Raw genomic sequence first — 121,896 nt, forward strand, 5'->3', positions numbered from 1 at the left:
TATAAATGCTCTGCTGATAGCTTAGGCCTGTTACTAACTATCTTATACAACTTGACCCTTTTTTATCAATCTACATGTTGACATATGACTCATGGCATTTACCTATCCTCTTGCATGTCTTGCTCCCTTTCTGTCTGGCTGGTGACTCCACCTTTCTTCTTCCCAGCATTTTTTTAGTCTGGCTCTCCCGCCTAGCTATTGGTCAGTTGGCTCTTTATTAAACCAATGAGAGCAACACATCTTCACAGTGTACAAAAAGATTTTTCTACAGCAGAGAGAGGACTGGGATGAAGCAGTGAGAGTGGTGATGGTGTACGATCCAGAATGGCTTAGGAAGGTGTCTCTGACAAAGGGTCTTTTGAACAGCAACCTGAAGAAAGTTGGTCTGCAGGTCTCTTAGTTAGGTTTCTCACTGTTGTGAAAAAAATACTTGACCAAAGCCGTGTAAGAGAGGGAGGGCTTACATTGGTTCATAGTTTGAGACTATAGTCTACCATTACAGCATGAAGGGGAGAGAAAGAGTGAGAAGTGCTTTTCATTTCTTCAGCTCTGAACCCTAGAGTATGGGACAGAGCCACCCATATTTAGGATAGATCTTCCTTCCTTAGAAACAGCGTCATGAGAGTCTAAATTCTGTCATGCTGACAATGAAGATTATCCATCACAGGGGGAGGATCTAGTGTCAATGCTCAGGACACAGATGAAAGAACTAAGGCTAGAGCATGGTGGTCTAGTTGAGGAGGAACAAGAAGCTGATTAAGGTATGGGCAATGATTAAGGAAGAGTGGGAAAAATGTGCACCATGCAAAAGGCCAGAAGAAGACTTTGGATCATACCCTGGGACACAGGAAGCCTTTGACCACTGGTATCCTTTCCTACTTCCCATTCCACCATGACTTAACAACATAGTAGCAAGGGGTCCTTTCTTTGTGGCCCTCTGAGACTCCATTCCCTAATACATATTTTAAGTTGCCAACATAATTAGTTTTCTTAAACCCAGACTGGATCATGATTCTCTGGTTAAAAGCACCCCACAACAAATGAATTTCCAAGTCAAAGTCAAATCACTTCAAGGGTAATCAAAGCTACATAGTCAGAATCTCTGGAGAATACAGATGATCTAAACAATGCGTTTCAGAGAACTTATTAATGGCATCAGTTACAAAGACTGGACAGAGGTAGGTCTTGAGCAAGAGATAATTTAGTACTGTGGGTTTGGAAAAGGTGGGGAGTAGTTTTCTCTTGATGAAAATTAAACTACATTACTCCAGAAGATCTATAAAGCTCAGATCCCAAACATTTCAGAATGTTTTTCTTACTTGAAGTAGAATGGATGTCCATGGAATTAATTCAGATAAAGCCATACTGCAGTAAGGTGGGATTTTAATCCAAATTGCCTAGAGTCTTTATGAGAAGAGAAAAAGAGACACTGACAGACAGATGGCCATATGTTGGCAAGACAGAGATAGGAGTGAAACCTCAGCAAGGCAAGTGCTTAGTCAGTGTTCTGTTGCTGTGAAGAGACACCATGACCATCCAAATTCTTATAAAGCAAAGAATTTAGTTGGGGCTTGCTTACAGTTTCAGAGGTTTAGTCCATTATCATGATGGTTCTGGAGAAGTAGCCTGGAGGTCTACATTGGGATTTGCAAGCAGCAGGAAGAAGATACTGAGCTTGGTGTAGGCTCTTGAAACCTCAAAGCCTGACCCCAATGACAAACTTCCTCCAACAAGGCTACACCTCCTAATTCCTCTCAAGCAATGTCTCTCCCTGATGACCAAGCATTCAAATATATGAGCCTATGGGGGCCATTCTTATTCAAACTACCACAGCAAAGAATGTCAAGGATCATTAGCATCACCAAAGGTGAGAAGAGGGAAGGAAATATGAACACCCATACTTGGGTTTCAACCAACATCAATGAGTCTAGACTTGTAATCTCAGAACCACAAAACAACAGATTTCTAGAACTTTGAGGCATTCCATTTACTGCAACACTGAATGTTTGTTACCTCTATGAGAGCCCCAGGAAGGTATCTTAGACACAGAAGCAATAACTTGGCCTTTGTCAGAAGACACAGATAGCATACAGGGTCTTGTCAGGTTAGGAACTGGACAAGTAAACACCACCATCCCCCAGCCCTTTCATCACCTGTCAGTCAGTTCCCTTCGATGAATTGAAAGGAAGAAGGCAAGGGAAGTTTCTGGCCTGTGATGCTCTGGGCCAATATCCAGAAAAACAAAGAGTAGACAAGAGAAGAAACAGGACCGAGAACAGCCAATGCAACTATCCTGCCCAAAGTCCCCAGATACCTTTGTGTCGTCTGTGTGCTCTGCAAAACACATGATCAGTCATCCCTAGAGCTGCTGCTAGCTGCCATTTAAGTCGTCCTATTTGCTGTCACTGTGGGCTCACTCCTGTAGCCTCATTTTTCAAGCATTTGCTGCCTTTTCCACCTTCTCCAACTCCATAAAATTTGCCATGACAGAAGTCGCCACAAACTGAGGTTTCCACAGGACTGAGTGTGGGAAAGTCAATTCAATATTCACACCCACAACATCTGTCTGATGTCTTCATTGTCTATGTATCTTACTCCTGAAGAATCATATTCGTCAGGGGTCTGATTGAGTTATAGCCACCAAGTATAAGCCCTGTCTAGGTATATTAGGATGTTATGCTCAAAAGTCATATGGGCAAGTTGATTGAATAGGAAATTATAATTCCAGTAATGAAATGAACTCTAGAATAATTCAGTTAGATCTGCCCATATTGCAGAAATGAAAACTGAGGTCTACAGAGTGAGGGCAAATGGAAAACTAATAGAAAACAGGACTGGGTTACAGATAAACCTACTTACCTTGGTACTTATCCCACAAGATTATGGAACAGAAGTGATTCCCCTAAAGTTCACTGGAGCTACATCAGAGTCATATAAATACCAGAAAATGTAAATGAGTCATGAATGTGTGAATAAAAAGCTGTTTTTGATACTTGCACATTGAGAAATTTAAATAAAAGTATTTGAGAAAATATTTTGAGCTATATTGATGCCACAGTATTTGAGAAACAGCTTGTGGCATTTAACATCCCCCAAAGGCAGCTGGGTTTTTCCCATTCCAACTTGGTAGCAGTGTGTTAAGAGATAAATAGATAAAAATTATTTGGCATAATTTTAAAATAAATTTAGCTGGATGGCTTCAACTGTTGGCTTAAAAACTTTCAGAACCATTTCATTCTCTTGATAGATTTTTGTCAAGCAAAGGATAACAAACTTCAAGTAGCCATTACATCAGAAATGAAGGAGTTTTCTTTTCTAGACCTTCTAAGAAAATGAACTTTCCCTTGTGACAAGAACCAAGTAATTCATTTTCCTCTCATATTTTCCTGTCTTTATCTTGAATTGGCAGGTGCCATATCTTCCCAGTGACACCTCCCTGCTTGGGACAAAAGAGCAAATGAGAACTTACAAGGGCCAATGAACTTCTGCTTTTCAAAGTACTGTCATTCAGGAGGTTCTGAAGAGAATCCTTGAGATAATTCTCTGGATGGACACAGAACTTGGCAAAGCAGCCTGCTGCCAGTTATGACTAATCACAATGAAGAGCTAAATGCAGATAAAACCATCAGAAGGAAAGACAAATAGAGCCAACGGGCCCAGGCACAGTCACCTATTATCTTCTGCCCATGGGACTGGCAGAGACAGTGCTCCTGTCTCTCAGAAATGATATCTGACAACATGGATGGAATATGGGGAACCAGATGGCCAACAGAGCAGCTCACCCAAGCCTCCATGTTCAGTTTTTACTTGAGGTCAATAATGTAGACATAGTTGATCACCCATGTAGTTGACCTCAGTTTCTAACTTGTCACTGCTCAAGCTGGCACCACATGAGTCAAAGCCCTTACCGTAAATCATATTGTTAGCATATACTGTGTTGCAGGGACTAAGGATTCCCCCAAACCCTCTAGTGACTAAAGATAGGTCTAGTGGACCAGTTCCGAGGCTGAGAGACTACTTCTCAGGAGGCTGTGAGTAAAGGCAAAATTACTCTTCAGATAAAGTTAGTGCTTTACAAGTCTATCTTACAAATCTAAATGTTAAGTTTTAACAGACTGTATGCTTGCTCTCTGTCTATCTCTCCTCTGCTTCTCCCCCTCCTGCCCCCCAATTCTTCCTTATCCCCACTACCCCCTCAAGACTTACTGGGATTGGTTAGAATTGATCAGATTCTTGCGCCTAGGTTATTTCCCATGGTATTCTTTAAGACACAGACATTTCTAGTAATAATCAGGAGCAAACAACCATAGTAGCTTGTTTGGTGCCCAATAGATAATACAGTAATTTCTTCAAAAAATTTCAACACTACATCATGCTCCTGCAAATTTGTTACAGCTTTTCAGGATCTCTTGTTATACAGTTTGGAGACTGCAATTCTGCATGATGCTTAAGTCACTATAGAATAACATTCTGCCATTGCTTCTTTCTAAATACATGCAGAAGGTTAGGTCCCAGGCTTCCATATTTAGGTAAAACCTACTTGGGACAGTTTGGTATATTTCATACATGGAACAAAGTCAATAATTAAACAAAAGCTGGGAAGAGGATTATTTTCTCCACTGAACAAATTTGTAAACTTAGTTTTCCACATGATTGAACAGACATATCTGCTGAGTCAAACAACTATCTTTAATATCTAACCCATTTTTTTTTTTTTTTTGTTCTTAGGGATAAAACTATTTCACTCTTATTTAAAAAATGTTTTCCCATTGCATGCATTATAAATGCAGAAACAGAGAACTGTCAGCATGAACTGAAAAATATTAACTATGACTGATCATAGTTTAGCTGATCAGAATACTACTATGAATAGGTAGTTAAAGACACTACTCAGGAAAGATGAGGAAGTGATGGTGCCTGTGATGGTTTTAATAGGAGTGGCTCCCAAAGGGCTGGAGAGATGGCTCAGAGGTTAAGAGCACTGGCTGTTCTTCCAGAGGTCCTGAGTTCAATTCCCAGCACCCACATGGTGGCTCACAACCACCTGTAATGGGATCTGATTCCCTCTTCTGGCAGTTGTACATGCAGACAGCACTCATATACATAATAAATAAACCTTTTTTTTTTTAAAGGGTCCCCATAGCCTCTTATATTTGAATGCTTAGGCATCAGGGAGTGGCACTAATTGAGAAGGATTAGAAAGATCAGGAACTGTGGCCTCGTTAGAGGGAGTTTGTCTCTCACCATGGGTAGGGGTAGAGGTTGGGGTGGACTTTGAGGTTTCAAAAGCCCACACCAGGCCCAGTCTCCACTCCCGCCACCCCCATCCCAGGCCTGTGGATCAGGATGTAGCTCTCAGATAATAATTCTCCAGCCCCATACCTGTCTGCCCTGCCACTATGTTCTCTGACACGATAATGGACTAACCCTCCGAAATTGTAAGCGAGCCCCCAAATAAATGTTTTCTTTTACAAGAGTTGCCGTGGTCATGGTGTCTCTTCACAGCAATAGAACGCTGGCTGTCCTGGAGCTCTCTTTGGAGACCAGGTTGGCCTTGAACTCGCACAGATCAATCTGCCTCGGCCTCCTGAGTGCCAGGATTAAAGGTGGGCACCAACACTGCCCGGCTGGATTTTTCTTCAGGGCTTTAGGTGGGAAAAGGAGACAAAGCCGTTTGTTTTTCTCTTAAGCACTCACTGCCCTTTTCTTCATGATTCCAAGATCTCTTCCTGCACAGAGGAAGAGGAGATAATAGGAGAGGAGGCCCTATCGTCCATTGTATGGACTACAAATACATTCCACTCCTTCAACCGCTTCAGGAAACAAAGTTCAGTTAAATAATTGGTTTCTTTGTGCCTCTTTCAATAGTTAAGGGACTGTTCTGTAGACAGACAAATCCACTATTTTACATATAATTGTTTTCCAATATTCCTCCACAAGAGTTCAGAAGAATTTCATTTTTGCTGTCACATGCACAACTAAAGTGATTTAGTTTCTAAGTTACCACACCAATTTTTTTCTAATTAGCTAATTTTAGATTTTTAAATAATCTAATATCTGGCTAACATTTTTAAAGGGGGTTCCAAAAAAAAGTCGTATTTAAAGGAAAATGTGTGGAAATGATGAAAAGCCATTGATAGTGGTTCTGGATCATAGGTTCTGGATCAGACATGAATTCTAAATTTGAGTTCAGATATTAAATGCAGAGGTTTATGGGAGCTGTTTAGTTCAGGTTAGGACATGCTGAGAGTTGAAAGTGGTACTCCATATAGAGGTACTTTGGTACCCATCATCCTTTTTTGAAATAAAATTGGTGCTACTAGGAGCAGATGTGTTTCACTGTCAAGAAAAGCCTTATGTTATTAATTAAAACATCTTAAATGCTACATTCTGTAGGTCTCTGAAGTGTTTGAAGACCCTCTATCTCTAAAATATATCTGTTTGACCTTGAAGACATATCTAACATGGTCACAAATATGATTGCTAGATGACTAACTACTGACCTGTGTTTCTTAATTAGCCTATGCAGTTTGTAATAATAACTTTCAAGGACTAGAAAGTTTACATTACATTGTTAAATGAGCTGCATAAGTACTATACCTTAAACAAGAGCAGAACATATATACCATATAACAAAAATAACCTTAAATTATATCAATATAGAAAAATCGATACCAATGTTAAATATTTGAAATTAATAGTTGCTTTTTAGTTAATGTAGATTCAATAATCTACCTTTTATCCTACCGATTCTATATCTTCCCTTTTCTTTTCAGAAAGAGATCTTTGAATCTAATCTCCTTCACTCAGCTTTCTCTCTGAACATGACCAATAATTTGTAGCCACCCCCCTAAAATGATGATAAACATCCATAATCCATTGAACAACCCAAAACCGTCTATTCCAACTCTTGAGAATGTGGTCATCATGTTCTGTAGACTGCTTCCTGCTATCTGAGAAAATTGTGATAATGGTCCAGTCCTGGGAGAGCCAGCTCTACCATTTGTGGTCGAGTCTCTGCGTGATGGGAAAGCGCAGGGCTTATCTGAAGTCCTGGCTGGAGCAGTGAGGCTGGACCATCTCAGCTAGTAGCTTTTAAGTTATTCTGAATGCAGAATTTTGAAAAAAAACGGCTGGATTACTTGGGCTACTTTGTCTTCATTAGTGTCTAGTCCTTTTTTTTTTTTTTTCCCTGAAAACTCACAAACTCTTAAAGGTAACATATATGCCTATATTAACACAAGTATGGAATGTGCGATATGCACAAGTCAGCTAAAGATGATTTTTTTGTTTGTTTTACGTTTGAGCGGGTAAAAGGCATCTGTTAACTTTACAAGTCTGTTTGAACTGTATAACCAAACCTCTACCCATGCCATATGAAAAGATGGCACGTAATAATAAGTCATGAGGACTCTGTAGCCAACACGATTTATCATGTCTCATCCAGTCTCAGAGCTGTTCCCAAGTGAAAGGATCAGCATATACATCATCTGTCCTGTAGTTCCTTGGTTGTTGTTGTTGTTTTTTTTTTTTTTCTTTTTTTTTTTCTTCATGTCTGTAGCCAAGACTTTCAGGAGGTCTCCCTGGATCAAATCTGATCTCCATTAATTTTGAAGAGATCCACAGCTTTTTGTTTCCTATGTAAACAAAGTCATAACCTCTACCCCCAATGCAGTATGTTTTCAGACTTCCATCCTGAAGTTAAGACATTTTAAAAATATATAGTTTGGCTTAATTTAGTAGTTTCCATAATCCAGTGTCTCTCAGCAGCTATTGTTTTTGTACTTTAGCATTTAAAAAATTCAAAAGTCAGCAAAGCCATAAATTCAAAGTCAAAAAACCAAACAGGATCCAGACATCCTGTGTATTTTCCATTGTTACATGGCTTTTTCCTTTTATATTACTTTACTCTCTCTTTAGAGACTTTATTATTTTAAGTTATTTATTTATTTTGTAACTGTCTTCTTTCTTCAGCATCTAGGAACATTTTTAAGCATACTACGTCTGTTCAGAGGTTTTCTCAGTCTGGATCTGACTTTCTGCATATCTTCAGTGACTTTCTGACCAGGAAAGCTGAACTTTCCCCCACTGTCCTAACTGCCTGCTCCCAAATAATGGACAGCTCCTTCCCAAATAACTGTCTTGGAGACTTAATATAAATTATAAATGCTTGGCCAATAGCTCAGGCTTGTTACTAACTAGCCTTTACGACTTAACCCATTTCTATTAATCTATGTGCTGCTCTGAAGCTCGTGGCTTTTACCTTTATCCCATTTTGTGTGTCCAACTCATTTTGGTGACTCTCTGACCCCACCCTTCCTCATCCCCTCATTCTCAGTTTGGCTTTCTCGCCTAACTTTATCCTGTTCAACTATTGGCCAGTCAGTCTGTTTATTAAACCAATCATAGTGACATATATTTACACAGTGTACAGAAGGATTATTCCACAGCATGCTATATCTGTTCAGAGTTTTCCTCAGTCTGGACCTGACTTTCTATGCATCTTAAGTGTTTTTCTGATCCCATGAGCCAAACCTTAAATGGCCATGCTAGCCTCAGTGCAGCTCTGCTTATGTCACGGGTGGGTCGGTGAGAGTTGAGCCTCATGCCTGTGGGTCCTAGCCCATCTGCCCCAGCTCTGGGAAGTTTTCGGGTGCACACTACAGCAGCCATTTCTACCTAGTCTCCCACCACAGAGCAGTGCTGGATGCTCATAGCAGGGGCTCTTAAAGGAGTTGTGTCTCTGTATGCTGCCACAAGCACCCAAGACCGGGGTCGCTAGGAAGCCACCGTCTCGTCTGAGTTTGAAACTTTTTGTTCAGGTCCTATGGGCATTGGGCACCAAATGTAGCAAGCTTTCTTGTTGGACTATCTTTGAATACCCAGCCCTCAAATAATGACATGGAGACTTGTTATTAATTATAAATCCTCAGCCATTAGCTTAGGCTTTTTCCCAACTGGCTCTTATAACTTTTTTTTCTTTCTTTCTTTCTTTTTTTTTTCCAGATCTGAGGACCGAACCCAGGGCCTTCCGCTTGCTAGGCAAGTGCTCTACCACTGAGCTAAATCCCCAACCCCTGGCTCTTATAACTTAAATTAACCCATTTATATTAACCTACATTCTGCCATGTAGCTTTACCTCATCTCTGCACTGCCCTTCCTGCTTCCTCTGAGTCTGGCTGGTGATTCTGCCTTTCTTCCCAGAGTTCTCTCTGTCCCTAGAAATCCCGCCCAACCTCTTCCTGCCTAGCTATTGGCCACTCAGCTCTGTGGCCAATCACAGCAACACATCTTCACACAGTGCACAAATATCCCACAACATTGCATTGTGACTTATTTTATACTGTTGGGGCCTGTGGGTCTCAGAACCAATTTTATGGGTGCCAGGCCCAGGATTCAGGCAAGTGTGGATTTACCTGGAGGAAGGAGATGGGATAACATGCTTCTATGATCAGAAATGGCCGAAACATGCAGCAGGAAGAAGCCATGGTAAAGAAAGGGCAATGAGAACAGGCAGTCTTCAAGAGTCCCAGTAGTCATTTATTCACCTGCCTGGGCTTTACCCCTGGCCTTTTTACTTTTGAGGTGGGTACTGAGATTTGATGTTAGGTCTCCATTAGGTCTCCATGCTTCAACTGACTGAGCTATCTCTCCAGGCCACTTGAGTACCACGTAATCTTCAAAATAAGAATTCTTCAGCCTGGCGGCAGTGGTGGCACATGCCTTTAATCCCAGCACTCCAGAGACAGAGGCAGGTGGATCTCTGAGTTCACCCAACTTGGTGTACAGAGCAAGTTCCAGGACAGCCAGGGCTACACAGAGAAACCCTCGAAAAAGAAAACCAAACCAAAACAAAGAATTCTTCATTCTTGGGTCAGACTAATGAGTGCTAGGGCATTTGTAGTGATGCAACTCAAGCTGCCCAGGTGTACCTGAGTTGCAGCTGCATCTGATAGAAATGCATGGCCTTGGGTTCCACTGCTTGGCCAATACTGAATGCTTAGTCACTTTGTAGCATTTGCATCTGCCTTGGAAAAATACTTTAGAACAACTCAATAACAACTTCAAGATTAAAAAAAAAATCTACACACTTCACAGTTTCTTCCTTTGACTTGAATGTGTAAATTGAATTCCCTCCTAAGTTTAAATAAAAAAAGGGTTGGTTTCCCAAAAATGTTTTCATTGGCTTTAGAAAATTAAAATACACCAGTGTTTGGGTGACTAATACTTCCTGTAAAATAAAGATAGAGCAACACATAATTAAGTTCTGGCTCAAATATAATTGTTGTCTTGGAAACAGTTTTGGGTATGAATATGGTTATGTTAATCTCCCTGATTCCTAACAAAGATCCAGTTGATTAATTAGGCCAGGCTACCCACTTAAAAGGGTTAAGAAACAAACAAACAAAAACAAAACCCACAAAGACAATTTCCCAAGAGAACACAGACAGGCGCAAAAGGGATAAATCTCGGATTCGTTATTTGTTAGTGCTTCTAAGTATTCTAGTTGGAGGAGGAGGCGACAAGTGCTTTTTGGATTATTTGTGGTTTTCAAAGATCCTAGACAGAGAACAGGGAACTAGGCAGAATAACACAGCAGTGGGAAGAATCCCTGCTGAAGCTTCTTGGGTGCAACGTTCCAGTGTTTTCTCGGTGCAGAGCCCAGTTTCCAGCAGTTTGGAAGGAAGTTCCACTTAAAGCACAGCCCTAAGGGGCCCCGGCCGCGCGCTTACGGGTTTGGCTGGGGCCAAGTGTGAACTCTGAAGGCGTGAGAGCGCATCTCAGCTTAGCTCACACTCACTCGGCTGTGCGTGCGAGTGTGTGCGCGGGTGCCCGCGCGCGTGTGTGTACGTGTGGGGAGGTGTGCGCTCAAGGGGTGGGGTGAGGGGGAGGGAGCAGGGCCCTAGGTGAAGCACGAGGGGGAGGGAGGGAGGTCGCCCGCTCCCGCCTCTCCCCCCGGGGGCACCAGGCGCCGTGTGCGGCTCGGCCACCTCTCGGTGACGCCACAGGCCCCGCGACCCTCGGATCGCCGGCCGCGCGCCCCGCTGCGGGGACAGGGATGGCGCGGGACTGACGGTCGCCTTTCCCTCCCACCCCCGGGACTTCTCCGCCCCGCCCGGGGCTCGCGGGATCGCGGCACCGCCCCGACCTGCATGCGGACCGGGCACCCGCAGCCTGAGGCCCTCGGCGTCCCCGAGGCGGTGCCCTGCCGCGCCAGAGGACGACGGCGACTAGGCGGCGGAGCAGGAGGAGGAGCCGGCTGGCCGCGCGCTGCGGCCCGGGAGCACGGGCTCCCCGGAGGGAGCTTGGGGCGTCCCGGCCCCGGAGGAGGGACCCGGAAGCAGAAGCGCAGCCGCGAGTGGAGCCGAGCCGCTGCCCGCGCTGCCCGGCGCCGGCTGGGGGTCCCGGCGGCTGGATGGGCGGCGGCGGCGCGGGCCGCGGGCGGCAATGGGCGAGGAGCAGAGCACGGTGAGCGGCGGCGGCGGGCCCTGGGAGGCGCGGGCCCCTGGCGGGGGCTCAGCGGGCCAGCCCGAGTCCCCCAGGCCGCGAGGGGACCGCGCCGGGGCTCCCGGGCCGCGCGCCACCGCCGCCGTCGCCTCCTCCTCCTCCCCGGTGCCGAGCAGCGGCGGCGGCTGCGGAAAAGACTCGGACTGCGTGGACGCGAGCACCCAGGAGCTTGCGAGCCATCGGGCCCCGGCGGGGCAGCCCAAGGGACTGCCACTCACCGGGCCCCTAGACCCCCAGAGTTTGGAACTGCAGCTGGAGCGCGAGGCGGAGGGAGCAGGGCCACGGGAGGCGACCCCCGGTCGGCCGCCCCCCGACGGGCTGCTCCTGGACGTGCTGGCCCAGCGACACCCGCCCCCCGCCAAGCCGCAAGTCTTCTGCTCCGTGTACTGCGTGGAGAGCGACCTGCCCGAGGCCCCCACCGCCGAGTCATTGTCGCCGCCAGAGTCCCCACCTCGAGCACCACCGCCGGGGCCGATTCCCGCCAGCCCGCCGCCCTCCTTCCCCAGCTCTCCGTTGTCGCTCCCGGCTGACCCCCTCTCCCCCGACGGCGGCAGCATCGAGCTGGAGTTCTACCTGGCTCCGGAGCCCTTCTCCGTGCCTGGCCTATTAGGAGCTCCACCCTACTCTGGCCTGGGCGGGGTAGGGGACCCCTACGCGCCCCTCATGGTGCTGATGTGCCGGGTGTGCCTGGAAGACAAGCCCATCCAGCCCCTGCCCTGCTGCAAGAAGGCGGTGTGCGAGGAGTGTCTCAAGATCTACCTGAGCTCCCAGGTAACTTCCGCGGCTCCCTCTGCCCACTTTCAGCCCATTCACCATGCCAAAGTACTGGTGGGGAGGTTCTCACCTAAGCTTCCTAGCCAGGGAAGAGGTGACAGGGCCCGCTTACCCAGGGCCTCTAGCAATTGCTACAGCCTTCCTTGTTATTAAGTGTGTTTTTACCCACACTGGTTTATTGGCTGGTTAACTCTGCCCTGAGCTTCAGGTTTTGGTTGGCAGCTGCTGGAGGAATGAGGTGGATGGCCCTCTGATTATTTCTTCTGTAGATTGCATGCAAGAGCTAGCTTGCTCCGGGGAGAGCAAGAAAGGCTGCCTCACTGGCCTGGCATCCCAGAAACGAACAGACAGTGAGCATAAAATAAATATTTGTGGAGCTGGGATTCGTGTGTCAGGGCTGTAATATCTGCATTTTAACCGTGTTCCCTTTGCATATCGAAAGGCATGTAAATTAAAAAAATAATAATAACTCTTGCCTGCTTCTCAGTTTTCCACACTAAGGTTAAACTACTTTTCTCTACTGAAATTTTAAGCCTGCACCGTACTTTTATTTCCTCAAGAGAGAAACAAAAGAGAAGGAGCCAAACAAAGCAGAGAAAGAGAGAGCAAGAAGAGGTTTTTAACCCAACAGGCGGCGGAGGAACTTTCCTCTCCACCCTCCTTCGGAGAGCTTGTTGGTTTTTTTTCTTGGAAAGCTTGAGAAACATAGCAGCCCTCCTTCATGGTTTTCAGTCTGCGGTGTTTCTGCCAGTGTCTTTGCACAATCCTTAATGCCCTTTGATCCCGTGTCTGATTGTCCCAGGCCTATTCATCTTTCAAAACCATGTCTGTTCAGGTGCCAACTCTGCTGCGACGCTTTACCTCATCCTCCAGGCCCCCGCCTGATCAGATATTTTTAAAAATTTGTCTTCCAACCTTTCCTGCCCTGAAATTGTTCTCTTCCTGCCTGCTTGTCTGGCTAGACTGTCTGGATGTCGATTTATAGTCTGAGTTGGGTTGTTTCAGATGATAGTGTTTTACGGATTGGCTGAATTCAGTGAACCGACCGGGTTCTAAACAGTGTGGTTCCTGTGTAGTTTCTGGTCACTCCATTGCTGGGGTCTGGTCTGAAAGTGTGTACTGTGCCCCACGGCAAATGGCAAGAAAGACTTAATACAGATTGGAATGTTACACAAACAGGAGCTTGGCCCCAATGGCTGAGATTATCCAAACGCCCGGGAGGGAGACACGGTGGTGTCTGTTTTTAGGATTTATCAGCCAACGGAGACTTAAAGCTGGGGGAAGGTTGCCTGCTTGTTTGTGGTCGTTTCTATGACATCACCCTGCCTTTCCTGTGCAGTGTCTTGTGGAGGGACTCCGACATTTCCAAAATATGGGCCTTGCTCCAGAGAAGTCACAGAGAGAGCAGATGTGTTCAAAACATAGTACACAGTAGCATCCAGTGAGCTGTAAACACGAATACCAAGCAGCACCTTAATTTACTTATGTGTTTGCTTGTTTATGCATAAGCAGGATCTTGCTGTGTAGCTCAGTCTTGCCTTAAACTGGCGAAATACACCAAGTTGGCCTTGAATATTTTTAAGCCTATGGCCTCCACTGCCTTATTTCCCCAGCTCTGGACCTTACCTACTACCTGGCAGATAGAACCAGCAGCTGGTTTTGAAGGTCAAGGTTGGTACTCCTGGTGGGTTATGCTGCCTAACTGTTTGATTTCCTTACTGGGGGGCCCTTTTGGGCCAAAGCAGCTTTCTTTCCTTTCCGTCAGCAAAAGTTAGTTTTAGGAAGTTGGTGTTTGCAGTTGTGATGAGAAGAGGGAGCTGGGTGAGTCGTCCTCTTAGCACATACCCACAAAACTCCTTTGAAGTGACCGCAGTGTCTGGTCTGCAGTCTTAGCGCCCCTGGCCCCCCAAAGCAACTGGCAGGCCTTTCTCCAGCAAGAGGTAGGCATTATTTCAAATAATCACAGCACAAGCGAAAGTCCAGAAAGCCAGGCATGCTGCCACCTCAGGGCTGTGTACTTGTTCCCCGGGTCTAGCGGACTCCCGCTCCCTGTTCCTTTACTTGCTCCATCTACCACCCCCACCTTTGGATCTGTATTCACATACTGTCCTTTGTGGTCTTCACTGAGTGTCTTTGTATGTGTGCGCGCGCACATGTATGTGCATGGGTTTGCAGGTCTGTGCACTGGCACAGAGGCCAGAGGAGGATGTTGGATGCCCTGTTCTATTGCTGTCCTCTTTAATCCTTGGAGGCAGAGTCTCTTACTGAAGCTGAACCTTGCTGTTTCACGTAGGCTGTCTGGCTGAGTTCCTGGAGCCCACCTGTCTCTACTCCCCAATGTTGGGGTTATAGGCGTGCACATCCATGCCTCCCTTGTTTATGTGGATGCCGGCCAGTGAGGCATTTGAACTCAGGTCTTCAGACTTGTGTGGCAAGTTCTTACCAACTGAGCCATCAACCCAGTCTCTGCGACCGACTGCCTTTTAAAAGTTGAGCCTTATCCCACACTCCCTGTGTCTCTTCAGGGGTTTTAGCTTTTCTACATAGCACTAATACACTCTCTTGTTCCTCAGTAATTAACTTCTGTGAAGACAGAGTTTCCATATGATTTTGTTAATCCTTGCCTGTTTAGCATATAGCAGATATTTGCTCAATAGTTATTGGATTTGTAAAGAACCTGAGGTCACCCTAGAAAGCTTGGATGCCAAATTTTGCTCAGAACATTGGTGGTTTTTTTTGTTTTGTTTTGTTTTTGGTGTGTGTGGGAGGTTTCAGGATAGCATTTCTCTGTGTAACAGCTCTGGCTGTCCTGGAACTAGCTTTGTAGACCAGGCTGACCTTGAACTCAGAGATCCACCTGCCTCTGCCTCTGGAGTGCTGGTACTAAAGGTGTGCACCACCACGGCTGGGCTTGCTCTGAGCATTTTTACATTTAAGTTGAAAGACACAGACTTAAAGTAGATCAATGAAATAGGCTACATTTGTTATTATATCTAGAAGAGTCTAAGGAAACTTTTAGTTTATGAAAACCTAAGTCCTTTTCCACTGGGTGATATACAGGATTGTGGTTGTAATATTTCTGATAGGATCCTGAATTTTAAGATCTGGCCATCTTCATGTTCAGAACTCTCCGTTTCACGGTCATCTGTGCATGGGTGGATCTTCTCATTAGTGAAATTTAACTGTAGATGGTGATCTGTGGTGAACCCACCAGTGCCTGAGTGAAATCAGGTCTAATTGTGTGGTTCCTGCCTTACTGAACCAGGGCAAAAGGGCACTGCAGCCAGGCCTGGTGGTACAGATCTATAATCCCAGTTGCTTGGGAGATTGAGGCAGACAGAGCACAAGTTCAAGGCTTGCTGGGATAACTTTGTGAGTTCAAAGCTGGCCTGGGCAACTTAGTGAGATCCTGTCTCCAGATTTTAAAAAAGGTGTGTATGTGTGGGTGTGGGTGGGTGTTTTACTAGAATTATAACTCAGTGGTGGAGTGCTTACTTCTGTGTGGCTTTAGGTTTGATCCACAATACCAAAAACAAAACAGCAACAACAAGAAAAATAGGCAGGGGAGATGTTGTATGCTTTCTCTTTTGCATCTGATAAGATTTTTAAATTTAATTTAGTTTTTTGAGACAGGGTGGTTTTGTGTGTGTGTGTGTGTGTGTGTGTGTGTGTGTGTGTGTGTGTGTGTAGCCTTGGCTGGACTCACAGAGATCCACCTGCCTCTACTTCCGGAGCGCTGGGATTAAAGGTGTGTGCCACCACTGCCTGGCCTGATGAGATTTTTGACCTAAGCAAACCTGGCAAATCTGGACTTCCAGGCTGCTGAAAACCTTTGGGTGGGGGGAAAGAATGCATTTAAAGACCTATTAGTGACGTTTTCACGTTTGAGTTTCTGCCATCTGCTTGGTGCATTATTTAATATCATTTAAGATTGTAAAGCAAATGAGTATTAAACATTTTATACAAACATTAAAAATGCATATTAATTGTGAGTTGGAATCATGCCTGGTTGAGTGAACTCTTCTGACTGACGGAAGACAGAAATTTGGGAGGTTGAAATGCTTTCAGACTTGGAGCAGCAAAGAGTCTTTCAGGGACTGCAGATGTGGCCAAGGGTGATGACTAGGTATCAGCAGTATTTCGGTATAGCCCTCAGCAATTAGACAGGGACAGTATCTCAGTGTTGTGATTGGCTAGGAGAATCCTTGGTGGGATGACTTTGTAGTGTTGTAGCTACCATGCACTTTCTGAATACCGTGATGAGGAGTTGAACTGTGGATGAGAACGTCAGTCACTGCGCTTGGCACTCACTGAGAGGTTATGGTACACCAAGACACAGAGAGTGGAAGTTACCTGGCTTATAGTGCTTAGGTATATGCATGTTTTGTACATCTGTTTTTAGAAGTGCATTTTCCAATGACATACATGGCTAGCACCTAGTCCCCAGGACGCCTGCAATGTCTCCCAGATTCCCAGGGTCTCCGAAGTGGCTTCTCAGCACCTTGGCCTTTGCCGCATTCTTCTAAGAAGAAAGATAGATGAGTGGTTGCCATCTTTGCTTTCCAGAAACCATCCACAAATATCTTTCCTTCATGACTTTGATTTAGATAGAAAAATGGGTTGTAAATATGAAATATAACATTTAGTGCTTTGGATAACACAAAGGAAGAATTGAGCCTACCACCGGACACGCTAAAGGCCGCAGCTGTTGCGGCTTTTAGCACACTGCTTAAAGTGCAGGAGATTGGCAGATGCAAATGACTTGGAATGTATACACCTGTCTGATGGCTATTAATAGCAGCAAGCAACACACTTCTTCTACACATTGTGAGGAGAACAGCTGCTACATGGTAATGCCCTAAACTGACTGCTACTGTAGTCACCCCAGAACCGGTGACCTAGCGGCCAGAAGGAAAATATTCCTTTAGTAAATCTCAGTCACCCAGTCTCTTCGTGGGTAAAGAAGTCTAACTTCAATTCTTCTCTTTTAAGTCTTAAAGCAGATGGATATATATATCATTGAACGTGGAGTTTGATATCTTTGTCTTCACATGGATAGATTTACAGCTCCCACCAGGCCAAATATGTTTTGGTAATCCTGAAAGTGAAGAATCACGTGAGCATGCGCTCTATTTCAGAGTCGTTTTACAAATTTCAAAAGCGAGAATTGAAGACTCTGTATGCGTGTGTGTGTGCAGTGTGCGTGTGCTGTCAGTGTGTATTTAGGGGATGTGGTAACCTTTGTTTGCACACCTTCCTGACTTGTGCTCCTAATTTTCCTCTTCTCTCTCTGCACAGTTCTCTTTAGCAATTGCTTCTGTTTCTCTTTTACGTTTTTTTTTTTTTTTTTTTTTTTTTTTTTTGAGACAGGGTTTCTCTGTGTAGCTTTGGAGCCTGTCCTGGAACTCACTCTGTAGCCCATGTTGGCCTCGAACTCTCAGAGAACTGCATGCCTCTGCCTCCAGAGTGCTGGGCTTAAAGGCGTGTGCCACCACCGCCTGGCTTCTTTTACTTTTTCTAGTCTGATTCTAACTGGCGCTTAATTTCTGCAGGACAGTCTCCCACCGAGCACTGAGGTCCAGGGCCAGCAGAGCCTGGTCCTTCTGTGGTGTGGCTTTCCCGCTGGCTGGAAGTGAGGCTCAGTAGAGCAGTCCTACACTGAGCTCTACTGTTAAAAGATTTCAAGTAACACTGCAGGTATTACTGACTCTCTGTATCAACAGACACCTTTAGATGTGATTTTTATTCCCCTAAAGTGGATGGAGCTCAGGTGGTTAGACCTGAACACTCCTTAGTCCAGAGGTGAGAGACCAAAAGGTAAAGCTTGGGTTTTTAGCATTTTATTAAGAGTTTGCGATGGGCAATGGAGACAGGCAGCTGGCAGTGGGTTCTTATAATCACCCTATTTGCTAACTAGTGTTCAATTTTTGCATTAGCCCTATACCAGGAGATACTCTATATAAACATATTAAGTGCTCTCAAGAAACCATTTAACAGCCTTGCTGGAAGTATTTTTTTTGTTTCCAGTTTTATTAGTAAAAGCTCTTTTTAAAGCAGTTAGATACTTTCCTTTTTCCTTTTTCTTAGTCTCTGGGAGCTTCTTTTAAAACCATTCCAGGAACCAACTAACCTTTTATTAAATGTTTTTTTCTCTTACTATTTAATCAAAAATAATAAATCTGTGTATACTTGTTAATGTGTATATGCATATTTTTATATGTACACACACACACACCACACACACACCACACACACACCACACACACACACGCGTGCACAAACATGTATGTTTCAGAATACATTGCAGTTGTTGGAAATAGAATATCTGTGAGCACCCTCCTCTTTAAAATATTCACTATGCTAACTTAAGGGAAAACATTGTTTTTGCTAATTTTGTTTTGGTCTGTTAATGACAGTTTGGCTGATGTTTAAAGAAAGAACCCAGCACTTGGGAGGCAAAGGCAGGAGGATCTCTGTGAGTTTGAGGCCAGCCTGGGCTACCAAGTGAGTTCCAGGAAAGCTACACAGAGAAACCCTGTCTCGAAAAACAAAAAAAAAAAAAAAAAAAGAAAAGAAAAGAAGAAAGAAAGAAAGAAAGAAAGAAAGAAAACGTTTTTCCTCTCTGTGCTGCTGGCGGAATGCAGGGTTGGAATATGCTCATCACATGGTCGAGCTTCACTAGCAAACCCTACAGCTGAAAAAACGTGTTTGTTTTGTTCACATTCATTTTGTTACAAGTATTTTACATACTAAACTAAGATGAAACTTCTCACATGAGGTTCTTTCATAAAATGATAATTTAGTGTCTATAGGAATACAGTATCCACTATTTACCATTCTCCGTAGCTTCCAACATCCCGTTCACACCATCCCTTTGGGATGATCGCGCCTGAACTATGTGCGTACTCACAAATAGTGAGAACAACCATTGGCTCAAGGTCTTCATTCTCATCCCTAGTTTACCATTTCTTGTTAGTTGGCTTGTGTGTCCGCAGCACCCTCAGTGTTATAGATACTGTTGTCTGTGCTCAAAGAGGAAAGAAGACCACAAAATCCCTGACTTCGTGGAGTTGGTATGCTAGGCTATGAAGAAGATAAAGGTAAATTATTTAATATATTAGAGGCAGTGAGGGCCATGGGAAAAAAGAAACAAAGGAAAGTTGGTAAATACCCAAGAGGGGATTGCTACTAAGCTCATCTTTTGAGGGGTTTTGTTAGAAACAGTCTCTTTTACAAAGTCCCTTCCCAGTTAAGACCTTCATAAGCCAGCAATGGAACAGACCATATACACATCTGAAAAAAATGGCAATAGACTTCCAGAGGTAGAGACTGCCTGGGCTGTGCCAGGGATGGCCAGGAGACCCATGTGGTTGGTACATGCAGGTACAAATGGGTGCAGTAAGCAGACCCAAGACAGGGGTTTAAGGTCATAGAGAATTTACTTTGCATCTGAGTAGGATGGGAAACTACAAGGAAATACTGAACAGAGAGTAGCCAGTCACGACTGTCCTCTTGAAGGACGGTCTCTGTGCAGAATATGTTGTAAAGATCAAGGAGAAAAAGACCAGGTTGAAGACAGCGACATTATTCCAAGCAGGAGAGGTACAGCCAGACGATGGTTGAAACTGACCATCACCTTTCCCAACAGGGCGGTGGTTGCTAAGTGTGAAGTGGATCTGTTTCCATTGCCAGTTGTGCAGTTGGCCTTCAGATGACAGCCATTCCAAGTGAACAGGAACAGCTCATTTCGAGCTGTAGGTAGTAGAGCAGCAGTTCCCAACCTGCCTGATGCTGCCAGCCTTTCATACAGTTCCTCAGGGTGTGGTGACCCCCAATCATAACATGGTTTTTGGCTGGGGATTTAGCTCAGTGGTAGAGTGCTTGCCTAGCCAAGCACAAGGTCCTGGGTTAGATCCTTAGCTCAAAAAAAAAAACAAAAACAAAACAAAAAAACAAACCAAAAAAAGATTTTCATGGCTACCTCATAACTATGCTTTTGCTACTGTTATGAATTGTAATGTAAATATTTGATATGCAGGATATCTGATGCAACCCCCGTGAAAGGGTCCTTTGACCCTCCCCCCCCCAGGGGTCACGACCCACAGGTTGAGAACTGTTGTAGTAGACCATTCTATGAGAACACCGAAGGTTAGAGAGATTCAATAATCTCCTCAAAGTCACTGAGCTATGAAATGTTGGACATGGGATTTAAATTTCGATCGGTTTGGCTCTCGAGCCTGCAGCCCTTTTATAGTCTTTACGTTTGTTACCTTATCAAAAAGACAGAAGGCCTGGGCAAAGCTGGTGGATGGGGGCCTAATACTAGAACTAATTTGCATTTCCTCCCAGCGCGGGATAAGGAGTGAGGAGTTGTGAGGTATGACCATCCTTTAGAAGAAGTTAATGTCTGCGTGGAGACCACATCGAGGGAGCTGGGTGGAAGTCAAAAGCCGCTCAGATGAGGAAGGCAGTCTTCCAGAGGGGAAATGTTTCTATCACACAGAACCGAATTCTCCCGGTTGAGGAAAGAAAAGAAACATAGTTACACAATTTAAGAGAGTGGGAGCTTCTTATGGGATGTAGTAGGGAAAGGCTCCCACTCACTCTAAGGAGTACTGGGGAAACTCTCGAGAAGCGGTGATTTGGTTGCTGCTCAGTTTTAGTGGCACATGCTCCTGTTTTCTTCTTGACTTTGAGTCAGTCATTACTCTCTTTGAATCCCTCCCCACCCCAACTCTCTAGTGTTTGATAGCATTTACTTCTGGGGTTCCGGAGGCCTCTGTATGTTTTTGTCTCAGAATACTCAGAATCGGAACCCATTGCTCTTCCTAGGTTTTATCTCTAAAGCTATCTCTCTTGGCCAGTTTTAGCAGGACGTCCTACCCATACCTACCGGTACACAATTCATTTTAAATCTTCAAAGTGGATTCCTGCTTCTGTTCTCTTCTTTCTCAGAGCTGATTTTCTGCTTTCGGAGTCCCTGCTTCCATCAATCATACCCAGTTCAGAAACTCAGGCTATGCCTGCTTTCCTTCTGTTCCCTCATGCGGTTCTTTCTGTCCCGCATCCTGAGGTATTTTGCATTCTGCTATACTGTTCATTTCTTCTGTCATTTCCTGTGCTTCCCACTCTACCTTTTCCTTCCTGGATCTGAACATTTTATCTGTGTGTGTGTGTGTGTGTGTGTGTGTTTATGTTAAATATCTGCAGGTGCCTGTGGGGGCCAGCAAAGGACACTGGATCCCCTGGAACTGGAGTTACAGGTTGTTGTGAGCCCTGGTCCTGGAAACCTGTCTTGTGTCCACTGGAAGAACAGGAAAACGTCTTAACTGTGGAGCCATCTCTCCAGTGCCTCCCTCCTGGACTCTGGTGACTTGATTCTTGTCCTCCAATCTCGTCTCCAATCTCTTTCCCAACACTGAGGCTGGAGGGTTCTTTAAAATGCATGACCATTTCTGGCTTTCTCCCTTTTATGTGTTTAGTGGTGGCCTCTTGCTTGTAGAGTAGAATGTGAAGTTGGTGTGTACATGTCCCTGAGTGATCTGACTCTTGTGTTTTCCAAGCTTTGTCTTCAAGTAGCCCCAACTTTGTTTGTTTTCGAGACAGGGTTTCTCTGTGTAGTTTTGGTGCCTTTCCTGGAACTCTGTAGACCCAGGCTGGCCTCGAACTCATCGAGATCCACTTGGCTCTGCCTCCCAAGTGCTGGGATTAAAGGCGTGTGCCAACAGCCACCCAGCAGCTCCAATTTTTTGATCTTTGAAGACTCATGACACGCCTGAGTCTTTGCTTTTGGTAGCATGAACTTCTGTCTGAGGAGAGCCCTTGTTCTGCCCTTGCGGGTCCACATCTCTGCTTCTTTCAATCCTGATCATTCTTCTAGTCTCAGGTTAGGTATTATTCTATGAGGATTGTTCTTGACCCCCTACATGTGGATCAAACATTCTTCCTATAGTCTACCTTTTTTATTTGAGGCTATAAAACAATGTAAGAATCCTTCTGTAGGATTCTCCTTACTGCATTGTATCTAAATTGCCTCTTTCCTGCTCTGTGATCCTTTAAACTATGAAACAGTATGTATGCAGCTAAAGAACTTAGTACTATTGTGTTTAGGGACTTCTGGGGGATCTGTAAAGTGCTTGCTGCACAAGCCTGAGGGCCTGAGTTAGGATTCCCAGTAGCCAGGTGGAAAGCCAGGTGTGACAATAATGAACTTTGGTTAGGGGGAGCTAGGGACCCCCCCACCCCCACGCATGCTCGTGCGTGCAAGCACACACACACACACACACACACACACACACAAATGTGTACACACATGATACACACACAAACAGTATACTTAAATATACACAGTAATTTTCTTTTGTGTTATAGGCATGGGAATGGTGCCTATAAAGTGGACTTGTTTTTTCTATTCTAGTTAGTACATTTAGGACGGTGTCGTCAATGTAGGAAACACTGTACTAGATAATAGTTTGAATGTTGAATGACCTCCCAAGGGTTGCTCCCAGACGTTGGGACCTTGCTCTTCTGCTTGTGACACTGTTCTGAAGTGGTAAAATTCTTAGGTGATAGGAGCTAGTATAAGGAATTCAGGACATTATGGACATGATTTGGAGGAGATGTTGGGACTCTGGCCCTCTCTCTTCTACTTCTGGAGCCATGAGCTTGGCAGCCTTCACAGTTATGCCCTCCTACCAAGTGGTACTATGCTGCTGCAGGCCCAATGTAACAGTGCCAGGTCGCCTTTGAAAATGAGCCGAAGTCTCTTCTCTCCTTTCCCCTCCCCTCCCCTCCCCTCCCCTCCCCTCCCCTCCCCTTCTTTCCTTTTTCTTTCTATTTGTTTTTATGACACAGGGTTTCTCTGTGTAGCCCTGGCTGTCCTGGAATTCTCTCTGTAGCCCAGGCTGGCCTTGAACAGAGATCCACCCGCCTCTGCCTCCCGAGTGCTGGAATTACAGGCGCGTGCCACCACTGTTCAGCTTGTGTTTTATTTCTTATAAATTGATAATCTCAGGTATTTTGTCACAATGGTGCAAAGCTAAGAGCCAAATTAATTATTTGAAATGACAATTTCAGTATTTCATTACCTTGTTTGGAAACCTGCAGAACTTTGCTTCCCCTCACCCCACATAAAGACCCTCGTTGCGAACACTTGCCAGTAGGATTTGTCCTGTGTTTTCCAGTCCTTTCTGTCATCCGGCTGTCTTTCCTCAAGGCATAACGTCCTTTCTGTGGTCAAGTCCCCTCAGCCTTCAGAGCTCTGCCAAGTCTCCGAGTGACTCTTCCTTGCTTTCAGAGTCCCTTTTACCCTGTCAGCATGCACTTGAACCTTTTGTGTTTACACGCTTGTAGGTGATTGGGGATTGATTATGTGATTTTGTGATACTGTCCACAGTGTCTTAGTTTTTTTCATAACTGGCACCTTTGATTGGCACCCAGGATAGGAGTCAGTGCTCAGTTAATATTTAATACAACCGAAGGGAAGGATAGAAAAAATGAGGCCTGTTTAGATTGGTCAAAAAAGCAAATGATATGAATCTGAACTTTTGACATACAGTCCTGTGATCTATTTCAATTTTGAATGTGAGTAAATGGGATGGCTAGAGTCTGTCTTATAGCACCCCACTAATACTCAAGGGTTTCTTCTTCAGTTACAGCCCTTGCTCTGGTTATGCCTGCTGCAGAACAAATGCTTCCAGAACCCAGGGGCTGAAGATGACCGTTTTATTTTGACCATGACACTGTGGGTCAGGAATTTGGGAACTGCTCAGATGGCCAGTTCACCCTCGGAGTTTCTCATGTGCTTGTTGTCAGATGCCATCCTCACTCAGCTCGCAGCTGTTGCCAGGGAGCTCAGCTGTGGCTGTCTACCAAAGTGCCTGCATGTCCCTGGGTTCTGCTTTGGAGGTGGCTTTCCCCAGAGCCAGCCAGGTGAAGTTACCTAATTTTTTCCGCCTTCATTTGCAAGTCTCTTAGCAGCAGCATCTGGGCAAAGCAAACGTAAACACCACTCAAGGGGAAGGGCTGTTCACCCCTATTCTTTTTGTTGTTGTTGTTGTTGTTGTTGTTTTGTTTGTTTTTGAGACAGGATTTCTCTGTAGCCCTGGTTGCCTCTTGGAACTCACTCTATAGAGCAGGCTGTTCTCGATCTCACCTGCCTCTGCCTCCCCAGTGCTGGGATTAAAGGCATGTGCCACCACCACCCCGGCCACCCCTACTCTCCAAACTCTATGTCAAAGGACTTTAGAGACATATTTTAATAACCACTATACAATTTCAGGTAAAATGTAGGAACATTGCTAATTTGGGTAGTAAAACTTTTTTAGAGTGTATATTTTACTTTGGTTTTTGTTTGTTTGTTTGTTTGTTTGTTTTTGTTTTGTTTGTTTGTTTGTTTTTTTGAGACAGGGTTTCTTTGTGTAGCTTTGTACCTTTCCTGGAACTCACTCTGTAGACCAGGCTGGACTTAAACTCACAGAGCTCCACTTGCCTCTGCCTCCTGAGTGCTGGGATTAAAGGCCTGCACCACCACTGCCCGGCTTTATTTTGTTTTTTTAATGTTTATGTTTTACTAACCATTCACATATTTCCAATATATCATTCTGTTGGTTAATACAATTTAATGTTGTATTCTTGTGCATTGTGTTTGAATAATTTTATGAGGGCTCATGTGAAAGCTATTCCTTCTCAGAATTTATTTTAGTATTATTGTAACTGAAATACTTTGGGGTCAAGGTCAACTTTTAATTATTCTGACTAGTGTTACTTAAAAGCATTCTAGATCAGCTTCCTTCCCATTATATCAGAATTTTTGTCACAGTGGTAATTCAAAGTCTCCCTTGAAAAATTTAAGCTTTCTGATATAATGGATTTGTTTACCATGTAGGCATATTCTATATGGAGATGGTATTGTATTTAAGGATACTTTAGAATTAACCCTCCTAGTTAATCCTCATTGCCTGCTGTTGGGGTTTTGTGGTTTATGGTAGTCTAGTTTCAATGGTTTTATTGTCTGCTTCATGTCTTCTTGAACAGGTAACTTGACATTTTCAGGAGCAAGTCTGTTGTCCTCAGAAGCTGCTTCTCAGTGCAAAAGAGGGGATCTATCTATAATAGAGGGGCGTTGTAATGGAGGGGGATCTATAATAGAGGAGCGCTGTAATGCAGGGGGATCTCTGATAGAGGGTTGCTGTAATGGAGGGGGATCTGTGATAGAGGGGCGCTGTAATGCAGGGGGATCTATAATAGATCAAAAATAGAGGGACCTGCAATGGAGAGGAATCTATAATAGAGGGGATATTTGCTTGTGTGATGTGGCCTACCCCCCTGGCTCAGGTAACTTAATTCAGGGATTAGTCATTCACGGGAATGACTAATCCCCTTTTAAAGTCCTCCTAATCTATTCGCCTCAATCTATTCTCTACTGTAAAACTTGGAAGCTAATTATAGGCTACCTGGCAAATCACTTCCCTTTGTGGTGTTCACCCTTGCCGAGTTTCCTCACGTGATCATTGGCCATTCTTAGCAGTCTCGGTGAGGCTGATTAGCTCTGGGTGGTGTGTGGCAAGTAAGGTCTCCACGGCCTTTTCTCCCAGTTGCTGAACAATGGCAAGGGCAGGGAAACCAGACAGTTGATTGTAAGCTGTTTGTCCTAATGCTTGGAATTTAATTAGTTCATATCTATCTAAGGACAGCTGTCTGGAAAATTTAGCAGTGACTTTGATATAGCTATATTGTCCTACACTTTCTGCTTGAATATGTGACCTTGGGAGGAAAGGCCAGGTTCACTGCTCTGCCAAAGACGCCCTGGATGGGAAAGGATAGGTACAGACGCAGGTACCCTCATTTAGTCCCACTTAATACCCATGTATTTAGGTGGTCTTCTCTGCCCTAGAACCAGCGTCCAACCAGGTGAACGTGTGTGTGTGTGTGTGTCTGTGTGTGTGTGTGTGTGTGTGTGTGTACACTATGAGTGTCTGTCTGCCTGTCTACTTTCAAAGTTACTTATTTGTGTCATAGGAAGAATAGTTACTAATTTTGGGAAATGCAAGTGTGCTCTTTCTCTAGCTAAGTTTCTGTTTCAAGTGTAGTTTGGATGAACCAAAATAGAGAATTCTATTTGTGTTGTCCTGAGTTCTGGTAAGAAGTGGGAAGAACTTAGAGGGAATGCTTAGGAGGAAATTGCTGAAAAGAGAGTCATGTTGTTTCCTAATACTTTGCTTGTAGCTGAGTATTTGTCTAAATGACGATTTTCAGAGAGATTTTGATCCACTTGTTTAAAGATTTGCAAGGTTAGTGCTATGTGTTTAGTTACAAGAATGGTGGACTGTCGTCAGGGAAGGCGTGCCTTTAATACCAGCCACTTTCGCAAAAGCTATGAATGAGAGGTGAAAGTGAGTGAGACGATGTAGCAAACATAGGCCACAGTGCAGTGTTTTTCATCTGTCCTCAGTTTTGGATGCTTTCTCAGATAGTTGTTGTCAAAATGTCAAGATGAACAGAAAGCAGGCTTTGGTGGAAGCCCAGCATCACCAACAGCTGCCCCGATTTTCAAAACTAATGAAGGCAGTTCTCCGGCATTGCTTTTGTGTGGTTAATTAATTCATTAAACTTAAGATGTAAAAAACAAACAGATAGATCACTGGAACTGGTGGATTGTTCCATTTCAGTATCCTCTTGGTTCGTTACAATCTAGACGGACTGGCAAAGCCCTGTTGGTTTGCTCAGAGCACCAGCTCAGGAGGCCAAGGTCAAGTGGGCAGTCTTCTCCCAGGCTGGTTAGTAACTTGTTGATCTGTGGCCACATCCTTAACCCTGCACAGTCATGGAAGGGCCGGCCTGCTGCTGATCATGAGACCAGAGCTCTGGCAAGGTGGGGGAATAATTAATCTTGTCACCTTTTCTGGACAAACAAAATCGCGGTTGAACAGGCAGCCAAGAGTTCCAGAGCTTTCTACAGAGAGGAATCTCACTGTCCAAAGCTTTCTTTGCCTCGACCAGAGCCAAGTGTTTAGAGACCATCCCCCAGTACAGAGTGGACATAGGAGAAGCGAGGAAGGAGGGACTCAAGTGATCTTATCCCATTCAGACAGTTTCAGAGCACAGAGTGTTTGGGAGAGAGCACATACTCATCTTTTTGAGACACATGGCTCTTTACACAGAAGTCCATGTTCAGTCTTCTCAGAAAACTTAGAAAGTCAGCCGGTGAGAAATAAGCAAAGATTAGAGTGTAACGTCTGAGACTAAATTGCATGGTACTGGTTGTTGAAGACAGCTATTCTAGAGAGAGAAAGAGCTGGAACTTGGCTGGCATCTGAAAAGTGGCTGTTACCGTAGGAGGTGGTAGGACGCGGTGAAGGGTTGGACAGTTGTGAGTTAGAGTGAGCACACACACACATAATCAAAGCACAACTGTGCAAATAGAGAGGATGTGCCAGTGACCATGGTGGGAGAGGGGACTCCATCGGTCCATATCGGTCCATGTCCGTCCATGTGGTCCATGTGGCAGCTACAGAGGAGAAGCTGAGCGCTGACTTGATGAGAGGCCCTGAGCAGAACAAAGACCTCCCGCAGAGTGGAGCCTAGGCTGGTCTCCAAGGGCTGGAATAGGCCCAGACCTGGCCTTCTTCAGGAACAGAAGGAGGCAGCATGGCCCCAGCAGCTCAGGCAGTGGGAAGCTGTGGAGGGTGCACAGAGGCCTCTGTGGGTCCCATTCTAGAGCTCCTCTGTGGAATCAATACTTTATTCCAAGTGTGATGAAAACTCACTGGAACGTTGGGTGCAGCTGTAAAGGGGTCATTAATGTTTTAAAGAGATCCTCCCCTTTGTGTGGAGAGTAAGTAACCTGTGTTTAGAGGGAAGCACAGCAGCAAGGAGGTGACTAGGAGACAGTGGCTGTGACTAGGGCAGAGGGGAGAGTGGCTTTGGGCTATCAGTGCAGGTGGTGCAGATGGCCTGTCGCTGCCTTATCTCCTCCTTGCCTGCAGTCTTCCGCAGGTGTTGGGGGTGGGTGCACCGCTGCAGTAGCCCACGGCCAGTGCCCGCAGCCACTCTGTTGAAAGGCCTGGAGGTTTCGTAACCCTGTCCACCAGCTGTGGCTGTAGCTCCCGGGCAGCACAGCAGATGTCTCCTTAGCTTGATTCTCTGTCCAGATTTCACCTGTCTAGGATGGCTTTCTGTGTGTGTGCTTGGTTTTGTGTGGTTTGGAGACACAGTGTAAAAAGTCACCGCCCTAAAATAGAGAGACCCATGACCATTTCACCGATGGTCAAAACCGGTTCTGTTTTAGAAAAGAAGTTAACTGTTTGGTTTCCATTTAAAAAATTTCCTTTTTCTTTTCTTTCTTTGTTCCTTTTCTAATTTATTATTATTATTGTTGTTGTTGGAGTTATTATTATTATTATTATTATTATTATTATTATTATTATTAGATGCCCAGCAGTTAGCCTTCATCATCATGTGAGACCCACCAGAGCTCGTTCTCCCCGCACGTGGACCACAGAGGTGCTGTAGCAGGAGGATAGTATTAAAGGATTCTGGGAACTCTGTTCAGCGCATGCCCTGACTGTTGAGCTGGGTCGGAAGCACCCTTCGCTTCTCTAGTTCATCGTGCTTAATCACCGGTGTTCTTCCTTCTAACTCTTGGTGTTGTATCCGGGTTCTTTTCTGCTCGCCACGCCACTTCCTCTGCCTTCAGTGGCACAGGCTCTGGGGTCAGCGGCTCCACCAGACACAGTCTGTGCTGTTTTGATGTGGCTGTCCTGGTCTTTGTTTTCAGTAAGCATATGGTGATAAAGTGGCTGCTTAAACAAAGGCTTGCTCTGTTGGGTGGATGCTGGGTAACTGAGTTGCCTCTCCCTCCCATAGATTGATTTATTCACTCAGTGCTTGGGGATTTCCTCTGATAACATTCTGTGTTGATTGTAAAACCAGTAACATCGCAATTGAGGTTAACGCCGCCGTGCGACGACGTTCTTCAGTGTGTGATAAAAACCTCGAGTATTTCACCTTTCACCTAGATCTGGGCTCTAGTATGTTTTGCAGGTATTTAGAAGAACATAAACATGCACATATGTTTCTCCATTAGTTACTTAGTTTACTCTGTATGACTTAACTAGGAAAAAGCAATTTAATGAGTAGTGTTTGCTAAATGTAGAATATTTTCAAAGTAGCTAGCATGATCAGTGGAAGGTACTGGGTAGTGTCCAGCAGTACTTCCATATTTAAGTGTTTATAAAATAATTCTGGAAACATTAATAAATAGTTTCACTGTATTTATGTTAACAGAACATTTCAACTCTTTACAGGAACTTGGACTGTTTTGGCTTTTTTTTTCTTTTTTGGTTTTTCGAGACAGGGTTTCTCTGTGTAGCTTTGCGCCTTTCCTGGAACTCACTTGGTAGCCCAGGCTGGCCTTGAACTCACAGAGATCCACCTGGCTCTGCCTCCCGAGTGCTGGGATTAAAGGTGTGCGCCACCACTGCCTGGCATGTTTTTGTCGTATTTTATCCTACTTTGTGTTCCCAAATGGTACCCTTTCATAAAGACACAAGGAAGCCATGCCACGTACTGCACACATTGTACACGAGCAATGAGTAACATCAGCTTATTTTTAAAAATTATAAGATTTCTTTGTATTTGTGTGTGTGTGTGTGTGTGTGTGTGTGTGTGTGTGTGTGTGTGTGTGTATTGTATGTATGGGTGCTCACAGAGGCTAGAAGAGGGTGTCAGATCCCCTGGAGCTGGAGCAGGAGTTATGGGCAGGTGTGAGACACTCCACTCTGCTGCTTGGAACTCAACTTGAGTCATAAGGTGAACTCTGAAAATTTCTTTCTAGATTTATTATTTTATGTGTATGAGTGTTTTGCCTGCATTTATGTATGTGCACCACGTGTGTGCTCAGTGCCCACAGAGACCAGAAGAGAGTGTAAGATCCCCTGGAACTAGAGTTACAAATGATTGGGAGCCGCCATGTGGCTGCTGAGAATCGAACCTAGGTCCTCTGTAAGAGTAACAGGCCCCCTTCACTACTGAGCCATCTTTCTAGCTCTTAGCATGCAGTTTTAACAACTGAGCCATATCTCCAGCCTTTTTACCCTTTTGGGGGCATATTTTGGCATGTACACAATGATGGATTTCATAAATATTTTATTCAACTATTATGTTCTTTGACTATATTTGTCTCCTTGTGGCTTCCTTCAAGTGTGCTCACTTACACTTTGATGTCATATATGTGAAGGAATGTATATGTCTATACAAACACAGTTTCTTTGTCAGTTCATCTGTCGGCTCCATAATTTGGACTGCTTCTATAATTTAGCTGTGTAATCGTGCTATAGTAAACAGATATGCAAGTACGTCTGGGTATGCTGCCTTTAAGCCTGGGGATCTATTTCCAGGAGAGGTGTACCTGAATCACACGATAGTTCTGTTTCTAGTATTTTGGGAACTTTCCTACTGATGACTGTAGTGGCTGAGTTATCTATATGCTCTTCCTAGCAGCATCCAGAGTTTCTTCTTCACACACATTTGTATGCTCATTTTCACTCCTGTTTTGTTACCTTGCTTACACACTTCATAATTCCACACAGCGCCTTTTGTCGATTCTAGCTGTTGTTTCCTCGGATGTTGGAACCCTTTTGATAAAGTCCTTGCTGGTGCGCTGTATTAGTTACTCGTTCTGTCGATGTGACAAAATACCCTGACAGAGGCAACCTAAGGGTGGAAGGGTTTATTTTGGTCATCAGTTGCCAGGGAACCAATGGCAGCCAGAGCTTAAGGCAACTAACTGGTTACATTGCATCCATGGTCAGGAAGCAAGGGAGATGAATGTTAGCATTCAGCTGTTTGTCCTTTCTGCAGTCCAGAACTCCACCCTATGGAATAATGCCACACTTGTAGTTAAGGTGACTTTCCCATGTCAGTTACTATAATCTATGTAATCCTAATAGGCACGCCCAGAAGCTTCTTACTGTGTGACTCTAGACCCTTTCAAGTTAAAGGTTTAAACCATCCTATGCCTGTCCTTAAAATGTCTCCCTACACTTCCCTCTTAGGGCTTTAGGGTTCCAGGTCTTAGTCAAGCTTCTTGATCGATTTTGAGTTGATTTCGTACAGGTGAGAGACAAGGATTTAGTTTATTCTGCTACATGTGGAGAGCCGGTTTTCCCCAGCACCATTTGTTGAAGAGCGCCCCCCCCCCCCCCACGAATGTGTTTGGACCTTTGTGGAAACCTCAGTGGTTATTGTGCACATTCGCTTCTGAGTTTTCTATTCTGTTCCAATGTTTTGATAATCTATGATTTCTTTGTTTGCTTTTTTTTTTTCTGCAATCGCTGTTTTTTAGTAAATTTGAAATTAGGTCTTGTGGGGTTGGGGATTTAGCTCAGTGGTAGAGTGCTTGCCTAGCAAGCGCAAGGCCCTGGGTTCGATCCTCAGCTCAAAAAAAAGAAATTAGGTCTTGTGATACCCCCAGTATTGTTCTTTGTGCCTTGGGTTGTTTTGGCCATTGATTTAAGACCTTTTTGTTTTCTATTTTTGTGAAGAATATCATTAGAATTTTGATGGGAATTGTATGGAATCAGTAGATTCCTTTTGGTAATATAGCTATTTTCACAAATTTAGTTTGGAACAGCTTTTTATATCTGTATAATATGTAAACACTTAGATGTGAAAAAGTCAAATGTTGATGATTTCATGGCATATGAAAGCAATTTATTAAGTTCCTCAGAAGGGGACATGAATTTGTGTCACATGCTACCTTTGATCAGGTTGAAGGGTTATGAAGAGGAGTCAGTCAACTTTCTTGAGTTAGCAATTTTGGGAAGTCAAAGAAAACAGAAATGACTGTCATTGTAAGATGACTTGTATAGACTATCTTGTTCTCAGTGAGAAGAAAAGTGTTTCTTAGATAGTAGTCCCTCCTTCTCTGTGGGAGATACATTCTAAACACCCCAGTCAGGGCCCGCACTGAGGATGGTGCTGAACTCCCCATGCACCATGCTTAGTGTTCTCTGTGTACACATTCGTGCATATAATAGTTTCATAAATTAGGTACACTAAGATTAGCAATAATAAGATTGGTGGCTTTGTCAATAATTAGAACAAATAAAGATAATGGCATACTGTAATAAGAGTACAGTTTCTCAGCATACCTTACTGTTTGTTGTACCATGCTTACCCATTTTATGATGGTGATGTGAGGTGATAACATAGAGCCTATATGATGAGATGAAGGGAGATGAGTGTCCTACATTTAGTTCTGTTGTTGTGATAAAAACACACCAACAGAAAACCAACTTGGGTTATTTTAGGTCAGGTTACAGTCCATTTTTGTGGAGAAGTCAGGGAGGAACTTGAAACAGCTGGTCCCATCCATAGTCTGGAGCAGTAAGAAAATGAATGAATACACACATACTGTTCAGCTCCCTTTCTCTTCCCTTATGCAGTTCAGGACCCAGACCCAGGCTGAGTCTTCCCACATCCATTAATATATTCAAGACAATCCCCTCACACATGCCCACAGGCCAATTTGATCTTGACAGTCCCTTATTGGTACTCCTAGGTTATTCTAGAAAGTGTCGTGTTGGCAGACAGAGCTAACCATCACAGTGAGTGACATCAGATTTGTAATAGTAGTAGACTAGTACTTGGAGGCCATCTGAACACAAGCACTAGTTGTACCAACAATTAATCTCCTAACCAAGGGCATATCGAGTGACTATCAAAGTAGGAAGCATGTGCAAGGAGGTAACATGATACAGAAATGCTGGTCAAAGTGATGATTCATGTGCCACCAGGACCCACTGGGGTAGGGCAAGACCCCATCATACTATACAGCTTAAAACACGAATCATGTATTTCTATTTTCATTTAATTTTTCAGTCTACAGTGGCTACTGGGTACCCAAGCATGGAGAGTGAAAGCATAGATAAGGGCAACTGTTAAATTTCCTATTGAGCACACCTCCCCAAACACTCCAGAGTCGAATAGTTCATAGACTGGCGTCAAAAATGTTATAAAACACCTGGAAATCTTACCCCAAATTCTTTCCCCTTGTGATTGGCTCAATAATATTTATTACATTTTTGGACCACTACCCCAAAAATGAGTCACCAAATTTAAAGTTGTATGTAGAGACATGCAAATTCCAGTGATTATTTGATTTTCATGGTAAATGAGGTATGGACTAGTACTCAAAATATTTAACCAATTTAGGGCACAGGAGAGGATGCAAAAATAAGATTAAAGAAGTGGGGAAAATATGACCCAGGCCTATGTAGCTTTAGAGCCTGGCTGGTAGGTTACTGAAAAGGACGTTAGAGACTAATCTGACCAAAGATGGGTTCTGTGTATCAGACCTCCCAGGGTCAGCTGTATACTTACATGAATGGAGATCAGCAAGAGACACTAAAACTTAGGTTATACATTCTGTTATGTCTTCCATAGTGGCAAATGGAGGAAGATACATAATGAACCTTTACCCTCAGTGAAATCACTTAATTTCCTGTAGTGCTTTCTGGACCTATTCGAACTGAAGAGCTTATATAAAGTTAGAAGATTTGGGTTTGAGTCTTTGCCACATAACAATTCTTTAAAAAAGTATAAAATGAGTCAGTGCCTTAGTCTATATTTGCTGTTATGACCAAATACTTTAAATTGAGTAATTTACAAGCATATCCCCCCACTGGCCCTGCCTCCTGGGTTGTGGAGGTTTGACAGTCTACCAGAATGCAATGTCAGGCTCAGTGTCTCAGGCGGTCTTACACGTTGTGCCAAGATGGTGCCTTACACATCGTGGCTTCTGGAGAGGATGAATGCTGTGTCTTCAGAGGGTGACAGAAAAGCAAGGGGGCACTTCTTTCAGCTGTTTCATAAGGTTCCTAATTCTGTACATGAGTGCTGTGTCTTATGACGTCAGTGCCTTCCAAAGACCCTCATCTCTTCACACTATCACACGGTAATTACATTTCAACATATGAGACTTGGAAACATTCAGAACATGGCTATTGATGTATTTGAAACGTCTATACATTGTAGAGTTTGTATTATCCATTCAATAGAAATGTGACAAAGGCAGACACAAAGAACACACGAACTTTAATGAAAAGGTATCATGGGAACTGAAGAGATAGCTTAGTGGTTAGCACCACTTGCTGTTCTTAGAGAGGACCGGGTTCCATTCTCAGCACCCATGTTGGGTGACTTACAGCTATCTGTAACTTCAACTCCAGGGGATCTGAAGTACCCTTTAGGCATGTACACATACACACATACAAAAGAATGCGTAAATAAAAAATCATTTTAAAAATGAGAATATGATAGTCCCATTTCCCTTCTTAATTTTAAAATCCTAAATAAAACACTAGAAAATAAAATTGAGCATATATATGTATATTTGGTTTTTCAAGACAGGGCTTCGCTGTTCCTTGTTGTCCTGGAACTCACTTTGTAGACTAGGCTGGCCTCAAACTCAGAGATACGTCTGTCTCTGCCTCCCAAGTGCTGGGATTAGAGGCGTGTGCTGCCACTGCCGGGCCAGAGCAAATGTATTAAAAAGAAAAAAAAAAACTATTTCATCAGAGGTGCAGAAGTGTTATTGTATTATTTACCACTAGAATTGATTAGAAAGAGAATTTGTTCAAACATATTTCTAGAATTCAATCTGAAAATGTGCAAGACCTTTCCAGAAAAAAAAAATATTAATAAAGTAGGGAAATAAAGGAAGATTCAAAGTCATAGAGTGAATTGTCCCATTAACAGAATGATGCAGTGTTATGAACACATTTATTCATGATTAATTCATAACTCACTTACTTTGTATATATTGATGGACAAAGAGCCAACACTCACAAAGTTTGAGTTAAGCTAATAGAGAAATTTTTTCTAATCAGTATCAAGATAGGTTTTCAAGATAATTCTTAGTCCACTTAGATTGCTCTAAGAAGAACTTGACTGACTGACAGAAATGACCAAAGTTCATTTTTCACAGTTCTTGAGATTGAAACATCCAAAACCAAGAGGCCATTCTTCATGGACTATACCATTCTTAGAGGTCAGAAGGGGCAAATGGCTCCCTCAAGCTTCTTTTATGTGTGCTATAAGGCCACTGATGCCATTCCTGAGGACTATGTCAAGGTTACTTCCCAAAGGTCCCACCCCGCAATGCTGTTGTCCCTGGAAATTAGGTTTCAACTTTACTTTTAGGGGAAGACAAACATTCAGACCACCACAATCATGGTAATTAAAATAACATAATATTTTTACAAGTAGAGGTTCATCTGAAGTGCTTGAAGCCAGAAGTGTGCAAGATTTCAGTTTTCAACCAGTAAGGGTTTTAGGAGATGATATGGTCATGAGGGCTCAGACCTCATGGATGAAACTTGTGCCTCCTGTTGAGACCATGGAGAAGATGCATGTGTCTGTGAAGGACAGGACCTTGCTGGATACAATCTCCTGGCACCTTGAGATGTGCCCATTGTTTATAAATTAATGACTGTAGGGTATTTTGTTATAGCAGCTGAAGCAGACTTAGACCATTCTTCGGTATTTTCTAAGTTAACTGTAAAGAATCAGGCATCCTTGTAAGCACCAATGCGTGAGCACTGCAATCTTTGAGGTTTGTTCTAGTCCTAGCTAATATCTGTGGTCAGCACCTTTATGATGCATGACAAGTATATAACAACAGCATGTCACAGCAGAGGTGGTTGGATTTAAACTCCCCTTCTCAGGCTGGCCGAACTTCTCGAACCACTGGAACCCTCTGATGGAGTATAATAACATTTCGTAATTATTCACCATGCTTTTAGTTTTTTAAGTTAGCATGCAAAGCAATGGGTTTTGTTATGGCCGTTTCATGATTGGTCCTGTTTTTCACTGTTGTCTTCTGCCTTCATGTTCCCTGCACTTTAAAGTAAATGCTGGGTCAGCCACAAAAAGCGGAAATTATCACCTCACAGGAGTACAATTCACGTCTCACCCCTGTTACTCTCCCTTTTCTTCTGGACTGACAGGGTTCTCGAACTTACAGCTGTTTTGATGTGCAAAGTCAAAGATCACTGTTCCTGCCAATGCTCTCTTGTTTTAGTTGGTGCCACGCTGACTGTTTTCTCTGTGTTGGGAAAGTTGTAGTTTCATAATGGAGAGAGGACAAGACCTGCCAGACAACAGACCCCCTCTTGCGATAGTGTCATGTGCTGCTGTGAAATGTGCACTCCTACTGTTGAGATTCCCTCTCTGGCTGTCGGTCTTTGCCCCCTTACCCCTCCATGCTAATGCATTTTGATTATTATGTAACCTAACTCCATGCTAATAATTGTGCTGATTATTGTAAAGTAGACTCTTAAAATTGTTTTAAGAAAGTATTTTATGTGTATGAATGTTACCCTGTGTGCAGTGTACCACACGTGGGTCCGGTGCTTACAGATGTCACAATAGGGCTTTGGATCCTCTGGAGCTATAGTTACAGGTGTTCGGGAGCTGCCAAGTGGATGCTGGGCACTGAACCCTGTTTCTGCTGCAAGAATAGCAAGTACTCTGAAGCCATCTCTCCAAAACCTCCAAGTAGATTTTAAAAATAATTTAAAAAGTTAAGACAAATATGTCCATAATAGTTTACCTATTCAAAGCAATTCTCTAACATTTATCTATTCTTCAGCATATAACAGAGTAGGTTAACGCTTTCTATGAAGGGCAAGATTGGAAATATTTTAGGTTTTCCAGTTCAAGAGATAAAAATCTCCAATTTTATGCAGGTACTTTAAGTACTAGAGAAAAAAAATTAATCAATTTGTTCCCGTTTTAGATGACAAGTTCAAAACAATGGTAGTTGTGATACTATCAAGATATTTAAAATTTGTGATGCTTTCCTACAAATAAAAAATTTGTTCAGACAACAGTTTGCTTGATTAGAGTCCAAAGTTATCAATGCTGATTTTGTCAATATTGTCATGTTGTTCTGTCTTGAGACTTTATACGTTTCACTGTTGAACATCTTTTGACACAGATAGGGCCCAATACTGTGTCAGGCCATTGGCTTGTGTGGGTAGTCATAATTCAGAAGCCCTTCCCAAGATTCTCTTCCTTGTCACGTCACTGCCAAATCAGCAGTGTTTTGCTGTCTTATCTATTTTTCACTGTGCCAGCCTTCATGCATGGGGCTTAAAGTCTATATTCTTTCTTCTTTGATACATAGAACAAATAATAATCACAATAAAGTGTTACAGTGGGGGCTGGAGGTAAGAACACTTCCTGAGCCTGGTGGACACCTTTAATCCCATCATTCAGGAGACAGAGGCGGGTGAATCTGTTAGTTCGAGACCAGCCTGGTCTACAGAGTGAGTTCCAAGACAGCCAGGGCTACACAGAAAAACTCTTCTCTCAAAAAACAACAACAACAAAAACCCAGAACAACAAACCAACAGAAACTATTTGCTTCTCTTCTAGAAGACCCGAGTTGGGTTCCAATCACCCAAGTCTGGTGACACTTCAGGGAATCCAGCATCCTCTCTTCTGGGCACCTTCACGCATATGGCATGTACACACACACACACACACACACACACACACACACACACATCTTTTAAAAGTCATTGAAAAAAGTTGCAGGAAGATGATGCAAGTCTCTCAAAATACTGTCAAGTTATAGGGGTGTCTCTGGTGCATAGTGGTCTGAATGGTAGTTAGAGTGTTCTGTGTTATCTCGTTCACACCGGAGCTCTGCTCTTGTACAGAAGCAGCCGCCACGGACAGTGATGGATATGGAGCATAACCATTGTTCCCAGCCAAGCTTTATTTGTGAACATGGAGATACGAATATTATATGATTTTCATATGTCATGGAATAGTCTTGATTTTCCAACCGCTTGAAAAGGTAGAAACCATTCTTGGTTTATGCTCTGTACCAATCATTCGGCACTCTGGATTTGATTCATTGACCAGTAATGGTTACTGAACTTTGTCCTGTGTCACTTTCCCCTCATAGTGGATCTTTCCCATCTGCATACAAACCAGTTGTTACTGCTATTTTAAGGAACAGGGCACGGGGTGTGGTGGGACCGCTGGCTTTTTTCCCTTTATCACAGCTATCCACTTCTTTCTAAAATTGGCTAGCCCCTCTCTCCTCCTACCATGTCATCTGATCCTATGTCATCCAAGCCTCATCTCCGCCTTCCACTGTGACTGTTTGTGAGGCTCACTGTGGACTTTCCTTTGACTTAATCTAATGCACCATTTTGTTGTTGTTGTTCTTACATTATTTGATTTCTCAACAGTATTTGAAACAATTGATCCCTTACTCCACTTTGAAATACTTCCTTTGCACAGTCTCAAGGACATTATAGTCTATTGATTGTCTTCCTTCCACACTAGGTAATTGTGATTCCTAGTGAATTCATTCTCCGAGGCACTTCTTAACTTACCTTCGAAATCTTTAAACAGACCTTCTTCTATTCATGCTCACAGCTCCAGGTATGGCTGGGTCACTGATATTCTAACTGACGTCTGCGAATTGTTTACCTATCTGTAAAATGTACACGACTCCTGGATATCTTATAGATACACTGTACAAGTCAAAGACCCAACTTCATATTTCTTTCTAAACCTGCTGGCTAGAATGCAGGCAAGGTGCTTGGATCAGAAGCTCAGAGCTGACTGACTTTTCTCTGTCTTATAACACTCATATGTTTCATTTCCTAGTGTTTATCCCATCTTTAACATATAAACAGAATAAAGCCACTTCTCATTATTCCGACTCCTGGCACCGTGCCCCAAGCCGTCATCATAGCTCACCAGGCACTAGCCATAAAATCCACGTTCTTCTCCCTGGTTCCGCCTGAGTGCCTTTGTAGCGTGACCTTAAGAGTTAAAGCCAGAGGACTGGCTCCAAAGCCTGTGTTGGATCATGCTCCTCTTCTATACTGGCTGATCAGAGTAAAAGCCACGGGTTCCTAGGAGTCATAATTTCTGTGCTGCACATCGCTTCTCTGACATTGTTCGTCAGGACCAGCTTCCTTGGACTCTTTGCTCCTACAGCGTTCTTCACTTCTGCTCACACGAAGACTGTTTCAGTCACTGCCTGCCCTCCTGATGCGTCCTGGCTCCTGTCTGCCCCTAGCTTTTGCTTAGACACCATCTTCTCCTGGGAAATCCCATCTTAGCATGTACGTAGGAGGGCCGCCAGTCCTCACCTCCAGGCTAGCATTCTTAAATTGTTGTATTTTCCTATAGCATCATTCTCTTCAAGCAGTGCACAGTTTCATTTTTGTTGTCTTTCTTTCATCGTAAGACCGTAAGCTGTAAGGACACGTTGGTCTCATTCCTTCTTTGGTGAAGTCGGAATGAAGGCCACAGTAGTAGTTACTCCAAAGAGCACTCAGCTTCAATCACCATCATCACTGTCAGAATTATTATTATTATTACTGTTACTACTACTTATTTGGACAGCTGTTTTGCCTGCATAGATGGCTGTATGCCACATTCATGCCTGGTGTCTGTAGAAGCAAGAAAGGAGAGTCGGAGCCCCAGGAGCCACCATGTGCATGATGGGAATTGAACCTGGGTCCTCTGTAAGAGCAGCCAGTCTTCTGACTCACCTCTCTAGTGCTGAGAATTAGTTTTAAACATTTTGTGAATACTGTTTTATAAGGTAGTTTTATTTCTTTTATTATTTTGATTTTTGGGTTTGGTTTTGAGATAGGCTTTCTGAAGCTTGGGCTGGCCTTGAGCTCTATGTGTGCCAGGTAGAGAGAGGGGTGTGTATGTCTTTGTGTGGGCATGTGTATGCATGTGTGTGTGTGTGTGTGTGTGTGTGTATGTGTGTGTGTGATTTGTTTGTTTTTGAGAGACAGCTTTTCTCTGTGTACCTGTTCTTGGCTGTCCTAGAACTCGATCTGTAGACCAGGCTGGCCTCAAACTCAGAGATCTACCTGCCTCTGCCTCCTGAGTGCTGGGATTAAAGGCATTTGTTGCCAACACCTCCTGGGGGAGGGGGGGAGGGAGGAAGGGAGGGAGGGAGGGAGGGAGAGAGAGAGAGAGAGAGAGAGAGAGAGAGAGAGAGAGAGAGAGAGAGAGAGATTGATTTTCAGGTTGGTTAGCATTTTATTTAACTTTGGGGATTGAATCCAGGGCCTCGAAAATGCTAGGCAAACACTGCATCCTGAATTCCTCCCTTTTTGAGACAGAGTTTTGGTTCTGGCCTAGACAAGTTTCCAAGGCCTGGGCTCAGTTGATTCTCCCACCTCAGCTTCTAGGGTAGCTGGGACTCCAGGCCTGCAGCGCCAGGCCCAGCTGGGAATCTTTAGATTATAATCCCTGTATCTGTATGAATAGACACTTGGCGCTCTATATTTATAAATTAAAATTAATGATTATTAAATACACGAAGGGTGTGACTCTTCATTCTCGATGCACAGATTAAGTGCTCTTGTGAGCAGTGACAACAGTCTTCGGCGGCACAGGCACAGAGCTTTTTCATCATCAGAGACAGTGATATTGGACATTCCTGTCTTGGGCCCTTGGATTCCTCAACGCCATGCAGATGATGGTCTAAAACCCCGAGGACCCAACGTGGTTGATGCAAACTGCAAAGGAGTGTTTCTCAGATGAGTGCTCTGGAACTCTTCTCCTCCACATTGTTAACACAGCGATTGTATAGGAGGGGGCTCAGTAAAGACAGGCGGACAGGAGCATTTCCTGGTATGGTTCAGGTTCTTCTTGTAAGTCAAAGAGAGAAAATATCCAGAGTAGAGAGAAAAGAACTGGACCGGACATGGCCAGCAGACTGGACATCGCCAGGGCTCTGTCTGCGAGAGAAGGGAGGCTAGCAGGGAGGCAGGCGGCGAGATAGTGAGAGATCGTGGGAGAGCAAGGGGTTATGGATACCAAGAGAGGGGATAGTGAGAACTGTGGGGGTGGGGGCGGGGGCGGGGGCGGCGGCGGGGGCTCCACCTTGCAGTTATATAAAGAGAACAAATAGATATCTGGAAGGAGGGAAGCCCGGGGAGGTTCAGACTGCCATGTGACGGTGGAACTTGTCCGGATCTAAATCCAAGCGTTCTGTGCTAGGCAGCCGGAAACCTCACAGAGCACATGTCTCAGACGCAGCAGGTGCTGTGTTCGGATTGGGCAGGGCTGCTGGGGTAGGATAGGACAGGACAGGACAGGAAGGCTGTTAGGAGGATGTTGTGACCTCAAGGCCTCCTCAGGTAACTTCCCTCTGAGGGCAGTTTAGGAGGGAGCCGGAAAAAGAAAGTGAGGAGAAAAGAGCTGACCCAGCGTGCAAGAGTGAGAGGACTTCCCCTCCAGGGCTTCCGATTGGCCCACCAGAAGCAAGGGTTCTTGGGCAAAGCGACCTTGAGGCAGAGCTTTTGTTCCATGGCAAGGGGTTTGTATCTTTATCCTGCAGCTAGCGGGGAGTCATTTAGATAAGTAATATTGTACATTTTAGAAAATAAATCATCCGGGCAGAGTGCAAGGGAAGGATTTTTAACGAGGGAAAGAGCACAGTGTGCTTTATTCTGTGAATCTAACAATGTTTAAAAATGGCTAGAATGGTACAGCCCTCACATGCCCACCGCACCAAACTGGGAAAAAACGAAAACTTACTGGTAGTTCTCTAGGTGGCCACGTAGTTTCAGAACTTGTTTTTACACCCTTAATATACCAAATGCTGACCAGCCCAGCGTTTTCTAATGCCTAACAAGGCTGCTAATGCTGTATGTGGCATTGCATTCCCAATTATGCTTTCATCTTACTGCACACCTGCTGTTTGACATGGACTTTCTTAGCTCTATGGCTGGTCCTGGCAGCCTCAGGAATCTGGATCTCACTGTCTGAAAGAGATACCTCTGAGATAGTGAAGGATATATTAGAATCTTTGATGACCTGGCCACTTACGGCTTCATTTATAAAGCCAGGCTCGTACAACTGCACACAAGTGGGATGCAGAGTCTTCAGATTTCCCCAAGCATGACTTACAGCTCTATGGTTAAAGAACCTCAAGCAAGATTAGTAGTAGTTCTGGACCGTGCCTGTCCCTTTGAATGCGGAGGGAGGTACCTGCATCACTTTCTAGATTCAACATAACAAAGTATTAGTATGCTTTGATTGCTTTTCTCTAATCCTGTTAACGGTTTTGTTTTGTGATATAGTATACCTGCAAAAGAATATATAAAACATACCATCAAAACTTTTAAAAACAAGAATAGAACAAGTGTTTGCATATCCAGTCTGCGTAGAAGCAGAGCAATAACAGAGCCTCTGAAAGTTATGATGGTGCACACCCCAAACATAGCCCATGTTCCAGTTTCAGAGTTAAGCAGCCTCATAGATTTCATGAGGTCACATATTAGTAGTTTCTCTACAAATGTGTGCGTTTAAACATTGTTGCTTAGGTGAACCCGGTCTCACCTTAATTTGAATAAAGACATACTTGCTATGCTCTCTTTGTAGGAGCATTTCTTTTATTCAAAGTTAAATTTCAGAGGCTGGGGAAATGGCTTAGTTAGTGAAGTGCTTAATGCACAAATGGGAGGACCTGCGTTGGATCTCCCGGAGGCCAAGGAAGTGGCTGAGTTCTACGGTGCCTGTGTAGCACCAGGGCAAGAGGGGCAGAGACAGGAGGATCGTTGGGACTTGGCTCACTGACAAGCCGAGCTAGCCAAAAGGGCGAGTTCCAGACAGGGCAAGACCCTGTCTTAAAAAGTACGTTGGAGCCGGGTGGTGGTGGTGCACTCGCCTTTAATCCCAGCACGTGGGGGGCAGAGCCAGGCAGATCTTTGTGAGTTCAAGGTCAGCTTGGTCTACAGAGCGAGATCCAGGAGAGGCACCAAAACAACACAGAGAAACCCTGTCTCGAGAAGACAACAACAAAAAGTAAGGTGGATGTTTGAGGGAGACCCTTGCTAGCAACCACTGAACTCTGTATGACTGTACACACACATGCATGCACATGTGCACATGCACACACCTACACACATGTACTGCCATGTCAAACACTTGGGCCATTTTTCATGTTTGGTGTTGCTTTTACAGACAGCACACAGGGAATTTTACCTAGGCAAGGTATAGCTACTGCTTTACAAACCTGCGCACCGTTAGTTTGACTGTAATTACCATAGTGTTTCCAGAGTGACTGTGTCAACTGCTATCTGCTCACATAGCCGGCGAAGGTTCCAGCTTTTTCATTACCTCTGTAGTAATCTGCATATCGTATTTGGTTTGGCCAATAGGCTGGATATGAGAAAGAGCCGTGGTTCATAGACGTATTTCCCTCGTTTACCATGAGGTTGAACTTGCCCTTTGGTTTTGCAGGTTACAAGTTATTTATGTTTTCTTTGTCTCTTCACTCAAGAGTTTAGTTGCATCTAAAATACTAATCCTCTGTTAATTCAAAGGGCTCCCAGTCTGTGGTTTTCTATTTCTAGTTGAGCGTGTGATGTTCTCTTGTTTGTTTGTTTCTGTGTTTGGTTTTGTGGTGCTAGACTTCCCTGCACCCAGGACTTCTGGAGGGCTAAGCGTACACTGCATCCCAGAGCAAAGTCTAAGCTGTTCGCGAACGGCGGACTCTGAAGAGCCACACTTTCTTCACATTATTGTAATGCGGCTCTAGTATCAACAGTCGAGATTTGTAAGACCTACACAGTCTCATGAGGACTTGTTTGTAGTATTTGTACGGGTTTCTGTTTCACAGTTGGGAATAGCTGTAGATTTCTGGTTTGGTTTGTTTTTTCAATCATTGCTAACAGAAAAGGTTTTCTTTTTCTTTCTTTGGTGTGATTTTTTTTCCCCCAACTGTTAAACTGAGAAGAAAACTTTGGTTCTGACCAAACACAGGGGGCAAGTCTACTGTTAATTGTTTTGAGCTTGGTGATAGGGGAAAGGTTTTCTGCATACGAGTCTATGGCTCTATGGTTCACACCTTGTTTATCTCTCTGTGTCTGTGTACTTTCAACAAACACAGCCAAGTCAGTGCTGTCCCAGAAAGAGATCCCTGGGAGTTATTCTCACACCAGTGTTCAACCAGGTCTTTAACCCGAGGTGACTAGACGCCATACAGAATCATCCTCCATAGTCAAAGTTAATATAGCCTCCACTTGGAGTCTCCTTAGGGAAACCTGGACAGAGGCCGCCTCCTACCTGCTGTCATGACTGCGGATGCAGGGATGAGCAGAGTGGAAAGAGCCAGGGTCCTGACTGAGTCCAGCTAAAACATTTCTGTAACAACACCAGCATAAATGAGCCCGTTCCTGGGACCTGGGTAGAAGTCTGTGTGGGTGAGAGCCACTGGCCCCAGTCCCTGGGTCAGCCTGCTGAGCCTGCCGACTCTGGCCCTCCTCCATACGGCTGTCCTCCTCTTCCTCTGCGTTCTCTTCATTTTTCTCAGTCTCATTGACATCATCGGCATTTCCCTGTCTTCTCTTCTCAGTTAATTTAATAAATATTTAATTAATTAATAACATACTCAATCACTATTATCTTTTTACTTTCTCTTTCTTCCCTGGCAGAATCCTCCTGACTTCATTGCTTCCGTTATTTCAGCTGCTCCTCCGTGGCTTCCGTACCTGACTTCTGCTGTTTAAGCCCAGATCCTTTCCCCAGGCATCGGCATGCCTTTCTAGAACGAAAGTTTAGGAAAACATTTCCTCTAGACTGTTCGTCACGGCGTCCTCAGAGGCGCGGTCCGAGTCCTCGCCATTTCTGTTCTCTACATGCCTTCGTTCCTCTGCACAGCCTCAGGCTCCCCCTGTGCTTCCCGACTCCCGCCCTCTGCTCTCCCTTTCCACGGGTTCCGTCTTCTCCCCGGTTCATGTGTGCCGTCTCCCTCAGCTCTGTCTTCCATGTCACAGTCTTGGAAGTACAAACTGCTAGGAGTTAGGAGGAGACCAAGCCAACTGTTTCTCTTTTTCAAATGCGCTGGAGACACACAAGTTTTCCTAGGCCTTCCCTCTGCTAACTGCCTGCAACTTCAGGACTCTGACATTTTCCATGCACACTGATTTTACCTTCCTCGTGACCTTAGGAGAATTTGAAGTGATCATTTGGCAACAGATTTTAAAAAGACTATAAAATTAGGAACTTGTAATGGGCAAGTAATCTCTGTTCTCGTTTTGGTCAGAAGCATTCATTACCTGATGTGTAAACTGGATAAGGTCCTTTTTGAATAGACTCCTTCAGGACCACTTTGCTGCTACATCCCCCCCCCCAGCACCCCAATCTGAAAACATCATACTGAAAATGCCCCAAAATTAAAATCATTTGAGTGCTGACATATGATGCTCAAAAGATTTTTTGAGAGCGGGGTGGTGGTGGTGGTGGTGGCGGCGGCGGCAGCGGCCAGCACGCAGGAGGCAGAGCTAGGTGGATCTCTGTGAGTTCGAGGCCAGCCTGGGCTACCAAGTGAGTTCCAGGAAAAGGCGCAAAGCTACACAGAGAACCCCCCTCAAAAAAAAAAAAAAAGATTTTTTGAGCATTTCAGATTTTTAGATTAGGTGCTCAGTCTTTAAAGTCTATGCAAATATTCTAACACTTGGAAAACTCTTAAAATCAGATGCTCTTCTTACTTGAGCATTTCAGGAAAGGGATATAAGCCAGGACAGATCTGTCTTCACATATAGCCTAGAACCTGTCCTTGACTAACGGCAGTATTTGACATCAAGCAAAGGTTCATCCCTCGAGGTGACCTTGATCGTCTAAGAAATGCGTACAGAAAAACATAGCTATTATGAAGAGACCGGGCCAAGCCTCCCCGCTCTTGTCTGCTCTGGTTCTAAGTCTCTCAGTCAGGTTCTGAGAGGAGTTGTTGTTGGGATATTTTATTTTAAATTTCCTCCCGTGGGAGCATCATTCCACTTTTAGCCTGCTTGTGACACCAGCGGCTAACCGCAGGTGGCCAAGGAACTTGGCACTTGCAGCTGGCAGGCATTCATTTCTTTCTCAGCTGACGGGCAGCAGGCATCCTCTCCAGTTTCTCTGGACACCTACTGTTGTGTGAACATCTTTAAGTGTATCTCTTCCCCTTTCTCTCCCACTTCTTATCATTTTTTTTTTTTTGAGATTATAGTAGAGTTACATCGCTTCCCCCTTCTCTCTTCCAAACCCTATGTACCCCCACCCCACCTTGCTCTCTTTTTGAATTCATGGACTCCATTTACAGTAATTGTGAATGTGTGCGTGAGTGTGTATGCATGCGTGCGTGTTTGTGTTCCTAAATACATAAATATAACTCATTCAGTCTGCGTAATGTTTCTTGTATATGTTTCCCTGGCTGACCATTTGGTATTGGATAACCAGTGGGTGTGCTCTTCCTCAGGGAAGACCGCTTCTCCTTAGACTCACCACTCCTTAGCTGCCTGTAGTTTTGTCTAGCGTCGCAGCCTCATGAGCTCTCCCTGTCCATATTAGCATATATATGGGTGCCGTCCTTGTTCAGCTCATGTTTAGGCATCCACGTTGGTGAGACTTTATGAGTGTAGCTTTTTGACATTCCTGGGAGACACTGTCTCACAGCAAACTTGCTCATCCTCTGGCTCTAACCGTCTTTCCACCCTCTCTTCCATAATGGAAGGGCTCTTGAGGCTGCCGATCCATCTCTCCAGCAAGTTTGAGGCACTGCTTGCTAGTTAACACTGGGAAAGGTATACACCTTGGCATTACCATTATAAGATACCCAAAACTAGTACTTTTCACATGCTTGCCCCTCCTGTACAATTATGCAGCTATAAAACAGGGAAAACACATGGGAAGCACAGTTATCTCAAATCAGACTAGTAACACCTTCAAATTAATAGAGTAGAACCATTGTGGTTCCCTCCCTACCCCAGCACCCTCTAAAACAATCTGTGCGGCCACTGGTCACGTGATGACTCCGTTCTCTCCGGCCTTATCTCCTCCAAGCGTTGAGAAACCTTGTGTTCGGTGCTGGTCTTCATCATTCAATGTATACAATTTACGTTCAGATCTCTCTTTCGTCCTCTTGGTTGCTCAGTAGTTAGAACCACAGAACCCTGCCCCTTGGCACCATTACTATGCTCATGAGTCAGTGTTGTGATGTATGTCAGACTCTGTAAACTGAAGACCTGTGCTATTTGGTACAAAAACTGATCCCCTACAAAAGTTTTGTTTACAAAACCAGAGCTGGAGAGAGGGATTAGCAGTCAGGAGCACTTGCTGTTCTTGCAGAGGACCTGAGTTTGGTTTCCTGAATCTACACAGGGTTGTTCTCAACCTCCTGTAACCCCACCTCCAAGGTATATGACACCCTATTCAGGCTTCCATATTTACTTGCACTAACACACTCACAAATTCACACACACACAAACACACACACATACACACACACACACACACACACGAAACATATAATTAAAAATAAACTGGTTAAAAAACAAAAACAAACTTCTGGACTTACTATATCTATCTGTCTATCTATCTATCTATCTCTGAATCTCTGAAAAACACTGGCACATATGTAATACATCATAATCTGTTACATAATGCATAAGTGCAAGGGTATTATAGATGATCTGATGGCAGTTACAGCTTAATTATTATTCCTTTTTCTATGAATATAAAATGATGTAAATAAAACTTTAAAAAAATATCGTTACTTCACCCTTAAGTATCATTTCAAGAATTCCTAATGAAGATTCGGTCCTATTACTAAGTATTCTAGGAATACATTTTGTCTCTCAGATTTGAATGTGTAGTGGAAAAATAGACACTGAAACATATTCTATCTAAATACACTGACTTAAGATACATGAGTATTTGCATGCTTGTTTCTTAAGGAAGTACTTCATATTCTATCTTGAATTGTAGTTACAGTTCAGCACTATTCTGTATTGGTGGATGCATAGTCCTGAATGAATTATTCTGGCAAAAAAAAGTTTTTATTAAACAGAATAAGATTAAATCCCTAGACTGCAAGAGTGGTATGCTTATCTCTAGCTGTCTTCATCTTTTCTTTTATATTTTATTGCATAAGTTAGTTTTCAGAACACCTGTATTCGTTAGCATCATGATGTAAGAGAAATACAGTTCTGTCACATAAAATGAAAACATTTAAAAGCAACCTTGGCAGGCAGTCTCAACTTTCTAATCAACTCAGAGAGCATCTCCTACTTATTGATTTGGCATTTTGCAGAATATTAATTTCTAAATTGCTCTTCAATTTCTCTATTGATTAAATATTCTCCAGCTGCTGATTTAATAAATTTTTTTCCCATAAGGAAGTAAGAGAAGGCGAAAGTATCTTAAGGGGTTAGAGCTATGCAATTCCGTGTCAGTTTTCTTACCTCCTTATCTTTTCACCCCCTTTTCTGTTTGTTATTTATTTATTTTTAGGCAGGGACTCAATCTCCAGGGCCTGCTAGGCTGTTTGTTTCTCACTATCTAGCCCAGCTGGCTGCAGCCTCCTGCGTGCTGAGGTTACAGATGTGAACCGCTGCAGGAGGCTCTTCACGTGGTTTTGTCATCCATTTTTTTGTGGGTTTATTCTCCTCCCTATCCTACCTTGCTACCATGTATCTTTAGCATCTAAAAAGAATTTGGCTTTCAGGTTTGTTGGATTACATCTGAAAATTCTAGAATAAGGGATCCAGTGAATGCTGGATGAAGAGTCTTATGCTGATGTTACCACCTATTACTGTTAATGCAATACGGCTGATAAGATGTAATAATATGTTTTATCAACTAGTAATTAAACTATGACAATAGGAATAAGTTAAAATAATTGAATAGATTCTTTAGATGTACATTCTCTTATTAAATTACAAAGTTGAAATTTGAATCATAATTGTTAAAATTAGGAGTCATTGTTTTATTCAGAGTTCACACGCAATCTGCTGTGTTTTCTGTTTTAAGTTTCCAGTTTGTGTCGAGGGTAGGGTTTCGCCTGTGTGCAGTAGATCTGCATTGTGATGAGACACTCAGTGCCTTACTGCATGCGTTTTGTATGATTTGTGCTGAGAGAAGGGAACAAAATTATTTTTTTTTATGCTGAGTGATATGATTCGAAGCAGTGATAAGTGAAAAAATGCACAGTAGCTGAAAAGTAAGCAAGGCTGGTCCCATCAGTTGTCTTGACAGGATGGAGGGAGAGTTCTGAGCAGGCCTCTAGAATTGCTGTTTCCATCCAGGTGGGGAGAGGTGGGGGCCAACACCAGGATCGTTTCTGCCTGTAGGTTTGAGCTGCTGTGAGGTTCTCAGTATGAAATGAGATTTAGTTGTAGACATTTTTATGGACTCCAAACTCCCGTGGATGGTATACATTGAATTATTTTCTGTGAGAAGGGAGACTGCCCCAGACTAATCCCTTCCGCCTTGACTGTCCCCACCAGGGCACCAGCCAGTAGCTGCAGTTTCTTCCAGGCCTGGTGCTGAGTGGGAGGGACCTGCTGGGGTGCTGAGGAATTTAACTGCTGCTTCCTGAGCTCTGAACAATGTGCTTATGGCCTGAGTTCCATCCTTGGAACCCTGATTGTGTAGGAGAGCATTGATTCCTGAGCATTGTCCCCTGACCTTCATGTGGGGGCTGGGACAATGCAAATGCCTGCACATATACACAGATGCTAGATACTAAGTGAATAAATAAATAAGATAAATAGAAATTTACGGAATACCAATGTGACCATGTCTCAAATATTTCAGAGTCACTCAAATTGAAAATATTCTTCCAAATAAACATAAGCAGATGAGGTGATGGGTATGTTAATTATCTTGACTTAACTCTACAGTGGATATTCAGATCTTCATAATCTATATGATTATTATTTTTTAAAAATAAAGCCAGCAAGATGGCTTGGCAGGTAAAAGCACTTTCCATAAAGTTCAATCCCAGGACTCACATAGGGGAAGGCGAGAATCAACTTCTGCAGGTAGTCCTTCAACCACCGTGTGCTCACCAGTGTGCTCCACACATGCATGCGTGTGCACACACACACACACACACACACACACACAGACATATACACACACATACACATACAGATACACACATGTACAGACACACATACGTATAGACAGAGACATACAGACACACACAGTCATATACACATATATATATACACAGACATACAGACACACAATCATATACACACACACAGACACACACGCAGTCATACACACACACAGACATACACATACACACATACAGATACACACATGTATAGACACACATACATACACACGCAGAGATATACAGACACATACACAGTCATATACACACATGCACACACACATACATACATACGCACACACAGAGACATACACACAGTCATACACACACAGACATACACATACGCAGATATACACATACACACAACGCACACATGCATATACACACAAACACACATACACACAATACACACAGACATACACACACACACTAAATAATAAACATTAGAAAATAAAGGTATCTTCATCAGAGAAGGCAGGTATATTTTGAGCATTTGCATGTGTCTGTTCCTGCAGCTCACACCAAGCAATTTCACTTAAGCAGTATTCTTTGTCTTTAATGTCTGGTGAGGCCTGTAGTTTCTGGAAGAGAATTTAGATTCAGGTAAGTTAGGCAAAGCCCGTGATGGAAATCAAAAGTGATTGATGTCAGCATTTATGCTTAATTTCATTGTCCAACAGCCAAATAATGTCAAACCCTGAAAAAAATTCTACTTGAAATGCTTTTAAATTAGATTTTTGATTTTGATCTTTTCTATATGTGATGGGATGGGATAAGGTCCCCCCAACCTTGTTCAGTAGTCAAGGCTGCCTTTCTTCGAAATAAATGTGAAAACTGAGTCTTGTCAGAATGCTTTAGTCAGCCTCAGGGGCATGCCAGGCTTGTCATCTGTGTCTTGATACAGGGCACACAGTCTACTCCTTACAGATCACATGGAGCCATGTGGCTGTTCCAGAAATGCCTGTCATCAGACACTAGCAAGTTCCCACCCGTGCCTGAGCCTTTCTGAAAGCTCTGGTTAGGAGCCTACTTGCACCCTTCCCCTCCAGCCATACCTGCCAACTTCCAGCCAGGCCAGGTTTCCTGCCCTAAGAATCTTATCCTTAAGAGAGGCCAGCATAGCCGGGCGGTCGTGGCGCACACCTTTAATTCCAGCACTCGGGAGGCAGGGCCAGGCGGATCTCTGTGAGTTCGAGGCCAGCCTGGTCTACAGAGTGAGATCCAGGAAAGGCACCAAAACTACACAGAGAAACCCTGCCTTGAAAAACAAACAAACAAAAAAAGAGAGCAGTGTGGAAGCTGAAGTGAGCTAATAAGCAGGGCAGAGGAGTCCCAGCTATGGGAGAATAAATACCTGCCAGATCCAAGGTACTAAGAACGATGGCCTTGAGTCCTTAAAGGCAAGCACAGAAACATGCAGAGTCATGATGTCACCGTTAGGAGAAGGCAAGGCACTCCAGAGGGTCTGGGCCTTTTTGAACTAGAGGTGCTTTGTGGGAAGGGAAAGCAGAATTATGAGTGGGTAAAAACATGCAAACATTAAGGACCACAACTCATGTCAGTTCTTCCTGTTCTTCACAAGCCGGCCTCCCTACTCTGCAGTCTTACGAAGTCTTCACTTAGGTTTTGTGAAGTTGTCATAACATTAAAAGCTTTCTAAAAGCCCCTGTGAAGGATTGGCAACAGCAGCAGCAGCAGCAGCAGCAGTGGATTCTGGGAATTTGGTCTGCAACACAGGGCTTTCTCGGGCCATGCAGGGGATCATGGGATACTGCTCGACACTGATATATCAGCATATTGAGATATCAGAGGGTAAGAAGCCTCCATGTAAAACTGTTGACTCTGCAGATTAAAGACAGACATATCTTGCATAACATGAGGGTTCAAGGTGATATGACTTCAGGGTGATGAGAAAGCAGAAAGATAATTCTGTTTTTTCGGGCAATTGAATAAACTTGCTGTGGGCTGGAAAGCCGCAGTAAAGGCAGGTCTAGCTGTGTTGGGCATTGGGCCATCCAGCGGTCGTCACCTAAGCTTCCTGGAGTAGCTCTTCAGGATCCTTGGGAAGTCTTTGGAAATGTGTTTTTTTTAAGCCTGAATTTTTGAAAGGCTATTAAGAAAAACGCTTTAACTTTTAAGAATTGTTATGATATAATGCTAGAAGTTCATCTACCGTGTTAACTAAATATGAAAGCACATGAGAACTCTCTTTGCACAAACTATGCAGTATGGAGTGTTTGCGTTTAGATTACTAAAGTTCCCTGTGACATAGACAGTGTTCAGGTATATCTACAGTATATATAATTAAGAATTATAGGACTGGACAGATGGCTCACTGGTTAAGAGCACTGACTGCTCTTCCAGAGGACCCGGGTTCAATTCCCAGCACACACACATGGCAGCTCACAACTGTCTGTAACTCCAGTTCCAGGGAATCTGACACCCTCACACAGGCATACATGCAGGCAAAAGACCAACGCATAAAAAATTAAATAAATAAATTTTAAAAAAGAATTATGGGAATTTATTATTTACATGGAGAATTAAGTCTTGATCTATATTACTGTTCCTAAAAACAGCATTTAATAGTTAGCTAAGTATGATCTGTACTTTGTTCTGTTGCCCTGAGAAGTAGGTAAGGAAAATTGTTTATCAGGACTCAGTAATGCACTATTAATCCAGTAGATGCTTTTTGGAATCACTCTGCCAGGCGCAGGAAAGTGCTACCAAAGTCCCCATCATCTCAAGCAGCCTCTCTCAGTGACTGGAGGCCTGGGATCTTTCCCAAGAGGTCTTGCTTTGTCTGAGATAGCTTTGTGTGGGTCACTTCTATAAAGTGTGACCAAAGAGGTAAAATGTCCTTCTATGTTGGGGATGTTTATGTTGTAATTAAATGAAGAGAGGTCCCCAAATTTACATTGTAACTGTGAATCGAGAGTCAAAATGGTTCAGCAGTTACGGACACTGGCTGTTCTTCAGGAGGACCTGGGTTCGATTCCTGGCACCCAAATGGCAACTCACAACCATCTATATAAGTCAGATTTCAGGGGATCAATGTCCTCTTCTGGCTTCCTTAGACAGGAGGCATGGAAGTGGTGCAAGTATGTCTACACATGCACCAAAACATTTATACACCTAAAACAAAATGAAAATAGGAAGAGCTGAGGTCATCCCTTGGAAAGAGTTGCCTGATGAAGGTGTCATAGTCAGTGTTTTATTGCTGTGAAAAGAAAAGATACCTTGACCACAGCAGCAGGGTTTTTTTGGGGGGGTGTGGGGGTTTCCAGATAGGGTTTCTCTATGTAGCTCTGGCTGTCCTGGAACTCACTCTGGAGACCAGGCTGGCCTCGAACTCACAGAGATCCACCTGCCTCTGCCTCCCAAGTGCTGAGATCAAAGGTGTGCACCACCACCACTTGACTATAAAGGAAAACATTTAATAGGGGCTTGCTTACAGTTTCAGAGGTTTAGTCCATTCTCATCATGGCAGGAGAGAGCATGGTGGCAAGCAGGCAGACGCATTGCTGGAGAAGTAGCTGAGAGTTCTACATCTGGATCTGCAGGCAGCAGGAAGAGAAAGACACTGGGCCTGGCTTGGGCTTTTGAAACTTCAACCGCCCTGCTGCCCTGCCCTTCCCCATGGCACACCTCCTCCAGCAAGGCCACGCCTCCTCCAGCAAGGCCACGCCTCCTCCAGCAAGGCCACACCTCCTCCAGCAAGGCCACACCTCCTATTCCTCTCACGTGGTGCCACTCCGGGATGTCTAAGCGTTCAAATATGTGAACCTATGGGGACCCTTCTCATTCAAACCACACAACGGGTAATTCATAATTCTCAGTCCTTAACTACAAGTCTACATGCAAGATAAACAGAACCCCCCCCCCCCCAGCAGTCTCTCCCATCATTATTTTACCTGTAGTTACTTTTTTCAATGACATGGTATATAGTTAAAATTATTGAATTGAAAATCTGAGCATGCCTTTTCCCACTTTCTTTGATCTTACATTTCATTTTCCAATTGCTTCACAAACTTTGTTCTCAGTTTTAATCAAGGCATATTGCTCCACCAAATGAGTATAGAGCAGCCCAATCATTTGAATCATTACAGTTATTTTTGGCTTTAAATTTTAGCATTAAAATTGACTTAAAAAGAACATCTCTACACTTGTAGTGTTGTCGATATTTTAGTTTTTTTAAAAAAAATCATAAGTATAACTATTGGATATATGTTCACTTTATATATATTTATATTTGGGAGCTGGGGGTTTGACAGGGTTTTTCTGTGAGTCTGTGCCTCTCCTGAGACTCAAATTTGTAGACCAGGCTGGCCTTGAACTCAGAGAGCCACCTGCCTCTGCCTCCCAAGTGCTGTGATTAGATTTGTATACTACTATGACAGGTTTATTTTATATATTTAGAGTCAACATTTAGTATAGAGTTGTAGATTGTAGCTAGAGTTTTCCTGCCTGGCCCAGTCAGGACAAATCTCTCTTACCTGCCAGTCCCACAGTCGCTCAGACCCAACCAAGAAAGCACACAGAAACTTACATTGTTTAGAAACTGTATGGCCGTGGCAGGCTTCTTGTTATCTACTTTTTCTATCTTAAATTAACTCATTTCTGTTAGTCTATACTTTGCCACATGGCTTGTGGCTTACCAGTGTCTTTACATGTTGCTTCCCATGGTGGCGGCTGGCAGTGTCTCTCCCCAGCCTCTACTTCCCAGAATTCTCCTCTCTCTTGTCCCGCCTATACTTCCTGCCTGGCCACTGGCCAATCAGAACTTTATTTACACAGAGCTATATCCACAGCAGTAGATAATTTTCTGAAACTCATATTTCAATTCACTGATTTGTCTTCAATTCTTGCCTGACTATAAATCAACTTGTCAACTGAATGATTTCAGTGGTTCTCCAGTTATCAAGAATGTGTTTTATTTTACTTTATTTTTTCCAAGAATTTCTTTTCTTGACTAGTAGTTTCTTTTCTTCTCACTGTTTGAAACTCTAAGTCCTATGTATTTTCAAGTCTCTTTCCCCAGGGCTTGAAACGCTGATGTCGTGTGGTGGTGGTCTTGGTGTATGTGTGCACAGGTTTGTGTGTGAATTTTCCCTTCTCCTTTTTTTACATGTGATCGTGTTTGCCAGGTGACAACATTTTTGTTTTCTCCAGTTTTCCCATATTCTCTGGCTTAAAGAACCATATGGATAGAGACAATGAGTGTTACTCAGTCTGACCTGGCCATGTCTTTGCTCTGCTTGGGCTCCAGCACTGGTACTGAGGGACACTCCCAACAGCTCCTTGGAGGCCCCGGATGCACTGCCTGTTGGAGTGTCTTTTTATGCTCAATTAGTGCTGAAAAAGAAGCCTTTTGCTTTCTTTGGGTGTTGAGGTTTGGATCTTGAATCCTCCAAAAGCCAGTACATTATAGGATAATCTCCTTCCTGTGACACTGTTAGGAGGTGATGGGGCCTTTAATAGACTGGCCTAGTTGGTAGACATTAGTTATAGGGGACATAGACCCTTGAATGACAGTCTCTTTCTTTCTCTTTGCTTCCTGGCAGCCATGAGGTAAATAGGCCTTTGGAAATCAATCCAGCTGGTGATATATTGTGACTCCACACACCCAAAGCAACAAGAGCTAACCAACCATGAATTAAAACTTTTGAAGCTATGAGCCAGAATGAACTTCTCCTCCTTTTAAGTGTGATCATCACAGTAAATAAAACTGATTCATGCAGTAGGATGCTGTGCGATCTTGTAAGTGGACCAGCCCTTCATCCCTGCATCTAACAGCACTTCTTTCCTCCAGCTGTCGATGACTGAGCTATAGGTTGTCTCTGTCTCTAACCCCTCCCTACTTCTGATCTTGGACATTTTCTTTCATTAGTTCCAAGCTGAATTGCTGAATTAGGTGCAGAAATATTTTGTTTCATTGCATTTCACTTGGTCCGTAATGGGCATATGACTTAGGAGTTGTTTCTTCTTATATGTTCAATTTACTGTATTGAACTAAAGTTTACAAATTACTTGTCCTAAGACCAGCAGTATGTGAGCATCATTCTCCATGCTGATGCTAGCATGGAGTGTTGCCAATTATTTGATGGTTTGAAAGTGATGCCCTGTGATGTTCTTATATCTCATAGCATTCAGTTTTATATCAGTAGTTCAGAGAGCAAGGAACTAGATAGAATGCGCTTCCCTGAGTAGATGTGGCAATATAACCATGAATATAAAGGATTTGTTCCTTGACCTTGTACCGCGTTTTCCTACCTTCCTACTCATGGGTCTGTTGCCGGAACCGGTTAAGGTTTGGAGTAGGAGCATCAGGCTGTTGTGTAATTTCCTTCTCATCCCCATTCATGAACCAGTTCCAAAAAGGAATGAAGGTAGATTAAATGGAAGACACAGTGGCCTAGTGGTAGAGTGCTTGCTAGCATTTATGAGTACATAGGTTTGAAGAACCCAGGTACTGTAACAGAAAACAAAATCTCCTGCCTTGGGGGTACACACCTGTATCGGGAGGCAGAGCGAGGGGGAACACAGATTTCATACTACTCTGGACTACATAGTACGTCCCAGGCCTTCCTGGGTCATGATAGTGAGACTGCGTCTCATCTCTCCCTCCAAGGGGGAGAGGCACATTTATTAATGCCTCAGGAGCCCTTAGATTTCTTCAAACACTTCTCATCAAGCCGTTTCATAGAAATGGAACTTTGGAGAACATTTTTTTTTTCTTTTCATTTTCCTAGAAGCAGAGCTACTTTTCTCTCCGTTGGATCTGTTGATACTGTCTTTCTGTTAGTAGAATGAATAAGAGAAAGCAGAGAAAGGGAGAGGTGGGGAGATGGGGAGGTGGGGGAGGGGCATATATAGGAATAATATCTGCTATGGAGTTATATCCATGGAGTAAGTGTGTCTTGGTGCCATGGGGCTTGGATGCACAGCTAGTCTCCTAGCTGAAGGCTTGACCTTTTCTTACTTCCCTCTCCCCTTCCACTCTTTCCTATTATGCAGTCCTCCCAAAAAACATGGATACCAAAGCCTTTGCTTGTGTGTGTGTGTGTGTGTGTGTGTGTGTGTGTGTGTGTGTGTGTGTGTTTTGTGTATTATGTGATCATGTGTGTGCGTATGTAGAGACTAGATGTCTTCATAGGGGAGACACACTCAGTCAATCTCATTTTTTTGAAGTAGGGTAGTTCTCTGATGGATTGGCTAGGCTGACTAGCCAGCAAGCCCCTGAGATCTGCCTGTCTCTGCCTCCTTGGTGCCGGGGTTACAGGTCTGTGTCCTCATACCCAGTTCTGTGGATCCAGACTCAGGTCCTCTTGCTGGCACAGCAAGCACATTGCTAACTGAGCCCTCTCCTTAAGCCTTTGCTTTTGAACTCATGTCAGAGACACTGCTGAGAAATGATATTCTGTGTCCATGTGGTCTTGCAGTTTCGTTTCCAGGAGACCTTACCTGTGTAGTAATAGTCTAGACTCCTTAAAACAGTTTAGATTCCCATGTTGCTCCAGTTACTTTCGACAAGCTTTAGGAGTTTTTTTGCTTCCTGCTAGTTCTTTTCCACCTCATGTTAATGCCATGATGACAGCTCCTAGGGTCAGACAGATTTTCAGAGCAGCAGGGTTAGCTTTCCCAGACACGGAGGACACTCCAGTTGCTGGCCACCTCCATGTACTGACTTTGAACTCTCCACTCAGTAGAGAAGTCTGAATTTTCTTAAGTTGCTTCTGAATATTTGTTTCAAAGCAACGAGGATGGAGTTATTAGCTAGCAGAGGCTCTGTGTTGATTGTGACTAGAAATGGTTTCCTCTCAGATAGGATTGCCAGACATAATGACTTGCCATGTGTCTTAGTTAGGGTTTCTGTTGCTGTGAAGAGATGCCATGCCCACGGCAACTCTTATAAAGTAAACATTTAATTGGGTGGCTTGCAGTTTGGAGGTTCAGTCCATTATCATCATGATGGGACATGGCGGAGTGCATGCTCTGTCATAGAACCACCCACGATGGGCTGGGCTCTCCCAAATCAATTGATAATTATGAAAATGCCCCACAGGCTTGCCTACAGGCCAGTCTTGTGGAAGTAGTTTTCTCCTCTCTCTTCTCATAAGAACCTGTCTGGTACTAAGCTGGCAAAAAAACGTAACCATCTCAGTTTATCTTCCTCATTGTCTGGTTGCTAATATGTGTGATAGCACATTCCTGCAGTTACAGACAGCATCCTGCAGGCTGAAGTAGAAAAATAGTGAGTTCAAGACTAGCTTCAGCTACATAGTGAAACTGTCTAACCTTAAAAACAAAATCCAACAAAGTTAAAAAAAAAAAAAGGAAAGAAAGGAAAAATGTTATAGGCCTGGAGAGATGGCTTAGCAGTTAAGAGTAAGATTTGAGTTCAATTCCTAGCGCGCACATGGCTGCATGGCTGCTAATAGCTGACTGTAACTACAGTTCACCTTTCTGGCCTGTGTGGGCACTGCATACACATGGTGTACAGAAATACATGTGGGCAAAACACCCACACATGTTAAATAAAAAAACAAATCTCAAAAAGCCATACTGAGAAAAAATTATCTGTATTATTATAATTGTCTCCAAAGTGAGCAGTTCATGGGAATGTTGACTCTGACAATTTGTATATCTTTACCAGTTTCTATCCATGTGATAGAAACTGCTTTTTAAGATGTCAGAAAAAAAATCACATGGACACTTTTATCTCCTAATGTGTGACTTCGGGGATATAAACTTTTTTATTTAAACTCTAGGAAATTTTATCAGAAGTACTTCAGTTATATCTAGTTTATTCAATAGAATTCGTTGTATACAAGATTAGTGAACCTTTGAGAACTTAAGATATACAGTGCGACTGGATTGGTTTGGTATATACCTCTTCCTCGACCCCGGCTACCTAATTCAAGTGGCAAAATTCACAGAAAGGCCACTTGTTTCTCTGTTCCTAAACATCTCATTACTTCACAGCCCTTTGGGGAGGAACCTGCCCCTGTCACAGTTCCTCTGAGGCTGGAGCCTCCTCCTCGGGTTTGCTGGGCCGGTGCACAGCAGGCTGGAGCATCAGGAATTATTGAGAGCTCCTGGCTCCAGACTCCAGCTCTCCCTGTCTGCATGGCTTGGAAGATTCCGTGGTTAGTTAGTCTCATGATTTCAGGTCATATATGCTCCCAAACAGACAGGAGGTGAAATTAAGTAATTACTCAGGCAGGAGGCCATTTAAGGGGATGATTGAAACATTAATTAGCCCAGCTTCTTTTTATTTTTGAGCTCAGGATTGAACCAAGGGCCTAGCAAGCGCTCTACCACTGAGCCCAACCCTAGCCCAGCTTCTTTAGATTTGTGAAGTCACATTAGAAAGTAGCAATTTTGAGGGTGGCATGGTAGAGGGAACAAAGTATTTCATAATTGGAGAGTGTATTAAGAAAGCAGAATGCAAAAGATGGATTTTTTTTTTATTTTAAAGTTTTGTTTAGGGACAACTAGACAAATTTTAATTTCCAGGGACAGTAGAAGGCTGAGGACAGAGTAAACACTAAATGCATTTGGGCTGTCACCTAGAGCTATGCAGAGCAATGACCATCACCACATTGTAAATGTAACACAAGTTAAGCCATCACTTTCTGGGCCATAATAACTGTGCCTCAGGATTTTATTCACCTTACTCAGGACTTTGAGTTTCTTGGTCTCTTGTTTCAACCTTGTCAGTAATTTTCACTAATAAACTCAGAAACCTCTCTGTTTGTCTCAAATATGTGCCAACATGGCTATAAATGCACCATTTATCTTATTGGCACTAATGATATTTCAAGAAGAACAAAGAAATGTTGGGCTTTTTAGTCTTTGCAAACGACTTTCAAACAAGAAGTTTTTATTTGTGTGTATACATGTGCCTGCAGAGGCCAGAAGAAGGCATTAAATCCCATGGACCTGGAGTCACAGGTGATATAGGCTCTGGGATTTGAACTCAGGTTCTCTGCAAGAGCTGAGCACTTTAACCATTGAGCAGTCTTTCCATCCCTTAAAAATGTGTAGGAGGAACAAGATTTTATTGTTTCTTTAATGATGTTTCAGTCTACTTTTTCTTTCTATTGCAATATAATTTTTCTTTCCTTTATTCTTTCTTTGTGTGCATTTTCATCCGTGGTCTGTGCAAGGGTTTTTTGTTTTAAGATAGAGTCTCACTATAGTCTAGTAGTCTGGTATTGAATTTATAGTGATCCTGTTCCTTTAAGCCTCCCAAATTCTGGGATTACAGAAGTGAGCCACTACACCCAGCAGGAAACTCTTGGCTAGATTAACTAGTGTCTCCCTTTAGGTTCTGAGTTCTCGGCTTTTTCTTTGCCTTCATAAGCATAGTGGTGTGAAATCAAGAAGTTATATCAGGAGGCTGACCAAATACCATTTGGATATCCCAAGCCACTTTCTTTTTTTAAAAGAGACACTGAGTATATATTGAATTTGCCTGAATAGTATAATCAAAAGAGGTAGTCAGAGTAGTTTGATATCTAGTCATTTGAAAGAGAAAACATACTTAGAAAAATGTAGCAAGAAGTTATGAAAGAATAACGGACCATGGCAGTTTAGATGTTTCTAAATATTTAAAATATAGCACATACAGTACAATGGAAAGTATTCCCAAGCAGCTGTCTTGGTTGGCTTGACAGAGTGAGTATTGAGTTGAGTACTTCACTGAATAGAATTTGGGGAGAAGATTGCAAATTAGTCTTTACTGAGAAATGTGAGGTGACTGAAATGAATGTGACATTTTAATGTACTCCATTTCTGCAGTGTTTTTATATCAGTTATATTAATGCTGCCTCTAGCCATGATGGTTAATGGTTCAGAAACTTTTATAAGGCCTTCGGGATTCTATTTAAAACATTTTCATAATTACTGTCATTTTATTCAAGCCTTTTTGATAAAGATGGATTTATAACTATGCTATTATACATATTCTAAGAGGGTATTAGTTTTGTGCTTTACAGAAATTTGTTCAGATCCAAATTCTTAGGAATTCGTTCCTGTTTTCTACTGGTGCCATAGCACACTGTGGCAGCAGACAGCTTGCAGAAATAAAATTAATTTTATTTTCATACCACATTTATCTGCCAGTGTTGGAATAGAGTATGTAAGGTTTTATTTAATTTACTTTTTTTTTTTTTTTTGAGCTGGGGATCGAACCCAGGGCCTTGCGCTTGCTAGGCAAGTGCTCTACCACTGAGCTAAATTAATTTTCTTTTAACTTTATTGGCAAATCTATAATCATTTTTGAAATATTTATTCATGAGCGTTATGTTTGATGACTATAGTCTTTAAATTGAAAGTATACTTTGAGTACTAGAAGTAAAATGTCTTTATACAGTACATCTTTTTAATGGGTAGATTTTAAATATAGAATATTATATTTACTAAAAATTACTACTTCTACATTTTTATTAAAGGTTTGTGAAAAGTATTGAAAAATATTTAAAATACTAGATATTTTATTTGATTTTTTTTTATTGAGTCAATATGTGTTGATAGAGCACCTATGTACACTGCAAAGATTTTGTTGTTCTAGAACTATGCTAGTTAACCAAAATTACATACTTTATATAAATATGAAACAGGATGCAGACAAGTTAAAGAAGATAGAGGTGGGTGATGTAAGGATGTGTATGTGGGGCAGTTCTTGTCCAGGTGCTGTTTTAAGTATGATTATGAAAGGACTTATAGATGATAGAAAGCTTTCCTTTACAAGATGAGAGCTTTAGTTGTTTTTAAAATGTAGACTTATCCATGTATAGTTCTTACTCATCTACCATATCTGGTTCATATTAAATAATGTAGAAGGAAAAATATCTAAACTCTCCAAGGGAGACATAGAAAAATATTCCATATTTATTCATCATGTTCTATTGATTCACCGTGTTACATGACTGAGTTATAACCAGGAAATGAATCATACCTTTAGGCCTAGCATCAGATCCCCACTTGACCATTATTCAGCTACTGAATAATATTTATCAAGTACATTAGATATAATAGTATTGCAAGTAAAAGGTGTTCTTCATTTGTGAAATGTATTAGTGTGAATCCTATATATATATTGTCATCTTGGCTGCATGTGCAAACATGACTGTCAGTTTGTCACTGTTTGCAAAAGCATTTATTTTAGGTCAGACTTGTCTGTCTGTTTACAGCTGCAGAAGGCACTGCTTTCCTGGACAGCCCCAGGTATCACCTTTTGTGCCCCCCCCCCCCCATGGAGCTGGGCACAGTGGTTGGTCCTAACTAAAATCAGTGATCGAGAAGTGACTGAAAACTTTGCTCTACCTTTATCAAACTATCACTGTGGATAGTAGGCAGGGAGAGGTTTTGAGTAATAGTCATAATGGTGCACGTTATTGGGAGGTACTGCTTTATACTGTGCTCTAAATGCCCTGCTCACTAATCCTTGATGCAAGTCTATCTGGGAGCTACAGACAAGGAAATCAAAGTACAGAAGGGAAAATCGAATGATAATTGATGTAAGCTTCGGCAGCCTCATTATTTCGTATTATGATTAATCGTTTGGTACAGCATTCAGTCGAGCAGTATATCTGGCGTTCTGATTCAGGAAATGGGGTATGAATGCATTTCTGTGCTGATTAAATCCAGCAGGACAGACTAATCAGCCTCTGGAGATGACTAGATCTTTTAGCCAATTATAGTCAGAAGCTGTTCAGCATGGAACAGCAAAGCCGAACTTTCATTATCAAAGACTTTGGTTCTTCCAGTGACTCACTCATGGATCTGGGGTGCAACTTTCTGAAGAAGCCATTTCTGTAATAAAGAGAAACCAGTTTTTAAATTGAAAGTGAATGCTATTTCATGGCAAGCTGTCTCCTGTATACGTCATTATGGTATTGTTGGGTAATCAGTCATGAGCTTGGCTGATCTGAGCTGCTTCTTCCCTTCCGAGAGACCCAGATTCTCTGTCATTGTCTCTGTCTCCCTCTCTTTCAGATATGGACACACAGCCTGTATAAGGATTTGGGGGTTATCCTAGATTACTTTTAAAAATTAGATAGCATTTGGAAATAACCTCCAAGCCCACCAATAAGATAAAGAGTTAATAAAATTTTGTATAAAGTGGAATATAATTCAGAACTTTAGCATTCAGTATATATTCTATGAAGAATCATAGAATTTTCTTAGAATTTCATGTTTCTTTCCCATTGATTTCGCATGGTTTTTCAGTTGGACAGAAATGGCTATATGCTATACTGTGATAATGACTGCATTATGGCAATACTGTGTTCCTGTTTAAACACTGTGTTTTGTCTTCCGTTTGTCCTCACAACTAGAAAGTCTTCAGTTAAGTTGGGGATTAATGGAGCTGCCTTGCAAGGCTTTGTAATTAAGGTCCTAACTCTTTGATAAACCCACAGGTGTTCCCTTAACTTCTGATTCACTAGCCCACGGTGGTGGCGCATGCCTTTAATCCCAGCACTCAGGAGGCAGAGCCAGGCGGATCTCTGTGAGTACGAGGCCAGTTTGGGCTACAGAGTGAGTTCCAGGAAAGGCACAAAGCTCCACAGGGAAACCTTGTCTCGAAAAACCAAACCAAACCAACCAGCCAAACAAACAAACAAACAAAAACAAAAACAAAAAACCCCTTCCGATTCACAGTGTTTCCTCTCTGTTACAACTTGTTTTAAGATTCTTTTATGGAATAAGTTGGACATAGAAATAAAGTACCACATGAATGCCTAAAATAAATAACCTGCTTTGGGGGAGGGGAAGGTTTCTTTTTAAGTACTGTTATTATAAATGGTACCTTACATTCTCTCCATTGGTACTAGCATTGTGTGTTGTATAGGTGTTTAAGCTCAAGGGAATGTAACCCTATGTTTAAAATAGAGATTGAATTCTTTTTTGTGTATATGCAAACATCACTGAGTTTTTAATGGGGAAGTTACTAAATTGTAACTTTTTTTTAGTGTGGGCAACAATCCTTTAATCCTTCTATTCAAATGTGTTCAGTGGTTGTTTTTACATAAGCACAGTATTAAAATGAATTAACTCATTCAGTACTGAAACATTGAGATAGAACGCAAATAGTTACACAACAGTGAGTTAGGAAAACAGCCAATCACTCTGTAAAAGAGGCTACCACATAACCTATTCAATTCACACAAGAGGATACTATGTATTTCATTAGCCAGACTTTTCTGAAGCATTTAAATTACTTGGTTTACACCCAGCCCTGTAACAGGATAACCTGTTGAAATAGAATTGTTCTGAGAAAACCACTGGTCACTGGTTGTTTGTAATACTCACTATCTCAGAGCCTGTGAGAAAGTAGCATGGAACAATTTAAGAAAGACTTCGTGTTCCTATGGAGACAGCGTGGGGGCTCCTTTGGCATTGGCACAGACTATAGCGTAGAACCATGTAATGCTTGGATTGGCAGAGCAGTGGTACATAGTCTTAACAATTTCCAGTTAAGCCTCCTGCATTACATTGGGGAGGGTTAGAATTATCTTTTATTTTTGTCAAGTCAAGTGACTTGCTGCAAATCCAAGGGACCTTAGAGTTGATGAAATATGAGTTACTTAACAATATTTTCCTTTAAAAACTGGCTTAACTCATATCTCATTTTTATGCCACAGGATGAACTCATTGTATCATTTCAGGGACAGATGGCCTTCAGCACAAGAATTTTCACTGAAAACATAATACCTTGTTTGTTTTTGTTAAAGGCTTTCCAAATGCGTAAGCATTCACAAAACGTGAGTTTTAGCTCACCAGGACAATGAGAACAAAGAGAAAAACAACAGTGGACCAGAAATCCAGACTGATTTCTAGAAGGAGATTGTTGGAGGAATAATTGACTTAACAGAGTTCTTTGAAGCTTGGATGACTGTAAAAGAAATACCAGGAAGAAATATGTTCATCCATACTAGTGAATATCAGAAGATCCTTGGTGTAGATTAATGATTCTTAACCTGTGGGTTGTGACCCCTTTCATAGGGTGACCTAAGACCATCAGAAAATACAGATACTTAAATTATGATTCATAACAGTAGCAAATTTACAATTATGAAGTAGCAGTGAAAATAATTTTGTCGTGGGGGGGGTCACCACAACATGAGGAACTGTATTCAGGGGTGTCAGCATTAGGATGGTTGAGAACCACTGGTATAGATGGTGTTTGAATATTTAGAAGACATGATGAATTATGGGTGTGAACGTAGTAGGATTAGTTGGACATCTGAATAAAATAGGAATGCCCACCCTCTGAAATGCATATTTCTCTCCAACCTTGATCAGATAGACAATTCCTCTCCTTCCAGGGTAATGACTGCAGGCTTAGCTGGTGGTCTTGGTGCCCTGGATGGGGTAGCCCTAGATTGAGACTGGGGATGTGTGGAAAGTACACATAAATTGCCTATTCTCCCCAGCAGCTTTCTGGCCACAAGCCCCACAACCAGAAGCACCAGGCATGATATAGGAAGAGTCTTCTTTGGAGAATGTGGACAGCCCAAGGCAACAACCTGATACTATGACAGGGGGTGATTGCCCAGCAAAAAGGCCAGCTGGCCAGTGATTGCAACAGATCTTCCAATTCGCCTTTTTCTGCTTAATCTTAACTATGGGTTTCAGGATTCGTCTCTGAGTATCTTCTTCAAAAATACAGGAACCAGGAGGGAAGTAGCAGGTCTGGTACCCATCTGGGCAAGGCTTCAGAAAGTATGCTCTAGGCCAGGCATACCATCTTGTAGCAGGTCTTTCTTGTCGGACTTTCCTTGGACCTCCAGCCCATAAATAACGACACGGAGACTTGTTATTAATTATGAAAACTTGGCCTTTAGCTTAGGCTTGTTCCCAACTATTTCTTTTAACTTAAATTAACCTGTTTCTATTAATCCAAATTCTATTACATGGCTTTTTACCTCTCCTCCATTCTGTGCATCCAACTTTCTCAGTGTCTTGCTGGCATCTTCAGAGCACCTAGATTAATCCCCCTGAGTTTCTCTCTCTGTCCAGAAGTCCCACCTAACCTCTCCTGCCTAGCTATTGGCCATTCACCTTTGTGTTAAACTAATCAGAAGTCCTCTTTTGTACAGTGTGATCAAATATCCTGTGATACTAGCTGATATTTGTAATCCATACTTGGGATCTGGGGCTGGAGGATTGCTATAAGGCCAGCTTGCGCAATAGAATGAGAGCAGTCTCAAAAACATAACACATACACACACACACACACACACACACACACACACACACACACACACACACACACACACACACAATTAAAGGGAAAAAAGAAATCTCCAAGAAAAGAAAACAGTAGGTCTTCGTAGACTGACCCAATTTCATGGAAAAAAATCTTCAGAGAAATTTATAATAAGGTTGGAGAGTATTTAGAAGCAGAGAAATGGGGATAGAGAAAACCAAGCAACAAACACATTAAAAAAAAAAAAAAACAGGAAAAATTTTAAGTCTTAGCAATAACAATGAGTTCTGTGACAATGTAAGATGAGATGCCATCATGGTTCAGTCAACTGAAGAGTAAATCCTGCCCTTCTAGCCACCCTGGGTCAGATGTGGATTGCTAGTTAATAAAACATTGTGCTGTAACTGTTGGGATGATGGAGCAGAAAAACCTAAAATGTTGAGAAATGCATGAGCATTCTCAGTGCTGGTCTTCGATGAGAGGAAGTCAATGCATGTTCCCTGACACAGGTGCATGACCACAGGGGACACGAAGGAGCATGGGAAAAAATAGCCAAGAGCTGAAACTCTGCCTCAGGAATGGAGCTTAGGCTTGCTTAAAATGTGTCATCCTCCTTTTCACTTTATTTACTTCAAACACTGTGGATGTATACTATTTTAAAGGTAAGCTTGGCAGTCCCATGTAAATGACATACCCAACTCTAACTTTGAAGCTTCCTAGATAGAGTTATGTTGGTTTGTAACTTTGATACTTAGTCTCATCATTTGCAAAATGACGATAATCGCAGTAGTTATAATTATAAAATAAGCTCCCATGAAATTACAAAGAGAAAAATGAAATTACAAAGAGAAAAAGGATGTGTGCAAAGCCCTTTGATCCAGGGTTTGCCACAGCTGCATTTGCCTCTCAAATCCATTGTATTTTTGTTTAGTTGGGAGAATTCAAATTACATCCAAATGAAATTTTGACTGTATTCATATTCTGTAAAGTAAGAAGTGACTGTAGCCTGGTGGCCTGGCTCCTTGGAAGTTAGAGGTGGGTCCTAAGTTCCAAAACCGCTTGAGCAGAATGAGTTCAAGGCCGGCTTGGGTAACTTAATTAGAACATGCCACACAATAGAAAGGAGAAAGAGGGCTGATGGTGTAGCTCTGTGGTACAGCACTTGCCTGGCATGCACAGAGCCATTGGAGTATATATATTGCACTGTTTTGTAGAAATCTCCATTTTAAGTTTTGTTTCAGAAGACCATTGGCTTGTGTAGTCATTATATCCAATTGAGTTTTTGGCTTATATCTGCTGACATCACTGAACATCTCAAATTTACTTCCGAGGTGCATTTTTGTGGTTCTGGTATATCCAGTTATAGTGACTGCTCTGTTTGTCATGTGTGTGGCACAGTTATAGATGTACATAATGTCTGCTACTTGCCTTCTTACTAAAAAGCCCATTTAGTGAGTGAAAAAAAAGTTTGTTTTTACTGTGACATACAACTGGAAATGCAAAGCTTTAGATAATTGTGGCTTTTAAATTTAGTGCATGATTTATCTGCCTGTCAAAATCTGCCTCTGACTGCTTCTTATGGCATTGCTGTGGAAGGTCTTCAGAACACGTAATAGGCCTGTATGCATTTTCTCTATCATTTTGGTCTCTAGGGGTCTGCCCTGTATTTGCCAGTTAAGTTTTTATATAGAAATTCCTTTAATTCAAGTAGATTCAGAATGCTTTGGGGCAACATAGTGAAATGAAAATAAAGCCGTATTTGTTTCTGTATAAGAGAGACATGTTGGAAACAATGAACTAGATAGACCTGGGAAGGGATGGAGTGGAAAGCATGGTGTGTGGCAGCCATCTCAAAGTCTAAATCCTGCGTTCCTATGTGGAAATGCACTATGTATTTCTCACATAGTTTTGATTCTTGAATGACATTGTTTTACTTACCAAAATCAAAATGAAATAAAAAATGAAAATGTTAAAAAGCAACCCTTAGCTGGGTGGTGGCGGCGCACGCCTTTTATCCCAGCATGCGGAAGGCAGAGGCAGGCGGATCTTTGTGAGTTTGAGGCCAGACTGGTCTACAGAGCTAGTTCCAGGACAGCCAGGGTTACACAGAGAAACCCTGTCTTGAAAAACCAAAAAGAGAAAAAAGGAGAAGGAAAAAGCAAGCCTAAAAATAGAATAAGAAATGAACAAAGGAACTCAACTGTTTAGCAGGTTGACTGTAATCAAGCTGAAGAATTAATGCGGAAGAGTTACAGGCACCTTACTGTGAGAGTTGCTCACAGAAATACACCTTGGCTATAGGGAAAGAAAGTGTTTGCAGAAAAGAGTCGCAAACCCAGAATGAGAAGAGAACTGGAGGCATTAGTGTGTAATCCCAATTGAGAATAAGCAAGGGGGTAGATGGGTATTGTGGTTTTGAGGCTGAAGCGTCCCGAAATGGTGATGCTTAGGAACAAGTGCATCATGATTAACTCCCCATCCAAAGAAGCAGAGCTCTGGAGAATCAGCTGATTCCAGCCCCAGGACAAGGAATTATTCAAGACCAATGCAGACCTGCCAAAAGATGCTGACGTAATAGGTTCACTGGCCAAACTTGGGACAGTTGGAAAGATGGTAATGGATTGTAACACGATGATTAAAAAAGGAAATGCTGAGTATACAATGTTATTTAAAAAAAAAAAAAAAAAAGCATGAAAAGTACTCTGTTAGTCCAAAGAATTCCTGCTAATAGATGTAAAGGGATGCTAAAATTGTAGAAGTCGGAAAAAGCGTTTTGTGACCTCCGAGTGTAATGTCTGATTCAGAGACAGATCATCAGCAGACGGGAAAGCCACCATGTAAAACATTGTTGGGGATGTTTTGGGATGGAATGCGGTTCCATGTCTAAGTACCAACGTATATATTATATACTAATCACAAAAGGAAGAGGCACCGCTGGGATAGAGAGCTCTGGCAGGCATTACTGTAAGTAAGGGAGCAAGCACCCTTGCCCTCGGCAGCAGTGGGGAGCTGGAATTGTGTGCCTCCTGATGTATTTGGGAAGACACAGTGCCGGAAAAGGTCCACCCGGGTTTTCTTAGGATGATGCAATCAACACATCCGAATTGTGAGACAGTCTTCAAAATAACTGACCTGAATTTCTCACATTTTAATGACCAGTATTTTCTTCAGATGAAGGGCTGAAGCAGCTGATTCACTAGGACAGCTGAATAGACTCTGTGATCCTTGGTTGATATTGAATCATTTGAAAAAAAAAACTGTAAAGAACATTGGCGGAGAAATTGAGGAAATGTGAATGTGGCATTTATCTTAGGTAAAAATACTTTATCTGTGCTGTTCTAATCACATGGTTACATTGTGATTAAATAAGTACTTTTAAATGACTAAGGCCAATTTAAAAAAAATGTGTGTGAGAAAGAAGATATGAATTGTTTTAAAAGAGAAAACTAGAAATAAATTATTTGTTGGATAGATTATAACCTTGTGTATATATTTTTTCTTTTTCAAAAGATATATTAATAATGCTTTACCAATAAAGGAATTTGACATTTTAAAATCTGAAAACAAAGGAAACTGGAACAGAAGATAGCATTGTATTTTCCTAAATGTGGGTTAAGTCTGAGAAATGTTTTGGAAATATCAGATCACTTCATTTTGGGACCTCAAAACAAAGCTTCTTAGTTGTCATATACATCCTTTGAAAAGCACTTTCCCTTTAAAAAAAAAAAAAAAATCACCTGTAATCATCTGTTTTGTGAGAAAATGGAAAAAATGTGCTGAATTATGTCCAGAAAAATCATATACTGCCAGTTTTGCATCTGAGATTAAAGTAGCAGCTTGCCTTCTGGGTGGCCTGCTTTGTGGAGGGCCGGACAGCTGATCTGGGCAAGCAGCTTCCAAGGTCCTGAGTTCCCCACCTGCTCCCCCTCCTTTGTGTGGCTTCTCTGGTGCAGGGGGCTGGAGTGAAGTGGTCTGTGCCCTACAAGACAGAGTTATCCTCTGTCTCTGGCTTGGGGACATATGTCTGACAAGATTTTGATTATTTTGTTTCAATTTATGGCAATAAATAAATATTAAGTCTGGTTGTCTGTGGTACAGGTCCCGGTGCTACTCAGGATACATCTGAGAGGTAATCCATGGAAAGAGGGCTTGAGACTGTTCACTCACCATCTATTAGGTAGAGAGTCGAAGTGGTTCAAGAGGCAGATGCACATTAAGCTGTGACTGCCTAGTGACTGAGGTCCCTGCCTTTCTGTACTGTCAGCCTCTCTTTCTCAAAATGGAGGACCGGGCCCAGGCGTCCAGATGGTTTGAGCCCTTTACAGAACCATGATTCATGGACCTGAGATCTGGTTGTATATTTTTTTAAATTGCCCTGCTTTCTGATGCTAATTACTGCAGCGAGGCTGCCAAGTAAACATCTGCTCAGGGCTGGATTCTGGATAAAGGCTCCCCTTTGGCTGGGCTTGCTGGAAACTATTCATGCCTCACATAGAATATTAGATAATCTCCATGAATACTGCATAGTGTGGGAACAGGATTAGGCTGTGATGGGCCAGTACATGGCTAGAAGCCTCACAGAAAGGAGGGAAATGTACTGACATATACTAAGGCTTACAGTTAGCAGTGTATAAATACATTAACATAATGGCATTGCGATTTTGCTTGTCAAATTGAAAAGATTATGAGGTGTGTGTGTGTGTGTGTGTGTGTGTGTGTGTGTGTGCGCCCTTTTTTTTTTTTTCTTTAGGTAATCATGTTCCATAGAGAAAAGGGTAGTAAAATGCATATTATATAGTATTAATACAACCCTGGCAATATGTTTTAAGAATATTAGAATAATCATTCCCTTTGACCTAGTAATTCCAGTTCTGGGAGTCTAGCCTAAGAAAATAACCTCAAATACAGAGCACTGTTTTGCACTGAGGTATTCATCCCACATTAGTGAAGTACATCAAGCTGGAGGCAGTGTCCACATGGAGGTTGACTGTGGCTTCTCCCTCAGGGTTATGTTCAGAAATGTTCTCTGCTTCCGGAATACCGGAAAGTAATCAAAGACAGTAATAACATTAAAAGAGCTCACATTGCATGGGTGTGAAAAGGTAAGATACTAAACCAAGTTACATGTAGTCTAAATAGGATATAAGTATATTTATAGGATGTGTGTGTGTATATATATATATTTCATTCTAAATGAAATAAAAGAACTTGTTTAAAATGATAGTGTTTAGATGATAAACCAAAAGCCTAATTTTTCTACTTTTCATATCTCTTTTATAAAATCCTTGATCAGTTATGCAAATACAGGTCATCTCATTTTTCCTATATGAACAAAACAACTAGGAAAATCAGATATTACATCCTTCAGTAAATAAGACCATTCACTGGCCAAAGCTGGCACAAATATTTCCTGGTGCTTGCCAAACCCCGAATATGTCTTCATCAGAGAAAGAGAAGTAGAGTGGTTAGCGTTGCAGAGTAAATAAAGACAGCTTTTGCAAGTCAGTTTGACAGCATGTCTTAAGAGTCTTACAGTAATCACACACTTTGACCCAGCAATACGGTCCATTTCCCTGATACTTCCACCCAGTGAGACCCAAATTATAGCCTCTTGGTTTAAGGTGGAAAAATTAGATAATTCTGATCTCTCTCTCTTATGAAATAATGAGATTATTCAACAATTGGATAAAATCTGTCTAGTTCTATTATGTTTAGCAGAAATCCATTGGCATCTTAGTCAGCCAGTGAAAGTTTGGTAACTAAAGTATTAATAAATGTCAGCAACAAATGTTTGGGTTACTTAGCTTTGGGTCACTAAGACAAACACGTAAGAGAAAACTTTGGTGGGATTCATCTTGGGCTCATGGTCTCAGTGTTATTTATTTGCGGCACTATTTACTGGGTGAGAGAGAACATGAGGTACCACGGAACCCACTAATATGATTTTTATTAGGGGATGGAAAGGGGGGAACTTGAATAGGCCTACCAGAAATGAATAGTACGGGGAGAGTTGGGGAGCGGGGTGCAGCCTGCTTTTATGGGTCACCTCGAGCATGCTCATATGGGCTTATGTAGCTATGCTAGGCATACACGTAGATTACGTGATCACGCTGTGTGCAGATTACTTGACCACACAGCACACGGATTATGTAGGATCTAAGGCCCTGGAGTGACTAAGCATTTTGCCTGGCTGCTGGACAGCGCATGTGTGGTCATATAGCTAGGAATTAAACACTCAGAGTGGCTGGATCAGTTGTTTCTGGGCTATGGGATGTGTGAACATGGTGATGGAAAGCTGTTGACTGTATGGTTTCCAGGCAGCTGGGAGAATGGGGCCAAGTACAAGGTCTGCCTTCCAGAACACATCCTTCAAGCATACCTTGCCTTCCTGAATTTCATTACCTCCCAATTTTCAACTGAAATTTTGATTGAATCAGTGGATTAATAAGGCACTGTGCTCAAGAGCACTTGTATTGGAGATTAATCCTTTGATATCTGAGACTCTTGGGGGACACTTAATATTCAAACCATAATGTTGCCTTTTCAGTTGTTAGCAGTAGTGCCTGAGACATTAGGAAGCCAGAGATATAGGTGATCTCTTACGAGCCTGGCCTTCCAGCTGGAATGAGTATGCCCTGGTACTTAGGCCTGGTCATTTTTATCCTCATAACCATGGAGTGAGGCCATTTTGCATGCCCCCTCTCTCTTGTTAAAATAGTCCAGAACCATACATTGCTAATTCCATAACAGGGTCATTTTCTCACCTACACCTTATCACCAGTGATACCCGATCATTGCATAAAAGGCCTCATGCAAACTGTATTAACCTCTTTTTGAATTTCAGCACATCTTTATTAGGTACCTCCTCTGTGCCAGGTAGTCAGCAGGGTGTAGAGGGTAGAGGAATAAGCAAGACACAGTTCCTCTCCTTAAGGAGTTTTTAAGATAATAGGAAAAACAAGCAATTATTCTAACATAGGGTAAATAAAATCACTTTCACAAACAGCATGTGCCAAAGGTGCATATATTGTTTAAGATCATCAGATGCAGTTTTGAGAAAATAGAAAAGTCTTTCAGTAGGATTTGACATCTATACTAAGATTTAAAGAATGTATATGAGAAAATGTTTATAAAGTATGTCCTAAATGATGTAAAATGTGCCCTAGCATATGTAAGAGCCCAGAGGAAAACAAATATGATTGAGACATGGTCTGTGATGGAGGAAATAGGGAGCCCCCAAAAGTGGCCAAACCATGAGTTAGGGCTTTGTTTCCCATGGGTTTACATAATGAGAAATTTTCATTTCATTTGAATGTAAAGGTATTGGATACTTTAGTTGATGAAATGTGGTGATCAGAATTGTATCCTAGAAATAACCCTGTACACTGTTGGTGGCAGTGTTAGCACAGCTGTTGTAGGAATTGATTATAGTAGAACTACCAAGTAACCCAATGACCCCGCTAGTGTGTATTTCCCAAAGGAAGTGTAATAATGGTATTACCATCCCCATTGTAGTTCTGGCTGTAGCTGTGATGTGGAAACAGCCCAGATGTCCATCAGTGGATGAGTGGTTAAAAAATGTTCGTGTAAGCGACGAAATGGCCTTAAAAACAGAAGGATGCTCTGTCATTTGCTAACCTAGAGGACATCGTTTTGATCAGGATAAGGTATGCACAAAACCCAGTTACCACACGATGCCACTTAAACATCAAATCTAAAAGCACCAGACTGATGACAGCGAAGCCTAGAGTCAGGGTAAGAGGGTCTGGGAGAAGGAGGGACTAGGGAGATGCAAAGGATACCAATGATTTCAAATAGGATGGACAGCCACCTTAAAACCAATGAACTAAGTGTTTAAATTCAGTTAAATACATAATTATAGAAATTGGACATTAACATGTATGTGACACCTCAGTTTTCCTTAAACTCAAATACTTGTTCAGTAATATGGACTTTAAAAGCCTTTTTTGGTAATACTCCCTAGATGTTGATGAGAAATAGGGAGCTATCTTCTCAGAGAATCGGGAGAAGTTATCGATTACTAAAACTCACTTGGTATCTGATATCACATCTCAGTGTGCTTCTCAAAGAGGGAAATTACATTGTAGCTATGAGTCTTCGAAATAATTAAAGAAAAAGCATTTATTGCCCTATAAATTTCTGAATCTAAACATTCTGCATACCTATTAGGCAAAGCTTTATTTTGCAGTTAGTCATAAAGGATTCTCTCTTAGGTTGCCTTCTTGTTTGTTCGGAGATACAGTCTTACTGTGTGGCTCCAGCTGGCCCCTGACTTAATGGTCCTCCTTTTTCTGCCTCCAGAGTACTGGAGTTACAGGTGTGAACTACCACACCCACACTGTTCCACTTTCCAGTGGAGAACAAGTCAGTCCTACCCATTAAATGCAAACATTCCCTTTAGACCCAATAAGTCTTATCTAGGGCATTCATCTCCTTAGTAATTGTGTACAGCCGGATAGCTTATGTAAAATATTACACATTCCAGCATTATTTGACACAGCGAAGTACTAGGAATAATATAAATATCAATATGGCAGTATGACTGGTTACAGTAAGTGGTGTACTGTACTGGGAGTTATGAAAAAACAGGAACACCTACTCATGTTAATAAAAAAGCAGCTCCAGGATGCATTCCTTGGTAAAGAAAGTAAGGCAAGCGTTATTCACTAACATTGGAGTTTGGGGAGGATGGAGTCGATCCTTGCATTTCTCACTCATGTTTTAATGTCTCTGCAAGGCAATCTCAGCCCTGTGAGAGGGGGAATGGAAGCAGGGTGGTGCCAAGATGCAGGTTTGTTTTTCTCTGTTTGCTTTGTACTTCTTAGTTTAAGAACCATGAGAATTTACAACCTTGCAACACATGGGCCTAAATGCTTAAAATTTACTTAAGCAGATGATTATAAAAATTCCGAGAGTGAAGTAATACAGGGAGATGGTTAGTATTTCTGTAAAATAGTCCATTAATTCTATAGTTACTTTAATTATTTAATATTTGTGCTGTATGTGTGTGAGTGCTGTGTCAGTATGCGCTTCTCATAGTGTATCCGAGGACAATCTCGGGTGTTGGTCCTCAGCTTCGGTCTTATTTGAGATCAAATCTCTCATTTTGTTGCTGAGTGTTCCAGGCTGCCAGGCCCCTCCCTGAGCTTCTGGGGGCTGTCCCCTCTGCCTCCTGTCTCGGCATAGGAGCACTGGTGTTCCTAACATGTGCTACTGCACCTGGCTAAGCTGTACATGGGTCCTGGGAGTTCAAACATAAGGCTCATGCTTCCCCAGTGAGTTCTTTACAATTAAACCATCCTTTCCACCCCCCCACAGGCCGTATATCGAATCTTCAGGTGCTGTGAGAGATCAGTTTGTTGATTCCGAAGCACCTGCCCTGTGGCTCTTCTCTGAGAACTCAGGAAGCCGAGCACACTTTGATATCCCTACTGGTCACGTGGGCGTCATCTTTTCTGAAATCCTTCTACATCCTTTGACCATTTATTTTTTAAACTAGGTTGGTTGTCTGTATTTTTATATACTTTATATTTTCAGGAGATGTCACACTTTGTCATTTCTATTTTGTGGATACCATCTCATAATGTTGTTCCCACTCTCCTATTTATTGGTGAGTACAGGTTTAAATTGACCCATTTTTATGGTGATTGTCTTTCTGTCGCGTGTAAGAAACCTTTCAGTTCCAAACGTGTTCTCTGCCATCTTTGGAAGCTTCCTTTTTTAACCTCTCACGAATGTACCTATAACGAACGAACCTCATGTAAAGTGTGTGTTAAAGACTAATTTTGGTGGCTATTTAAGGGACCCGGAGAGTTTCTGAAAAAGCTGGCAGCCACCCTGCTGGGTGGTGTCAGTCCGTCTAGCTTCCCTGTAGGGTGTTTTTTTGTTCTGTACTCCTCTGTGGTCCACTGTTGCCGAAACTGTCCTTGTGCCCACGTCACACTATTGTAATTCCTGTAGCACTCAGATTGGTTTTAAATCTTGTAGAACAAGTTTTACTGCTGTGTTTTTCTAGATCGAGTGTTCACTTAGACCATTCATGCCTTTCTAATCAAATACCACACGCTGGGGAGCTGTTCTCATTCAGACATTGAAAGCCCCTCATGGCTTTATGTGTGGGAGGCTGGTTCACATCCTGTGGTGGTGCTATAGGAAAGTGGGGGTTCCCTTAGGAGGTGGGGCCTAATGCAAGAAAGGTGGGTCACTCTTGACCAAAGGGAATATTAGGATGTTCCTTTCCTTTCTTTGTTCTTTGCTTTCCAGATGCCGTGAAGTAAGCCCGCCTTTTCTGCCACATGGTACTGTCACATGCACCCCTGGCCACTGAAGGCCAAAGGGAGCATGAGCCGGAAGTTCTGAAATGAGCCCTGAGACCGCCTGTGTCTTGTAGACTGCTTTTTTCCAGTGTGTCCTTTCAACATGGAAGGAGAGAAGCAGATCTCTGGGGCCTGTTTCAGAAGGTTACTAATCCCACTTGCAGGGGCCCCACCTTTATGACTTAATCACCTCCAAAGGCCCTATCTTCTCATAGTTATGCTGGTAATTAAATGTCAGTATGTGAGCTGTGGGGAGCACAGACAGGAGAAAGGGTCGTGATTATGCATATATGTTTTCAGATTATCTTGTAGTTTTGAGCCAACTTTTCCTTCAAAATAAAAAAGGAAAACTGCTAGAAATTTCACTGAACTTGAATTTGTAGCTCCTTATGAGTTAGTTGGCTTTCCATCTGACAGTGTTGAATCTTCCAGCTCAAGAATGCAGTGTGTCCTTCCATTCATTTGCTGCTTTTCTAACTCCAAAATACTCTAGATGTTTCTGCAAGGAGGTATTGTGTTACATTATTTCTGTTGGAAATATTTATATCATCTGAAATGTCATTGGCTCACAAACATTTTTAATTTAATTCTCACAACCAGTCTATAGAAGTACATGAGATTTGTATTACTGACCTACTTAGCTGTACTTGTTTATGTGGAGCAGAGGAAGCCCTGAATGAACGTGTACGGAGTGGATGAAGTCCTCAGTGAATGTGTTTTGTTGACTTGAGCACAACTATGTCAACAACCCCAGTGCCTCAGACCCATGGGAACTGCAAAGCCTTCCTCTGGTCCAAGTGTGAATGATGACAACCTATGCAGAAACTTTCAACCACAGCTTCCTCCTTCCAGATGATTGCAGCCCAAGACGGCAGCCCAGAGAGACCTTGTGCAGCTGTATACACGAAACCTGCCTCTGGATCAGATGCATAAACAGAACATGCTGGATTTCTGATTGCTGTTTCTGCTATTGGTGGTGCATCTCCATCTTGCAGCCTTTTCTCTACATGTGTCTTTCTGTCTGCCCTTTCTTTATTCCCTTCATCAAGTCCAGTCAGGTCAGGTTTCCAGGACTGAGCGGTGCAGGAGCCTGTGATTGCTGGATTCACATTTAATTCTAGGTTGTTCTCTGTTAGAACTTGACTTTTCTACATATATAATCGTGAAACTGCAAGACATGAGGGATCTGGGTTCTTTATTTCCAATGCTTTCACTCTCATTTCCTCTTTCTTTCATCTTGCTTTGGTCATAAGCTCTAGCCAGTGTTGAATAACAGTGGCATTGGGTATAGTTTGCCCCATGTCCAACTTCAAGAAGAAAATTTCACAATTGTGATGTTTCCTGTGGGCTTTCTTGTAGCTATTCTTCATTACATTAGGGAAATTTCCATGTAACCTTTGTTTGCTAAGATTTTTCTCTTGAGTGGGTGTTGAATATATCAAATATGTTTTCCTGTGTATAAGGATCGAATGATTTTTTTCTCCTTTCTTGTGTTTTCAATTTTATTTTTAAAAGAAGGATTTTTAAATGTGTCACTATTAAATTTTGAATTTTAAACAGACTTTAGACTGGCACTTCGTGTTTATTGGCATCTGTCCCAACAGTAGCAGCCACCAGACCTCTTGCCTTCACCCTGAAGCTTCAGGAGCTTTCCCAGCTCAATCCTGACCTTCTTCAGCAGTTTTCCTTTCCTAAGGAAAGCACCCTGAAAGGAGTATCTGGGCTGGCAAGCTGTCCCATGTTTCCCCCAATGCTGGCCAGACTCAGTGTATTAACCACTTCTTTCAAGATGTACCCTTGGGTCATGATTTCTGTTACCATCTTCTGGGTATGGCCAGTGTGTTGGTGCTGAGTTGAGGAGGACTTGCCCACTGGTGGTTATGTTTTGTAAAGCCAATGGAGCATAGATGAAGCCAGTCCCTGTCCATAGACTTACCATTACCAGAAGCTGTAATGACAGCCTGCCTTTTGTTGTTGTTTAAGAATGTCATGTATGCATGTGTGTTTTGATGAAATCCACCCCATACCTTCCTCTCCAATTCCATCCCTATCCCCTCCACCATTTTTCCACCCTAATTTTATATGCTTGTTTTAATAAACTACTGAGTTCCTATATGTGCAAGCGTGTAGGACTGTCTCAGTGACTAACCTCTCAGAGGTCTCATCCCTGACCTGAAGAAAGCTGACTCTGCACACCACACCGGAAGTCATCAGTTGCCAAGAGTTCCTTAGCTAGGGCTGTAACTCAATGAGCTTTCCTGTCCATGCTGGGGTTTTGGCTGGCTTCGTCTTCTGCGAGCCTTTTGCTATGAGTTTCTATGTGCAGTGGCTCCGCCATGGCCTGCAACTCCCGACTCACTGCCAACAGTTCCTACCACTGGCTCTTCCATTCTCACTAAGCCCTCCTCTGAGGTGAGCCTTGAGGGGAGGGGTTTGGTTCAGATGTCCCAATTAGAGCTGAGCATTCCACAGTCTTTGAAGCTCTGCATGTTGACCAGTTGTAGGTGCCTGTATTAACCTCCATCTACTGCAAAGAGGACCCTCTAATGAGTGCTGAGAAATGCATTATCTATAAGCATAAAGAAAAGACTTGTCAGGGGGCACTTTGATGATGTGTTCATTTGCCAGTATAATATTAGGTTCTTCCCAAGGGCCAGCAACACAATCACATTCAGGTTTTTGGTGCAGTTAGTGGTACTAGGCATGATTTCATCTTAGTGTAATGGGCCTTAAATCCGTTTCGAAAGGGGTTGGTGGTGATATTGTGTTCCCCAATATATTGTGTACTCTAATAAACTTATCTAGGGTCAGAGAACAGAACAGCCACTAGATACAGAGACCAGAAAATGGTGGCACACACCTTTAATCCTAGCATTCTGGAGTAGCCAAGAAGGCTCCTTTGTACTATGCACGTGTGAACTGCTTCAGCTGACAATCTTGCTTGCAGTTTTGAAATATAGCCAACTTCATCATATCTCTCATGCATGGGTCTGTTTACTTTGCTAACACTTGGTCAGGGGTTTTTGCATCAATATTGGTAGAAGAGATTGCTCAATATTGTTTTTTCTTGCAACTTCGTGTACAGGTTTTGTTGTCAGGATTATGCTAACTTCATAAACCGACCACTGCAATGGATTTCTTTCTCTCCTCCTTTCTTTCCCCTTTTCTCCAAAAATTACTGTGTTGTATTAATGTTACTTTATCCTTGGATGCTTAGTGAATTTCCCTTCAAGGCTCCTAGGGCTGAAGTTTTTCCATTTGGTGATATGCCTTTTTTCATTTGGTTGCATTTTATTAGTGTGTGTGTGTGTGTGTGTGTGTGTGTGTGTGTGTGTGTGTTCGTTTCAGGTCCTTAAATACAATTTTCTTTGCACCGACCCTGCTTGTACCTGAGAGAATTCTGGCTTGACAATTTCCCTCCTAAAAAGAAAAAAACTCCCAGTCGTCCCTCGTAGGATGCTCTGGAAAGCTGCTGAGTACACAAAAGCCAAACCAAACCAAAAAAACATGTGTAGATGGCTCAGTAGATAAAATACCTGTTATGCAATGAGGAAAGGAGTTTGAATCCCTAGCACTCACATGGAAACCCAGCCTGTATCCCAGGCCCTCGGGAGGGAGAGACGGGATCGCAGTGCAGTGTTGGGTAGCCACACTAGCTGGCCTTGAGTTCAGGAAGAGACCTTGCCTCAATAAGTAAAGAAAGCAATAAGTGAAAACACCTGTCTTTAATCTTTGGCCTCCTCACCCAAGGGCACACACACGCATGCTCATCCACACACATGCACACATATGCTCCCCACAAGCATGAGCCCCAGTAGAACAGATACCTTCCTATGGTTGCACATGTGGCATAGCAGTGAGCCAGGAACCATTTGCCCAGTGGTGCTCAGCACTCACTGCATGTAGTAGTTGTTGAAGGCATCCTGCTGCTCTTCTCTATAGGCAAGACAGGCAGTATGAAGTCTGCCAGTATCAAGTGAGCAAAAGCCTATAAATACTCTGCAAAATCTCATGTCTAGCACTTAAAACTGGGGTCCAAATCGGGCTAAACATTTGTCAAATGGAGTTGGAGGCCCTAGACTGTACTTTTTTTCTGTCCTTTCCTTTGGAGAATTTAATTAATTAATCCACCGCTTCAGAGGTCCCTCTCACCTTAGCCACTAAATTACTTTTGAGTTCTCTCATGTGGCAAATTAGCCATCTAGCTCAGGTGTTAAGTGGATAATTATGCCTCCTGCTGACACCTTTGAGATGGTTTTACAGTTAAGTAATTTTTTTTTCTTACAAGAATGAACTTGTTCAGAGGAAACAGAGAACATATTTTTCAGTGATGTAAGCCATGGCATCAGCATTGAACACAACAAAAATGCAAAGTAAGTTTATGTATATTCAGAACACTAATGTACTGTAAACAGAAGTTAGCTGACACTTTGAAAACATTGATTTGATATTAACAGACATGTGGGAAAATGTTTGGCATCGTGTTTATAGTTGCAGAGGGACTTCTCAGTTCTTGGAACCATCTGAAAATGTTTATGAAAGAAATGACATGATGTTGGGTATTTGCTTCAAAATAAGATGCAAAAACTGAATGAGTCAAGTCTCCCCCAAACAGGATTTGTTAAGAGTTGACAATTGTCTCAATGAAAGAAAGAATTCTTGAGGATTCATAGTGCCTAGCTACCATTTTTACCATATGTTTGTAAGTATTCCTAAGGAAGGTTTTACAAAACATTGAGCAGATTTTAAATGAGGTGGTACCATCAAACCCAAGTTGCAAAGACTGTCAGCACTAATCGATGTTGTCAAGGCCATGAAGGATGGTTTCACTGATTCATCGACATTATATGCCTGTTATTTTTGTTCCTATTACTATATAAATGTTACTGCAAAATGTAAACAGGATAGATGCTGGAGAAAAGAGAGCACTTGGGCAGTCGTGATGGGAATGTCAATTTCCACAGCCAGGCTGGTGGGATGGCTCAGTGGGTAAGGGTGCTTGCTGGTAAGCCCAAACATCTGAGTGGAATCCAGGAGCCTCATGGCAGAAGGAGGAGAAGTGAGTACTTCACATTGCCCACTGACCTCCACGTGGGCTGTACGTGCTGACCCCCCAAAAATGAATTTTAAAGTAGAACAGATACGTTACTGAAGCCATGATTCACAATGAAAGAATGGCTGCCCTCAAATTAATCACCACAAAATATATATCCATATATTTGCCCTACCAAGTAATTAAATATATATACATAAAATAATGTGTAAAAGAGATATCTCCACTGCATGTTTATTGCATCATTGTTCACAAGAGCTAAGATGTAGAATCAACCTAAGTATTTATTAGTAGATGAAGACAATAAGCTTTATATCAGTGGCTCTCAACTTTCCTAATGCTGTGACGCTTTAATACAGTTCTGTAGATGATTTCTAAATGATCTTATTAAGTGAAAAACATGGAGTCGAATATTTGGGTTAAAGCCTTAGAGAGATCAGGGAAATACGGAAAGTCACCAGCTAACCTCACCAACTCCGCAACTTCCAAGGAGAGTGACTTCCTGCCTACCTAGGCTTATATGCCTTGCTTTTCTGCCCTCTCATTGGCTCTTAGCCCAGCTACCTCACTTCCTCTTCCTACACAGCTCTGTCACTATCTGTCTTCCTGTATAGACCTCCAGGACACTATGGTTGGTACTGGGATTCAAGGCGTGTGTCACCACTGTTCCCTAGTGTGGCCTTGAACACACAGAGATCCTGCCTGCTAAGGGATTAAGGGCATGTGCTGCCTGACTTCTTGTTTACTTAAAATGGCTGGCCTTTTCCCCTAATATCCAGGCAAGCTTCATTTATTAAAGCACAAATAAAATATCACCACAGTTCCTCCTGTTGTGGTGACCTTAACCACGAAATGATTTTCGTTGCTACTTGAGAACTGCAATTCTGCTACTGTTATGAATCATAATATAGATTTTTTTTTTTTTTTTAGAGATACAGGTTTGCCAAAGGGGTCACGACCTACAGGTTGAGAACCACTGCTTTATTTATTTTATAAATCTACATACCCACACATTGGAGTACTATTCATTCCTTTAAAAATCCTGTCACCTGTGACGGCATTACAAATGTTGAGTGACATGTTGAGTGAAGTAGGCAGACAGAGAAAGCAAAACGCTAGATGATCTTAGTCTGAAAATTTAGAACCTGAAAAGGATGAACTCAGAGAAGCTGAAATAGCTGTAATTATCCAGAGCTGGCTGGCAACAGCGGTGGGAAAGATATATGGGCTGTTGGGCAAATGCTGGCCAGAGGAAACAAAATATCAGTTAGAAGGAATAAATTCAAGGGAACCATTATCCAGGATGGTGATGACGGTTAAGAATGATAAGCATGAAGGTTGCTAAGAAAGTAGGATTTTAATGTTCCCACTCCAAAATAATAAATATTGGAGCCAGATGTAGCCAATCCACAGTTTATTTATATTTTAAAGCATCGTGTTGTGTGGCATAAACACAGATGATTTTTGTCAACTGAAAAAAGTCCCCATTGGTCTCACTTCCAAAATTCGTCCTGGCTGCCCCTCAGTGACCCAAGTTCAGTCACCAGCTGCTGCTCCCTGGGCATCTGGTGAAGCCAGGTTTCAACCGAGGGCTGCTCTTTTCTTAGCCTGCACTTTGGCTCCTGTATGGTACATTCTCCAAGAAGACCTTGAATGGTTGGAGTTTTTTTGTTTGTTTGTTTATTTGTTTGTTTTCAGTTTGACAAGTTATTCCTTCTTTTAAAGCCTGGAAATGATTTATATTGAATTTATAATTTAATCCAGAATTCTTAATAGGATCAGCAAGGCCTATATGACCATATCCCACCTGACACTCCAGCTTCATCCCACATATTTCTGTCCTTGGCTTAGTAAACTGTATCCCCTGGCCTGTGTTCTGAACATAGGCCCACCGGGTTCCTCCTCTCTGGGAGTCATAGTCCTTGGTTCCTTTGCCTAGGGAAAGTTTCTGTGTATTCCAGCTCTTCAGGCTTAGTGGAAAGTGCCACTCCTCCATCCCAGCAAAGATTGTAATCTGCATTTTTTTTTCCTTCCAATTTTCCAGCAAGCTTAGCATAGCCACCCCCTTCGATCTCCCTAGGTGTCCTTCATGGTACCTCTGCTATGAAGCCCACAGTTTGCTGTAATCCTCCAAGTGACTAATTGTAGAAAGACTTAATGCTTAACAACTCTTGTTTGTAAGAACATTCTTCCTTTTTTAGTGTTAACTGGCTTTTCTAAATGTATCCTTGAATGCATAGACTACATATTGCTGGATAAATAAGTGCGTACACAGTGCATACTCAAGATGCTTGTCTGATCATCTTTTGAGAAAACCACCCTGAAAACGATATGCATGTAACTGCCGAGAGTCAGATAGGTCATTAGTCACACTGTGCGTGAAAAGAGGGTGTTGTTCTCTGGAGGAAGTATGAGTAATTGAAAGGTTTGAGTCATTGTTCCAACTGCCAATTATTGGCTTCCTGAAAAAAATTCAAATTCTGAACTTGTGGGTCTAGAGTAGGCCAGGAAACTTACACCCTCAAAAGACTTTTTCCAGGGTCTTTTGTGCAGTTGTTCTAGAAGTTAATTATGTCTTACATCCAAGAAAGCCAGAAGAGAGAGGGCCAGATGGAGATAGACCGATGGAATTGCCAGCGGACGATTGGGTAGAATGTACAGCATGTTTCCCTGTGATCAGTTAAATGCTGTGTGAGGTCACTGGCTCAGTGTTGTGGGGTAAGGATTTCAGACCTTTGAGAAAGAATAGAGAGTATGAAAACTACATGAAATGAGGTGTCCATGGAAACGGAATAGGTTTGCAGAGAGAGCCAAGAACCACTGAAATAGAAGAGCAGGTGCCTGGCTGGATACTGGATGGCATCCCAGTGTGGTCAGGTAATACACACCCTCTGCTCCAAGAGTAACAAGATGACCTCGTCCTTGGGATGTCTGGAATGGTTCTACTCTCCAAACTGCATGGCATTCCATAAGACCCAACTGTTCCCAGATGGCTATAAAACTGCTGCCTCCATCACTACCACTTATATGGTTAAAATAAGAACTACAAAAGTAGAGGAAAGTTAATTCAAACATCAGGCTTGGAACAGGTAGTCTGGGCTCTAAAGACAAAACTGGGTTTCTCCCCCAGTAATCAAGAGAAACGGTGCCTTCATGTGCTAAGAACTGAGTACTTGTCTGTTTTTATAGGGAAAAAAGTCCAGGGGCCTCAGAGATCGTAATGTCCTTACCTGCCCTTGTGCTCTGATCCAAGTTCATGTTTACAGCCTTTTCTGTACTCATACTTTGGGGTTCAGTCTTATTTTTTAACCCCCCTTTAAGGGTGTAATCTTAAGTTCACTTGAATGTTTACTATGTAAGTTAACATGGTAGGGGTGAACAGAACACAGCACCCCTGCCCTTGAGAGCTCTGCATTTCCCTCCAAGCCTTTCATCTGTTCTTTCAGCTGTTTGGAGCAGCCTTATCTTCATTGGCTAAGTCCCATCTTACCCAGCTTCACTCAGTCTAAGACGCTTAGGCTGACCCTCCCAGGTCTGAAGTGACCAGGCTTCCCCCAGCTTTTGGTGACACCAAGCACCACCATGTCAGCCTGACACGGTCATCACTCTGGGTCCCGACTGTGCCTGCCTCATTCCTGATAGGCACCTGCCAAGCTTCAGCACTTAACTTGGTGCCCTGTTCTGAGTGGGGCTTCACTGATACATACAGAATATTGAAAGAAGGAACATCTTATCATTTTAAAATATTTGTTACAAACTTCATAAACACAAACTCTTACTGTTCCGTGGGTATTTTTGTCTCTATGAAAAGCTCACAAGAACTTCTTTCCCAAGGTGTAACTTAAAATAATTGATTAGAAAACATAGTTGGAAAGCGGGGTGTAGAGGCACACCCAGCATTCGGGTGGCTAAGCAGGGGAGACTGAGTTGGAGGCCAACCTGGGCTATAGATTGAACCGTCTGAAAGCCTAGTTTACTCCAGAGACCTTACAACATGAATTTATCCAGAAGACCGTAGAGCTAGATTGGGAGAGAAGGATGTGACCGTTCGCATATGGAGTGGGAACTAGATGCCACTTACAATAAACGTGACAGAAAATGATTAAAACAAGAGCTTCTCACACAACTTGTTTTTAAGAGACGAAGAAAGTAAACTTGGAATAAAGGGGAACTGGGATGTTTTCCAAAGTAGTGACGGGCGACTCCAGCCACCGCACTATAATCTCCTTTGCCCCCAACCCCACCACGTGCCAAAGGGTGGCACCGGAAACTCACACGACAATTACAGCTCCCTGACTTTGACACGCTACTCTGACATTCTGAGAACTCGAGCACACCCACCCACAAGAGGGAAGAACGCAGGAAGACAAAGGCAGAGATGAGAGAGAGCCACATGGTCCGGAGAAGAGAAAAAAACATGGCCGAAAAGAACAACTAAAAACAAACATCTCAAACACACACTGGCCCTCGCCTTTGCTGTTCATCACATACACTTGAGAGATAGTCGGTGAGAGAGAAGTTGATGGTGGAAGGAAACTGGGGAAGACATGGTAATGCCAGGAAAAGCCATGAGCCAACCTGATAATAACGTAGAAGAGGTCTGGCTGGCTTTAAACAAATGCCCTTACCAGTATACTAATATACTGGTAAAGGATAAATTACCCTGTAATTTTACATTAAAGTTGTATAAATTGTGACACAAGCTGGTTTATTTTTTAAATATCTCCGTAATGTTCATTTGTTGATAATTGTGCTCATAGCGACAACCAGATTTTGGCATTGTACTTACAATGTCATAATACCACCAATGTATTTTTTTGGGGGGGGGGCTGTTTTATCTTTATTTATTTGGTGTATGTGTGGGTCAGGGGACTTACTTGTGCCAAAGAGTGCATGTGGAGTCAGAGGACAACCTTTGGACGTGGTGGTCCTCTTCTGTTGTCTGGGTCTTGGGGATTGAATTCGCATCTTTCGGTTCAGTGGCAAGCACCTGCACCTGCTGAGCCATCTGAGCAACCCAGACTTTTCTGGTTTTTCTTTTCTCCTGACTTCTAAGATTGTGATAACATCAGCGCTACGCTATTTATGTGCTTGTCAGGGAAGGGCCAAAGAAAACATTAATTTGGGGTCATTATTTTTATAAACTAATAGCTCTTAAACATAAACGCTTCATCAAATTTCTCTTTTTAAAGATGTGCCCAAAGCGTAGTGCTGAAACAATGCAGTGAGGCAGAAATCTCTGAAATGCCTTTCGTTGGCAGGTCCCCGGATGCTGAGTCATGCGCACGACTTTTAGCTGGCGCGCTGCCTGCCTGTTCCCTCCCCCTGTAGTTTCCAAAAAAGTAGAATGGCCATTTGCTTCTTTAATGAGCCCTGTGACAAACACGGTTGTCAGAGCATCCGACGGACCATGATTAGTTTTTGGTACTCAATGTAGGTTTCAAAATGACTAGCGTTCGTTACGCTATCTGGAAAGATAGCTGATAACCTTTTCTTGAAAGCATGAGATAATTAACGCTGTGTGCAAAACTCAGCACTAAAGAACCTTAATAACCAGTGGGCTTTTCCTTTTCCTTCTGTCCTTTCACACAGGTACAACTTGGCCAAGTAGAAATCAAATGCCCGATCACAGAGTGTTTCGAATTTCTGGAGGAAACTACTGTTGTCTACAACTTGACCCATGAAGACTCCATCAAGTATAAGTACTTCTTGGAACTTGGCCGAATTGACTCCAGCACCAAGCCATGTCCTCAGTGCAAACACTTCACAACCTTTAAGAAAAAAGGACATATCCCCACTCCTTCCCGATCAGAAAGCAGATACAAAGTAAGCATGCTCTCCAGAGTGGTAGGTTAAAGGTCACAGGATGGGCGCAGCCCTGATTGGCTGACTGGTAGTGGGCATTGATTGGGCTTCCTTCTCCTGTCCCCTTATCCAGAGCCCCAGGTCTGCAGATGTTGCCTGTGAGTCTGACTTGTAGTCTGGGGAGACAATGCTAAGAGATCACAGTGGAGGATTTAACTGAAGTTTTCTTGACGTTAAGCATGTTGAAAATTCTTTTAGTAACCCAATGAAGGCTAAGCATAAGAATGACAGTCATCACTGCTACCAAGTGCTGAGTAAATACTAGCGCCCCCCCCTCCCCCGTCCACTTCTTTTTAAATAATGAGCTTGACTTTTCAATGGTCTCAATTTTCATTTCCTCAGCCTTTGTCTATAATGAGCAAAACCATATAAAACACGGTTCATTCGCTGTTTGCCAAAACCCAGAACATTGATTGCTATGTGCTGGGCATTTACTCACTTGAGGTGACAGACAAATGTGACCCTGTCCCTGCCTCAAAACAGTCTCTTAAAGGTGTGTTAGCCAGTTTTCTGTTCCTGTAACAAATACCTGTGACAATCAACTTATAGAGAGAAAAGATTTGTGTTGTCTCTTGGCCAGTTTGAGACGTTCCAGTGTAGGGAACTTTAGCCTGGTCATTTTGTGCCTCTGTAGGAGAATCAGCTGAGCAAAGGTACTCATCTTGTGGTTGGAGGCAAAAGAGAGTGGGCGGGCGGGAGGTTGGGGCTCCAAGCCCCAGTGATCCGAAGGCTTGCCGTTAAGCTTTGCCTCCTAAGGCTGGGACACCTCTCACTAATCCCACCCTAGAAACAAGCCTTTATTTACCATACAGACATCTGGGAGGGGGTGGTGCTTAAGATGCAGTCTGTTGCAGAAGGAACGTGTGTAATACGCATATGTAAGTGGAGAGCTTGGGTAGGCACTAGCTGGGATGGTCAGAATGGCTTCACGGAGAAGGAATTGTTCTGGCTGCCAGAAGAAAGCATTTTAGAGAAAGCATGAGTCAGTGCTTGGGCCCAGAGGCTGAGGCTGGGTGTGTTGGAAACAGCTGAAGAAAGAAGGGAGAGGCAGCTGGGAAGAGAGGTAAGTGCAGGTCAGGCTGAGTCTTGTACTCTGCTCACGAGTTTGGATTTAATTCTGCAGGCATCCGAGAGCATTCAGAGGCTGCCACAGAGGGCAAGACCAAAGACAGGAACCATAGGCTGAGCTGTGGGATGCAGCCTAGAGAGCTGTCGGGACACAAGAGTGCATCAGCCCTGCCCAGAACAATGGTCTTGCAGGATGTAGCACCTTCCGAGGAGCCTTCCTGGGACCCGCAGCAGAGTATGGGGACTTTCAGAATGAGGCCACCAGGCTGATACAGTGGGGTCTTTCTTCACCATCACAGTCTTTCCAGTTAGGGACAGCTCCTGCCCATGTACTGTGTCTTGGAAACCATGGCTACCCCATTATTCGTCCTGTAGTCTCAAGGAGTCTGGTTTAGTGGGCATTTTTCTCCCCTCCACTGTGGCAGTGGGGAGCTAGAGTCCTGCTTGGTTAGTCCGAGTCTCTCTATGACTAATTGGCCTTCAAGGCTGCTCAGCTCTCAAAGCTATAGAGTGTTTCATTTATGGTTTCATTAGGTACTCTAGTCTCTTTAAGGCATAACTGTCAGGAAAAAGTTTTCTGTGAAAAGCCTGCCATCTTGAGATTATGAAATTATGTAACTGAAACAATGCTCTACAGAGATGATGGATCTTAATAGACTATTTTTTATGTCATGCTTTGTATTCTTAGGTTACTTTGAGGAACTACTCCAGTTGTATTTTATGAATGTTATCAAGAAATGTTTAGTTTTAGAAAGACTTGTCTTTCCCTAACTTAGAATATTTTTTCCCTAAATTATTTTTAGAATTAGATATATGTATAAAATGAGACTACTCAGTTTTGGAATCTGTGATAATCAAAACATGAATGTATAGTGGAACCAAAGTGAAAATAATTTGAGTAATTTAAACTGTAATGTTATTACTAAATGGGCAACAAGTACTATAATTTACAGTAGAGTTACTGTAAGAATAAAATATTATGTATTGTTTCATCAAAACCATGTTAGGATAAACATAATTTATCACCTTGCATATCTATTTAGCTATGTGTGGTTTTGAGTGAAGCAAAGGTATTTGGATAATATATCCCAATAATAGGCATCTTCCAGTGACTGTCAGCTGGCTTGTTGGTAAGCAAAGGAGCAGGGGACAAATGGCCCAGGAGAAGAGAAGTTGCTTTGAGGAGAGCAGAAATTTAGTAGAAAATAAATGTTGCTCAGAATAAAGCAGTTTAAATCTTCAGGGTTTGAGAAAGTTTGGAAAGCCAGGTGTGTGCTAGCCAGCTTTATGTCGCTGTGACAAATGCCTGAGATACTCAGTTTACAAGGAGGAAGATCGCCTTCTGGTTTCGGTCCATGACTGGCTATCCACATTGTCTCAGAGCCTGTGGTGAGTAGCAGGAACATGTAGAGCGGCAGAGGAAGTAAAAACGGGAGGGAGGGGCTGGGTCTCAGTATTTCTTCAGGGACATACCCACCCTGACCTAACTTCACCCCCTAAACCCCACCCCTCAAGGTTTCATATCCACCTAGTGCTATAGGTAACAACCCAACCTTCACCAGCATCCATGGGCTTTTAGGATACTCCAGATCCAAACGTTAGCACAACTCAGAGCAGAGCTATTGTGCAGATTTCAACAACTGCCACGCTACCACTGATTGTGGGTGTGATTATGTTTCTTGTCCCCTGGTTATTCTCCCAGAGGAGAAAATCATGACAGACGAGACATATAACCTCGCTGTTCCATCCTGTCCATAGTTTGAGGCACGATTCCAGTGCTTCCTGAAGCAGTGGTTCTTACTACTTTAGAATAATATTTACATGTAGCATATTTCGTCACCATACTCAGGCTGTACATTGTTAGCACTACACAATCTGCATGCTCAAAATTATCTCCATACTGAGTTAAGAAGGGCATTGACATAGTCATTCCAGCAAGCCCCATGGCATACTTGCTTGCAGGGTAGAGTTGTAAATTGACACTAAGGTCTTGTTACTTGAGGTGAGCAAATGGACTTTTTTTTTTTTTTTCCATTTTGATGTGTTTTAATCATCTGTCCCAATAACCAAATCCACTTCCAATTTGATATAGTGAAGAACCCCGTCAAACTATGGCATAAGTTAACAAATAACAAAAGGTTGCCTGTAATCCCTAATGTCTCTGAATAATTTATCTGAATAATTTAGTATCTCTTTGTGACATTATTCATATCCCCAGGCAGACTTATACCTATCAACAGATCCTTTATCGTGTTTAATTATTTCAGTAGTACTGTTTTTGAATCATTGGGTTACAGTATCTTCTTTGAAGATATCACTTTGAGCATTTATTATGGTTTTAGCTATCAAGTCAGAAGCACATAAGATAGCAGGTTAAAAATTGAGTTAAAATGTCACAGTTATTTTCTAGCTGAGTGGATGCGTCTCATACGAAGCTAAGATCTAAAATGCCAGAGCTGAGCCTTTCATTTATATGGTTTTCTTTGTAAAGACTGTGTAAAAAATGTGTGCTAAACAGACGGCAACGGGACAGATAGAAAATACCACCAGTAATCAGAAGTCTGGGTGCTCATCTGTCCCCTCAGATCCCCAGTTAACAGTTTACATCATTTGAATAAGGTGTGCTGTGTTCGAAACACTGTCAAATTCGTATCAAATTGAATCAGTGCTTTCCTGAGCTGAGAAGTTTACACTGAGACAACCTTGTCAAATCAGTTTTACTTTTCTCCTTCAAAATATTTACATCATCATCCCCTGGGCCCCGTAACTCATGCTGTAAGGTCAAAAATTTATGCAGTTCCTTTTCTATAAGGCTGACTTTGATTTCTGATTAAAAATACAATTTCTAGCCTAAATAGTCCTTTTAATGTCTTGATGTCATACTTAATGTCTATCAAGGTGCAAGCAAGTTCACAATGAGAAAACCAATGTGGCTTACATGTACTTACATGACACCTAGAGACAAATGCATTACCTGCTCCTGAAAGTTTTCTCCATAGAGATTATCATTTGGGATTTTATGGTACATTTGTGTAGTTGTTTGGTTAGAGCTTTGCCTTCTAACTGGTCTCTAGGAGGCTGGTTCAGGCTGACTTCATTCATTGCTAATAGGTAGCCGTATGACCTTGAAAGTATGCTTATAAAATGTTGCTAAGGAAACTAATAAAGGGCCAATATGTAAATAATAAATAATAATAAATATGTCCTGCAATAGGTGCCAAGTGCTGGGAGTGTAGGAGAAGAAAAGAGGGATTGGAAAAGTTTCTTTAAAGAGTAAAAACATTAAGCTTTGAAATGTTGAGTTTGCCAAAGTAGGTCAGAACACTGGCTTTCAGCTTGATTTATATTCTCAGCCTGTCACACTTTCTCTCATACCACAAGTGTAGTTTACACATCTCTAACTGGAGGTAGTAATAGCATCTCTGCCCTAAGAGTGTGATAAGAACTGAATGAAATCACACATGTAAAGGCCTGTACCATGACTAATACTTTGTACATGTTCAACACAAACCAGAAACTCTTGTGGTCATTATTGCTAGGCAAGGGGAGTAAAGTCAACAGCCCTGAGTGTTAAGAAAGGGCATAGAGTCAAAAAGAGTAGAGATGGAGTCAGTGATAGGGCCAGAAACGAATGGAAGGAATAGAGGAGCGATGGCATTGACTGTCTGGAAGAAGAGAAACAGGGTAGGTTGGTAGGTCATAGAAGATGACTTCAATTAGAGCTGGTAATGGTTCAAAGTGTAAAGACCCTTTGGGACGTCAGAGAGATGCCCTTGAACTATGGGTAAGAAGTGATTTATACAGTTCATCAGTATTAGGAGGTTGAGAAAAGATTTGTAATTTTATTATTCAGGGTTCTGTAGACTCTAGAGGAACAGAACTGATAGATGAGTGGATAGACGATATCTTCTGTGTCATCTATCTGTCTATCTATCTATCTATCTATCTATCTATCTATCTATCTATCTACAGAGAGAGAGGTGGGGAGAGATGGATACTGTCTATCTGTCGATACAGACAGATGTCCATAGATAGATGATGGATTTATTAGAGTGTCTTACAGGTTGTAGCCCAGCTAGTCCAACAATAGCTGTCTCCCAATGCAAAGTCCAAGAATCCAGTGCTTGTTCAGTTCATGAGACTGGATATTTCAGCTGGTCTTTCGTAGATGCCAGAATCCCAAAGAAGTAAGCTCTAAAGCCAGTGGATTGAGAGTGAGGCCAGCAGGCAAAGAGCTTCCTTCTTCCACATTCTTTATATAGGCTTCCAGCAGAAGATGTGGCCCGGATTAAAGGTGTCTTCCCACTTCAAATGATTTAATTGAGAAAAATCCCTTCCAGCTATACCCAGTCACTTGGGTTTTAATTAATTCTAGATGTAGTCACGTTGCCAACCAAGAACAGCCATCAGAGTAACCACACTTATAAAATGAAGAGGAGAAATTGCCTCGGGAGAAAAGTGAGGGTTGTTCTTCTGTGGGGAGAAGGAGAGGGAAACAGTTTACCACCGAGGATCACAAGTAGCTTCTTGTAGTTTACTGAGGTCCTTCGATTCCAAGCTCCCCTCTCCTTCCAAATGTAGACTAGGAGTGAGCCACCTTTTCGTTCTGACTCAGCTTGAGTTGCACGTCATCCATATCAACACAGCCAACATGTCAAAGGCACCTCTGTGGTTCCTGAAGGCAAAACTAATAACAGCCCTTCACTCCTCACAGGTGTTAAGCAGAACTGTGGTGATTTACACAGTGTGGCGGTGACTCACCATCAGGTAGAAGGAAAAGCCACTTAGATGTCCTGGAGAAACGGCCTTACAGCTTTAGCACCTTCTGGAATGATCACAAGCCCCCCGGGTAATCATTCTATAAAGCTGCACAAATACGCTGTTTCTGTTTGTGGTGAAAATAATTTCTGAAGGGCTTTCAGAAGGCTGGGGAGTCAGTAGGTGGTGGAAAGTGTACTTGGTCTTACTTCCGGTAGAAATGAGAGAATTTCTTTCTATATGTAAAAAATATTTCAGCCTTCCCCATGAATGTGAAATTAGTATGCTCTGCTCTTCTTTCTCTACATATTACCCCCCCTCCCCGCGCGCACCCCTACCCCCCCACCCCATCACTTCAAGCTGACTGGTTACAATTAAGAAGCAAGCTGCTAGTCACTGGTCAGTTTAGCTCCTAACACACACTGATTTCTCTTGGGACTGATGCATCATCCATGTCAGCAACCGACAGAAAACAAATGTAGCTTCTCAGATGTTGTTGCCCAAGAGAGATAAAAATGAAGCTGTCCAGCCAGATTTAAAAAAGCCAGCTAAACAAAGGGTGTGTTGCATATGTTAGCCTTGAAGTGTTTACTAATGCTCAGCTCTGATGCAAGCCTAGATGGTACGAACACATTTCTTTCTTTGTTTATTCATGGGGTGCCTTGCCAAATTGGCCTTTTTTTCTCTCTTGATTTCATAAAGTAGCCATATTTTTAGAGTTTTTTTTTTTTTGTCTGCCTTCAACTTCTAACAGCCAAATATTGAAATTCACCTGATGCTTTATCCTTGCATCTACCTCCACAAACTCCCTAAATAATAACAATCCAGACCTATAGTCAGCATAAAATGACATGCAGTGTGGTATTTGGAACAGGTTTTGTTGTTTTTTTCCTCATCACACTGTCTCCGGAGTCTTTAGAACAAAAGACAACAACCAAGAATCATTTCTGGTGTTCACCAGCCAGGAGAAGGGTAAATGAGCTGAGTCGGGTGCTGGTGAACAGTGGTCAGAAAATGTTGCGGAACAAGAAGAGTTGAGACTCTCTCTTTCTTCTCCTTCATCCTCTGCACACCAGCCTTTTCTCATTTAGTCCCTCCTCTGACCAAGCCCAGTACAGGGCCGCACTGGCCTGTAGATTAGGCAGCTCAAGGCAGAATTTTCCAGTTCCTCCCCTTTATACATCAGTGAAAAAGTAGGTCCCTAGACAAGGCGTAGCAGACTTACACTCTTCTCTAGGCCTTGCTTTCTGAGCTTAGAGGGAAGGTCTATAAATACTTCCAGGTGGGCTGATAAGAAACGGTGATCCCAGGTAAGGGGACAGAGCTCTTGGGAAGCAGTCCTCCTCTGGAGGTTCTGATATACTACCCTAGATAAACATGCCTCCAGCATGAAAAATTGTTTTTAAAGTTTTGAGGTGAGTGTATTGTGCAGTGACTGTATATGAAATATGCAACACTAGCAACAAAATTGATATTATGGGAGGTTAGCAAGGTCACAGATTTGGATAAGCTTAGTATCTCGATACACCTTCTTTTGCCCTGTGTGACGCTTCACATGTTATCTGCCCTTTTGGTTCCCAGTCTTGTGGGGGTTTTCTTTTCTTTTCTAGCCTGATTTCCTCTCTGCTGGGCAACCAGCAGGCAAGGTTCATTTGACCACATCCAGGCTCTGTTACGAGACCCTTGCCTCATGAAATGAAGCATGTGGGTTCTTGTACTTCTAGAAGAGGCCCCAGTGAAATTTCAGAGAATAGGATTGTACAAGTCTGCCATGAGACTGGCCACTGCTGCCTCTCTGGCTTTAGGACCAGATGTTAAATAGGATCAAATAATACCTCTTGGGGGTGTATGAAGCTGTATATCAGATTCATTTACTCCCTCTGTAACCCCTGCATACCTTCACATTTCCTTCTCTACAAGACAAACAAACAAACAAACAAACAAACAAACAAAGTAAATGAAGAGAAAGAAAGAAAAGGATTTTCCATTCTTAAAAAAAGTCTTATAACTCATTTTCTGATAATTTATTATATTGGTTAGATTCTTTAGGACATTCCATAGGCTGAATTTTAGATGATTCATGTAAGGAGTGTCTGAACAATTATATATCTTGGTGCATATGCCAGGGTTATAGGGATTTGTAGACTCTGTCTACTGGATAAGTCGGCAAGGCTCAGGGTGAGCTGGCCAAAGCGTTGTCTTAGTTCAGGTTGTTAGAATGCTTTGTTTCTTGGTGTGCTCTCAGGGCCGAATCAAGTACTCTGGGTGGACTGCCTGACAGAGGGTCTTATCTCCTGTTGTTACAGCAACGTTCTGCTCCTTGTGCAGGATCACAACCACTCTGAGAATTTGTCTTCCAGCCTTCCCCGAAACATCTCTCCCAGGGCAATGACTTGATCTTCAAGTTCCCATCCTGGCAGTTATACACGATCTTATTGCTGCCCAGCTTTGTGTCTGTCTGCTGCTAGGAAGTTCCTTACAGACAAAATACTTTCGTGCTTTTCTGTATGAAAAAAAAAATCAGTATGGTCAGTACATGTCACTCAGGTGCTATATAAATCTCTGTTTCTCATGGATTGGTGACTGTGTTTCCTTATTGAGAATCTGTTTGACCTGATATTCCAATAAAAGAAATTCTTCCTGGAAAACGGAAGTAGCTCTGACCCTCATACTGCTTCATGATGCATGAATGTTGTCTAACCCTGAGCATCATAGTAAATAGTGATTTCTTTAAAATTACAGGGCTGGGCATTGGTTCAGTTAGTAACTTGAGATATATAAACTGGAGAACCTGGATTCACATCTCCAAAGCCTACCTAAAAGTTGGGCATGGCGACTGGTATCTGTAATCCCCAATACTGGAGAGGCTTGGAAAAAGGCAGATTCCAGGATTCCTCTGGCCCACCAGCATAGCTTGGTGAACTCCAAGTTCACTGAGAAACCCTGTCTCGAAAACAAAAGAAAGAGCAATAGAAGACAACATCAGATATTGACCTCTGGCCTCCGCACACAAATGCAGAAATCCGTATGAACCTTCACATACATGCATCACACATTCACACAAGTCAATTTTTAAAAAGTAAAACTGTACATAGGAATATGGAAATTTAGTGAAAAATTATCTAGTTTTCTTTAGTTTGGCTTATCTTGAGTGTTTTCTTGGTGTGATGAGTCAACTGTATGTAGGAATATGGAAATTTAGTGAAAATTATCTACAGTTTTCTTTATTTTGCTTTCTTTGTCTTGAGTGTTTTCTTGGCATGATGAATCAACTGCATATAGGACTATGGAAATTTAGTGGAAAATTATCTACCATTTTCTTTATTTTGGCTTCTTTGTCTTGAAAGTTTTCTTGGCATGGTGAGTTTGCAGGCAAACATCATTTGCTTAGGGCAGCTGAATTTGATTGAGTCTTATCACCTGAGAGTATGACAAAGGTTCCTATGCAAACTAATGTGATTCAGGTGTCAGAAATGTGCTGTAAAGTTCTTTTCTTTTCTATTTTCTTAAAAGATTTATTTATTTGTCATGTATACAGTGTTCTGTTTGCATGTATCCCTGTAAGCCAGAAGAGGGCACCAGATTTTATTACAGATAGTTGTGAGCCACCATGTGGTTGCTGGGAATTGAACTCAGGACCTCTGGAAGAACAGCCAGTGTTCTTAACCTTTGAGCCATCTCTCCAGTCCCTATTTCTTAATTCATGCAGAAGACTTTGCACCTTAATCATGGTGATCGACAAAATGTCATGAAGATAGAATAGTAAACATCATCTGGTGATGTGGTCGTACTACATCAGTTACTGGATTTAATTGGATTCCTTTTACAAATAATTTACTCATTTTTTTTTTCACTTATTAGTTTAGAGATACAGTTTTACTTATTTGTAGTTCAGTTGGTAGAGCATGAGACTCTTAATCTCAGGGTCGTGGGTTCGAGCCCCATGTTGGGCGCCATTTTTAGTTAAGAGTTTTTCTGCCTGGCCCAGAGTCAGGACAAATCTCTCTTACCCGCCAGTCCCACAGTCGCTCAGACCCAACCAAGAAAGCACACAGAAACTTACATTGTTTACAAACTGTATGGCCATGGCAGGCTTCTTGTTATCTGCTTCTTCTATCTTAAATTAACCCATTTCTGTTAGTCTATACTTTGCCACATGGCTTGTGGCTTACCGGGGTCTTTACATGTTGCTTCTCATGGCGGCGGCTGGTGGTGTCTCTCCCCAGCCTTCTACTTCCCCAAATTCTCTTCTCTCTTGTCTTGCCTATACTTCCTGCCTGGCCACTGGCCAATCAGATCTTTATTTACACAGAGTGATATCCACAGCACTTATTAGTTTAGAGAATCCAGTCTTTGCCCTTAGTGAATTTGTAAACTCTTAGAGAGGATGGATGTCTGCATACCTAACGTAGTAAATTTCCTGGTGAAGGTACTAAATCCTGTTAGGAAGTATAGGGAAGTCATTTTGAAGAAAGAAGCTTTCTCAGCATGTGTCAATGGACAGACTGTTAATTAGACCCTTTTCAATTATAGGAAGCAGATAGGTCATATTTCTTAGGCCATTGAAATAAAGTTTGTTAAGTACTCCTGCTCTGCCCCTCCCCTCGGAAGTGGGAAGGAAGAAGGCAGGGCTCAGGGAGAACCAGACACTTCTGGTGGCATAAGAGCACAAGTCAATGTCGGTTCTCTTCTCCAGAGATCTGCACATACTCTTCTTGTCTTTGCCTCCATGGTAAAGACTGAAGCATGTGTATCCCCACTTTGCATCTAAGGAGAGAAGAAATATTTTGCTTCTCATCCCTGAAGAGTGAGTAACCTCTGCTGCCGAAGCAGACGTCAGCTACTTCTTCAGCAACCTGTCAACTATGTCAACCGATAGCTACATGTATTTGGAAGAATCTCTGAGTCCAATAGTCTGTGGTCAAAGAGATGGAGTTGGAAGGCATAGATTAGTCCATTTCAAACTTTAGCATGGTTATGAATCACCTGAAGAGAATCTCGTAAAAGTGTGAATTCTTGATTCATTATGGATGGGCTTTCATGAGTCCTGTGGTTCCAACAAGCTCTCTGAGGCTGCTGCTGTTCTCGGAATTAACTTTGAGTAGCGCATTGGCGACCTTTTTCACCTTTACAAAACACCAGACAAGAAGCAGTGAACGTGAGTTGTTTGGGCCTGCAGTTCAGGGGGATGCAGTCCATCCTGCTGGGGAGTGTGTGGCAAGAAGAGCAGGTGGGGCAGCTTTGCATCTGGGGGCACATTGGGTCCCAAGTCAGAAAGGAAAAGAGTAGATAGGAAGCGGAAAGTGAGGCAGGGCTCGAAAGCTTCAGCAACTGCCCCAGTGACCCACTTTCTCCAGTAAGGCTTCACCTCCTGAAGTGTCCACAACCTTCCCCAACACTGCCCCCCTCTGGAGACCAGGTGACACAGCTCATATTCAACCCAGTCCAGATGGGAAGAAGGGAGTACGTTGCTTCTGCGTGAAGATGATTTTTTTCAGAAGGCACACTCTCCATGCGGTAGGCCTGTGGTTGTGAACTGGCATTTCCTGAGGGCAGTAACTGAACATGGGAGTGGAGGAAATTGCAGTGCTGATGTCTGTGTTTGCATAAGGCCAATTTTGGATATGGCTAAGGTCCTAATGAATAAGACAAAAGCCAGTACTGTAACAATCTGGCTATTCTCCCTGAACACCAAAGTTGCTGTTACTGTTTACTATTTTAGTTCAAAGTATGGTAAGCAGTTGAGTGTGAGTTTTTGTTATTCCTGGTTTCTTCAGATCTTGCTTTATAGTGGGCATCTCAGTTTGTCTCTGCGTCTGTGTTGGTAAGAATTAGTGGTAGGACTCACTTTCTCTCGGGGACCACATCCTCTAGTTGTGACATGAGGTACCAGGCTCCTTCATTATGGTATCTTAAGATAATCACATATTTCTAATATCACTGTTCAAAATCTGTAGATGCGATGATAGTTCAACTCTTGGCCACTTTTGGATCCTTGAGCCATTGTAATATCCCACCTTCATGAAGTGATTCCCAAAGCAACTTTGTATTACTGCTTCTACTCACTAATAAACAGAATCTAAATTTAATTTAAAACCCTGCAGGGGAAGGGGACAGGGAGGGAGAGAAAAGTGCGTGGAGAGGGAGAGAGGGAGGGTGGGGGGAAAGAACACATGCATAGTTCAGCCTCAGGCACCATCCACCTTGTGTTTTTTTTTAAATTTTTGACACATACTCTTTACTTGACCCTGTACTCAACCTTACTGATTTAGGCTATGCTGGCTAGCTACTTAGCCCTGGATATACCTGCTTCCAACTCCCCAGAGCTAGTGACAAGCATGAACAACCTCCATGCCTGGTTTTTGTTAAATAGGGGATCTGTGGATTGAACTCAGGTCCTCAGGCTTGTTTTAGTTACTGTGAAAAGGGCCTTACAGTTTTTCATCTAATGATGGCTGGAGTTTTGTGATTTAGACTTGTGAATACTGTCTAATGGAGACGATTGAATTAAGTACTCAAGCTTTCAGACATCTGTGAGATGAGTGATGGAAAGATGTGCTCTTCACTTCTTTCCCGTTCACGTCTCCCATGTGTATGCAAAAGGAAGTCCCCACCCCCTTTATACTATGGTGTCTGTTCTGCATTGTTGAATGACCTAAGAGGAAACATAGTTTCTCTTGCTTTATTTTCTGAAGCTTACCCACATCAACTTGTTTTTCTTACCTTAAAAATTAATTACTTACTCCGGCGTGATGACTAAGTAATTCCAGCACTTGGGAGATGGAGGTGGAAGATCAAGAGATAAAGATCATCTTTTACTACATAGTCAGTTGAAAGCTAACTTGGTTACATGAAACCCTCTCTTTAAAAAACAAAACAAAACAAGCTTAGTGTATAGACACTTATTGTTGGTGTACCCAGCCCATATTGTGTAAGCCAACCTCATAAACTCCCTTTTGTTCTTTTTAAAAGGACTAATTTTAATTTTAGTATACAGAAAAGGCAAATGTGTTTTTTTGAAACCACTGAATAGTTAGTAACTTTCCCCCACCCCCAAACCAAGGAGTCCCCCTATTTATATTAGTAGATTGGGAATCCTGTAAAATGGTGAGTAGTTGAGTAGTGTGACCGTGGTGACTTTTGAGTCAAATTTTTAAGTTTTCACTTATGAAGGAATGACACCCAGTGTGATCAAGTGTTTTGATTCAGTAACGAGTATGCTGGCAATGTAGCCAGACAAATTTAGGCTCAAGTACTTTCTTAATACCTATATGCTATGTTACTTTGGGTGGGTTACTTAATATCTGCCATCATCTGTAATGTATACTTATGAAGGCCTTTTGTAGCATTATTTTGAGAATAAGAAAAATAGGATGCATTATTACCATTTAACAATTTTGAAATTAAATAATTCTATTCTAACAGTTGACATTTTTATATAAAATTGAAAGCAAAATTTTATTACTTCATATTTGCATAGAAAAATATGATTTATCCCTGCTTTCCTTTTTTTTCTTTTCTTTTTTTTGAAACCTAGTGTCTCTATATAGCTCAGGGTAGCCTCCAATCTTTCTCCCAAGTGCCAGCACTAAGAGGGTGTGCCAGCATGCCCAGAGTTTTTAATTCTTGACATGAGTGAAAACTAGAGTCTTTTGACTTATAAGCAAAAGAGCCGTAATTGTAACTGCTTCTTAGTTAATGTGCACAGTGGCTGCACTGTTAAAAAAGCATCCATAGCCAAAATGTAAGGGGTAGTATTAGCTACAGTTTGTCTAAAGAAACCTTAACTGTTCTTCAGGATGTCAATAAATTCAGTCAGGTTGCTGTGATGCAGTGTATCACAAGAACAAAGATTAAGAGAGGTCTCAGTTAAAAGATCATTCATGGTGAGGCGTTTTATTTCAGTTCATTTTAATCAAATGGGAGTGGGACCATGTATTTGTGATCATATACTTTTAAAGTTTGAATGAAGAATACTATGTACAAATGTAACACTACTTCACTACCATTTAAAACAAAGAAAGGCGTAAGAGATATCTCCCATGTTGGGTAGAAGACAGATGCTTTCAGTGAGCATATTCCATAAATTCATATTCCCAAAGAATGCTGCTTTCTGAGGGCTTCTTATGTGTCACCAGCAGGATCAACACACTGATACCTTATTAACAGTATTCTCAGTGGTCACTGCTGATTCAGTAGTGTGGCATTGCCAATGTGCTTTCCCTTTGAGGAAGCACCTATAAAGTATGCTAGCCTTTGGTAAGAAAAGCAATGGATTTTTTATTTTTATTTTATGTATATGAGCACTTTATCTACATGTACAACTTTATATCATAAGAGGGAATCAGATCCCAATGTAGATGATTGTGAGCCACCATGTGGTTGCTGGGAATTGAACTCAGGACCTCTGGAAGAACAGCCAGTGCTCTTAACCACTGATCCATCCTTCCTGCCCGGGAGGTCTATTCATGATTCCCATCAGCTGCAACACTCGGGAGAGCAGGCCCTGCACCCCACCAGAGCAGCACAACAGATCCAACCCTTTAGCAGAGGTGTGGATGAGCCACCTCTGAAACTGTGAGTATGGGACAGCTGTCCCCATTTGCTATCTGGTGGGCCAACCCTACAGCAGCTGTTCAGGCCCAGAACCATGGTTATGACTTGGCCTGTCCCAACATCCATCCCATCTATGATCTACTGGAGCGTGTGAAGGGACCTGACCCACAGACCCAAAGCTGCAGGATCTCCACAACACAGGGTGCCAGCAGGATGTCCAGGAGGAGCCCTAGCAGGGGCCCAGCATCAAACATGTAGTGGAGCCCTATCAGGGGCCTAAAACCAGACCAATGACTCTTTGCAATGAACACTTGCAAGTAGAAATGTAAGGACCAAGGAGTATACAGTGTGACTTGTTGGGTCACACTGCAGCTTCCATGATGAGATTTTTAATCCCCCCCCCCTTCTTAATTTTCTCTAGAATTTTGTTTTATTCAGTGGAGGGGATTCAGAAGCAGAGGGCAGATGCAAAAGGAACAGGGAATGAATGGGATGAAGTTACATAATATGGAAAACACAGAATAAATAAATTTTATTAATTAAAAAAAAAGAAAAGAAAAGCAATGGGAATGACTGGAAAGCTGGCTCAAAGGACACGTGAATTGACAAGCAGTCAAGGTGTTTCAATTTGGTGCCTTCAGGATTTACTTTGTGCTTCAATATGGGAGATTTTTATAAAAATAAATTGCTTTTCAAAATGTCTCACATGTTTAATGATTGCCTGAGTTGTCTCTAAACAATAAACTATCCTTGTCCAAACAGTCTTTCCCTCTTTCAGTAACAGAGTATTCGTATTTTACTGAGATTTGGTCTGGTTTGTTCTTGGAGAAAGTATTTCAAATAATAACCTTTCGGCTAATTTCCCAAAGCATTGACATTCTTATCCTTTCAGACACCATGCTGGTTAATTGTTTGCCAACTCCACACAGGCTCGGGTCATCTGGAAAGAAGATACCGCAACTGAGAAGATTGCTCTCTCAGATTTATCTGTAGGGCATTTTCTTAAGTAATGATGGATGTGGGAGGGCCCAGCCCCTTGTGGGCAGTGCTACCCCTGGGTAGGTGGTCCTGGGTTCTATAAGAGAGCAGGCTGAGCAATCCATGGGGAGGAAGCCTGTAAGCAGTGTTCCTATATGTCCCCTCCTTCAGTTCCTGCTGCCAGGCTCCTTCTTGAGTTCCTGCCCTGATGTCCCTTTATGATGGACAGTGATTGAGATGTGTAAGGCCAATAACCCTTTCCTCCCCAGGCTGCTTTGGGTCTTGGTGTATCTCAGATGTACTAATACTGTTTTTCTCACACAGATCCAGTGTCCCACTTGCCAATTCATCTGGTGTTTTAAGTGCCACGCTCCTTGGCATGAAGGTGTTAATTGCAAGGAGTACAAAAAAGGAGACAAGTTATTGCGTCACTGGGCCAGCGAAATTGAGCATGGGCAGAGAAATGCCCAGAAGTGTCCAAAGTGCAAGGTGAGCTAACCCTCAGCAGGACAGGAAAGGAAAACGACACCCACATGTAACTGAGCAAGATTCACAGTATGGAAGTGTAGCGTATTCATAATTGCCTACTCAGGTGTGAAGAAGGCTTTACTGTTTCATTTTGCAAGACTAATTATATTGCATGTCAAACAGAACATGTGTGGGCACATAGTGTCTGCTATTGTCATTAGCATGATAATTCAGAATTTAAGAACGCTACTAACAAATATTGGTCTAGGGACTGCAGAGATGGCTCAGAGGTTAAGAGCACTGGCTGCCCTTCCAAAGGTTCTGAGTTCAATTCCCAGCAACCACATGGTGGCTGACTACCATCTGTAATGAGATCTGGCGCCTTCTTCTGGCCTTCAGGGATGCGTGCAGGCAGAAACTGTATACATAATAAATAAATTAATTAATTTTAAAGTACAAATATTGGTCTAAAACATAGAAATCCTTATTTTTCCGCTTACACATTAAGATACGCATGCAAGTAGATGCCATTATGAAGACAATAGAAAAGTTTATTTCACTTGCCATAGATAACTGCAGGGCCTGTACCTGGAGCAGACTGAGTCAGTCTCCTGGTCCCCTGCTCTTCTCCTGCTGTCATCACTGCTGCTTTACATGTCTGTCACTGCTTTACTGTTGTCTTTTGTAACTCTATCAAGGACAAGGCCAGTGCTAATATCAGGAATTGGTGATTCTTTGAGGCCTGTTTTTCCATTTTTCTCTGGACACCCATTCATGTCTTCCAAGAGTTAGCACATCTCTGAGCTGAGACCTAGATGTTGAAAACTATCTCTGCAATAGTCAAGGAAGATGACCTCTAGAGAGTTCAGCAAGTCATTCTAATTTGAAAATACGAGACTGAATGCTACGTGATAGGCATCTGTTGGAGTCTGACATTTTTATTTTAAGGTTTACTTTAGAAAGGGGTGTGTGTGTGTGTGTGTGTGTGTGTGTGTGTGTGTGTAAGTCTTTGTGTGTGGCTTCTATATTTGAACAAATTTACTTTGGGTAACCATACTGGGCCCAATTTCCTTTAAGGATAATTTTGCAGTTGGTTCCTTGAGACCTAGCACTAGATAAATGGAATTTCAATTATTAGAAACGAATTTAAAAGTAATAATGGTGAATCCAAATTGTAGTAAAAGTTTCTTATAAATTAATGCATTAGTGAGCGTGTCATGTTTTGGTGTACCAAATTCACATTCTATTTTATGCATTTGGAAAGTAAATAGTGAAACTAGTTACTGAAACTAGTTAGTGAAATTTATGCTATACTCTTAGGTGACCAGAAGAACTTGGGGAGGAAATTTCTTTCTGTGTTATTCAGGCTGGCCTGGAACTTCTGGCCTCAAATGATCCTCCTGCCCCAGCCTCTTCAGTAACTGGACCTACAGATCAGCTAGACTGAATTCTTGAAAGTGGTCCGTAGTGACCACTTTAAGGTTTTCTCACTTTGCCCTGCCCTGGAGAACAGAACCGATTGCTCGGTACAGATTAGTTTTTGTTCCGTTGTAGATCAAGTCAAGGCGGTTCACCTTTGTCTTGACAGACACTTCACTCTGCGGTGTTTCTCAGTTTCAGACCCCATCCAGGCCAGTAGGAGTTGAGGAGTGTTATTAACTCATTCTCCTGAACGCTTCCCTGAAGAGTGTACTTCACATCTCTCTACATTGCTGTCAAAACATTTAGTCTGGTTCTAAAACTGTGCTCTGAACGAATGGCCCTGCAACATTAAATGCAGTGGGGGGTTTCTGAATGAACAGGAGCAATACAGAAAATCAGGCTTTCGTGACATCCGTGTCCTAAGCTAACATTAAATGCAGCCAGTGTGTTTAGGGAGGGCACTAACAACTTGTGTAGTCTCAACAAGTACAGATAAATAGCTAAGAGAAGGTGTAAGTGCTGCAGCCCTGTAGAGTAACAGGTAAAAGGTAAAGGGGCTTTCAAAAGAATTACCCTATAAATAGTCCAAAGGAAAGAGCCATAGAACCGTTCACAGGACAGCATGAAAACAACCATTTGCTGGTGCAATCCACACCCATAAAGTATAAGTCACAAGTTGGTGTAAGTCATATTTTATGGCTTGTTTTGATTGCAAACACTCTCTTCCAGGCGTGACTCAAAGCTCTACATTTCCTCATCTTTTCTTTTTCTTTTTGGTCTTTGACATCATTCCTCTTTCTTCTCCAAAGAATCATTTCTTCTAATAGGAATTAAGGAAACAGATTCAGTGAGTTGATGTTTTATACCCTAAGACCTCTTTTCACAAATCATCCATTAAAATTTACAAATATGAAAAAAGATTGAAATTTTCCAAGTGCACAATTATCATTATATTTTCATGTAAATATTCTCAGTATTTGTAACAATGTATTTGAATTTTATTTTGAGCAAGCTTATTTATATTTTTACATTCTGTTATCATTATGTTTTCGTTAATTTTATAACCTCATCATTACCTTTTTCTTTCCTCCTCTCTCTCTCTTTCTTCTTTATCTTCCTCTTTTTTCAAAGAGACAGTATTCTCACCATATGGCTTCTGGTGGGATCTTGGTTGTAGACCAGGCTAATCTCAAACTCACAGACATCTGCCTGCCTTGGTCTCCCTGCTTTCTGAGTGTTAGGTAAGGATGTGGGCCAGCCCCCACTCCCATTCTTGCTTTTGAATACAGAGGTTTACTCAGTAAATTATGACACAGCATTCTTATAAAAATGAATTTTCTGTTTGTGTAAGTTCTGACTCTAAAGAAAACGTAAGCTTCTTTTGACAGATTTCCCTTCAACTAAATTACAATATGACAAAACATAGTTCACGATGATTCGACCTGTAAACTAAATTTAACACAAGTAAAGAAATTAGATTTTATTGGTGACAAAAAAAAAAAAAAAACTGTTCGGTTTCATTCCCAAAATTTCATCTAGACACTATACTTGAGATTCTGTAATGAGTTAAGATTCACTAAATTAAATAAAATTAAAAGTGCATCCTTCTAATTAACAAATGTGCCAACAATATAAAACTAAATAAACACCACTGTTGTAAGAAGTTTCACAGCCACACATATTTTAGCCTTAAACTTTCCGTCTAGTCAATAGCTGCTCATGAGTATTCAGGTTTTCAAACAAGGCATTTGATTCCCAACCTCGAGTACTTCTTTAAAATCTTGACCTAAAATGAACACACCAAAAAAAGAAAACTTACATTTAATTTTCTTATGCTTGCATGACAGTGCCTGCCTGTAGTCCCAGCACTCAGGAGGCAGGGACTAGCCTCATGATTTTCTAAGGCAAGACTCCTGCCCTCCAAACATGTGTTTTCAACACATGAACTTTGAAAATACAGCAGTTCATACCCTTGGGCTGTTTTACATGATACTTTGAGGCAAATAGGAAGTTGAGTCAAGAAGACAAAAAAGTGCCCTGCAAAGAAACCGTTCTCTTCACGAAGGTTGCACTGTTTTTGCATCATTAAATGTGGATGATTAGTCCACATATAGCCATTAAATTATCATCAGTAATGTTTAAAATATTTGAACTTGCTCATAATTAAAAATAAAATTCAACTAGGAGACAGGCTGTCACAGTTTTGTGGCATCGCATAGCTCACAGACAAACATCTCATACAACCTGCATAACTTTTAGGGACTCAGATATCTTTTTGTTTTATTTAGTTTGCTTTTTTTTGTTTTGTTTTGTTTTGTTTTTCCCTTCTTGGGGTAAAGGGAACTTTTGCTCAGAATTCAGAGCTTACTAAAGCAAAGTTGAATTAATGTTTTCCAAAATTATTAGGGAAATCAATTTTGGTGGTGGATGCTGGAGGCAGGGGTTAAAAGGAAATTCATTAAATCTCTCCTTCCAAGTTACTTTCTCCCTTAACATCAAATTTTAAAACTATTTACTCAAACTTCTCTGCCATGTGATAGAAATTAGCCACAGTGGACCAACCGGATGATCTACAGCTGATTCTCTTCTTATAGACATAAATGTATGCTTCTGTTTGAGCCATTTTATAAGACATGGTCTAGAACGAATTAATTGGGAATTACATATATTCTAAGGCTAATAACATGATTTGTGAAATAATATGAAACAATGGTAGTTAAGTAATTTGTTCTAAGCTAACACATTCCTTATTTCAAGATAAACGGATAATTACTTTTCTGCTTTTAAAGGACATGTCAGAGCTGTGATCAGTGACAGTGCTGACCTTTGTTTCCATGTGCTGAGTCAATTCCCCAGTAGCACACACACGCATGCACAAATAAGCCAGAATATCAGTAGGTAATGCGAGACTCTGGTATGCAGTCTTTTCTTGTGTTTTTATAATGTTAACACATTAATGATGATACCAGTGCTGTCTAGGATGCCGACATCTACTGCTGCCCAGCAGCCTCTGAGGTAGTTAGCATACAGTCATCCCACATCAGCTGCCAAGTGCTGAGATTATGGACATGTGCCATCATACCCACTGTATTTTTATGACAAAAAACCTTGCTTACTCTTTGAAGATTAAATATATAATGCAAATATATGTTGCATTCATTTTTTAATTGTTAAGTTGCTCTAATTATAAAATAGAAACAAGTGACACTTATAATGTAACAACATACACTTATAAGATGTAAATATGAATTACAACATTAAAGAAATAGGAAACAGGTATATACATATATTGATACTTAATAAAGTTTAAAATTAAAACATTATCAATATCTGTCCTTTGTATTTGACAGTTTTAAATGAAAGTCAAAAAGTGTATTAATATGTCTAAACATGTATATATGGTATATATATGCATATATGTATATATGCATACATGCACACGTATATGAAAGCATTTGTGTATATGTAGTTATAGCATGAGAAAAGTCAATGCATTTTAAAACCATGCAAACATATTTTAGGCTTAAATATAAAATGGAGTTAGGTTCTAAGTTCAGATACAATCAATATCTTCAGTTGCACAACAGTAGTATAAGTTAAAAAATATGCTATATGAAAACTATGTAAATATCTTTGTGTTTATACATGTAATAGTTAGGGTCTAAGTTCCAATATTATAAATAGATTTCATCTGTGTGAATATCTAATGCATTTGAAAATTATATGCCCAGAGTCTAGTTCTTTCAGGAGACTCCAAGACAACATCAGCTTCATTTATGATAGCCAGACATCTCCTGCCAAATAAAACAAGAATTCTGAACTCTCTAAACAGGGATGAAAGGGCCTATTGAGAGTCACCCAGTGGCACTTCTGGAAGGGGTGGAGCCTCATAATCCATTTAGGCAGAGGTGTGTGAGTAAAACGCTGGAGCCCAATCTTTACATGAATACTAATGTGGACATTTTTACTGAAGGATCTAATGCTCTCAGATAGTTCAGTTTGAAGAATGCTTTCTGGTTCTGTAGCAGCTTCAACTCAGAATAAAATAAAATGGAGCATGCAGTTTAGTGATAGAACATGGACTCAGCATGTATGAGTCCCAAGCTCAGTCTCCAGCACTAAAAAAGAAGAGAGAGAAGAGAGGGAAGGCTAAGTTAAAAGAAAGAATGAGTGAGGAGGAAGAGAGGGAGGGGATGACAATCTTGTACTTTAGTGGGATTTTACAGAATGTTGTAGAGGGTTCACGGTGAGAAGACACCTCCCAGGGAGTGCAAGCCAATTGGTTGAGAACTTTATTGTGTGATGAAGGGTTTCCAAGAGAGGGTGTGACCAAGGTACAGAGGTAGAAAATGTGGCATATGGGAGCTACAAATGCTTGGTGGTGACTTTAGTGTCAACTTCACAAAAGTAGTGGCAAGATGATGCTGGAGAAGTCAACCAGACCCCAGACTTTGCATACTCCTTAATCTTACTGTCTCATCTAGGAACCATTCCATGGATTTGAGCAGAAGTTGGGTGGTATCAGATTTATATTTTAGATTGCTGTTGATATTTTGAAAGTAGGTGTAAATAGCTAGAAAGAGATGATAGTATAAGCTTAAGCTAGTTGTCAAAAGGCTGAGAAGACAAGGATCAGATGTTACCTGGAACTAGATCTCTGTGACCTTGATGATTAGTTCCACATAGGAAGTTTAGAGGAGGTTAACCAGGCCTCCCAGTGGACACTTAGCTGTGTGTGTAACAGGATGAGGATGCTATAAACTGAGTTGTGTATTGTAGTCAAAATAGAGTTTTATCTTGTTATTGGAAGAATAAAGCACTCTAGAATAATCGTAACTTGAGTTTTGTTTATTTGGCTTGAAAATGACTAAAAGACTTATGTGTATGACTAGCGAATAATTGTGTGGATCTAAAGGCTAAAGGCCAGGCCCACAGATGAGATAAAGAAATGAGATATAGTGGAGGAACAATGAAACCAATAATCTATGTGTGGAAGAGGTCACCCAAAGAACTTGTTCAAACTGTTGGAAGTATGGATGGAATTAGGGCTCCGTGAAGAAGTAGGAACCTAAGAGAGATCAGAGCAGAATGGAAACCAGAGGTCATTGAAAGAAGAGTACATCAAAGGTCAGTGGAGAGAGAGTAATCATCTGATTAGGTGACACCAGGTAATACAAGATGAAAACCATTTTAAAACAAGTTCCTTGGGTTTGGCAATTGAGTGATCATGGATTACACCCATTTGCCTTTTTGCAAGCATTTGTTGAGAACATGTTTGTGTGAGGATGTGTGCAAGACCCTTAATAGAAATAATGAAAAGATGTACAAGAGGCTGTAGAGGTGGCTCAGGACTTGCTTGTAACCCTGAGGACCAGAGTTCACATCTCCACAACCATGTAACAACACCACACACTCCTGTAACTCTAGCTCTCAAGTTACAGATTGCCAAAGCTTGCTGGCTTCCTGCTTAGCCAAGAAAATGCAAGCCTCGGGTTTGTATGGAGACCCTACCTCAAGGGAACAGGTAGAGAAGAGAAGAGGACACAGATCTCTTTTGCTCTCTGGGCTCAATCACAGAAATGGCTGTCCCCTCCCCACCCTCACTCCCACAGATACAATATAAACACAGATAAATACATGGATAAATAGATAATTAAAGTATGTACATGATCTGGACCAGTGCAGACTTTATTAGCCAGGGCTTAAGCAGAGGGATGCAGATAATTAGCAGTCCCAGTTGTAGAATAAGCAGGGATGTGCCGAATACAGTGTCATGAATACTGTGCCTCCCTGCAACCCTACTGAGCTAGTCAACTGCTGCTGTCCAGTCATTTCTTAGATCAAATGTCACTTCCTCAGATAAACCTCTTCCCACCCTCACCACCAGCTCCAGCTCCTCCATGAGGTGTTCTTCCCACCCATACTTCATTGTCTACATAGACATGTGTTAGGGTTTGGGAGATATATTTTTTGTTCAGTTGATTAACATCTGTTACACTTTAAATAATGCACTTCTTATGAGCAGGATCCGTGTAAGGTCTTTATCAGCAAACAAGTTATTTTCTGTTGGACAAAGGAATACATTAAAGGACCACTGGATGTTTCTGGAACATGGGTTGTGTTCCGCTGAGGAAGAACTGAGATGTGACTCAGAGGAACATGGAGTTCAGAGTAAAGTTTTTAAGTGACAGAAACAACAAGGAAGGAGTAATCTAGACAGCCCTGGGAAATTAATGGATATCTGAAGCAGAGGGCAGAGGTTGAGAATGAGTGTGAAGGAGAAGATGCTGAACTCCGAGGTTTCTGAGGACATGGGGACCTAGGCTCAGGGGAGGTAAAGGAGGAAAAAGGAAGTGGGGGACTAATTTGTAGCAAAGCTCTACATGGGGAATTGGAAATTGGACAGTGTTTCATACCCACTTCAAAGACTTCCTTTCATCATAAACTAACTGTAATACAGAAGCATGCATAACACTTTCTGTAACTTACTGAAACCAAATACACTGGAGATGATTAGAATTGCCAGTGCTGGCTTGACTAAGCTAACATCACAATCATAGGAGATACCAAGTAACCATAAAATCAACATTTTATTTATTGTTTACAACATGTTTGGGGTGGAGAGATGGCTCATTGGTTAGAGCACTGGCTGCTCTTCCGGAGGACCTGGGTTCAATTCCCAGCACTTGCATGGCAGCTAACAACTGTCTGTAACTCCCACACCTGACACCTGCACACATACATGCAGGCAAAACCACTAATGGAAGTGAAATAAAAATTAAAAAAAGAACATTTCTGACAGTAAAAGCAACTGCTTTTCATGGCTTCAGTCTTTAGGGTCTAATAATTGTCAACTATAAGCTCTTACCCTCTATCCTTGACATTGTCTATTGACTCCCAATGGCAGCAAAGATACAGTTTATTTATTTATTTATTCTGTCTTTTATTTTACATTGCTTTTTAAAACAGGGTCTTACTATGTGACCCAGGCCATCCTCATGCCTTAGGCTTCCAAGTGCTGGATTTCAGGGGTATACAACTACTTAGTGTAATTCCTCCTTTGGTTACTTGTTAGATAGTGTCTGAGGAGATCTAGTTAACTATAGTTGTCAATTTGCCACAGTACAGGGTTATTTGAGGCCATCTCAACTGGGGAATTGTTTTGACGAGACTGGCCTGTGATCGTGTTTTTAGAGTCTTGATTACTGATTGACATGGGAAAGTTCAGCCCACTGTTGGTGTTCCTACCCCTTTTGCAGATGGTCCCAAGTTAGAAAACTGGCTAAGTCTATGACCTGTTTAGCTATAGGTTCTTGGCCCCAATAATGGTGCCAGGTATGGATTTCATTGTGGAAAGCAGGGTTTAAATCAACCAGAAGGTCCTTGTTTACTCTAGTGACACCCATGCCACTATTTTAACGGTGATCATGTCTTGCCAAGCCCATCATTACAGTACTTACAAGGTTCACAGCTGGGTATGACTGATAATGACTTTTCTCCTCTAGGAGCATCCATGCACCTTCCAGTAGGAATAACGCTTCCTAGTCCCAGTTTGATTTCTACATGTTTCGTGATTCAAGTATGTAGGGTGTTTAGCAGTAGGGTCTTACCATCAAGTTCTGGAGGGTAACAAAGAGATTTGGCAACATCTTGTAATGTTTGGGGGACTCTGGGACCTCGCTGGCCAACAAGTCCTGCTAAATGGACATGATTTGGCAATTCATAAAAACACCTGTACCCATAGATTAGTGTTTCTCTGAGCCTTCATCAAAGAAACTCCTTTTTGCAGTCAATAGTGATTAACACCAAGACCTACAACAGGTCAAGGAATAAGAGGCTGGAATGCTTAGCTCTAAGTGAGACATCCACATCACACCCTTTCCTCTCAAGGTTCAGGAATCATCTCAGAAGAGGGGTGTGAAAAGATTGGTAAGAGATAGAGATAGTGGATGATTACAACGAAGTAGTGTTTTCCAGATAGAACGGGGCACCTGCATATAGGAGCATGTGACAGTATGCATAATACCTAGACAAACTCTACCTAAGACTATTGTACTTAATACTTCTGATTGTATCTAAAGGATGACTTTTTAAACTGTTAAAATTAATTGAGGGTTACAAAATCAAAAACCATCTCATCATGAAAGAAGGATTACACTTAGCCCTGGTTGGAGTTATTTCTTAGCCCTGTCTGCAGGATGCATGATCCCCTAGGGATTGACAAGTAGGCACAAGAGGAGTGTTCATTGGACCAGGGGCTAAGCTACTATCACAGCCCTCTCTTAGGCCTTTTATCCCAGTTGTATTTATAGTTTACATCTGTTCTTAAAGAAAGACCCTCAGATAATTGATAGGCTGCACAAAGCCTGTGTCCACTGCCACCAGACCAGCCTATACAAAGAGAAGACCATATAACTGTTAAAGGGTATGGTGATCAGGAGCAATAATCAACAGCTTTGGTTTATTGCCCAAATCGTAATTTAATAGTGACCCTGGAGCATAAGTGCTTATATACCCTTGATATCATACTAACTCTGTGTACCTAAGGAAAATAGAGTGGCAAGTAAAATGTGTAAAGTTGTACGCTGTGGCCATGACTTACTTAATAAGATCAAACAGCATTCTCTGGCAGGTTTGACTCCTGTGTTAATTATAAAGTTCCTAAGTATGTTAAAATATTCACCAGCACACAAGTCCCAAAGCAACATTCCAAGCTTAAAATGGTAAAAATTAGTACCAGGAACATTTTAAATAAAAATATGATTAAAAACAAATTGAAACTTCACTTCAAGAATGCCACATAAGACTTCTAATTTGGTAAAGGTGGATCTGTAGTATTTGACATTTTGCTTTTTTTTTTTTTCTTTTAAAGACATTAATTGCATTGCCTTCTGTTTCCCCCTTTATCCAGATCCATATCCAGAGAACAGAAGGATGTGACCACATGACTTGCTCCCAGTGTAACACTAATTTTTGTTATCGATGTGGAGAGAGATACCGCCAGCTCCGGTTTTTTGGAGACCACACAGCAAACCTCAGTATATTTGGATGCAAATATCGCTACCTCCCAGAGAGACCTCATTTAAGAAGATTAGTTCGAGGGTCAGTCTGTGGTGAGTAGTATCACACATGCTTGTTCTGGGTGTTCCATAGGACCAGAGGAGTGTTGGTAGAAGTGTCCCAGCCTTGAGAATTCTGGGTGCTTGGTATGTGTCAGGGATTCTAGTAGGGCCTTTACCAGAAACTAGGAAGAGACTCACTCCTTTGGTGATCAAAACTGGGAAGTTAAGTTTGTTAATATGACAATTCTTTCGTGACCAACCGAGTGTGAGCCAGTTGGTGACAAGGAGAATGTCATATTTATTTTTGTGTGGACATTAACAGGCATCTTAAACACATGTATGCTCTATTGATTCATTAAGTACAGACAGTACAGCATGAAACAGGGAACAATGATGGAAAAAAAAGCATACATCCGCCAGGCGGTGGTGGCGCACACCTGTAATCCCAGCACTCGGGAGGCAGAGGCAGGCGGATCTCTGTGAGTTCAAGGCCAGCCTGATCTACAGAGCTAGTCCAGGACAGGCTCCAAAGCTACAGAGAAACCCTGTCTCGAAAAACCAAAAAACAAACAAAAAAAAGCATACATCCCAGAGCCCTATAACAGAGTTGTAGAATACCTATAGAACTGATATTGTCATGTATCTTGGTCGTTTTTTGTTAGTAATCAGCAACTAATCAGATAATAGAATGAGCATGAAAACTCCTAATTACATATAATCCCAAGTCTAGTTACCCAGGTGTAAGTGCTTTGTGAATAGTCTTTAACCTCCTCTTCATCCAACACAGAACCCTGTGCTCACACCCATACACAGTACAAACAGAAAAATAAATCTCTGCTCTAATCAAATCACTCCAGCCCCATGCCCTGCCTTCGTTCCTTGGTTTATACCATTCTTCTGGCCTCATTTGTGCTTGTTAGCTCCCTACCCCTGAGTAATGTGTCCCCTGTGAGATTTCTTCTTCCTCTTCCTACTGCATGGTGCTTCCGCGTTTCTCTCTCTGACAGGTTTTCTCCTGTGTATCCCACACCATTTAAACGTCTAAACATTTTCCCTCTTTCCCACCCACTCTGCCTCATTCATGCGAATGCCTTTGTGACTCTCCTCAGCCATTTCACTGCTGTGACTCACTTCTCTCTCTGGGGTCATGATGGCTGATTTGAGAAAAGTTGGTCGTTATAGTAGTTCTGAGCTACAGGTTCTTCATTTTGAAGAATATTTTAATATGTGGATACCAGCATCACCACTTTCTAAAACCGTACATGATCACCATAAAAACAAAAACAAACAAACAAGAAAAACTCATCTAAATTTTAATTAAACACACCTTTCCAAAGTCAACACCGTCCAATAGCCAATTGGTTTTAGTAATTTTCAATTCCCTTATTTGTTATTCGGTGAAAATTATAATTATAAAACCAGTATTTACTTGCTGTTTCTATGGACTTTGAAGAGAGCTAAGAAACGTAGCCAGTGATTTGTAAGAATCATGCCATGAGAGAAAACTGTGAAGTTGTGAGTTGTGTTGCATCTGGAAATCTGTGTGTGTAGAGAACGACGCCAGACACAAAGCTAGTCTCTTTTGTGACTCTTTTCTTTTCCTGTTTCAGCACCACCTTTGAATTCTGTTGGTTTAGGGTGTGTGTGTGTGTGTGTGTGTGTCCCCGTCCTATCTTGTATTCAGATGCGTGTGTGTATTCAGATACAACACACACATGTACATTCAATTAAGCCAAGATGAACCTGACATCATAAAGATGTTTCCCTTCTACACATTTTTCCAGCCACCAAGCACAACTACCTCTAACTGGTTATGGTGGTTAGTTCAGTTGTCAATTTGACACAACCTAGACATCACACCCCATTGGAGGGGTCCCCACCCCACTTATCCAACTAAAACAGGAAAATGGATTACCCTGTAGCCCACAAAATTACTTACTCCTGCCATATGAGAGAGGATATGGATTATATAGCTCAGCCCTCACATCTATCATCCTGTCTGTGTTGGTGCCCTTAAGTGCCCTTGGCCAGAAACAGAGCAAGTACCTACATGCCCATCACAGCTGAGGATGGAAATCTTGGTCTTCATTCTCCGTGACCACATGCAGCCAGAGCCCCCAGGCACTCCAGGGTGGTGAGCAGCATCTGGGAAGCAAGCAGATTATTCAAGGAGTGGTACTTTGAAGTGTTTTTCAAAAGTTTTAATTACCTGTATTTATTTACTTTGAATATGTGTTCACTGCCATTCACGTGTCTATGCCAAGACATGCATGTGGACATCAGAACCCAACTTGTGGAAATTATCTCTTTCCACCAGGATCAAATTCAGGTTAGGCATGGCAGTAAGTCCCTTTACCACCTGAGCCACGCTGTGGGACTACAAAATTTAAAGTTTTAAATTTTATAATTTTAACAATTATTTAACTTATCTCTTCATAGCAAACAATTAGCATGAGCAAGAACAGTGGAGTGTCCTACAAAAATTCTTTTGAAAAATACTCGATTTAAGGCAAAGAAACCGGGCTCTATATAGATGGCTCAGCAATTAAATGCTCTTTTTGGGGCTCTGGGTTCAGTTCGCAGCACCCACAGACCTGGCTTGAGCTAGTACTGTCTGTAACTCTGGTTTCAAAGATCCTGTTTCTTTAAAAAGAAAAAAACAGTAGCAGGCATGGTGATGCACACCTATAATCCCAGCTCAGTGGAGGTGGAGGCAGGAGGACCACAAGTTCAAGGCCAGAGTGTGCTACATAGTGAATGAGAGACCAGCTTGAGCTATGTAGCCAGACTGCCCCAATTTTTTTTTAAACAGACAGAAAGATGCTGAAAGCAGAATTAAAGAGTTCACATTAAAAATATTTACTGTCAGAAAAATTTAAATTATAAAATGAGTTACTTTGAGTTATTTATTAGTATATAATTATCATTAATATTCAGTGTTGAACTTTTATAGTCTACAGAATGTGGTAAAAATTTTAAACAATTATTTTCAAAAGAAATGTAAAACTATCATGGCATGATAATGCACACGGAGAAGTCTTAGCATTCTCTGGAAGCTGAACCAGGAGGATCATAAGTTCAAGCCCAACCTGAACTGTATCACCAGACCTTGTTTTAAAAGAGAAGGAAGACCCACTGGTCAGTAGTGGCACACGCCTTTAATCCCAGCACTCGAAAGGCAGATGCAGGGGATCTCTGTGAGTTTGCGGCCAGCCTGGTCAACAGAGTGAGGCCTAGGACAGCCAGAGCTATAAAGAGAAACCCTGTCTCGAAAAACCAGAGAGAGAGAGTAAGAAGTGAAGGAGGAAGGGAAGAAAATTAATACAGTAGTAATGTGGACATTTTAAAACAGCGAATAGAACTGAGCACAGTGAAGTGTAGTGGGGAGTTTTTCTGTGTCCCGCCCAGCCATGTGGTCCCTCAGCTGCTTATAAAATAATCACTCAGAAGCTTATATTAATTACAACTGCTTGGCCATTAGCTTAGGCTTATAACTGACTAGCTCTTGCACTTAAATTAACCCATAATTCTTATTTATGTTTAGCCACGTGGCTTGGTACCTTTTCTCAGTTCTGCCTTGTCATCTTGCTTCCTCTGTGTCTGACTCTGCTCCTCCTCTTCCCAAAATTCTCCTTGTCTGCTTATCCCACCTATAATTCCTGCCTGACTACTGGCCAGTCAGCATTTTATTTATCAGCCAATCCGAGCAACGCATATTCACAGCATACAGAATGATATCCCACAGCAGTGAAGCCTGCAGTCAGGATGTTAAGGCATGGGGGTTGAAGGTTCAAGGACAACATATGCTACCTAAAGACCCTATCCCAAAAGAATAAATAAAATAGGAAATCTACATTGACAATTAATGGTTTATTGTAGTAACATAAAATTAAATAGCATTTTAAATTTAGAAATATTTAAGCAAAATATAATTGTGGATGTGAAAAATTATATTTGACTGTTGAAAACAATGTTTTAAGACAGTCGTCATTGACTCTGGAATGAGAGAAAGCATGCTTATTCCAGTCAAGGCAATCTGAGAAGTAGACTTGACTGTGTCCTACACTGTCAAGTTTATTCCTTCTAAAGGGCAGGCACGGCATGTGCTCCTTGACTTCAGTAATATTTGGGAGGGAAAGGTCAGTGCTGTTACCTGACAGTCGGTTCTGTTGCTAAGATGAAAACGTCTTGGTGGTTACTTTAAGAGGAAACACGGCTAAAGAGACTGAGCTGTGAGTAGGGGTTTTGGGAAGATGAGCAGACTCTTAGTGTAAACCGGATGCCATATTCTAGAATCTTCAGCATAGCTCTCCAGGTGGACACACAGTTGCTCAATGAGATTTAGTACTGCTTAACTGAGTTTTTTCATTAGTATAAAGCAAAAGAAAGACTCAAGATTAGCTATTATGTTAAACTGACAAAAGAGTCATATATAAATTTACTATATAGTAAATTACATTCTTAAATTTGATATTTAAAACTGTGTTTTTCCATATCTAGTCATCTAATTCCAAGAACTATTTTATTAAAAAGTTAATTTTTTTTCTGTCAGACTCCCAACAAATGGCTGTTTATCCTTCTCATGCAATTATCATCCTCGGTCACTATGCATAACTTACGGAATGGTGTTTGGTGGGTGGTCCTTAAGTAGCTATGTGATGCTCCTGCAGACTTCCTGTTCCTCACACACTCTTCGTGTCATTTAGCTGGTAGAGTTAAGTCACGTGTTCAAAGGTTGCAGCGCAGTGACATGACATAAGTAACTGTCCTTGTCTACATCAGTGCCTTTCAAACTCTAAGGGACTCCACTCTTGGCTTCTGGGCTGCAGTTACATGTAACAATAGTGATGATTGTCACAGATCAGTTCTTTTTTGAGAAGAGACATCAGCTGCCGCTGCCAAGGGTGGCAATCCCTTCCAGCACTGAGCCTTCTTGTGTACGAGTGCTTCCTTTTAAAGTTTGCTACAATGGTTCACTTGAATCACTTCTAACACATCATTTAGTCCATGTTAATTTTCTCTAGCAGTTGTCTCGAGGCATCCCATTTGGAGTTCACTCTATTAGATGTTCGTCTGATTTCCCCTTCTACCCAACAAGAAAATAAAGCATTTTTCTTAGACATGGGCCTAGTCAGACATCCTCTGTGGTCCCTACCAGCTCTCCAAGTGCTGTGAGCTCAATAGATTGTCCACTACATTCTGGACCGTGCTACTCATTTCTTAAGGCTTTCACTATTTGGAACATTGAAGGTAGAAGAAATCTAAGGGAAAAGTACAAATAATAAAGTGTGCCAGTAAAAAGGAGTATCATCAGCCGGGCGGTGGTGGCACACACCTTTAATCCCAGCACTTGGGAGGCAGAGGCAGGTGGATCTCTGTGAGTTTGAGGCCAGCCTGGACTACAGAGCGAGGTCCAGGACAGACTGCAAAGCAACACAGAGAAACCCTGTCTCACAAAACCAAAACCAAAAAGGAGTATCATCCTTTTGGTTGTAAAGAATAAATGAGTTGGAGATGCTTGGCATATGCCCAGGGCTTTGTGGCTCTGTGTACTTAAACTTCAGTGATGGATTACATGTGTGTATCAGCTCTACAGATGCCTTTAATTGTAATGGCACCTCTTTAAAGAATGACTGTAATTGCTTGGTAAATCAGATTTGAGACTCTTTAAATTGTTTTGATTTTGTTTTCCAGCTGGAAAGCTCTTCATTGCGCCTCTCATCCTGGTTTTGGGATTGGCACTAGGGGCCATAGCGGTTGTAATCGGTAAGAAATATGCGACACATTTGAGATTACAATTCTTCCATGGTGGTAGAGACAACATGAGCGTGTGTGTAATGGTGTGAGCGAGCGAGTAAGTGAGTGAGTTGTAGTTCCTTCTCTGTGCCCTGCTTTAAACAGCCATGCAGCATGGGGTGTATGAGGTCAGAGGAACATGTTTCCAACCAGATGTGTTTATGAGACTCTTTAGTATATGAACACACATGTTAAAGGAGTAGTTCCTGGACTTAGCATGACGTAGAGTAGCCTGGAAAGCAGATGGAAACACACACTCCAAACCCCAACCTCAGTTTCTAACACAGTGTGGTGGCCGGGCCCATGGATTTATGTTTCTAAGAAATTCCTGGATGCTGTTGATGTTGTTAGCCCAAGGGCCACGCTTTGAGAAGCCTTGCTTTAGAAGTGTCAACTTAAATGTTCTGGACGAAAGCTATTTTGATCATTATTCCCTATAGAAAATGGGATGCTTTTGCTGAACCAAGTGATTTTCCACATGTAAACTTCTCTCTCTAGGTAATGAATGTGTGGAACAGATAGAATGATAACGTGTCTCACATTCAAGTCAGTTTAGTCAGTGAGGACTTTACAAAACAGATGTCATCATCTGAAGTAGAGAGACTCAAGTCTCATTAGGATCTCAAAATTGTTAGAATGGAAACCACACGGATGTTCTTAAATAACATGTTATACTGACCGACAATGAAGCGTGACTATCATAGTGTACAAATTATAGGACTGAGTCAACAAGGTTTGCTAGGAAACATTTGTTTTTATTAGAGCAGATGTGACTGAGAGTGACGGGGGGTTACAGGGGACTCCGGAGAAAAAGAAAGAAAGAAAGAGTCTGATAAAAACACATCCTGTAGTAGCTCTATGTTTGGGAATTGTTAATAATGACTATTGTAAATAGTTTGCATCTAAGTAAAATTGAGAAATTTCAAACACACACACACACACACACACCTCAGTGCTTTCCTCCCTAATTGCCTCTATTTTTTTTTAACCCCTAGGTTTATTTGTATTTCCTATATATTGCCTTTGTAAAAAACAGAGAAAGCGATCACGGACAGGTATGCACTGGTAATCCACAGAGGATTCCACATGACATCAGCCGGTACCAGGGGAGGTGCAGGATGGTACACTGTCTGTGAGTCGGGTCCTGAGAAGCACCTAGAGGAACTTTTGCCGTCTTGTCTCCTGTGGTTCTCTGCAGGCCACAGTGCCTCCAGCTACGGTGCGCTCCCAACATGGTATCCTGTCCTTTCCCTAAACAAATTGCTGCTTTAAAAAAAAAAAAAAAAACGGTCACTTTCGTTAATTATAGACATTTATATAGTAACTCTGACCTTTGTGGTTCTTGGAAGAAGATATTTTGAGAACAGGGTAACCTCAGATGTGTTTTGAGGGCACCTCACAGGAGTATATCTTGGACTGTCTGAACCCTGTGCTTCCCTCCAGGCTGTCTGTGAGACTTGGTATGCATAGCTGAAGTCCTGACTGCATCCACAAACAAAGCCACTTGGCAGAAGATAAAGTTCACCAAATGCACCTGTTGTCATCTGTAGCCCAAGTGGTACCATTCTTTTGTTCTTTTGGATAGTGTAATTGCTTTAAAAAAAAAATCCCAGTACCCAGAAGGGAATTAATGAAACTAAATTAATGAGAACCATGAGTTACTGGTGTGGATGTGTAAGGATGTGAATGTTTGTATATAAACACGTATTAAATCAGGCTCCATAACCCTGTGCTTGTCCATTTCCATGTCTATTTTCGTAGAACCATTCAGCCCTGATGGTTCCTTTTGGGGGCCTAACTTGGTAATGTACTGAATTAAAGCCAATGTCAACAACAGGTTGTTTCCATGGTAGCCCTGTCTGTTTCTTGCTCTTCCTATGGGCACACACGTGTGATTTGTGCGACGTCACTCTGAGATGTACCAAACTTTGTAAACTGACAAAAGTGAATGGGTCATTTTAGAAAGTCCCCACGTTTCCAACCCTTGATATTTTGGATTCCTTGGGTCTGGGCATACATACTTTATCCTGTCAGTTAAGCCCTCCTGGGATAATTTAATAAAAAAAATAATATTTTTT

At 42.1% G+C, this 121,896-nt stretch overlaps 1 protein-coding gene across 1 annotated transcript; it reads left to right on the plus strand.

Moving 5' to 3' along the window:
* The first annotated feature begins 10,897 nt into the window (after nucleotides 1–10,897).
* Rnf217 (ring finger protein 217) lies at nucleotides 10,898–121,654 on the plus strand. Its single transcript, XM_036168899.1, has 6 exons — nucleotides 10,898–12,279; nucleotides 87,438–87,671; nucleotides 103,395–103,559; nucleotides 113,872–114,073; nucleotides 119,717–119,788; nucleotides 120,814–121,654. The coding sequence occupies exons 1-6, from the start codon at nucleotides 11,449–11,451 to the stop codon at nucleotides 120,885–120,887; spliced, it is 1,578 nt and encodes a 525-aa protein (XP_036024792.1). The 5' UTR covers nucleotides 10,898–11,448; the 3' UTR covers nucleotides 120,888–121,654.
* Nucleotides 121,655–121,896: the final 242 nt, after the last annotated feature.

The sequence above is a fragment of the Onychomys torridus genome, chromosome 19, assembly GCF_903995425.1.
Source record: "Onychomys torridus chromosome 19, mOncTor1.1, whole genome shotgun sequence".
NCBI classification, from domain to species: Eukaryota; Metazoa; Chordata; class Mammalia; order Rodentia; family Cricetidae; genus Onychomys; species Onychomys torridus.

Excerpts from the sequence above, each read along its gene's own strand:
- Rnf217 (XM_036168899.1), top strand. The coding sequence starts at position 11,449 with ATGGGCGAGGAGCAGAGCACGGTGAGCGGCGGCGGCGGGCCCTGGGAG. Across the intron at positions 87,672-103,394 it reads GATCAGAAAGCAGATACAAA|ATCCAGTGTCCCACTTGCCA; the intron begins GTAAGCATGCTC and ends TTTCTCACACAG. Across the intron at positions 103,560-113,871 it reads AGAAGTGTCCAAAGTGCAAG|ATCCATATCCAGAGAACAGA; the intron begins GTGAGCTAACCC and ends CCCTTTATCCAG.